Here is a 144,179-nt window from a genome sequence, read left to right as displayed (position 1 = left end):
TTGGCAATTACGATTTGTTTGGTAATATAATTTTTCATTTATGATATTCAATATGGCCTTGCAATTAAGTACTATCATTGCATTTTTTATGTACATTCTTGTTTTTTGGGGCCTCAAACAATCCTAATTAGAATAATTCTAGATCATTCTCAGTGATGCAGGGGACATTATTTAGATTTAATTCTGTGCTCAAATTTAGGTATACAGTGTTAATCCTCCCCCTCTTCCATCATACTGCAAATACACTAATGTAATATACTGTACAGTACCAAGTTTGTCAGTTAACAATCTTTGATTTACATTGAGGTGGATTTTCAAATGTTCAAAATTGTGATAACATTTCTACTACACTTGCCACCTGTATGAAGATTTGTAGCAGCTAATTAATCACATTTAAATATTAGATCTATTTGTCAGGTGTCCATTATCATTAATTCATTTTCGCTTTCTGCACATCCATGATGATAAAAGGCTATTTTTCTTCAGAAAAGTACTGATCAATCAGGATTAAATTACTGTATCAGGATTAAAACTAAGCAGCTATGTTAATGCAGTATGTTTCAAAACAAATACAGATATCATTAGTAGTAGTGGTAGGTAAAGAATTTCTAATAAAGATTCAACCATGAATACCAAGAAGCTTTCAAAAATAATTGGGGATAAAATTGTAGAAAGGCAATGATCAAAAGAAGGGCATTATAGCATTTCAGACATCCTTAATATCTCTTTGAGCATGGGGAACTCAATTATTTAATTATATTAAGAAGTGAGAAAATTAAGAAGGTACCTAGACACTACTTATATCAGGCTGTCCTTCCAATCTGAGCAGCTAACTGGTTAGGGGTGCTGCCTTAGAGCCACTCAATGATGCCTTAGAGTTACAGAGTCTGTGGCTGAGATGGGGGAAAATGTTTATGGGTCAACAATATCCTGGTCACCCCACAAAGGGATTTCTAATGAACTAAAGAATATCTCAAATACTGTGTGAGGTTTGCAACAAAGTATGTACTGCCAGTGATACTGCAAACATATGGCAAAAGCTTTTGTGGTCAGTGAGACAAAACTGTCTGGTCCAAATGCATCCAATGCTTATCCAACACAGTTCATCACTCAGTAAACACCATACCTACTGTCAAGCATGGTGTTGGAAGCATTATGGTTATAATTCTGTTTCTCACCAACAGGGACTTGGAAGCTTGTCAAGACTGATGGGAAAATAGATGAAGCAAAAAAATGTTGATGTGCTGGCAAATCAAAAATCCATATTAAATCTAAAAATTGGACAAAACGTTACATTTTAGCAGGACCAGTGTTCCACAGCACAAGGCCAAACCTAAACTGGAATATTATAAGTGGATGTGCTTGAGTGGCCAACTCAAAAACCTGACTTTAATCCTGTTGAGAATTCATAGAAACACTTAAACCTGTTGTCAGTAAGTGGTCCGCAAACAGCTTGAGAGCTTAAGCAAATCTGTCAAGAAGAATGGACAAAAGTTATACTATGCTGATGTGCATACAATAGAGATTACCCAAAAATATCTGAGGCTGTAATTGCTGCCTATGGTGTATCCTGCAAATATTGAGGTCAGGGGTCTGAATACCAATAAAATAAACATATTTCAAGTTTTCTACTTGGTTTTTGCTGACATTTACCAAAGACAGCATAAATATAGGAGAAGAAAAGGAAAAAGTAGAGGAGATAATAAGAACAGGAAGGAAGAACAGATCTCATCACTCATCATTCATCAACTCCAACTCTTTGACTGGACAGATCCTAACCAGATTATGTCTACAGTACGTAATCAAAACAATATTGCGAGAGAGGTTGGTGTCATTTATTTGAGGAAATTATGATGTCCTGTATTGTGGAATCCTTAGGGTAAAAATATATCCTATTTTTGAATAGGAAAACATGGTTCCCATTCACCTGTGAGCATACATGTTTTAGAAAGGAAGATATAGTCTTGGGTAGGAATGTTTTCCTAGGATGTAGATTTTCTTTTGTTGGCATGTTTAAGGGGTTTTGTTGTGTTTTGTTGGGTTACAGGAGCAGAATTCTGGATTTTCTAGATCTACAACTAGGACCCTGGCAAGTGCTATGTTGTATAGTAACTAAACAACTGTTTATCTTTTCTAGTTTTGGACAGAATTAGTACTCTGAGCTATTCTGTAAGATTATTACGTTTAAAAAGTGTGTATGCATCATTTTCTAATTTAAAAAATTGGGACACCATAGGGATTCTATTCTATAAACAATAAATATCAGAAGTTGCTGAATACTTTTACCAAGCAGTGTAGATGAGCCTAAATAGTACATCCTGTATTTCAAATGTGAATTATTTCATAATTTTCCTTTGAGTCAATAAATCTAGTTAGCATTTTATCTTGAATATTCTCTCATGCTATTACTTTCTCCATCTCTGGGTTGGTGTCAACACCCTATTTTTTACTAGTTCTATAATGATCTTGATTTTTACAGAATAGCCTCTCTACAATTTTTATAGATATATTTAAAAGGAGTTACTGAAAAATAAATGCCAATATATATTTGATATTAACCTCACTTCAAGAAAAGGTGCTTTTAAGCAATTTACTGGGAGAAAAGTATTTTCTACAGGAATAAGAAATATGCTTTACAGCAACAGCACATTAACAAAAGAGACTGACAATTTACATTCTCAGTACTTCTGACAAAAACAACTTGAATTGCAAACAATTCAGATAAATATATATATATATTTACAGAATACCATATAAATATACTAAGTCCACTAAGTATTCTATAAACAATAAATATCAGAAGTTGTTAGGCACACATTTTTTGAGAACAATCAGTTGAATTTATCATCCTTTACCTTTGACAATGTTTTGTAATTACACAAAAAAGAAATAATAAAACCAGAGTCCTTGCTTCGTATCTTATCTTACTGCTGTGCGTTCTAAACCAAACTTGCTTTTTTGTGTTCAGTTGTGCGATGCCTGGCATATCTGCGGCAAAATCACTATATACAGCCATTCTTTAGCAAAACTAGTAACTCTTCGGTATTTATGAGAGACAAGGAAATTAGTGCACACACATAACAAGTGCTAAATTATCTACAAGATATACAGTTATTATATGCAGATGTTTACAGACAGCTACTGTAAGTGCACGCTTATATACATACAATATGCTTAGTAAAGTTGTTTGTCTTTTCTTTCTTTATGGAAGAACTACAAGTCCGACTCTGGCATGTCTGGCATGTCAGCCATGAGATACCCGATTCCATAGCGGCCATTGGGAGCAGTATCCATATCTATTGTTGGGGAGCCACTGTGCTTTCTGTAGATACTTTTGCCAGGCATTGGGGAAGGCATCTCACTGGGACTTTTTCCATGGATTAGACTTGTGTCATCATCTTCAGGACTGGCATTCTCCTTTATGATCCTTCCTTTCTTGTAAGATACAGATGACAGGCTGCTGGAGCCTTCCTCAACGAGGTTGAAGTAACGAAGAACGAAGACAACAGGAACAGGAAGAATTGCCATGACAACCAATGAAACACACACAGCCAGGCCCCATGGTGGGTAGCTGAGAGATTTCTCTTTAGCCTAAAAAAAATGAATGTATAAACAGGTTTAGAACTGAAATCAAAGTCTGAAAGGCTTCCATGCCTATCTAAGTATAAATATGGGTAACAGTCATCCTTTTCTCAGCATTCATTATTTGGCATCCCTTCTTTATTGCTGTAATTGCCCTTGCAGCAGCTCCTAGACTCATTACATCAAGATGAAGGTTTCTGAAAATTATGACTAGGCTGTTATCTTCTCAGCCAAGTAGGTCAAAGGAAAATCCTTATCTTATATTGCTCACACATTTAACTCTTCAATATTATGGTTATTCTGGAGCTACTGGGAAAAAAATCCTTTAGTTCTGCATATGTAACATATTTATTTTACTCAGGACTTTCTTTTATGATTAGATAGCTTTCACCTCTAAGGTCTATTTTACTTTTGCGGTTTGAATATACAGTAGATTTCGTTAAATGAAATTCATACAGGGTAAGATGTTGTAATAAATAAGCTATTTCAGACAGTAAAACTTGTTCTTCTTTAGTTAACAGAAGCAGTAATAATAATGAAATAAAGAAAGACATTGAAATAACGGAATATGGGTGGGTTAGGTTCTAGGCCGTCATTTTATATGTCCCTTAAATCTGATATGCCTAACATCTATATTATTCATGTACTGTGAGAGTAAATCCTTGTCTGGACCACATTCCCCAGAAATCTCAGTTACTTGAAAACAATTGGATAGGAGACAGTTTAAAAAGCAGGAAGCGGAAGCTTTCTGGATTGGTCAGTCTCCTGTATGGCAGCAGAGTCCAAATCCTCTGCAGTTCACACTCACCCGAGGGATGGGCGAAAGAAGCAGCTGACCGAAGGACAAAGGGAGGTTTGTGAATTTTGGAAGTGGTTATATTGTGAAGTCTCATGGTGAGACTGGAACTAATATTTGCAGAGTGATCAGCTCAGTTGCCCAATATGACATGTAGAGACTTTTTGGAGTAGTTTAGTCAGTACTGTAGCTTAAATGGAGCTTTGGTATTCGTTTGGGGTCAATTTTGATTTTCCACACTTCTGTAAAATAAAGAGCACTGGTATTTTTTTAACCCTTCAGCAGTTTTCGGTATGTCTGTTGTCTATTTTACAGATTCTGTTACGACATGTTTCAGCATGATGTCACACTAAAGTAACTCACACAAACAAAACTTTTTTTTATGCTACTACTTACAATTGCCGGACTTGCAAAACTCCTTGACTACAGTATATACATTGAAAATCCACAAAACATAGACCAATGAAAGGGTACACTGAAACTTTGTATCCTTCTAACAGCTTTTTATCAGTTATGTGAGAAAAATCCATCTTTACAACAGAAACAAATAGTCATGATGTTCGCATACAAGCAAAACCGTCTGTTTGAAAAATAAGGCCTCTTAGGCCATACAAAAATGTATTTTCAATCTTTTTGATATGGCTGTGTTAGGTTGCAGCTGCTTAACTTTTAACCCAAATGAAAGAAAAATGCAACTGCACTCAATGGAGATGTCACATGTGTCTGCACGTTACATGTCAACAACAGAAATGGAAAGATACTTGAAGTATGTGCAGAGAATACCAGTCTAAAAAGTTACTACTTTTCAGATTTTTTTCTGTCCCTTCCTTCTGCTGATATGGTCATTATTCAATATTGTATCAGCAATGCATTCCACAATTCTACAATTAAAAAAAAGCCTGTGTTTTGTCAGGTTACAACTGGTGTGCTATAGACAGAAAAGAAATGTTGCAACCCGGATTTGAATCATTGTTTTTGTTGTGCTTGTGCACCAGATACTGCACTCAAAATAAACTGTAGTGGGTAATACTGGGTATTACAATGTATATTGATGCCGATTTCTGAGAAAAAGTGGCAGCTCTTTTTGGTTTTCACTCTGTATAACCCAGTTTAAATGTACAGTATATTGAATACAATTATGAAGTACAAATGGAATGGAAAAATATACTTTTACTACCTTGGGCACAAATTCCTTTCCATTTTAATGCTAATAACTCAGGGATAACAAAATAACAAAAAAAAAACAGGACAACAGATGAGGAGCCCCTGTACTAGACAGTTTTTTTTCTTACTATAAAAAACAAAAAAAGGTGGATGCTTGTAATTTAACACAATTTATGGTACTGACAATAGCATTCTGATCAGAACTTACCAGCTCTCCTATCCAAGCGCTGTAACTTGGAGGGGTCATTACCAGCTGAATTATACTTGCTACAAGCAAGGCAAGTAAAACTAGGGGAGAAACATACTTCCACATGTAGTAGTAAAATTTGAATGGGGAAAATCCAAGCATGTCTTTAAGATCTTCAAAAAATCTGTAAAAATGCAAAACAAAGAATATTTTACTCAAATTACAAAAATACCAATATTAAGACTACACTGGTGATAGAGGACTTCCTGCATTCAGAAAACCTAGAAAAATACAGAGTAGTATGTCTCTTTCCATACTTCCGCAACCCTTTGTGTAAAGTGCTCCTGTTCTTGGTTTTAAGTGCATTTGAATGCAATTTACACTAAAGGTTTACAATTGCTTTGGAAGAACTCTACTGGGTTGACTTTAAGAATGATAACTATATATCCTAGAAACTTTTTTTATTGCTTCATATTTCCTAGTAGTTTTTTTTTCATAAGTAGCTTCTTCAAACTCTGTTTCCCAGTTTGTATCAATAGTTTGTTTTGCACTTATTCACATTTATATAACCTGCCAGGCGTATCCCAGTCTTGAATTTTATCTTAATCTTTTTTTTATTTCATTTGAAGCTCCAGCAGTGTTTGTTCTCCAAATTTGGTATCGCTTGAAAATTGACTGGTTTACTACCTCTAACAGAATCTATATCACTTACATAAATTAGAAAGAACACTGGTCCTAAAATAGGTTCTTGTGGCTCCCAGCCATATTACATCATTCCTTATCTGTTATATACAATCAGTATATAAATCCATATGTTTCCCTGAATGTAATAAAAGTCTTTTTTATGACCATATTTGTCTTAAATTATGTAGTTCTGACACCATTTTAAATGGATTGGCACATTATCAGAAATTATTTGCGGCATGTCTTCAGCAACATATGGAAGAGTGGTGTCAATGGTTGTTAAATAATTGTTTTTTGTACTCTTTTTTAAGTACAAAAGGTAAAATACTGTTACAGGCTGAGGAAGATGACAATGGAGGTCTCTAAAAATCAAAACACAATGGGAAATACCAAACTAGTGTCAATATTTCTAATTCCTAGAGCTTCTAACCAAGAGATGTTTATTTACAGTAGTTGTGCTGGGTGTGAGAAACTGATCAAAAGAATCTTCTGGTTTACCTTAGTTAATTAAATTCTGGGTAAATGATTAAGTGTCAATCAACAGTCCAGAAAGACACCATATAAGATCAGATCACTACAGAGAAAGGAGAGTAAGGAGAGAGAAAGAGGGGAAACGAAGGTCAGACCATAAGAGAGAGAGGAAAAGAGTACTGTGCCAGGTGAGAGACCAAACTTCATGATCATCCGAACCAAACCCTATTGGAGCTAAATATTTAAACCTTGCTAGAAAAAATTTGCTATTCGGTGTTTTAGAGAACTTGGGGTGTCTGAGTTAAGAATATGTCAAAGATGGCCTTTCCTGTTAAGGATGCATTTTTAGAATAGGGAGATAGGCTCCAATTTATTTTGTGGCATTCGGGTTTGCAGAGAGAGACAGAATATAACTGACCAGAATGGAGAAGCAGGGAAGTGAGTCATGGCCTCAGTGAAGGCAATGAAAACTAAGCCTGTGCCTTGGACTGCCTGTAAACCACAGAAAAAAGTTTCCATCTTTAAATTGCAGGTTGAATTGCATTTAGTTTAGAAGGCATACTGTATCTCTTATTTCAGCCTTTGTAGGCTTTGCTTGGGAGTTGAACACTTGGTAGCAGTCTGTAATTTCTGGATGATTAAGATGTTAGGCCTCTGCATCACCTTGTCTGTGCATACTGTATACTGTAAAGAGTAACTTGTGTGTTGTACTGTATGTTTATGTTGTGTGTAGTGTAGCATGTGTCAGTGTCATTGATAATAAATATCTGTTTAACCAAGTGTGCATGGAGTATTACTCTTCTCATCAAAGTTATGCCAGAGAACAAAGAATTCACTTACTGTACCTCTAATAATAACTGCTTATTCTGGACAAATCATTTACAAGTTGGGGGTTATGATACTTTATTTTATTATTGACTAATCCTCTCTGTCAGTTCCTGATATTTTGCATTTTTGTAACCCCTTATTTGTAACAATACTACAGGTATATGGTCCTGGAGATATATTAATCTACCAGATTTGGTAATCATGCTTCTAGGTCCCAAAAAATGTCAACCCTTTCCATGCAAATACTATTTAATACCATTATTTAACCCTTTCACTACCTAAAGCAAGTAGTTTTCTTCCTTTTTTACAACTCTCGTGTAAAATACACATTTAGTACAGCAGTCATTTCCACTTAATTGACTAGAGGTTTTCACAATTTCTGTGTACATATAATTGACTGTATGTACATGATTTATATCAAAATATAAAAGAAAAATAGGCTCCCCTGAGTCATCCAAATGGCTTTGAGTTGTGAGTGTTCTTTTGTTTCAGTGAGAGGAAGGGATATATGATTCTATATATAGTAGGGCCATATGAATGTAAATACAACCAATCCAGATATACTGTATTAGGCAGGATCATAACAAAATTTTAGCTGCAGAGAACATACTTGTCTGTTCCATAGATCCATGCTACTGCCATGTTCTCCAGGATGACGACAATAAGAAGTGGCAAGGTGGCAGAGTAGTCATCGAACATAGCTACAAAATAATTCCCAGAACGCTGAACAAAGATAAGGCCAATACTAAAAGCCAAGAGACAGCATCCAACTGGAAAGAAAGGGAGAAGAAACACTCAGTGCAAAATTACATATTTAGTGTTTTGCATTCTTTGGAAATTGACCCACATGGGGAAAAAATAATATTTGAACATGGTTATAATTAGCTAACACAGCAATAATTTAATAGACAAAACTTTGGATTGGTGACTCCTTGTCGTTGTTTCATTGACAAAATATACATGAAGAATCAAGTCTAAGAAATTGTTTCTAATGTGAAAAGGGTCAAATTAGTTTAATTTAATCATTTTAGGTATTTTAATGTCCCACATAATAAATATCAATTTTTTACCTACCTGACTGTGTTCCATTATGAGATATTAACAGGGAAACAAGTATCAAATTCAAGAGACTAACGGCTTTATTTTCAAAGTGGGACATTACATTGTTGATGGATTCTCATTTATTGCTGTGTTATAATACAAGCAGAGGAGTAGGAAAATAAAATTGGGCCTAGATTCTATAATGCTATTGTCAAATAAACAAAGTAGATATGTACTTGAAACATTTATTTCTGTAAGGATCTGATTAGTGTCTCTTAGGGTTTGTGAGGCTGGACCACAAAAAAAGCATTTGTCCCTATACATACAATAATACAGTACCTTTTACTGCATTTGCATTTGCATGATATTTGCTCCTGTAGATAATAGTTTTAATCTTCTGTGACAACACAAAATCACAGGGAGTATAAAAGACATCTTGATTTCCAGAATTACAGTGAATTATGTGTAATTGAAAAGAAGCCGAACAGCTATAGAAAAACTGAATAAGAAATAACGAGGTCAGATTAAACTATATCTTTTCTGATATACAGTACTGTATGTGCAGATGAAGCATTTATTGATGTGACCTAGATTTTTTTAAGAAATACTGTTGCAGACCTGAAATCCATATACATATTAAAGTACATATTAGTAATACTAGTACATACTAGACTGATTTTGTTCTGGGAGAATAAAAAAAAATACTTGTGCAATTAAATTGTTTTCTTAGAATACCTCACACTCACCTGTTAGGAACTCCTTTCGCACTTTGAATGTGTCTACAATGGGAGTAATAATCCCTTCAATGGTCCCAAACATGCTTCCAAGACCCAAGTTGACAAGCATGAGAAAGAACATAACTGACCAGAATGGAGAAGCGGGAAAATGAGTCATGGCCTCAGTGAAGGCAATGAAAGCTAAGCCTGTGCCTTGGACTGCCTGTAAACCACAGAAAAAAGTTTTCATCTTTAAATTGTTCACCAAGTGAAAGGAAGCTAAATCTGTTGCTATACTGAGCACCTGTCCAAGTAACGCATTATCTTCTCTTTGCACACAATGTCAGTCTTTTCACCTGTGAAAGGAGTGCCAAAGCATTTGGAGCCCTGAAGACTTAAAGAAGGACATTTTCTGTACACATGGAAATTTGCATGTGTGAGAACAGAGGGGTGCTGCAGTGCAGCAGTCGTCATGCCCTGGGGGTTCAGCATCTAGAGAGACTGTGCACCCACGTGTGGTTGGATAAAAATGTCTGAACTCTCTCGACATGGGGCAAATATGTTCAGCTCCCACTGGCCCCCTCTCCTTGAGATGTTACAGCTCCCAAGGGCAAATTAATAGGAGACACGTCTTGCATTCAGGGAGTTTGAGGAAATGTGGGTTTGTGGAAAGCATGTGTGTATTACTTGTGTTCTGCTGTTTGTTCTGTCACATTCTCCTGTTCTCTTTTACTATATGTTTGCAAACAATGATTGTTTTCTAGCACTTCTTAATAGTGTTTGCCATTCACCCTTAAAACCTGTGCAGAAAATACAAAGTTTCATTGCAATTCAACCAGTAAATTAATATGTAAAACGAACTTTCCACATAAATTTAGATTTTTGTATGACACTTGTGATAAGATATTTTGTACTGTACATGCTGAAAACATAACTGTGAACTCTTCCTGTGCTAAAAGATTAGAACAGTCCAAATATCTTAAAAAAAAAAAACATGTTACAGAAAATTCCCTCCTTTATAAGCACACATGAAAATCTGTTTAGAAATAGTAAGTGTATATTGTACTCAGTTCACACAGGAACTGTGTTTCTTTTGAAGTGAATATGCTGTCAATTATTCATGCCCCATCTGAACATAGTAAAGACAGTGGAAAACTAATTTAGCTGCGAGCCAGAAATTAAAAATAGACATCTGACGAAAGAATGGGTATTAAATTTCTAATTAATGTAACCTCAGAATAACAAAACAATGTAAACAGTTTAATATCAATTATTTAATAGCAATTAAACAGTAAACATTATAAGTAATTTTGAAAATGACATACTGTATAATGCCACAATCAGTTCAATATTCCTTTAAGTTATCATAAAACACTCTCTGCTGTGTAATGTAAAAAAACATTTTCTATAAAATTAGAATCACCACTTAATTTGTTATAACCACCAAATATTGGATAGGCAATTGTTTATGTCTTGTCTCTGAGCTATATACCTGCACCCAGACAAATAGGAGAATGAATAAGTTTAGGCAGACCACTCCAACCTGCCTATCTTTGTGTCAATTGTCTTTTAACACATCAGGCAACACAGCCCTATACTGGAGATTCAGCACCAAATTGAGGGAAGGCATCTTCCTCATCAAAATAAAAATATCACTGCTGAAAAATATTTGTTTCATCTTACAAAATGGTGTTATTTAACCATGAGTTCGTCAAATTCCATCACACGTCCACTCCCCTACAAACGGTATACTTAAAGACCTGTGTATGCATCTTTACTAGCTCTCTGTATCATCAGAAACAGACACCTTTAAAAGAGACAACCTTTGTTTCCCCTCCTCCAAGCCAGGCCGGGAGTCACCTCACTTCATTTTAACTAAGCAGCTCATCAACCTAAAATCCTCCATGGAAAACAAATGGGTGCCCACACCTACATGCTGCCTGCCATTTTCTCTCTGTGGTCCTTGTGGCGTCAACCCTAGCTGGAATTCCAATCGACTGTGGTCATCTGATTTTCCCTCCTGCTCTCTTCTCCTAAACCCACTAACTCCATCCTCCACATTTTTTCTCTTCCTTTCTCATCAAAGCATCTTCCCCACTGCACCTATAGACCCAGTCTATATTCGATGGCATCAGTCTGCACTGGGCCTAGGCCTCGTTGTTTGTAGCCCTCACCATTTGTTCCCAGTGATGGCCCTGGCTGCTATGGTGTTACCCCCTGCTCCACTGGTGTCCAACTGGTGCAGTGTCAGCCCTTAAGTCTCCCCACCCCAAGCAACCAACTGCAAACATATTGGATATTTCTTATTCCTTTGGGAGTTCCAGTAGGAAACCATCCTCCTTCATTTAGTTCTAGCAAATGTCACAAGTGATCACTAACTACATATTCCTATCCTACTTTTGCATCAGCACAATTTAGCTCTAGCTACCCCTCTGGATCATATCATCAGTTTTAATTTCAAGCTAGGTACTGTTTGTTCGCTATACTATATATAAAAGCCAACATAATTCTCAAATTGGTTCATACAAAACTTTGCAGCTGAATTCATGTACTCTAATCTTTGTGCTCAAAGAAATTTGCATTGCTGTTTTGGGGATCTTTTTGAGTTTTTTTGACAGTAATGATCTTCAGCCATTACTGTCTTTTGCTCAGCCAGGTAAGTTAAGATCAAAGTACTCCATCTCTTTATATTCATTTATATTAATAATATTCACTATTAGAATTTGACCAAACTGCTGAAATTATGATATTTAACAGAAGATCAAATTCTTATATTGCAAATCCACTCTTATATTAAAGTACTCGCTGGTTGACAAAAACTCTAAACCTTTGTAGCTGTATCTCTGCTTAATTCCTCCTAATTATGGGGGATATGAAACTGCTGATCTTGAATTCCAAATGATTTAGTACACTGACAATTTTGTAATTAGAATTTGATCAAACTACTTATTTCCTCTTATTAGGTTACTGTCTCACATGGAAGGTTTATTATAACATTGACATTTATTTGTATATGAGTGAACATCGCAATATTTATTTTGTATGAATTATTTTGTTTCAATTTGGTCTTGAAACTTAATGAAACTAGTATTCCTTACCTTGTTCAGTTCATCCTCAATACTGCATGAATCAAGTCCCAGAGAGGTATAGTCATTTTCCTTTACTCCTTTGATAATGTCTATCATCTGATAATAGTCAGCTGAAGACACATGGCTGAAATTGATGTGCTGGGGAATCAGGTTATTGCTTAGAATGCCACTGCCAAGCAGTGCTACAATCTTTTCTGTGTTCCTGTAGTATTTAAAAGGAGAGAATCAAATATTGTTTAGTGCATGAAAAATAAACAAACTACAAACTTTCTGATAATTGATTGAAATAATAATTCAGTCCATGTCTTAATCTGTATCTGTTCTTGATGATACAATAACTTTAAATAACTTAATGTTTACTGGATCCTACTTTATATTTTTACTCATTTTGAAAGTTATTCTGTCACTTTTCATGGGTTTTGAGCTGGGATTAAATTCCCATCTTCTGTAAACTTTTTTTTCAAATGCAACCAGAATGTTTTATAGTGAAACAAAAGGATGAGAGGTTCAGATAGCAATTGTTTCCTGTGTACTCTGGTACAAAACAGGAACATTTCCTTTTCCCGTTCTTTTGAACACTGAGAGAAGAACTGGAAAACACTGCACACCTCTTATTTATCATTTAGTGTCTATTTACATAGTGATAACCTGTTGAATTATGATTACCTTTACCAAAACAGGAAAATAGTATTTTGATAAAGATTCTACATGAAAAAACATCAAGACATGGTAACATCTAATTTAGAGCCTGAGCTATCCAAACACACTTGAAAGAGCATGTTAATTCTGAAATTCCTTCTGACAAAAAGATTTGACCTTAATTAAAAAAATGTCAATGGATATCATGTGATCTCCAGCCCACAAAACAGTTGAATAAACATCTGTACAGTAATTGTATAACTATAAATACTGAAAAATACTGTTTCATGTTTTCTATTAATTGAACATTCCATTTTCAAGATAAATTTAAAGTCAGTAACAGATGCTCAATAATTATAAAATATAATACTTTTCTGATTTTAAAGCACAATCTTTCAAATTATGAAATTCGTAAGAAACTGTTAAATATTAGAAACTATCAAATAAAGTGTGTATAACTAAGTCTGTGATGTCAAGTTATGTTATAAGACTTCTTTTTGTTTAAGAAAACAAAATGCCGGGGCAAATGTCACATGGTGTGTCTCACAACCGCAGGATAAACCAGGCTTTATTAAATCAAGCAGAACAGGAAATTAAAAGGTGGCTTTAGATTGAGTGAATGGGGAAAAATGACTTACTGGACAACACATTTCTCATTCATGATGTTTGCTTTGAACCCAAGAACAGCAAATACCACCAATGTTGCCAGGATGGAAGTAAAGAAGTTTATGAAAGACACCAACACAGCATCAAAGTGGCAGTTGTTGTCCCGCTTGTTGTAGCTTGAGAAGGCAATGACGCCTCCAAATCCAAGACCAAGTGCAAAGAACACCTGAGTGGCTGCCTCACGCCATACCTTTGGCTCCAGCATTATCTCAAGCTATTGGCAATAATGTAAAGAGGATAAAAAAGGAACAATATCATATAAGACAATTCTGGAAGATATTTTTTATGCTGAAGATATTTTTATACTCAAACACCTTGCTATACTTGAAACACCTATAATATGTTTAGTATGCATACTACAACAAAGAGAAAATATGATTCTTAACACAAGGTGTATCTAAACCTTTATCAAAACAAATTCCGTATCACATTTACTTAAGCAAACAATTCAACACCAGTTTTAAAGCCCTGAAATACATTGCTTTAAATTCAACTCACCTTTGTCTTCAGATGTTAAACCATTATTTTAAAAAAGGTTTAATATCAATGGAATGTTTTAAAAATATAAATTTCAACTTAGTAAAAGAAATTGACAATTTTCTACCAGTTAATTAAGTAGATAATTAATTCATCATCAGTGCCAGAAGAGGCAGAAGTAAAAGCACACATCTGGGAATGATTGTCCCTTGATTCTTCAGTGTGAAGTCAGAACTGGTTCACTCTATCTCTTTAATGCTCTCAAAACTCCAGGGACAAAGTAATTCCCAGGAAAATCTTACATGCAAATAGAAAGATTACTGGGGATATGTGTTTTCATAAATAGACAATTAATGGAAAGATTAAAAAAGTAAATTGGCATGACTAATTAATATACTGTAGGGCATCACATAAATATAGATAATCACACCCCTCAGTGATGAACAATGTGATGGAAAGAAAGAAAAAATGCTTTAAGTCAAGTTGGGTTACATTTCTGAAAAGCCACACACCTTGGGGGTGAACATGTGACGGATGCCATCTACAGATCCTGTCAGGAGAAGAGCTCTTACAAGAAAGCAGATCAGTACCACGTAGGGAAACAGGGAGCTGAAGTACATCACCTAGTGAAGAAATCAAGCATAGAAATAAAAAGAAAAAAAATGAAGACAAAACATCTTTGAAAAGTAAAAACTGATACAGAATCAACGTTAAAAGACAACCGATTGAACAGTATTATTCAAAACAAATAGCTGAAGAATTAAAAATGTTTTCCATTTGCCATCAATGATATCACATAAAACACACTTGTAATAATTAATACAAATAGAAAAAATATATTTCTAAAAATATATTTCAATCTCCATATGTCAAAAATATATTGTCATCCTTTTCTGAAGGGAAGGCCTTTTACAGACAAGGAAAACAAATCACTCAATTGAAAAAGAATCAATAGATCTGTGAAAACATTGAAATTACTAAACTGTAGAAAGATACTGTAAAAGTACAGTACACATTAAATGAGACCTAACACATTTGCACAGCAAAGATGCTATTCAAGATTCTCTTCTAGAAAAAAGAAAAGGAAAATCTCAGTCTCTGTTGTTACTGTACATAACTGTTAATACTCATACATACTCATGAGTATCTGTCATAAATGTGTCCTCCAAACTAATTATGATTTTCTGTCTTCTTTCTGAAAGAAAGTAATCTACTACACCAACAAAAATATACTGTTAATATACTGTTAGACATACTGTTTGAAAATAACAAGCAAGCCTTGCCAAAGATGTAGTCTACATGTTTAAAGGTGTGTTTCAAATAAAACTGCATTCCTGAACTTAAAACTCACTGAAAGAATTCATAAAATTCTCTCCAGACCGGTTTAAAGTAGAGGATAACGTTTTTCCACTCAATAATTGCTTTCAGAGCATGTTTTCTAACATATCTGAGGGACCTACATGCTTTCAAACATCTGAGGAATATTCTTAAAGTACCACGGAAAAAGGTAATAATCATTTTCAAGACTTTTAAGGAAAGTCCACTAGTAAGATGGATGAAACTGTGTAAATAGAAAGACTGAGGAATACCCTAGCTGTACTACAGTATGTACTGTACTAAGTAGTTAAGTATTTCATAGTTAAGACTCAAGGTATAATTAGTCAAGAATGCAGTTTTCCTGAAATATAGCTACATGGTAATTCTCACATAAAAACAGGCACACTGCTGATTTAATATTCTAGCTATTTTCTTTAATTATCAGACACATCTGGATGCAACCTTGACACAGTATGGATGTTATTTTATGACACATGTTCTAGGAATTAGTAAAAAGAAGGTCTAGGGCTCTCCAAAGTGGAAATCCGTACAGTGCAATGTACTACACCCGTTGGTCTACAAACCTTCAGGCATTTTTACTACTTAAAACAATTTACTAACCATTTAAAAGGGAAACCCAGATCAATAAATTGCACAGTAGTTTTTCATCTATTATGTGTTCATTGTAAAAGCGAGATCTTGCTAATAAAAACACAATACTTTGATGAGACAACTACTCACAGCCGAATGTGGATTTTATTGTAAGTATTAGTTTCCACCCAAGGACTGCAAAACAAATCATGTCTAAAACATTTTAAGTGCATATATTTAAGGTATATTAACATGTTGTTGTTTTTTTTCAGAAATTGAGCACTAATTTAATTTTGTCACATACTGTACAATTCTTATTATAATGGAATCATGTTATTGATTTGTTTGCCTGCCTATACCTGAAACTGAGAAGCATGTTTCGATACAGACTGGTGTTGCTAGTTTCTTTATTAAAAAACATTATGTTTCAGATGACTGCTTTCCTTACTTGCTTGCATTGGTCGATAATATTGATATACAAATGACTGAATGGTTTGGGTTTGTTCACTGGCCACAAACACTGGAGGAATGCATTCTCTGTGTCAAGAGTGATAAATTTGCAATCATGCATACCATGATATTGGTCCCATAGTTGCTAACTGCCTGTGTTTCAGGTTCACAATCTTGATTTCTTTTTCAGTATTTATAGGTGACCATGCTTTCCTGAACATTTTATTATTATAACACTGCACACTATGAAAAAAAAACATCTGTTGGTAATTTGACTTTAAATAGTACAGAGATTCTCAACTGTTCTTCCACATGCAGGAAAAGCATTTCAAACCTATTAAAATACTATGAATGGAACGTTAATACATTCAATAAAAGAAATGAGGTTTTCATAAAAATGAATGCATGCATACGCTACTGAGGATAAAATGGCTCAGGAGGTTCTCTTTGTTGTAATCTTTGAATGTGTATGACATTTCAAAAGTCCTTTGTCTATCATAATGAAAGATGAGTAATACATATTTAAATAGCAGTTTGAAAAGAGTGCTACATACAGTACCATAATTTTTGAAAACCATGGTTTCAAGTTTATAACTGTACAGTACATACAGCTGATACAGTAGCAACATGGAATCTATTTAAGTTCTAAACTACAAAATATTAAGTTTTCTAAAAATATTTTTCCACTTAACATCTAAATGTTTTTAACTGGAATCTGAGGACTATGGAAACTAATAAGAATTGATCTAAACATATATACAGTATATACAGTAAAAATAAGTTTATTATCTCTTCCATATCCTGTTTTTTAAGTAATTCATTGTTACCAAATTTATTGAATGCCATAAGCTCACTCTTCAAGCTCTGAATTCCCAATAGCCATGCTCCAGATTTAGAATAAGAATTTCTTTCAGAATTCTGCAAGTTTTTTTTCAGAAAGGCTTTCAAATCAAATTAAATTTTAGACTTGACTGTTTCTCTTAAATGAACTGACTAAACTGAATAAAAATTGTTGATACCAAAGGAGATGAGTCATCTGACACAATCTCCAGAAAGATTTAAAAAGTCTAAATTAAAACCATATTATGCATTATATTTAGTAGTCTTTAAAGGTCAATAGATACTAATCTTTCAAGATTATTAAGTCTTTTAAGCTAAAATGGTCATAATAACCTAAGTAAATCCTGGTGCTGAATGTATTTAATTAAACTGATCAAAACAGTAATAAAAAGTTTTACCCAAAAGGTACAATACCTTCTCTAAAAATAAGGGAAATTTAACTCACAATTCATCTTTTGTAGGGTCTCTTTTTATTAGCAAATACCACCTTACTTTGAAAAATCTTCAGTATGCTAAATAATCTCTGGGTTTAAGTGGTGCAATAATTACACACACAGTAGTAGGATTCACTCACTGATTCTTTAAATTAATCAGTAATTAATGCTTTTTGAATGTCATATGGCTTTTACAGTATGTAATGCCACAACATTGTAAATGCTCTTTTTACAGTATAATCAGAACATTTATTATTTCACATAATAATTAAGCAATGGAAAAACTGTGCAGACTACAATACATAGACCACATTTTTAGGTGAGAGAGACTCCATCATTTACATAAGCAAACACATAATTTCTCTGGAATTAAAAAGTGCTGTTAGGGGTATGTTATTTCAAAATATGTTAACATAAGACATTGATTTTATTTTAGTTTGAACCGAAATAATCCTTGGTTTATGAATTTATGGAGAGGCAATATCAAAATGAGAATTTATGCACAAAATGCTGACTTGGCTGTCTTTATAGACCCCTGTAATTAATGAACAATCTGTTCTAATGTTCAGTAGAAATATATTGTGTCCATTACCTTTTATTAAACATTAAATATAGCTGTTTTGTTCAGCCTCAGGCTATAGCATCACATGGGAAGTAAGGCCAACGTTCTTGTGTACTTTCTATAGCTCTGAATTGTACTGGCGGCACTTGGGGGCAGTCAGCTGATTAACATACAGTGATGAGATAAGATCACTCATCACAAGACAGATTTTCATTTGCATGTCAGAACATTCACCTGAAATTGAAGCCTAGAACAAAATATGTAGTTTACATAGTAGTTCAGATTTGATACAGCCGAGACAAGAAATTCACGGTATCTGAAAAGTACAGTACAAGTAGAAGCTGGATTTCTAAAATAATTTTAATGCAAATGAAGTTCTGATATAAATTAGACATGGCTTTGAAACAGAAAACATAAGACTTCTGGCAAATCTAACAGCCTGATGAAAGTTTTTATAGAATATATGCGCTGTTTCATAACATGGCACTTCAAATCTTACAACAAACTATTTTATGTCACAAAACATAAGAAACCAAACCTGACCATACTAAATTAGAAATTCCTTAGCAAAAGTATCCGGTGGCATTTACCATTATAATACCAAAGTGTGCTCATGACTTACTGTATACTTAACACATTATGCTACTGTGGAACACTGAAATTAACCAAAATAATAAGAACAATAGTTATTAATTAAATAACCTACAGGTACATATTAGAAAATATTGTATACACAGAAAAAAAACAAAATTCTTATACTTCATGTTTACAGAAAATCATAAGAAATCATAACATCCAAGTAAATAATATAAGGCAAGATTTATTTCCAATTAAATTTTTTGTGATCTTCCAAGTACCCCTTATGCTCATCCTAAAATCCTAAAAATATATTTGCGTTGTTTAAAGAAATTGTTTCAGATGTCTTCCATAAGACAAGTGAGATTTTTTTTTCCATATGGACAACACCTAAGGCTGAATCTGAGGTAGTAAATGCATGATAAAATAGATGTTTTGAATGATTTGTCATTTATTTGTTATGGTTATCATATTGTCTACACACAAGGAAAGGCTACAATGCTCTTAAGCAACCAGGTTTCATTTACAAATCACATAGAGAACTATACATTTCCTTTCTCTGTTTAACAAAAAGCAGCACATTTTCAGCTTCTGAGTAATAAGTATTCCTTAAAAGTTTCAATGTCCTATATGAACATTTGTACTGTGTTCTTCTTAGCTAAGGTGTAAACCTATCAGAGTGGTAAATGTTTAATGAACAGCTTCCTTTAGTTGAAATCCCTCGATAACTTCTGTTTGTCATTATAAAACTATGTTACACTATGCACTGTTTCATTTTTTTATTTGTTCCATATAATACACAATCAATCTCTATACATACTGTATGTGTAATGAAGTTCAGGTATCGCTTTAAAGTCTGTATGTTTTTCAAGTACTGGCTCACAGTTATGAACCAAGACTGCACACATTAAGTGGAAGTGGAAGCAGGCTCCCCCAACACTCAAACCAGCAAGCCGTTCGCCTTTTAACATGTCACAAGAAACACTGCCCCACACCAGAACTTAGTGTCCGACTGGAGGAGAGGCACATCCTGCACCAAGAGCACTGCATGCTTGCAAATAACCTTGGAAGGCTTCATGCACCTCTGAGAGCAAAGAGCAATTTCTACCTTACATTCTGTAGCATTAAATCAATTTTGGCCAAACATGATGATTGCTGGATACAGTCAGCTTGTGATATGACTTTGATGGGCTCAACTCACGATTATAGAGCTCAAACTGCACATAGATAAGTACTTTTACCAATTGAGTAGCTTGGTGTACCTACAGTATAGTATACCCCATATTTTGCACTACATAGAGATTAAGAGATCAAATGGTGTGCATGTATCTGCTTGTTGCACCAAATGTTTGATAAGAAACAACTACAAGAAGAAATACTAACTTTGCCTGAAGACTGGATTCCTTTAATCATAGCCAGACACACCATGGCCCACGCAGCAAGTAAGCAGACGGTCATCTTCCAGTTGAGGCCTCCACTCTCAGAGATAGAGTCTGAGATATCCAGTGCCTCTCTGTACCAGTAAAAAGTGGTTGCAGAACTCTTTTCACATTCAGGCTCCACAACTGTAAAAGCAACAAATTCAAGATATATTGATTTGTTTTGTATTCAATATATATTCCATTCAGATGATATTAAAACAATTAATATGAATTAATATCTTCTTTATTATTCTAGTATTTATTATTAATAAAATGTCATTTATTACACTAATATAGCACTTTTCTGGACACTCCACTCAAAGCACTTTACAGGTAATGAGGACTCCACTCCACCACCACCAATGTTCAGCACCCACCTGGATGGTGCAATAGCACCCATAGTATGCCAGTACACTCATCGCACATTAGCTGTCAGTGGAAAAGTCAATTCATAGATGGGGATTATTAGGTAAGGACCAATAGAGAATTTGGTCAGGATGCTAGGGTAACACTCCTGCTCTTTTCGCAAAACACCCTGGGATTTCTTAATGACTACAGCAAGTCAGGACCTCAGTTTTATATCTCATCTGAAGGAGAGCACTTCTTTTTACAGTATAATGTTTTTATACAGTTTAGGGCATTAGGACCCACTTCTTCCAGCTGTAACTTCCCATTCCCAGGAGGTCTCCCATCCAAGTACTGGCCAGCCTCACACCTGCTTAGCTTCAGTGGGTGGCTAGTTGTGAGGTACAGGGTGATATACAGTAGCTACTGACAGATAATACCTTTGCTTTTGTAGTTGCCTATAACAAACATATCATCTACAATGGAAGACCTTAGTTCACTTAAGATTCACTTACATTCAATTAAGCCAAAAGCTCAAGCAGCAGAGTTGTGATTTGGTTGAAAAAGGCAAACAGCCTTCCTGAATACTAGCACTTGACCAGGAACAGGAACCACTCTTACTCAGCAAGACTAGGATCCTCCCGGGTGACTCTACTCTATCTATCACAATGGCACTTGACTACATACTGTATGTACTGCCAGTCACTAATAGCCTTGGAGCAGAATTCTGGGCTATAGAGTTCTTGAAAATAAATACTTTATATGGACACAATTTTCTTTCCAAACTAATTATTTGAATGGTAAAGACTATAGAATTTTGATCTGATGTAACATTTTCTGTAATTTTCATGTTCCGGGGTATTTTATGAAATTGTAAACTTTACAGTTATGTTAAAACCATTGTGTTGGTTTATATACACAAAGGAATAGATTATGAGAAGCCTAGAGACTTCATACTGTAGCTGAAAATATTAACTAATTCACATTTGAGGTCTAACATTGCAGGTCTCCCACACTCTAGGTGTCTGTGGTTTCTTTATCATGTTGGGTTTTGATTGGCTGCTCATGTTTTTAATGCCCAAACAAATATATCTCAGCTGTCTCCAATAAATGTTATAGCCCTCTGTCTAAACGGTAAAACCAGCCCTTGAAATTCTGTACAGTTCTCATACAAGACCTTTGAGTGACTTACATGTATTGGTGTTGTTCTTGACCAGCGGACACTGGTCCCATGGCAGAGGCTGTTGGAAGGACTGTGAAAAGTAGAAGAGGCTCCATCCGATAATGACATTGTAGTAGAGAGCAACAAAAAAGCAGACCTGCAGGATAGCAGACCATATTCTTTAACATAGCATACAAATGTTTGCTTGTTTGTTTGTTTGTTTGTTTGTTTGTTTGTTTGTTTCAAAATGCCTGGAAAATTTACATGGTGTACCCTTTGTTGTTCTACTGTTGGTACCTGTACCATTATACACAGGTGAAATTGAAAAATAATTTAAGCTGGCAAAAACCTCAGAAACCATAGCTTTTTCAAGATGTTCAAGTATTTGATCCATTAAGTGAAAATACTAATCAGAAAACGATTGTGATGATTTATTGGTCAAAATAGAAATCTTAAGTTTCAATGCAGTGCATGTCAGAACAGACACATTGCTAACAAGATTGCTAGGGTTGGGTCATTTTACCCCCTCCCAGGATACATTTAGACTCCCCCAAATGAGAAGAGAAACCAATAAGTTCCTCTCCATTGAGATGTAAAAAAAACCCAAAGCTGTGAAATGGTGTGCCAACGAACCCCAGACTTCTTCTGCTCTATAATAATTCAGGTTACTGTTAAACTTCAGGCCTCTTTTACTGGTGCATCTACTGTAACTGGAGAAAAAATCTATTTTGTGCGGCACAGGTGAAGATTGAGATACATCTGTTTCCCTTGGTTGCATTTAAGTATAGGAAAGAAGTACAATTAACTTTCTCTGCTCCAGTGCATAAATTGTGTAAGCCTGGAGACATACATTTTCAGTTACAAAATCTGTTTAATCTGCCTTCTCCTTAAGTTTCTTTTTTGTTCTGTGAACACCTCTCACAGAAATTCTGTTTTATTGCTCAATATATTTCATTATGTTCTAAATAGTTTAATATAAATTTAGAATAAAAATTAATGGTACCAGAAACTTGTCTTTAAGTTAACCCCTTAAATTAAAAAGAATATAGATGAGTTTTTACTATCTATGATCTTATTAGTTGTTTGTGGTATTATTTACTAGTTTTGTGGGGTATTTGTTAGAAGCTCTTTAATACACAGCAGAATAACATAAAACATTAAATGTCATTTACACCAAACAAATAAGGATGGTATTTTTGGTTATGTTTAAAGTACTGTGCCGTCAATAACTGAAACAAGAACAGAACATTTTCATGTATCTTAAACCTAAAAAGACAGTGCCTACCCTGTAGATTGGTTAAAAATAAACAGATCACACATGAAAGAATGGCATAGTACATAATTAATTTACTAGACTTAATTAATTTACTAGATAGAAGCACTGATCTGAAAATGAATATGATATATTAAACATTATAAAGAATGGTTTCAAAGGCTTACCACTCAAAAGCACTCAATTTTGCAATGAACCATCACTGTGCTTGTGAATAGTCTACTTTTATACAGTTTACAGTTCTGAAATTTAATCTTTAACATCAAACTATCTACATGAAGATAAAAATCATTTTGCTATGCATTGACTTATTCGGGTATTACGCTTTCGTTACTAATGGTTTTTCACAATTTTGTTCTTTAAAGACTTTATTATTATACTGTAATAAAAAAATCAGTAAATTGCATTGTTCAGCAGCAATATGTGCTTCAGAGCACATTTTTAAATAGCATTTATAAAATAGCACTCTTTATAGAGCAGATAAGGTACAGTGGGTATAGGAAGTCATCACCCCCTTTCAAAATTTGTAACTTTTGTTGTATGACACCCAGAAAATAAAAACAAATTAAACTGTTCCATTTTTATTTAAACACAGTAACCCACATTAGCCAAGTGAAAATAAAATTCTGAAATATTCTGAAAATTAATTAATATTACAACAGTAAAATACCTTATTTGGATAAGTGAATACCCCCCAATTGCATTTGTAAATGTGCTCAGGAATAACCAATCACCTTACAGATCACACAACAAACTAATTGGCTCCCACATGTGATCAATTGTGGTGATTTTGATGAGTTCAGAATAAAAGCAGCTGTTTCTAGAGGACTGCTCTGCTTGGAAGTGCATTTCAAAGCAAAGAATCCACTATGGGAAAGGTGCTTTTAAAAGAACTTTGAGATAAAGTTGTGAAGATGAGTATAAAATGATTTCAAAGGCTTTAAGTACCAGACCTTATCTAGATCAGGCCATCCCTCCAAACTGGATAACTGAGCAAGAAGGAGACTTATCAGAGAGGCTACCAAGAGGCCGATGGCAACTGAATGACATGGTCATGGTGTGCATGTGACAACATCACAAATCTGGCCTGTATGGCAGGGCAGCAAGAAAAAAGCCACTCCTTAAAAAAGGTCACATCAAAAGTCTAATTTATGCTTTACTAATAAGCACCTTAAAGATTCTGTGTCTAAGTGGCAAAAGGTGCTGTGGTCAGATGAGACCAAAATCGAACTTTTTGGACGTAATGCAAAACAGTACATCTGGCAAAAACCCAATACATTTTACCATCCAAAGAACACCATTCCTACAGTAAAGCACGGTGGTGGAAGCATCCTGTTGTGGGGGTGTTTCTCTTCAGCTGGGACTGGGGCACTTGTCAGGATAGAAAGGAAGATGGATGGTGCAAAATACAGGCAAATTTGTGAAGAAAACCTGCAGCCATCAGCCAAAAAGTTGAAAATGGGAAGATGGTTCACCTTTCAACATGACAATGTTCCAATGCACACCGCCATACAACCGTACAGCAGCTGAAGGACCAGAAGGTGAATATCGTGGAGTGGCCTAGTCAAAACCCCCACCTAAATCCCATTGAAAAATTTTGGAATGACTTGAAGAGGGCAGTTCATCAATGGTCACCATGCAGTTTGACTGAGTTTGAACAATTCTGTAAGGAGGAATGGGCAAATATTCCTCCCTCTAGGTGTGTAGTTGGTAGAGATGTATCCAAACAAACTCAAGGCTGTAATTCAAGCAAAAGGTGCTTCCACCAAGTATTAACTCAGGGGGGTGTTCTCTTATCCAACCCGGTTATTGTACTTTTTGTTTTCAGAAATTTTGCTTTCTTTTTTCACTTGGATATTGCAAGGTACAATTTTTATATACAACTGGAAGAAGTCTGATTTTGTCTTCTTTTTGAGCTTTAGGGCAACAAAAGGTGAACAGTTTAAAAGGGGGCAGTGACTTTCTATACTCACTGTAATAATCAGTGGTTACCTGTATTTTAAAAATATTTAACCAAGTTATTTTAAAGCACACTAAAGAAAATTAACAGACACTCCCTAAAGTGGGACTTGGTAAAAACAATTTCTCGCATATCAATTAGGCCAAACTATGTTTGTAATTAGATAAATAACATGAGCTTAGAATTACTGGGTTATAATATGGGATTTGTGTTTTGGGTTTAATTTTTCTCAGGGGCTGCTGCAATCCTTATTTGAAACAAAATGCTATAATTTTCCTTAAAGAGATCAAGATTTCACTAGGAGATCATAAAAGCAGCTATTTCCTTCTTAGTCACTCATTAAAGATTTCCTATATAATTTACAGTTTAAGGTTCCTCCCTAATCTTATGATGCTAAATCTTACATTAAATACTACCTCACTTACCACACAGCTCGCAAATCCTATCCCTCCCAAGCGTGGGCTGATGTAATTCCACACTCCAATGCTTCCTCTTCTGATTCGCTGGCCTACTGCCAGTTCGAGAAAAAACAGTGGAATCCCTATCACCACCAATAGGATGAAATAAGGAACTAGGTACGCACCTGTCAATTAAGGAACAAAACCAAGTTATAAACCACGTGCAAGTACAAAAACTTCATGTAGATAATTAATTGTGTTACTTTAATATACATTTCATTTGACTTTTTCCTGCTAGGATCTTCATTGATTTTATGAAGAATTTGAATATTATCTGATAGATGATCTCAGGATTTTTAGATTTATTGTTCCCTTTTTATTTCCATATTTATTCAGTACTTACACCTAAATATTTTATTTAATACCTACGGAAACAGTTCATTTTTTAAAGCGGTGGACCAAGTTCTTTATGGGTGCTGATTTTAGATATTTAATAGATATTTAATATCTAAACGTACCTATAACCTATGGCCTATACCTACATGTATATACTCTACCTTAAGTTATAAGTTATCATATTTTATACATATTATCCATTAGTAGCAATGTCATATTAATCTTTAATCTTACAAAATGTATAATATTTTATGTAAAACTATCAAATATGCATCAAAAATTTTGAAAAATTACAATATGTCAAACTTGTTTAAAAGTTTTTAATTCTTACAATTAACAGGTCTTTTATAATACCAGTTGCCATTCAGAATAGTTTTCAGGTTTTTACGTTACGTTAACCCCACAAAAAGGGGATTCAGATCTACAGTACAGAAAATGGTAGTCAAAACCATTTGTGACAAAGGTGTCCAATATGACCAAATACCTGATCTTTAAATCTCTCTGACAGATGACTTGGGCAAAGAAAAAATGACTAGCATCAACTGTTCCAGTGGTACCACCCTCACACTTGTTAGAGCAGCTCTATGAACAAAATAAAGTAAATGAAATGAGCAGCCCTTGAACATCCTGCATAGAGGGTTCTGTAGTCGTGTTTGATCACATGTAGGACAGGTACACAAGATTACAATTCTATTTTAATTTTACATTAGTTTTTTTGAAAGAAGTAATGAATATGTACAGTAAGTTCTGAAAATAAAAAAAGATTTGCTTATTACTGTGTAATTGCATGCTGTCCTTGGATTATTAGCAGTGGTGTGTGTAAACTTTCAAAAATCTAGTCCCAGGTTGAAATCAAAACTTAGACCCATATGACATTTACAAATTCAATCCTGATACATGTCCCTACACCATTTTGGTAGAAGCCAGTAGACTCTGCCAAATAAAAACCTGCTGTCTAGTACAGGGTCACTGCCTTAATGTTTTCCAGGCTGTAGAACAATGCCCCAGGTTATGTGAATTAATTATATCAAAGTGAGCAAACTGAGACAGACGTTGTTTTTAATTTCTATGATAATTAATTTTACTTTCTATTTTGCTATTTTTTACTATATTATTAGGCTGGCTCAGAAGAGGACAATGCAGCTTTTTTGTGTCTTTTTCAAGCAATTTCAGGTAAAAAAAAAGAACACTCTGTTCATCTTGATAGGTTTATATTATCAATTGTTGTTTTCCACAGAGTGAAACATTTATTTCCAAATTGAAATAATTTGTTTTTGATATCTACTGTAACAAACAGTAGAAAAAGATTTGAAAAACAATGTAGCTGAAAGCATGACGAGTAAATTGCCTAAATTTGTTTCCTCTTCAGATTGAAGGCAATTTCACTACTGTGATTCCAACATCATGTACAAACAAGACACAGCTGCCTATTACCACATACTTATGATTCCATTAAGTGTACAGAATAATGATGAACAGAAAAACATGATAAAGAAAAAATGTGCAAAAATGCATTAAATCATTAAACTCAGATCACAATTTGTGTCAGTGTGTCAGATGACAATAAATAAATACAGCTGGCCCAAACTGTTTTTATCCTTTTCGGAAGCAAACAGCCCTTTTTGAAGACAGAATGATAAATAAATAAAAAATGCTTATTGTATTACTTTTATGTTTTTTAAGAACTAGTTAACATGTTTGCAAGGCTTGTCATGGTTATTTTGATTATTTTTATTTTTTATTGTGATTTCTTTTAGAAATGGGCAAAAAAGTTAGTTACATTATCATAGTTAAGAAAAATACATCGTTTTGTACATTATCTGGATTCTTTTAGTGGTGATGATCTGTAGGGACAGTCATACTACAAAGAGGATATACTTTTGGTTTGAGTTCAGAATGTAACATATTCTATAACAATGTCCTATCTCACATATAATTTAATTTTTGTCAGATCAGATATTTTTAGAAACAATATAATGTATGAGCATCAGTGTGCAGAAAAGTAATCCTTGACATATGAAACAAGTTTTACATGTGAAGCTTTATAAGGAGCAAAATCTCATCTCCTTCAAGAAAAAAAAATCTAACAATGCCATGAAATAAGTTTCTTCATGGGAGGTTTTCTAAGATTTTTCTATGTGGAAAGTGCTCTTACATTGTAAGTGATCATGAAAATGTATATTTTTCATGTAAATTCTGTGTGCTTACCATTAGACTTCCACACACGGCTTTGCAAAACCAGACCATATTGTAAAACTATGTTATTACCTCATTTCAGGTTAGGGAAAAACAACTTTTTTGTTCCCCCTGCAAAACTACAATTAAAAAACCTCAGACATGTTAGTTAATTCAATATGTTAATGTACAGTACATGCCATCAGTTACTCACATTAACTAAGTGTTTTCTCTACAGACCAGCTCATTTTAATTGCTTAATTTATAAAATCTTTCCTGAACTAAGGATTAGTGAGCTTCCAGTGGTCATTCATTCTGAAACAAATCATGTTGTGTCTTTGCCAAGACTAAAAGTAAAACGAGAACAGGACAAATCATAAAACCATTATAGATTATGATCTTAAATAAAGTAGTAAAGATATTTCTATTGTATAAGTATTGACCTTAATATTTTTGTTTTTTTATATTTATATATTTCTGTGAAATATTGTAAAATGTAACTTTACATTTACTCTAATTTCCCAGTCAGTCTAGAATGCAATATATTTCAAAACAGCTTTCATTATAAAAGCATATAGTACACGATAGTGTCAGAATTGCTTTTCTAATCCATTTTTCATTAAATGAGAGTAGGGATGAGGGCGGCACAGTAATGCAGTGGTTTGCATTGCTACCTAACAGTGCCGGGAGCCCTGGGTTCAATTCTGGACCTAGGGTGCTATCTGCGTGGAGTTTGTGTGTTGTCCCTGTATTTGCATGGGTTTCCTGTGAGTGCTCTGGTTTCCTCCCACGGTTCAAAGCCATTCAAGACATACAGTTAGTTTTTTGGCTTGTGGGAAAAGTGTCCCTAGGTATGAGTGTTTGTGTCTGTGTGTTCGTCTGGCAATGGACTGGCATCCAGGGTGTATCTTGCCTTGTGCCCATTGCCAGCCAGGATAGGATCTATAGCATGGATATAAATGATGTACCATGTTTAGGAGTTCTTCTGAGATACTGTGACTAGGATTAATTTTTATTTTTCCTAAAACTCTAAAAATCGTGTTCCAGAATCCAGAATGGATCAGTGCCTTTTGGATGTATAATGCCTGTTTGTTTTGATTGCACTGTATTTTCTCAGATAACTCTAGAAAGTTAGGTTTTATGACATGAGTCATAGCAATGATGTTTGTTAATTATTTTGAGGACGGAGCATTTGACATCAGAAAAATATTTTAGAATATTTTAGAAATAGAATAAGTGATGATTTACCTGTTATAGGTATTTGTAATGATAACTGAAGATCAAAATGGCCACCCACTGGTAAATAATCATCATTTTATTCCTCAGAACATCTTTGTGCCAAGATTTCTAATTCTGTGTTTAATAATGTGATAACTACAGTGGTGAAGATGAATTTTCTTGTTGTTCCATCTGAATTAACACACAGCCTCAGGCTAAGTCTGCACATTGCAGCACATTCCGTTTCATAGCAGTTCATTGACTAAGCCACTGGAAGATTTTGGCACTCCTTATGGATGGCCCTGATACAATCAGTTCTTTTACTCAGTAAAAGGTTGACCACTCCAAACTGGGTGATGATAAATGTATTGCACAACTAATGTTTTTAACTGACCAAAATTTCAGCCCAGGTATAGGACAAACTGTTCATAGTTCTTCCTGAAACATATTAGAAATTCTCACAAGCTCTACCATTTATTGGGACATTTAAACCTTGATTGTGATTGAAATCTTGACACAGAACCTTTATTGAGACCTGTTGGAAGTCCCCGACATTTAAATTTGACTGAAATGCCATTTTCACTGGTCTCAGTATTTGGATTTACATATCTCTTTAAACAGAGTATTTTTTTTCTCCCGGCTGGAGCCAATTAATGACTGAACAGTGAGGCTCGTGTGCAGCTTAAAACATCTAACTACAACATTGAAATCAGCGAATGTGACAAGAGAAAGCTAGGAAAAGGATCACCCTAAATAGCAACACCTGCACCTTAATAAATTAAACTTATAAAATAAGTTTATTAAAAAAAGTAGAAGTATTATTGATATTAGAAAGTATCGAAAGCACACAGATCCATAAACAGTAGTAAATAAGTTATATACTTGACACACCACGTCTATGAGTATGTGCATATAGATTTTAAACTGAATGGGAGCAAGAACGGAGCCACAGTTTAACTGTATAACAAACCAAACCTACTCTAACAGCCAAGCACCAACTCTCACGAGATCCCTTTATACTGTATACCAAACTATTCTAAATTAAAATCTATGTGAGAATATAGCTCTTAGCCCTTCACTAATTATCCATTTAATGAACTAATTCACCACCTGTGAATTAATGTATAAGTGATAGAGGTCTGACCGACCTTTAGCAGGTCAGCTGAAACAGGTTAATTTCTACTGGCCTGCTACAACCAGTAATACCAGCAGACCTCCATTCAACAGTATCAGAGGCAGTACTGAGGTCCAACAAGGCAAGAATGGATACACATTTTCAGAAGCCAGAAGTAAAATATCGTTGGCAACTCTAACAAGAGCTGTTTCATTACTACTACAGTCAAAACCCAGGTTGAAATGGCTCATGCATCTTTTTTTGCAGGTAAGTAAGCTCTGACCTGAAGAGCAACAGCCAATTTTTAAAGCATTGCCATTTAAAGCAAGTGATCAATTTGAAAATGATGATTGAGCAGGTTAGCTAAGCCTTGCTTTTTATTAGAGGGATAATATCTGCCAGCGTACGAGCCAAGGTAACAGATCTTAATGATTCATAGATGATACATGACAATTATAAACAGAGCAAGACAGTGCAAATAGGATCCAAGAAATGTGGTGGATTTCAATTTAGTTGTCATTTCACTTAGCAGCTGAGGTAAGGACTACATGAAACTTCACAAAGTGAGATGCACTATGCTTGAAAATAAACAATAAAGAATCAGAAAATATCATTTTACTTCTGATTTTTAATACTGTGCATACACCTTATAAAAATCCTGTTCATGTCCAGTTTCAATCATAAGGCTCTGAACAAACAGAATCTGTTTAGAGAAAACAAAATTTCAAGAACAAAGTGCACTTTAGTTTAACAGGTGATATTGTATATTATCTATGGAGTTTGCAGTAAATTAACTTACACAAAAAACATCAAACAATTGTGTCTTATGCTCAGTGATCTGCTGTTAATTAAATTAGGGCATGACCTAACAGACTGCTACTAACATTTAAAACTTGGTGGAAAACATGGCAAGACAGGAGCTTTGCTACTGGTGACCTCGCTGTTTTAAATCCAATGAAAAAATGTGTCTTTTTAGGACAGCCAGGTTGTGAAAATTGTCCAGTTTGTATTGACAATACAAGAAATCCCAGGATCCCAGGATTGTAAGCAGCTTTTATGGGATAATTTCTGTTCCCTGGCTTGTAAGCCACAAACATACATATAAAAGAAATCTTAACTGTCACTCTGAATGGGATCTATTTCTATCACAGTGGGAAATGTGTGACACTCGTATTATGACAGAAACTCGCAATAGTGATTACACTTTCAGATAACTGATTTAATTGGTGGTTAGCAAAGAAAAATGATCAAATATGTAACATGTAGTTAAGTAGCAGGATAAAAGGCTATCCAAAATAACTATTATTTTTCTTTGGGTAGGTTTAAAACAATTGTGAGCACTAAAGCACAATTTTAGTGTGTTAATGTACTGTAACTAATGTCACTCTTGACTCACAAGTCAAGGTTCACGTACAATATACTGTATACAGTATATAAAAGTATCTGAACGTTGTATTCACCTGCTAAAAGCTTTCTTTAACATCTGAAGTGAACATTTCAACTTAATCCTACATACTGTATAATTCTTACACCAGTTGCAAAATCACTTTGTACAAAGAGATTTTGTGACCCTTAAAGTGACTTAATTTAATTTCTCATGATGAAAAATATGACTTGACACATTAAAAAGCTGAAGCTACTGGGGACAAATATGTCTAAACAAAATCATACAGTAAGTATAAAACCATAAAATGCCTCCGTATAAAACATTCTGTAATAATTGGAGCCATTGTAAAACACAAAGATTTAATAACCACTGTAGGTGGTAAGAAAACCTGTTGAATTGTTGCCAACACTACCTCATGCTTTGCTGCTTCTGTTTCATGTACATTGTGGATTCATTTTCTCTCTAGATTCTTATTGTCTTCTGAGAGTGAAATTTAAAAAGGAAATCCAAACTTTCTAAAACATAAGACTAGTAAGAATCTGCTAGAATGTTTGGTGTTTTCAGTGTTCAGATTTTCACATAATGTCCCTCTAAACATACCTAATTCTGTTTCCAAGATAAAAATACTAAAACTCTGAATTATGATAGAAGTGAGTTGCTTCTCACAAAACATCTATAAAACTTTGCATCATTGAATCCTCAAGCATATTTTACAGTTAATACTGATCACTAGTATCAGAGCTTGTTTAACTAACATTCAGTCATCTAGTTTACTGTTATATTTGTAGACAGTTGTGCAAGCTTTTATTAAACAAAATAACCTTACACACTTATTATTTTTAACCAATTGACAGTGTATGTAGTTTACCATGATCATAATTACAATATTTACATTAATTATGGTTAATTATTCTAAAAAAACATTCTATACCGCAGAAGGCAAGGGATGTGTTTTACTAAACAGCGATCCAGTGAAAGCGCAATGACTTCCATGTAAATACCTTTAAAAGAGCGACATACAGTAAGTAAACACCAAAAATGCAAAATAATAGCATTCAGCAGGTTAAAACACAGATTTAAACATAAATTAACTATAATACTGGCTACATAAAATTACATACCACTTTAGACAAAATGCTTTTTAAAAGGACAAATCTTAGTAGATGGGCTTACCTCCACCATTTTTCTGACAGAGGTATGGAAATCTCCAGACGTTGCCCAGGCCTACAGAGAAGCCCACCTGAGCCAGAATATACTGCAGTTTGCTGTTCCAGGCAGGCCTTTCCTCCTCAGTGTCTGAACCTTCTTCAATGTCTCTTTCCTTGTCTTCCTGGACATCATCTACTATTAATGAACTTTTTTTGAAAGAATCATCAACAGGGTCTTCATTGGAAAGCAGATCTTTGACAGACTCTGTGACATCATCGTCAAGCTCTCTCTTGACGACTTTGCTGTTTTTGGGCATTTGATTAGCAAACAAGTACAAAGGGATGAAAATGTCTATTGGTATAGGGGGAAGGGGAGAAGTCTGATCTGGCCGAGTCCCTTTGTAATACAGGTTCTTTTAAAAACAGACACTTCTTTTGATTGAAGAATAAAAGTTAATATGCTGGCAATGTATATTTAATATTCAAGGATTTTATTTCTTCATTATCACAAAATATCTAGGATAAAAACAAAAAAGAAAAATAAGACTCGTTGTTAAAATACATTGTATCTTTAAATTATAATTAAAGCATATTGGTGTATTTAGAAATACGCATTACACTCTGGATAAAGCGTTTTTTAAAATTAATATATGGATTATTATCGAATTTGAATATTATCATGTAACAAAATATAACTAGAACAGTAGAGTGCTCTCAAGAAGTGAGGAACAGACTTATTTAAAGTGATTTCTGAATATTAACTTCTGATCCAATCATCTCATGTCTTTTGCCCTTTTGCCTTCAGGGAGATGTTTTTGCTGTGTACAGGGCAAGACAAATAAAAGGAAACTTAGCTTTGTTCCAGAGGCCATCGGGCTTGCAAATGATGGGGATAAATAAAGGATGTTGAACTGAACTGAAAACTGTACAACCTGTCAAGTTATGCCTACATAGAGGTTTTTATCACAGTAATTACAGTTAAGAAGATGTTCTCATTCATTTGTTTTTAAATTAAACATGATTTTTTCCATTTTACTGAATAGCACGAAAACATACTTGTCATAAGAAAAGTCATTCATTGTCATACCTTGAGTTTACATGTGCTTGGAAATCACTCCAAAGTTGGAATTTTTGAAAGGATAAGTGACTAGTTTAGACAGTGCAGTTTATGGGAGAGGATTAATTGCTTTGTCAGGCTTAAACCAGCTTTAAATAATATAATGTAAACCAGATGTGGAATTACCTTAGAGACTCACCTGATTTCAAGCACTTAAAATCCTGTTGGATAGAAACACATTTACTCAATATAATACCCACACCACTGACCAAATACCACTACCAAAAAATATGCTGGAAATGTATATTGAACCTCTCGTAATTTATTGTTAACATAATTTCACTTTTATTGTACTGTACATACAGTGTATATATATATATCGGTGCATATAATATAATGTAACATATACAAATGTGTACATTAAAAATAGCCAAAAACAGACAACAGGGGAGTAGGGGAACACCAATTTAATAATATTAAAATTATAATATGTCTGTATATCACAAAATGAAAGTGTTGCATAACAAGTACTAGGGGCAGGCGATATGGCCTAAATTTATATCACAGTGTAATTTTAATTTTGGACGGTAACGATATATCTTAATATAGATTTTTTCTCATAATTTAAATAGAACATGCTTTAAAAGGAGTACAAGACTTGGGATACTAAGTTTTTATTGCCTAGAGTTAACTATTAGGTTGTTATTAACTGTTGGTTAGCTAATGTGCTGTTTAGTATTGTGCTTTAGTATTTTAGTATTTTTAAAATTTCACATTGAACTGGAGTAGAAGTCGAACATTTTTAAGAACATTTTTATTTTGCAGAACTGAAACAGTACAATTAACTTATGAACACAGATTAAATAAGTAAATATGTAATACTTTTTAAAACAAAATTACAAAAAATGTTTTAAATATTCAAGCATTAAAGTAATAACTGAATAATGTGACACATACGGCCTCCATTGCTTGTGAGAGCCGGCTTACCAGAGCGGTGACGTCACCGCCCTTCCCTGTGGATAGCAGGGACCACAGCCGCTGGGCTGACGGGAGATTTCCCTTTGGCTCAAGAGGCTGGGTCCCTGTTGAGTGACGCCGGAGGCCCGGGTTTGAGTCCCAGACGGTGGGAGGCCGACCTGATGCGGCAGAGGCGAGGGCGCCCATGTGAAACCCATAGCGTTACAATAATAAGTATTGAAATGGCTACTGTACTTAGTGTAAAAATTTGAAAAAGAGGGGGCACTGCACACACTAAATTGTACTTCAGGTTAGATTACGTGCCAGAAAGACAACCTTGTCAACAGTTTCTGGCTTGAGTGTGGATCTGTGACAGGTCACAAAGTTGCCACCAGTGCTGAATGCCCTCTCAGAAGGTGCTTTTCTTGTCATAAGGACAATGACTAGCTAATGACAGAGGCAGCAATGTCTGCATTGTGGCTTTTCTTTTCACACCAACACTAGAACTGCTTGATTCTGAGTTTATTCTCGTACTTTCCTCATACTCGCACACATGTTTTGTGGTTAGGTGATAGAAGAGGTGGCTTGTATTGCCGCCTCTGACTAATCATCGCTCGACATACTATAGTTTGTAGATACAGGTCTGCTCGTGGTCTGACTTGTTAAATCCGAACCATTTCCAAACAACCGATGAAGCACCCTTCTTTTCAACTATTTTGTCGCTTGTTCCTGCCTCGCTAACGCTGCCTTTCTCCATTTCTCTGCGTTATTTGTGTTTGCAGATGGGCACACCGGACACGTGCGTTTGTTTTCACGGAAAAGGGAAGAGGACACCCGCGTGTCTTTATTGGCTGCGATGACCTCAGATGCGTCAAAAACCGGACGTCAGAACCACCGAAGATCAATAATTCTGAACCTATCAGATTTCCAAATATCAGCAAGATGAACATTTTCAGAATTATAGAACTGAAGCTTAAATCCGGCAGAATTTTAACCTATGACGGGTCAATAGAAAAAATTTCCAAACCCTGTTTTACGACGATGCTGGCGGCACCATCTATGTAAACATCAAACTCCATTCTCTACCTGTATAAATGGTATAGCCAAATCCATATTGTGGCACATATCTCTACCGGTATACCATCTATACAGGTCATACTGCCCACCCCTAATAAGTAATACATTTGTGAGAGTTTCAAATGTAAGCAATATATTATGTCTAAGCATGAATCAATTAAGTCATTAGTAATTAGTCATTTCACATAGTACTGTATTTTTCACTTCCTGAAATATTGAGCCTGAATCTAAAATCCTGAAAGATGAGAAAATCATCAAGAACAAGCATCATTATCTTATTCCCTGTGTTGGTAAGGGTTTTCCTATGGTACATACTCTGCTTTCCTCACAGAGTTGAAAAACATGCTGTACGAGTTAATATGTCATCCCTAAATTGCTCACCCCAAAAACAGTACATGTGTGTCCTCACACTGGCAGGTTGTGCCCTGTGTCTTTTGAGTTAAGGCTCCAGCTCACTTTAACTATCTTGGGAAAGAGTGGTTACTAAAAACGGATGGTTGGCAATCTACAGAGTTATACAGTATACACAGTCTTTTGTAATTTAGTTATTTCTTCAGTATAAAAAGTACAACCTAGAGTTTTATTATATGAAGAACATTTGTGTCAAAAAGCTGTTTTAAAAGTATTTTATAGATACGAATTATGACTCTACGTCTCTCACTATTATACTTTGTTGATAATCAAAAAGAGCTTAGAAATATTGTACATACTTATGCCCACCCTCCCCCTCAACACACACACACACACAAATGTGCTGACAGGCTGCCTCTTTTCACAGTGCCAATCTAGAGTTCAGACAGCATCTGCAAGACAGAGAGCTCCTACAGATACCAGCTAATCCTGCAGGTTCCTTTGCATCAGCAGGACTCACTGTTGTCTGGTGCACCCCACCCAATAACAGTGGCACCAGGCCATTCCTGCATCACTACTGGGGATTTCAAGCCACAGCTGGTGGTGGCAGTTCAGATCTGTCTTTAGGATTTAAGGATTTTTATCCAATGTACTGTACCACTGTGTTGCACTGAATTTTGAAACTAATTATTCAATAACTATCTGGAAGAAATCTACAGAAAAGAAAAAAAAATAGTCAAAGCTTTTAATTTACAAAAAGCATCCAAACATTAACCTTCAGGTGTCTCAACCACTAAAACTTGTCAAAATATTTACTCTTTATCTTTATATTCGTTCAATAGCTGATGTGTATTGTGTTGATATAGCAAGTATAAGTAACAAGTCTGGTGATTTGATAAAATCAGTAACTAATCCCTACCTTTCTTAAATCTATTTCTTCATCTAATTACACTGTATGTCATTTCATCATTACATAATTATAACTAGTGTCTGAGATACCTTACATGAGGAAACATTGCAGTAACAAAGATAACTGGCCATTTTTGCAGTTTTCTTCTGTCACTGTGTTATTTAGCGCACGCTATAAATTACAGAGTCACATGCCATACCACAGACTATAATTATTTAGTGTAATCTGTACCGACGGCCATGCAGACTTGTGATACACCCTAAGAAAATTAAACTAAACCGATGGTACATACAGTTTTAATTCCCTTACGATGGGTACATACCCTATACTCCATACTGTGGCAAAGCAAAAGCACTATGACACAATATTATAATCGGCCTTTTCTGTTTTATTGTTCATACATTCTACCAATAAGCAACTGCAACTATACAAGCCGCCCATCAGGATTTTTTCATTGTCATTTTAACATTCGGCTTTCATCGGTATCCTTTTTTGGGATTACATGCATGTTTAAATGCAATTATCCAAGGGATAAAATTAACACGTCTCTTTTCAATAAACATTCTGCTTTACAGGGGATACTGTTTCCAGGTACCTTAATAATTTAAAATGTGACGCAATATGCCACCAGCCGAGGTTCATTTGCATACAAACCCAAACACAAAACTCATTTTCACTTCTATCACCACTGGCATTGTTCAAGGAAGAAAAACGTTTATAATTAATCATTATTGTTATAACTAAACGCCATCAATACAGACCATGTATTGCGCAAAGCCGACAAACATTAAATTACTTAGTTATTCTGCATTATTTGTAAATTGTTACAGTGTGCGGCAGAATGGTGCAGACTCACATGTACGCGGCTTAAGTGATTAGACAAAGATCTGCTTTACACCTCCTCGATTAACCTCGTGTAAATATCTTTTAGACATTTTCTTCCTCACCCGTCTCTCGATTGAAAATTAAATATTCCCATTAATGAGAAATTGTTTAGTTTATTTTGTATCAATGCAAACTTAAATAAACCGTATATACTATACATTAGTTTGTATATATATATTAGTACTGTATATGAAAGACCGCTTTTAAAATAGGCCACCTTAGTAATTACCATACGCTGTATTAAAATAATATTACAGTACCTATTATATAAATGCATGAACATCAAACAATAGAAAATGTTACTTAATTTATTCTGTCAAGGAATACTGGTACATTTTTGAAGAGTTATATAATTACCGTTATGAATGAAAACGTATACGGTTTATTCATACATACAAGTAAGGAGTACCGTACACATTTAATCCCCCGCCCTGCCGTCACATATGACTGGCATCCATGTGCCACATCCATTTCATCATGCACATAAAATGCCACATAAACTAAGTTAAAAAATATTACTTTCTTACCTAACGCCGCATCAAGATGTATACTGTTTTTTTGTACAAGTAGGCTGTACGTTTTCCCTTTAGATTTAGCGCAATAACCTACTGGATTTTTGTATGATATCAGAACGCTGCAGCAGCACATGCACTCACCGTCATTTAAAGGACTGTCACTTGCTGGTAAGGAAGCTGAGGTACGGAGCTCTGCTGGTTACTGAAGAACTCGCAGCTGTACACAGTAAGATGTTACTGTGTAGGGGCGTTCATTTGCCTATGCAAGTGTATGACTAATAATGTAATATATTTGGATGCCTTCCGGTCAAACGTTTGATTACGAACTTCGCTTTCTTATAAAAAAATACATAGACGCTAAAAAAGAGCTTTACATCTTTTTTGTTTTTCTCTGATGTAGCTTTATTACAGCTCCCCTACGCCACCCAGTTTTTTGGTAGAACCTACTACGACTGTTGCTAAAAACCACAATGAAAGCGTTACGTTTTTGTTTTGAGGCGTGTAAGGTTTTCTGGTGTTTAGCGAAGATTTTGTTTTGTCTTTTAAAATGTACCTTTTGAAACTACTGGAGAATAACCTACCTCTTTGGTTATCTTTTCTAACTTAACTGACATAATCAAACGTGCATGCATCCCCCTACATTTGGAATCAGTGCCTGTGTAGCACATTCTTTCTGAATCCCCGCTAAAATACGCTCAGTATCGTAGGGTGAGACAGAACCTACAGCAGGTTAGGCCATCTTTAGATACTGTATACTGTACTTTACAGTACAGCACAGAATAAACAAAAAATTAAACGGGTTATATTCCTGTAACACAAGTAGCTTTTGCTTTGTAATATAATGTCGGGGGAAATAACAGTTCAAAAACACCCCACACAAATAGAGCTCTGCCGCCAAAAAGGCGGATATTCAGCTTTTATGTAAATTATTATGTAAAAATATCAACATTATACAGTACATGCAGAATCCCAGGGATGTTCATTCTCTTACTGTGAGAGAAAACTTTGGTTTTCTTATTCAACTGGGTCAATACTGCATCAAAAATGAAAAAAGGATATGTATTGATAGATGTATCAATATTATTTCTTAATATTCAGAAATCACTGTACTGTATATTAAAATATACAAATGTAAGCATGAAATGTCTATGAATGGGTGAAGAGGTTTAAAGAGAGACTGAAGCCCTTAACGATGCTCCAAGGTCTTGTCATTTGTGATGCATGAAGGTCAGTTCATTTGTGACAGTCAACATTAAGCTTCCGAGAAGGTCATACAAAAACATTTGCAATACAACAAAGTTTTAGAATTTTTATACTTTAATTTCTATTGAATGCTAACCTATTAACTCAAAATATATTTCTTTACATTGAATCAGAGAAATGTTACAATGTGGAATGGGTTGCACTCTTTTATCGCCTTAGTAACTTCTAATGAAGCATGAATACGCCAAGAGAACTGCAATCTCTTCACCTGATTATGCAACATTGCCAGTCATCCTTCCCGTTACAAAAAACCAATACAAAACCAGGTATTAATAAAACATAGCATAGTTTGATCAAATACAACATGCTTATCTGTACCCTACAGTGGATGAAATGTGTTATGTTCATGGAAAAGTTTATGCATTGTCATGAACTACTACTAAAGGTAGTACTAAATAACAGAACAAATCTTTATACATAAATGCTGAAAACAACCAGTATGAAATATGGCCAAACTCCAGGTTTGCTGATTAGGAAAGTTCATTTATTTGGTGACTATCTATACAGATCATGAAGCAACAACTTGAAAGAACATACTGCAGGGCACTCAGCCTACCCAATAGTCCAGACCCCTGTCTTCCAACTTCAGGTTTTAACACTTTTAAAGGAGTTGCTACATTATCAAAATACCAAAGGGTTATGTGCATCACAAAACACAGCTACAGATGATTTTTCTACTAAACTGGCCTTTAATATTGTGTTTCATTGTAAATTAATATATTGTAGTGGACAAAGACTGTTGAAAAGAAAAAAAAATGAATGTGCCACATGTGTCAGATCTAACATTCCATTACTTCAGTATGTATACTGTGTCAGTGGATAAAATATCACCGTTTTTCAGTTGTCCTTTGTCATTTTGCTGTGATCAGCTCCTTCAAAGGCTCCTGGCATGATTATTGCACTTTACCCACAGGATACAATGGTTCTTTGATGCCATAAACGGCTGTTTCTTCTAGTTGTTTGATATTGGATTTACTTGTCTTTGCTTAATAAATATGACATTTGGAATATTTTTCCTGGTGACTAGTTGTGAAGATAGTTATAAGGTCAAGAACAACAGGGGTTTCCCTCAAGATCTGTGTGTTTGATTAGTAGTTGTACTTACACAACATTGTCGCTGTTAACGCTAAAAGCTTTATATGTTCCAGTAAAGAGTGAGCACAAGGAATAATGACTGAAGATTTAAATGCTTAATTAGACAATTAGGAATGTCTTGATGGAATGATGAGAAGGCTGTGCCTATTCAAAATGAGTGGCCAGGGAACTGTTTTATGAAGAATCCAGAGTTTGTTAGTGATGCTATTTATATAGCCTGGGATGTTTCCTGCAATGATTAGAAATTGGTAGTAAGAGAGAGCCATTTTAGTTAATTAAATGAAAAGATTATCTTGATAGTAGCCTTCAAAGCTAACAGTTGTAAAAAGCTAGAGATCTTAATTGTGAAAAGAAGGGTAGCATATTCTAGTTTTCCAAAAATAAATGCCACAACGGGAGTTGTGCTTTGCAATTTTAAGTGATAGTTATGTGGTGATGGAAGAAGGAGCTCTGTGACAGAAAATACTGATATGGAAGACATGGCAAAAAAAGCAGGGTTAGGAATTGAAATTATTGCAGAATAAATTACTTTTGGCAAACAAGATGGGATGGCCACAGAGTATCCTGGAAAATCAAGGTTGAAAGAATACCCATTACTTGATTCAAAAGGGAAAGGGGGAGGAGAAAGGATTATGATTGAGATAGTGGTAGGGCAGAGGTGTGAAGTGCAATTTTAAGAGAAGCAAATGCCACATGAGAAGGATCTGACACCAGTGAAAATGAAGCAGCACAGATTAAAATACACGACTCCTGAGTAGAAATGTTGGTTCCAGTGGAACAGACAATCCACAGCTTTAGTGGAAAAATTATTAGAAAGTAGTGTCTCCAAAACATAAAGATGAATTCAACATAATATGCATGTACTCCTAAAGTTATTGAGGGGGTAAAATGTGAAGCATAAACTGAGCACCGAATCCCAGGGATTAATTTTGTTTCTCCTTATAAAATACAAGTCCTTCAGTTTCCATTCAGTGTCAGAGTTGTCCATGTGCGGATCCGATACATTACAAAAATGTTTTGTAATTTCATTTTTTATTTAGGCTCGTTCTGTAAAATATAAGTCTTTCAGAGACTTCAGAGAGTGTAAATATGAAATTTTCATTGAAAGTACAATCTTTTACAGCCCGGTCCAAGTCAATTAGAAATCAGCTGCTGATGATGATGTACAATTTGAACATCAGAACCAGGATCCCTAGTCTGATTCCAAACCAGAAGGGTTTAATGTCACTGATTTCAGTAACAGACTGTCAACTGTGGTGTCTCCAAAACATAAAGATGAATTCAACATAATATGCATGTACTCCTAAAGTTATTGAGGGGGTAAAATGTGTAGCATAAACTGAGCACCGAATCCCAGGGATTGCCGAAGGTAAGACAGAATTACGAGGTTGTAAGGATGGAAGAAAGGCAGGGTCTGGCACATTTGAGCATTACAGACTGAAGGTTTATTTCCTCATGTTTCTCTGCTTCACTGAAGATTAGGCTCTGCTACCATGATTCCACTAGAGAAACATCTCTATAATCCCCATCATTCTCTTTCGACAGCCTCCTCTGGACAACTCCGTCTACACCATACCACCTGCATTGTTCACTTTATATCTTCCATAATTAGTTCCCATTTTCAAATGCTGAACCATCTAACTAAACTGCAATGGATTCTCCAGCGGTATTGCATTTCCTTAAAAAAATCCAGGAGGAGAGTTTCTAGTTTCTAGATAGAGTTAGAGTTTCTAGATAGTTTGCTATCTATTCACGATAAACAAGCCTTGTTCTTCCTTGGCTTTGGTTCTATCTGACATTCGACCTCCGGCTCAGGTGTCCTAACATTTTCTGGTTCTGTCCCCTGACAGAAAGATCAGCCTTGCAATTGATCCTAAGATTGTTAATAGACCTTAACCTTGTCTATCTTCTCATTCACTCAACCAACCTCCTTCCAAACCAGAAATGTGGCCTTCACTCTGTAATGCTCAAATTATGTTGGAGCTGGTTGTGCCTGAGAAACAGGAGACAAGATTGGTGAAATGGCTGATGGCAAAGATGCATTGGCAGGCTGATAATAAGGAGTTGGGACCTCTTGCTGAAATCTGGAAAGATTACCATCAGAGACGCAGATCAGGAGACCCATGACAATGAGAATTTCTGGGAAACAGTGGCAGTGATGTACAGTAGGTAGGTGGAAATTTGCCTAGAAAGTAATCAGGAACGATTGTGATTTGGAGCAACTGGTGTAAAGTGACTTCTTAACTATGTCACAATATGATAAATGCTTATGCAGTTATGTGTATTGTTATTTATAAAGTGAAGAACAAAAGACTGGCAGTAGTACAGTATATCTTGGCATGCACTACAACACTTGGGAATATCTGTGTGATTTCAAGACTTCACTGTCTGGCATTCCACAAAGAAAAAATCTGATTTTTGTTCCCTTCTTCACCTTTGTCTACTGGGTAGTTCTGTGAAAGCTTATTTCATATTAATTGATTACTTTAGTAAAACATTGAAGAGGGTGAAAAGTAAATGAATGTAAATCATTTCAAAAGTGAAGTCCCAGTCTTAGCTGGTAGGGCTACCATTAGGACTGTGGTATTTTAAAAGTGAAGTGGATTGTCTCTGGTTTATGTGTGCATGTGTGTATGAATTTAATTTTTTACCACCAACCATGTAGAATCTAATATTTTTGGTCATCTAAAATTTTTGTAAATCAGAAAAATGAGTGGCAGTATTGGTACTCTCTCTTTTTGTCACTTTGGAATATTTGAACACAGCACAAGATAACAGGTAAAAAATCACGAACAGCATAAGTAGTGGCAACCCTCTTAAAAAGTTGCATCATGTATCAGACAGACCAAAATAGACTACAAGGCCCATTTCCTGCAAACCAGACTTCCTTCTCTGCAGAAGACTTTCAATCAAGTTTCAGTTTTCTATGTGCTTCCATTGTTTTATATACTCAAAAAGATGCTAGAGTTTTATTAATTTCCCCATTTATATTTTATATAAATAGAAGAAAGAATATATGTTATCTTGGGTAAATGGACAACATTTGTTAAATAGGCAATAAGATTAATCACCATTACAGGAGGTATGTCATGGGCACTCTTTTAAGAATGATGAAATACTTATAAGTTATTGACGTATTGGAAAGTGTAAGACATCAAACAATATCCTGTCTTTTTACCCAGTTTTCAATATTTGCATGTTCAGTACAAAAAACATTCTTCTACAAAAGTAAAAAAGAGGTACTTCAGCCATCAGAAAGAATCTGGTCTTTTGATGATTTCTATAACAAGTATAAACCAATTTATACAATATAGAGATACTGTACTTTGGGCAATCACTAAACACTCTTAAACAGAAGTGCTATACAGTGCACTGCATTAAAGCTATATATTTCATAGTCGCATTGAAGCACCTTGAAAGTGGGACAATTTAAGATTTGAGCTGCTTCTAATCAGGTTTACAAATGATAATAAAAACAGAAAGAATCCTGTTTTTACTTGTATATCAGCCATCCCTAAATCAGATGCATTCCCATTTTTATTAAAAAAAAACAACATTTCTTTAATTTTAAGTATATTTTTATTAAATCATTTGGATCAATTTGTGGGTCTGCCTCCCATTATTGTGAATCCTGGTATGTTCCAGGAATATGCCATGTAAATAGTTATTTACATGACAAATTACTCAAACTGTGAAATATATATGTAAATAGGAACACTCAAACATAAGTAATTACTGTATTTCACAGTCAATTACGTTTAGTGGTCTGCAGTATTCATTATTGCATCATTTAGTATTATTGCATCACCCATTGTCTTTTATTACTACATTTTAATATGAATGGCAGGAAAATCCCATTTCACATTTAACAAATGTCAGAAACCTAATTTTTTGGTCATGAAATGATTACTTCTTCATTTTTACAGTGTCAGGTTTTCAAAGAGCTGAGTGTGTCATTTTAACCCTTTGAACAAGTTGAGAATTTAAATACAGTATGTGTATTATGCTTCAGGCTCTAAGTCAAACAGGAAAGAACTGGAGTTTTTGTGTGCAATTGCTGAGAAACCAATGCAAAAAATGTTTTGAAGAACTGTAAATATGGGATGTGATTATCTTTTCTCGTTGACAGACTCATAAATAAACAACAATTAAAACATCTAGATCTACAGACCTGTTGATTGAGAACCATCAGTGGATTGTAACTTTGTCTTGACTTTGTTTCTTTTGTCCATTTAGTCTTCAGTTCAACTTTTAGCATCAGTCATTACTAAGAAAAAAGATCCTGATGCAATATTGTATTGAAAATTTCTGATTTACCTTGTTAGCAAGGCAGATCATTAGCAATTTACTTATGTAATATAGTGTATACATCCTTACCTGAAAAAAATAAAGACATTACGTTTGTTTGACAGATAATTTCTAAGGGAACTGGCAATCTCAATTTTAATTTATTTTGTTCAGGTATGGTGGACTTTGCACCGTAAATTGTTTTTGGTTGGGTTGCAGCAACAATAGACCCACATCCTCAGGTACCATAGAGATACCCAATCACAAAAAGTAGTGTAAATAAACCTCATCTAAATTGTGACTGTTTGTGGTGATTTAATTAGATGGGCATGTTGAGGTCTTTTTATATAGGATGTCAAGTAATTGTGCAGAATTAATGTACTGTATGTTAGTGTCTGTCTCAGTTTAGCTGTGTATACAGCCACAACCAGGGAAATCTTCTGTTTCTTAATTTCGTTTCTCCTTATAAAATACAAGTCCTTCAGTTTATATTCAGTGTCAGAGTTGTCCATGTGCGGATCCGATACATTACAAAAATGTTTTTGTAATTTCATTTTTTATTTAGGCTCGTTCTGTAAAATATAAGTCTTTCAGAGACTTCAGAGAGTGTAAATATGAAATTTTCATTGAAAGTACAATCTTTTACAGCCCGGTCCAAGTCAATTAGAAATCAGCTGCTGATGATGATGTACAATTTGAACATCAGAACCAGGATCCCTAGTCTGATTCCAAACCAGAAGGGTTTAATGTCACTGATTTCAGTAACAGACTGTCAACTGTGGTGTTGCAGAACTATACAGAGGTGGGTACAGCATCCATGGAGTCAACTGCAATTAACTTGCTGATTTAGCATAAAGTTGTGTACTAAGATAAATACTAGCTAGTACGACATTACTGTATCTCAGGATCATCCCCAGCTTTGTGCTCATTTGAAATGAAAAAAACAGCTGGCCAAAGTTGGAGACAAGCTGATCCTGTTCTTAGGATAGTAGGTACTATAGGTAGGTCCCCTTTACAGGCCCATGGGGGAAAGGGCCACCATTTTTCTTGACCTTCCGACACTCGAATTGAAGAGGAGGCGGTCAGCGCCGGCCTGTTACCCCCAGAATGATTATAATAATAATAATAATAATTGCTTACACTTATATAGCGCTTTTCTGGACACTCCACTCAAAGCACTTTACAGGTAATGGGGACTCCCCTCCACCACCACCAATGTGCAGCATCCACTTGGATGATGTGACGGCAGAACGCTCACTACACATCAGCTGTCAGTGGGGAGGAGAGCAGAGTAATATAGCCAATTCATAGAGGGGGATTATTAGGAGGCCATGATTGATAAGGGCCAATGGGAAATTTGGCCAGGACGCCAGGGTTACACCCCTACTCTTTTCGAGAAACGTCCTGGGATTTTTAATGACCACAGAGAGTCAGGACCTGGGTTTTACATCTCATCTGTTGGATGGTGCTTTTTTGCAGTATAGTGTCCTCGTCACTATACTGGGGAATTAGGACCCACATGGACTGCAGGGTGAGCGCCTGCTGTCCAAGTGGGAAAAACCTTAGTTTCTAAAACTTAGTTTTTCCCAGGAGGTCTCCCATCCAAGTACTGACCAGGCTCACACCTGCTTAGCTTCAGTGGGTTGCCAGTTGTGAGTTGCAGGGTGATATGGCTGCTGATTAACCTTAACCTTAACCTCTCATGTACAGCATTTGAGCCTTTAATTTTGAAATGTGTATTACAGCATGTTAATCACCAGTCATTAAAATGTTGGTATATTTTATGAAAGCAAGATTGCTCAGTTGGACAAAAGTACACAACCTACCTTTATCAGAAATATTTATGCATCAAAGCCTTTACTGAAGATATTACTAATAGTATTAATAATGGATGGCTTTGGACAAGCTGTATACTCAAAGTATAATTTCTTTAGCACATTTGTCCAAGCCATACTTTGTCAGGCATTTTGTTTTACTTCAACGGGCATAAAAACCTCCTTGCTTTTAACAGGGCGTTTCATAATTTCTAACTACGAAAATGATTTAAAATGCGACACTTATCATTCAACTAGAGCTAAAAATATCACAAGGATCCTCAAGAGCACAGCAAAGAGTGTATTAAAAGACACTTGTATTTATCAATGCTTTCTTTTCCGTATACCAGATTTTATGGAACCACTTCAGAAGGGTGTCAGCCAGTCAGATTCCAGGAATCGGTACTTTAAAAGAAAAATACACACCGGTATTCCATTTCTCCCTAACGATTTTAAGCATCGAAGTATTTAACTAGCATGTGAAATAGCGTGTGAAAAAGTGGTAGTTTTAAGCTTTTCTGCCAATATAATATTGAATCGCGTATCTAAAGAATTTAATAACTGTATGATTATATCAGGTACTGCGACAGGGCTGTGTAGGGCTGTTTCACCTCCCTGTTCTTGCGAGTTGTCTTGTAGCCTACTGGTCTATGTGTGTGACTAACAACACACAGGTTGTGTGTTCAAATCCAGCTGGTGCTGGACTTTTCTTTTAACAAACATTTCTTCAAAAAAATAGGATAGCGATATTATGGACAATCAATTGACTTTTATATTTCAAAATATCGCAACATGATCGATTCTAAGTCATTTTTGATAACAATGAATAGTCACCTTCTTCCCTTCTGACAACGGTCCTTGCTTCTATTGTGTGGGTGTGTGCAACAGAGTAAATTTTTATAGAGAAATGGAGGCTGGACAGTATGCGTTACAATATAAACATTTATATTGATTTAAATCGTGTTCTGATTTAAATTGCAAACGCGTGTTTAATTATGTGTTTTTTAATCATAATCAGGCTAATGCATTTCTACATTTTCTGTATGAACCAGCTTAGAGGTTCATACAGAAAGACAGCTTGTGTTTAAATTGAGTGTAAGGTAATTTATGCTTCTAAAGTCATGGTCAGCATTTATTATTGTACTGTGCTGTAAACTTTTTCTGTGCCTAGTCACATTATTTTATAGCGTTTTTATTGCGTTATTAAATCCGGTGGCGCTGTGTGTTAGTTTCCTGACTCCCATGTCACATGGTCTGTGATTGAATCCCATGGAACTATGGCTTTATTTTTTAACAAACATTTCTTTGAAAAAATGAAACGTTTCCCTTGGCCAGAGATTAAATAAAACCTCACTCGCACCAAACAAATTTACATTTCTAAATATCACAACATGATCGAATTTAAGTCTTTTTCATAACAATGAATAGTCACCTATGCGTTACAAAATATACATTTATATTGATTTGAATCGTGTTTTGATTTAAATCGTAAACGCGTGTTTAAATATATGTGTTTAAAGGCGATATACTGTATAAAAGCGCTGATTCCTATGGAGTGTGTTCCGCCGGGGATTCAAAAAATTTATTTTAAATAAGCTGATAAAGCTTAGACTAACTGTATTCTAGCCTGTATTACAACAGAACATTGGACAATGCAACGTAAATTGCAAAAATGCACTTGGAATCTGTCCAAGCCCTCCTACAAAAATGATTTAAACTGTGACACTGATCATTCATCTCTAAATAAACTTTATTTTATATAGCGTTTTAAGCAAATAGGTAATTAGGTTGCTTATAAACCTAATCGCTTTTTCTACATAAACACAGCGTGATTGCTCTCTGAAAATGCTTTTCCTTTATATTTAGGCTCAGATTTCATCTATAGATCGTATTATTATAAACTTTCTTGGAAAAATGTATTTTATGTAAACCATGTTTGCTATTAATTCATTTAGGGCTAAAATACGTGCATTGTCTTCCAATCGAGTCGAGTTGACATTGGAAGCTTTTGAAATATAAAAGTCAATTGATTGTCCATAATATCGCTATTCTATTTTTTCGAAGAAATGTTTGTTAAAAGAAAAGTCCAGCACCAGCTGGATTCAAACACACAACCTGCCAGTTGGTAGTCACGCACGTAGACCAGTAGGCTACAAGACAACTTGCATGAACAGGGAGGCGAAACAGCCCTACACAGCCCTGTCGCAGTACATGAATATAATCATACCGTTATTAAATTCTTTAGATACGCGATTCCATATTATATTCCCTATTAATCAAATTCTAAAAGTATGCTTGTTGACTCCGGTATCACGTTAGTTAAAGACTTCGAAGCTTAAAATGTTTAGGAAGAAATGGAATACTGGTGTGTATTTTTTTCTATAAAGTACCAAGACCAACTATATACTGTATGTTTATGTTCCAAAATTAATATCGTTTATAGCCTTCAAAAGCGTTACAGTATGCTCCTATTCTTTTTATGCTCAGCTACTAAGATTTCCCTTCAGTGGTAAAATTCAATATCTACAACGGGCACAGTAAAGACGTTTACAGTAAGTCTTTCTACGACAGACCAACAGACCACGAGTGCCTCTGTCGGTCAACCAATCACGTACCGCAGTACCCAGCGTCATCTTGCGTCATGATACGGGACACCGCAGCCAATTACCTGCGGTACGTGTCTGTACCGCGCACTTTGAATGGCTGCATCTGTATATAAAAATATTATAAAGTATAAATATTTTTATTTCACAAACTATCTCGCTTTAACTTGTATTCTCACCAAATTCAAGTATAGAAAGAAATATAAAAATATTAAATTGACTTAAATAGATGTTTACAAAATATAAAAACACTCTGCACTCTAACAATATTATTTTTCAAACTCAGTCACTATTTCTTTAAGATGTATTTTCCAGTGATTTTATGTTCTACTGATATTGTGGCAAGTCCAACAGATCTCTCTTGCCAGTTTTTAATGCAGTGTTTGAATATGTTTTTATCACTTCTAGCTCTGAGAAGCAATGCTCACTGCTAGCTATGTAAACTAGCTAAATTTTCTATAAAATGCATAGATCTATGAAAATCTTTGGAAAACTGTCTTAAGAGTTTATTTTCACAAATAAGCTTCAGTACTTCTTCAGGGTTGGAATGTTCCTGAGGTGGTCTTGAAAAAACCTGAGGCTCACTACATAAATCAACAGCATCAATGTGTTTTGAATTTCCATACTGTATGTCAATGCCACCTTTTGCTAGCTACAGTATGGATAGAACATAGAAAACCAAATACTGTACTGACTCTAGTTGCTGCACCAGATTGAATCTTTCAACTGAACGAATAGCTGTATTAAGGACTGTCAAGTAGAAATTTACTTTTAAACTCTGTTTTGGGTTCTGAATGTATGTCTAGTCCTTCATAAAGTATGTTTTTACCAAATGTGAATTGGCCCTGTCTCACATTCTGTTTATTTATTATTAAATTCTATTTCTTCAGCAAGCTTGCAAGAATCTACCAGTGTTCTTTCAAACCCTTCGGAATTCCTCCAGAATGTTTTTAGCTTGCCGCTGTTTTTGAATAGCCAAATGTATGTTTGAGTTATTTTTCTGAAGCTGCTTAGTCGTGAGAATTGGGTAATACAAAATTAGTGAAGCATCTGAATGTGTTACAGTATATTGCCTGATGGTCCAGTAAAGGTATTGTTATCAGAAATTTCAATTAGAGCATCATAAATGTTTTCTAGTTCATAACAAAGAGACTTTAAATGAATAATTGTTTACAATAACAGCTAATGACAACTAATCAACACATACAACACAAAAGTTATCCTATTTGCAAAACATGACATCTCAGAGGCCTTAGTCCTATAGACCCAGAAACCCAGAATGCTAACCCTGTCACCTGAAGTCGTTTGTAACACCTGAACAAGCTAATTAGAGAAACCCCCAGCATCCGGAATTACCAGAATCCAACACAGTTATAAGTCTCCCATCCTGCAATACTGGATGTCCAAAAGTGAGAGAGACTCCATGTATCTATTCTAAAATATAATCACCAAATCCAAGTCTAGAACAAGGTCTACTCACCTACTGCTTCTACTTCATTCTGTTAATTTCCATCTCTTTTCTCTGACCTTTCTCTCTCCTGTGTCTCTTTATGATGTCTTTCTGGGAGTTAAATGTTTATTCTTCAATTTTGATATACGAGAGGAGAAGATTTCATTTGATCCTGTCTCACACAGCCCACCCACAGCTAGATAAACAGTTCAGTTTCTGCCTATTGTTTTTTATAAATTTTAACAGTATTATCAAATGTATCCCGAAAATTAAATGACAAAAGCATATCTCAGCCCTTATTTCTTACACTCAACCCAGTTATAGGAAAGAAAGGTTCATAATTGCACAGCACAATATAGCTAAGGTTTAATAACTCTTATAAAATACATTACTCACATTCTAGACTGTATAAAGCTGAAAAGCATTATCTCATAATATTCCCCTTCTAAGGTCTTGCTGAGCGCAGTGACAAAGTGTGCGATGAGACTGGAGGTAATGTCTTGTAAGTGTATTTCTGATTCTTTAAAATACTGTATGTAGACATTAATTCAAATTCATATTCCCTTCTTACACACACATGAGTTGAAATAATTACATCCTTGTTATTTTATTCATTTCTAATCTTTTAATTTTTTAAACTATAATTTCTCCTCAAATTTGGCACCCCATGGTGCCGTGGGCAACTGCCTAGTTCCCCCGTATGTACTGTATGACCCGGTCCGGATTGAAGTGGGCTCTGATTCAGAACATTTTAATTATTCAGTCCAGCAATCAAATACAGTAAGTGAGCCAATATGAAAATATAATGATTACTTTGTTGTACAGTATATCTATTACAGAATGCTTGTCAATGTCAATATAGTGCTGATTTACATTTTTAAAGAAATTAAGATATTTATTTATAAATAATAAATAAATGTATGTATGCGGGCAGCATAGTGGCACAGTGGTTAGTATTGCTGCATTGCAGAGCTGGGTTCAGTTCCAGTCCTGAGGAGCTATCAGCGTGGAATTTGTACAGTATGTTCTCCTCACATTCATGTGGGTTTTCTTCAGTTACCTCCCACATTAAAAAAACATACTATTAAGTTACTTGCCTTCTGGGAAAATTGGCCCTGGTGTGAGTGTGTTCATGTGATGGGCTGGCACCTCATCAAGTGTGTATTTTATCTTATGCCTGCCGCTTCCCAGAACTCAGACACAGGAAAACGTACAAACTCCACGCAGATTCCCCAGGAACTGAACCCAGTGCCCCAGCATTGCAATAATTCCTTACACTTATATAGCACTTTCTGGACACTCCACTCAAAACACTTTAGAGGTAGTGGGAACTCCCCTCCACCACCAATGTGCAGCACCCACATGGATGATGCAATGGCAGCCATAGTGCACCAGAACTCTCACCACACATCAGGCCAATGGGAAATTTGGCCAAGATGCTGAGGTAACACTCCTACTCTTTTCAAGAAATGCCCTGTGTTTTTTTAACAACCACAGAGAGTCAGGACTCAGTTTTACATCTCTTTCAAAGAACGGCTCCTTTTTACTGTATAGTGTCCCTGTCACTATAGTGGGGCATTAGGACTCACACAGACCTTAGGGTGAGCACCCCCTGCTGCCCTCACTAACACCTCTTCCAGCAGCAGTTTTTTCCAGGAGGTCTCCCATCCAGGTACTGGCCAGGCTCACACCTGCTGAGCTTCAGTGGGCTGCCAATGGTGAGTTGTAGGGTGACATGGCTGCTGGCTGCAAGGCAGCAATGCTAACCACAGCACCACCATGCCACCCCATAGAAAGACATTAGAAGCAAAATGAATCTTCTATATGGGTTTACATAACCTCTTAACATTCAACAATCAGTTCAACTTTATATTTGTTGCATTTGTTTGCAGATTGATCCAAATGGAATTTTTCTCTCATATACAGTATCTGTCTCACTGTCTCCATTTGTTTCACCCCCCACCTTAAGACATTATCACCATTTCACTCTTTCTTTATCCCTGTTCATTTTCTTTCCCTCATAGCAAGATACTCTTGTTTATACAGTATCTTGGTAAACCTCAAGTGAATGATCAGCCATGTACTATTAAGACAATTGCATGTTTCAAGTACATTATTACTTTAGTGGTTTAATTCACATGCTTGATTGTATCAATAAAACAGATAGTTTGTGTTGTTTTGTTGATTGATTCCTAATAATCACGCAATTTACTATCACAGTTGCTGAATTGTGATGGTAAATTCACCCTCCACTATGCATGTATTTACTTTTATTTTATGTTTCAGGATATATTTAATTTAATTCCTTTTGTATTTTAACATTACATGTATGCTGTAAATTGCTTTCCCTTTGTCAAAATGTCAACAATTATAATCATAATCAAAATTAAACTGTTTCTTCTGATCATTTGTTTCTTTTAAAATATTGCTTTTCAATATACTGTATGTACATATACATACACATACAGTATATACTGCACCTTTGTAAACCATTTTGTACTATAGTACTTCCTGTTTGGCTGCAGTAAGTATTATATAACTTAAATAGTCCTAACTTTGATCAAACAAAGAAAATGCTGAAGAAAAAGTATTTCCTCTATGGTGCTGAAAGCTTTACATGTGTAATGCATAAAATCTTATTCTAATATCCCCCAGGTTGACTGTACTAAGCTTTAGTTCCATATAGCTTAGGTGAGTTTTACTAAAGCTCATTCCAGCACAATCATTCTGTGATTTTTCTGTGAAATGGGAGAGATGAAATTACTTTTTTATTTCTAAAGAATCATACATGTATTCAATGTTGAATGTTGCCATAGCTCACCTGATTAATCCTCAAACATTTCTGAGTGTTAAACAGCTTTTCAATGGTAGTTATAAGAATCTGTTAGATCCTGCTTCTAAGAGAACAGTCTATGATGAAAGAAAGACTTTTTAATGTTCTTTTTAATTTGAAATGTAGCCCTCATGTATGTGCAGGTTTTAACATGTTGTCTGAGGTAGTAAAATAAGTCTTTAGGATTACTCTGAGTATGTTACTGTATAATAGATATAGCCTTCTGGCTTTATGATGGATCTAAAAATTAGATTGTTATTGTGTTTGCACTAAAACACTGTGGCTTTTTCAATCTATTTACACACAAGCAGAGCAGCTTTTTCTTCAGTATGTATGACTGATGATTTTCCAACAGGGATTTCTGCAGTCCTACTGTCTTCAACGGGATTTTACAGTAGACAGCAATACTAACGGCATCCTCCATTTCCTAACTTAGGTCTACTGCAAAGCATGTGATCACTACAAAACACTGCAGGCAGCACAAGAATGCAGCATTTGTGACTGTTATACAAGTCACCATGTGATGAGCACCAGGCAGCTCCACTGGGGTTGGGTCATTCTGGGAGGAGTCAGCTGCCCCCCCGTCCCCATCCCTGACAAACTGTATTCGACAGCTCTCGTGATGTGTGCTCTTGTTCTTTTATGTCTCTTCCACAGCTAGTCAGAATAATGTTTTAACAATTCAAAACATTAGACACTATTGATCGTGTCTAATAGAGCCAATGAGGTCGCTAGAACTAGTGCTTTAGCTATGGCATTCAATGGTGTAGAGAGAAAACTAGTGTTTAAATAAGGTGTCAGAAAAAACAGATGGATGTTTTAAAAAGGTGTTATCATTCACTGGGCAACAGAAACATACATTATTGGAAGGGGAAGGATGTCAGTGAACAGGTCATTATGAGTACAGTACCTGGTTTATGAAAAAAAAGATATAATTATCACAATTTGTGATTTTAGGGTTGTTTACAGCATAGTTTTACCTTTGCATTTATAATTGTAAGTCAATGCATAGTGTTTTGAAAATAATAAAATATTGCTTTGGGTCAAGACTGTTGGGTGGCTCTGTTATTTACATTATGGATCAAATGAATAGTGCAGCTGACCAAGTCACAGGTGGTCAGAAATTTGTATCTACATAAAAACGTAGAGAAGAAACCAAATTTCAAAAATGAAAGTGTTACTTACAACAGAAAAGTCCTGAAATGGAAATGGAATTTTGTAAAACTTTGTTTTAAAGCATTTTATAAAATTTACGGCTTCAGTGTAAAACAAAATAGCAGTATAATGATACACAATGAAAACATAACAGTAAACAGTTTATGTTTTACATAAGTTCTTATTGGGTACATACTTAATGTTATTTACATTTTAAATAGAGACCAGATGTGTTTTTTTAATTGTTTGAGTAGTATAGTTTCTTCAGATAGAAAAATAATGAACTCAAGTCACACTTTTTCAACACTAGGTGCTTATAGTTTGGTATTTCAGTTGAGATTATATTGCTAAAATAAGATGAGAAACAATCTATATACTGTACAGCAGATACTCGAAAAGACATTCTATTTTATTTAGGGCTAGAACAGCAAAATATACAATAATGTATCTCTTAAGTAATGTCAAACACCTAGTTGCTGTCAGTATGTTTGTGGTGGTCTGTTTTAAGAAAATTTCCCCAGAGAATTATATGTTATTTTGACAATCAACAGATTAGCCCTAGCAAATCACAATCTCAGGTTTGTGAAGGAAAGCTGTGTTTTACCACACCAGGTCAGGACCATCACATCCATCTGATTTGCCTGTGTGGTTGCTTTCCTGACTGTAATGTCACTAGCATTAGAGATTCTAGGACTCTACCTTGTTATCTTGAAAATAAAGTGCATGCTGATAGTGTGATGTTGGTCAAAGGGGTGCATGAAGACCACCTCCATTGGTGTCTGAAGCTCATGACCAAGCACAAGGTGGGAAGTTGTGCAGCCTGTAGACTCCTGTACCACCAAGGTGAGGAGCAGCAGGGGCAATTGTAGGTTCCAGTTCTGTTCAATGACCAGCATGCATGCCCAGGGTGCAATTGAACCTCTCAATGAGATGAAGGTTAGTGGTCCAAGTCTTTCAAATGCCCAAGGGCTGGAGCATATTTTGGGACACTTCAGGCTCAAAGATGCAAGAACTGCACTCACAATCCTTGGTTTGAGTTCAGTTCTTGCATCACACCAAACTGCCTGAAAAACCCCCTAATTAAGCCCTCAAACACTGTCTCCTCCTGGTCTGGAAAAGCATAAGTCTGTCCAGAGTCCAAAATGGTCTATGGCCACGAGCAAGTGTACCTGTTGCCGCAAGGTGTGAGAGGGAGCAGACTCAAGACATCCATGGTGACTCTCTCCATTAGGGCACCCATGTGAATGGCTGCAGGGTGGCCTAGTATTGGTCCAGAGGCCAGACAACACAATGTTGACAGAACTGTGTGACAGTCCAAGCCACTAAGCCCAGACAGCTTTAAGGGGGAACAAACTTCCAGCCATCGTTGCTCAGATGGGGCCCTCATTTTCACTCATCCAGTTTTGGACCTCTCTGGGCTCTGGATCAGTCCTCGCTATCTCCCAGTGCTGGCAAAGCATCAAGAACCTATATCCTGTAGCTCGCTGTTTGGGTGGGTTTCATGCACTTGCATTTGTGCTGTGCTTCCAGCTGGCCACAGTGCACAGTCTCCTGGAGAGTGCATCAGCATTTCCTTGTAGCTTGCCAGCACGGTGCTGCACAATGAAGTTGAATTCCTGCAGCCTGGAGATCCAACGAGCCAGCTAACTTTCCAGCTCTAGGGATGAGAGAAGCCAGTGCTGTGTGGCATAGTCAGAGGAAAGCATGAAGAGGAGCCCACAAATCTAATGCCAGAAATGGTGAACTGTGTTCACCACCTCCAGGAGCTCCCCTCTAGTGACACAGTAGTAAATGTGCTACAAAGTAGTAAAAGTGAATGTGTGACTGTAATAGGCTATAATTATATCACCTTCTGCCATCTTCTGTGTGAGCACTGTGCCAAGTACTTCTGCACTGGCATCTTTGTCCAGGATGAAAGGATCCAACTGTGGATCGGGCAAGGTAAGGGCAGGGGCTGAACATAGTGCCACCTTTTTTTCAAGGGTCTCAAAGGCCCTCTGTCTTGGCAGGTCCCAGGAGAAAATTTTGCCAATTTCGGGAGTGAGGCAACAGGGTTGCAAACCCTATGAAAGTTCTTGTCACGGACGTCCAAAGGGACTAACCGTGGGGAGCAGGAGAGAGGAAAAAGACCCATATGCGTAGCGGCGAGACGGGAAAAAGGCCCGGGCTCATTTGTGCAAAGAGTTCAGGAATGCTGTATAGAAACCTATGCCCTCAGGGAGCGGACGTGGGACGCCCTGGTGCTAGGCGGGTCTCAGGACATCCGAACATCAATGCTGAGCGAGGACAGAGTGCAAGACCCGGAAATATATAGCCCAAGGAAGAGAGGGACAGGAAGGACAGCAGACCGGAAACTAGGGAAAGGACAGAGAAGGAGCGCCCTCTGGCTGCAGAGGGCGTGACAGTTCTTTAGCCCATTCCCTATCTTGGCCGAGCCATTTGGTGCCAGCTCCACTTGCCAGTGCCTGCTTTTCAGGTCAGGTTAAAAACCAGGGTGTCTCCATTAGGTGTTTCAGGGATTCCTGAGTGCTGGGTATGGGGTATGAGGCTTTTTTCAAGCACAGGTAGTCAACACAGAACCTTCAGGTTCTGTCCTTCTTGGGCTTCTTGGGCTTCAACAGGAGAAATCTCATGTTCACAAACCCACTTTTATTTAGAGACATATGAAGAAGTATATGCTTGTCCAGACTCTACACAATGTGGTGCAAAATATAGTATGTGTAGTAAACATACTGTATGCCTTGCTTTACTTCCATCGGTGGTCATACAGTACTTGCTTTATGTGGTTTTCACAGTGCATCCTCTGTAGATCAGTCCTGTTATTGACAAATGTTAAAAATAATTTTTTGAATTTAACATGTTGTTTGTTCAATAAAATGTAGCACTTTCTTACAAAAAAAACTTTTGATGCTCAGTATGGTTCTTGCAATATATTAACTTGGTTCTGGGTGAATTTCTGACTGTGACAGTCATGCTGTCTCCACACTGGTGTGACTTTACAATGCAACTTTTATTGTTCCGTTTGGTTTCTATTTTGCAGTCATTTAAACTTTTAATGATTAAATTAAACATTTAAATAGGGAGCTGATAAACACAGTAGAGAGTCTGCATTAAAAATGCAAAGACAATAGTTTTTAGAATGTTTATATTGACAGAGTTTCAATTTAGGGGAAAAACATACTCCATTTATTTTAGACAAAAGCCAGTTATTGTTTTCTTTGTAGGCACAGAACGTTGTAGGCACAACTTCACATCATCGGTATTTTAAACAATATCAATATGTGAACTCAAATACAGGAATGAAGAAGTACTGTATTCATATTTACTTTTGGATATCATACCCTGAAATGATGACATAATCTTATTTAAAAAAAACAAACATGCAATTTATACCTGAACACCTATTATTATTTCATTCTCTAACATGCTCATTTTTACAACATGCATTTATGGAAGTTGACATCATGGTTCAGCTGCTGCATACAATTTCAAATGAAATGAGAAGATTTTCTATATAATTGAGTCAGACACCAGGGACAATAACAGGAACAATAACAGGAAAAAGAATATTTGAGTATTGAAAGAAATATCTGTGATACTCCACTACACCAGAGCTACAGTAAGTAAGGAAAATGATGAACAGGATCAAGTTAAAAAGTTGGTTCGAATTAACTTTAGTTAATTTGTTACCAGTGTGCTTAGACATATTGTATAAATAGTAATCTTATATAATTGATCTTGAGATTGTACTGTAAGCATAATGCTTTAAATCTGGTTTAGTTGAATCAGTCTCTAGTATCTGATGTATTTTAAATGCATCGAATTACTAGGTCCTTAAAAATACGTACTTGAATAAAAGTAATTCTAAAGAACTGCCAAAGTAATGTTTTCTTATATAGTTCAGGTGGGTATCTGCATCAGCAAGCATAGGCTGCAAAGGAACAAGTAATAGGTTTATTCCATGCTGAAAAAAAATAAGAAAGAAAACACAACTTTTTTTTAAGCATGTGTAGCGGCGAGGCTTATTAATAAGAAATTAAGTGTTCTGAGCCTTCCCAAATGAGGCCCCATTTCTCTGTTCATCTCTGTGGTGCAGCCACAGAGAAACTATTCATGCAGGCTGATTTAAGGTTTCCTAGGACAGCTCCCAAAGAGGGATGCACTTAGCTAAGCCTGGCTATCATGATCAATGGTCATCCATTGGTACCTATCTGTCTAGGGAGTGCCAGTTGGACATCTGGACTGCATTCCTAAGTGTCAGGAATAAGTGACTCATATCTCACCTTGATCAACCAATCAGGGACTGGTAGGGCCGAGTAACCCACGTGGGACTCTGATGCCCATGGAACTTTCAGTCAATCAACGAGCTGAAGTTCCTCCAGGTAAAAACAGGCAACACAGAGAGCCTGAGAGATTCAGAAGGGATTCAGGAGAATTCAGTGGACTTTTCTAAAGGGAATTCAAAGGAGAATTCCAGGGCAGGACGGCCCAGGAACAGAAGGCTCCCAAGGGCAGGACATTCTCGCAGCGCGCCTCCTGACCATCCTGAGGCTCAGCCCGGACAACCACGGAATGGCCAGTGTGTCCGAGTGCCAGAACTTTCCTTTGTTCTAAGAGTCTAGAGTGGAGGTTGCCAGAGAGTAACCAGAGGATCCACCCGAGGTTAGCACCAGCAGCAGGCCTCGTGAACAGGTCAGAACTGTGGACAGCTGAATCACTATTCAGAACTAGCTCTTCATCAGGAACGAACCGGTCCTCTTCCTAACTTGCTGGGACCCGCAGTCATCTTTTCTCCTGTGCACAAACTTTGCTAGTTAAAGCCAACAATAACTAGCCAGTCAGTGAGCATCAGCAGCGCACCGTCGCAAGCCGCACAGCACAGCCTGGCACACAGCCAGAGAGCGCGGACTGGACAGCAACAGCCTGCAACTGTTTCTTTGTGCCCGCAGGAGATCTGAATCCCCAAAGATTGGATGAGTATTCAACTTCAATGCATTACAGCTCGAGAATTCAATTGTTATCCCAACCAGTTGATATCAATTTAATTCCTAAGAGTTATGTACTTGTTTTGAGTATCTAATGTAGAAGTTATAACCAAGTTCATTTATGAAACGGTCTTAATGAATGATATACTGAACGTATGTCCTCTTGATATGTATAACACTTTGTAAATGACTGAATATATACCTTTTGTATTCTGATAACCCTCTCGATAAGATCTGTTAGGTTTATATGCATATTCTATGTATTAATAAATGTATCCTCGTGTATTAGTACCTGTGTGTGCGCGTTGTTTGAGTTATGTCGCATGGTTGGATTCTAAAGCCATCAAAAGAATCAATTTTGTGATTTACTGCTACAATTAATAATTGTCCCAGTAAATGCCCAAACCCTACAGAACTGGTGCCTTCAGAGAGCCACTACATTTACATTTTGGCTATGGCAACATTACATATTTCGCGTCCCTGGGACGGCTATGATTACATATTTGGTGTCCCTGGGCCAGCTATGATTACACATGTAATAAACCTATTAATTGTTTTCTTATATATGTGTGCTAAGTTGCTTACTGTTAACAAAATACATTTTTTGCAAAAAGCATGTAGTGACAATAAAAATTCTGGCAGGTGAGAACCAAAATGAGCTTTTACAAAAGAAGTATGTTAAAGCGCTTGATAAGGTACAGTATGTTTTGTGATTTTATACAAAATTAACTCCTCTTATCTTGGTTTAAACTTGACCTCAGACCTTTATCAAAATCAGAGATACTGTAGATTAAAATCTTTGGATAAAAATTTTTAAGGGATAAACTAACTTTTACATTTGTCTACTCTATACTACTACTACATGTCAGTTCAAAAGTTCATTTTGGGGAGCACTGGATAATGCGTTCAATTTTGATCAAAAAGAGGTTTCAATGCATATTGTAGATATATTCAAAATATTCTGACTTATGATTTAACATTCCAAAGGAAAAACAAAACTTGAAATAGAAGCCTATATGAATGTTAAAAGATATGACATGGTATTGCAGTAACTTAAATATATACTGATGGAAAAAATAAATGCAACATTTTCTGGAATGAGAATACTATACTGTAGTTACAGTATAGCTTACAGTATGTACTTTCACAAAAAGTTGTGAATTTGTTTTAAGCCTTCTGACCAGCAATACAGCTCGAGCAGTGAGACATTGCAACTCACACAAAAGTTCATTAGGTGCACTTTTACATAACAAGGTCCAGGTGGAACAATGCCTGATCAGATCACCTTTAAAAAGGCCTTAATTCAAAGCTAAGGTCATTGCAAGAAAAAGACCACACTTAGTCAGTTTTCTGTGCATTCCATAATGCCTTGAATGTCACCAGAAGCAAGAGAGAGGGACACTGGCATGCTGCAGGCAGGCATGTCATGGACCAGCGTTGCCAGACACTATGGAGTAAGCCACTCCACTGTGTCCCAACTGCAGAGAAGGTTTCAACAGACTAGTAGGACAGATGACTGTCCAAGATCTGATTTCCCTCGAGTGACCACACCAGACTGGTCCTTCTGAGAGATCGTTTCAGATCTGCCACCCGTACTGCTGCTGGAACTGCCGACAGACACAATACCCACGTCAGTGACAGGACGGTGAGGCTCCATGCTGCTGGCCTGTCAGAGGCCCTCTGCTCACACCTCCTAGATGTCACACCCGACTGGCTTGGGCCAGACAGAGGCTGCGATGGACTCGTCCGCAGTGGCATCAGGCCTCTTCACGGATGAGTCACTCTTCACCCTGTTCCACGCAGATGGGAGGGCCAGAGTGTGGAGGAGGAGGTGTTGCATTTCTTTTTTCCATCAGTATATTTTATAGACAGATGCTGAACGTTTAAACTAACTTTTAAGAGAGACAACACTTGACTGATTGATTGATTGAAAATCTATCCTGCCACTTGTCAAGCACCTCCTAACGTATACAGAATGTAGCTCATGTTTCATACAGGAAGCTGTTCAAATTCTGTGATAATTGTATAGTTCATATAAATAGCTAATATTGTGTACTAAGACTATTAAATGTGAGAAAGGTCACAGAGCAGCTTGGAGGCAAAAACAGTGTATTGTAAAACACAAGATTACAATTGTAGTAAAATGGCCAACAACATTGCCAAATGGCAAAAAACATTTTATTTGTTATAATGAACTTAAAGAACTGGGGCAGTTTATAACCACATAATTGATTAAACAGATTACATAACAAAGTAAAATTCACTGTATATTGAAACAGTACTACTGTAGGTGCTAGGGAGGATCAGAAGTAAAACAATCACCAGTTACCGAATGGTATTTCCTGAGATGCACGGTACTTAGCTAAGATGTATCAGTTTTCAGTAAGGGTGGGTGTTGCACCTACAGACTGTAAATCGCTAATACTGCACCATTTCATAAAATGGATCTATAAACGAATCAATCTTACTCATGTTATTGGTGAAGTTATGACAGTGAGAGTTAAATAGAAGAATACCTTTGAAAGCAATGACATTTTAAGAGATAGTCAACATGTATTTACATAAGATGTTCTTATTTAACTACGTTACTAGACTGTAAAGGGACTAGCTACTGAACAACCATAATGCAAACTGCCATTCAATTTTTGTCTTTGGAATGCAAATGGAATCCAGAGAAGACCCTTACAGACATAGGAATAACATACAAACTACACACAGAGTATAAATCCTCTTTATTCTCATTGTTTAACAAAAAGCATCTGAAGTTAAATTTGTAAAGATAATTTGTAAGGTGTAAATAATACTTTATAAGCAAATACTAGAATTCTAGACTAAAGGTAAGGTTTGGGATAAAAATACGTATTTTTTTTTTCCAAAAAGAGCAAGTTATTATTATATGATTCAGCTATATGAACAAAAGTGAAATTCTTGTTACAAGTTTGATCCTCATGTAAAACCAAATTCACACACGGCTTTAAGTAAAGCTTTAAGTGAAGTCTGTTCTTGCATGATCATAGAATGCATTCCGGTGGATTATATACTGTATCTATCTTTTTTGTATGTTGATGTCTAAAAGACATATAGGCATATGTGTGTGAGATCCATAAATAGAAGGCTCAACATCTCAATGACACACAAATGAATCATCACATAATCTGATTTGACTTCTAAAGTCTTTTACAGAAATAAGCTTTGATAATACATTCTCTCTAGAATTAAACCTACACACCTAAAGTGTAAGCAATAACAAACAATGTTGGATATTTTATCTGGTGTCCTTTCCTTATCCTAACTATTAATATCAACTAATAATGGAAGCAATGTGATGTTTATATGTCAAGTTTGGCTGATCTAACCTACTCATAATACTTCCTAAATGAGGATTTGGTATTGTATAGTTTAATCCTTTCAGAAAACATTGTCAGTTTCCATACCAAATAAAAACAAGAAACTGGAAAGTAAGGGGTAATAGTTTATTTTTTTTCTGTCTTTTTCATTTCCAGCATATTTGCTGAACATTCGGAAAAGGAGGTGTAGCATACTTTGTGTACTGTACACTAATTATTACTGAATAAGTAACGTATACTGTATTATAAAAATACAATACAGAGAAGTTCAGTAATACAACACTATCATTTATATCTAGATAAAATAAAACTAAAATATAAAATATACTGCAAATACCGTCACAGTGGCTGGACAAGTTTACATTAAAAACAAACACAAAATTAAACATTCTACAACTTACCTCAACAGAGTAATACACTCATTTTGCAACATCTATTAAGCATATAAAATACCTCTGATAATGAATTATTTATAAGGTATAACAATAACACATTATTGGCATAATGCTTAGCCTTTTGGCATCAGTAATTGTTACTATAGGCAAAGTAGAGAAGAACAAAACAATTATCTGTATATGGCTACCACAAATACCTGTAATTAGTGTTGTCAGAGGAAAAAATACTTGTACCAAAATAAGCGTTTGTAGTGTTGCACAACTGTAATGATCAATATCATATTGATGAAGGCTCGGAAAGAATTTAGGTCTTGCTGTCTGTGTCACTGCTGCATTATGGTGTGGGTTTAACCTACTTTGAAAAACTAGTGTCCAATAAAATAGGATGTTCTACATTTGTTTTTAAATAGCAAAGTTTCAAATTTTCTGTAACAATTCTTTGTGTTAGCTTGGAACATTGTCTAGAAAAATCCTTAAGTACATTTTCATTAGATGGGGGATTTATTAACTTCTGGTCATGGTAAAATAAATGTAATAAAAATTGTGGTAAATATTTAAAAAATGTTACTGTATATTGCACTAAAATGTAAGCAATGCATTCCATTTTTTACAAGGAGTATCTCACCTGGAAATGTATTTTAAATCTACTTAAAGTTAAAATACCACAAGTTAGATTGCCTCAAGCCTTTATTGTAGTGTACTCATAAGTACTTCATTATTAGTGTCAAACAGGGATTGGCCTAGCTTTAAAAGAATAAGAACCTAAGGCGACTGTCAATAAACATAATCAGATGCTTTCTGTGAGCATGGTTTTGTTTTAAATTTATATCCAATGATTATTAAGACTTTTAATTGAGGATTAGTTATCCAAAAAAAATATTCTGACACACATGGCCTGCATTCCAAAACTATAAATACTCTAACTCTGAATGTATGCATTTGAAGCCTATTATGTTTTGTTGTTTAATACTAATTTATTACAGTACCTTGAGGCAAAAGCATTGCTTTCAACAGATTACTGTTTAGATTTACAGTTATGTTTTTATTTTTTATGGTATGCTTATCTTCTTGTGCAGTCCATTTCATTTTTGTAAAAACAACTATCTAGTGGAGAGTGGCACCATGGTGCAGTGGTTAGCGTTGCTGCCTTTCAGAGCTGGGCCTCTGGATTTAATTCTGGACCTAGAGTTTGTACAGTACATTTTTCCTCTGATCTCTGTTTTCTCCAGGTGCTCCAGTTCCTTCCCACAATCCCAAAACATACTCTGTTAGTGTCTGTGTCTGCCCTGTGTTGGACTGGCATTCAGTCCACAGTCCAGCATTTATCCTGTCTTGTGCCCATTGCTTGCTGGGATAGGCTCTGACTCCCCTGCAACCTTTAATTGGATGAAGAGGTAAGAAAATGAAAGAAAATACAGAATGGGTCTCAAAAGATGTATTTTTTATACTCTCAAGGGTTTACTACCCAATTCCCCTACATTTATGTTTTATCTTGGTAAATCATGAAATATGAGTCTTATAATTCTACAAAGGTGCAGAACACACTAATTTCTATTCCTACTCTTCCTTTGTTAATGCATAAAAATTCCTATTCACCTTTCATGGGTGGCATGGAGGAGCAATGGTTAACATTCCTGCAGCACTGGGCCCTGGGTTCAATTCTGGACATGGGGTACTATGTGTGTGGAGTCTGATGTTCTCCCTGTGTTCCCATGTATTTCCTCCAAGTGCTCCGGTTTCCTCCAACATCCCACTGTCCAAAGACATACTGGTAGGTAAATTGGCTCCTGGGAAAACTGGCCCTGGTGTGAGTGTGTGCATGTTTGTATCTGTGTATGCCCTGTGATGGACTACCATATGCTGTATACTGTGTCACAACCAGGTTAATAATTCCTTATCTACGGAAAGTTTAAAGTCATTCTGTATGTGGTAATTAAATAGAACCTGGAGTATTTGTAATGTATGTCTTGCAATTGTATTCTGGGCTCACAGGTATTTCAGGTCTTTCAACCATCAGACACCCTCACCTAGGTGACCCAGCTGTGGTTGAGCAGACCCCCACCTGTATCCAAATAGCGCTAGCCTGAACCAATGGAGCACTTTCTCTGACTTGCAGCATCAGTGGCAGCTCTGATTGCCTTCCTCCTCTGATCGCCATGATGCCCAGCACACTCTAGGCCATATTGAAGGATTTCCCTGCAAAGGCCCAATGGGCTACTTTAATAGGCATGCACCTTGCCATCCAGCCCTTTGAACATCACTTCTTTGCCAGTTCTTCATTCTTGGCTCTCTTCCTCATTGGACTCCTCCAGGCGTTCTTCCCATGGGACTGTAAGATCCAGCAACATGACTTGTTTGGATGTGTCCGACAGATCGTGAACTTTATTCAGTGAGGATCAGCTTTCCAAACCTCAGGCCACCTTGAAGTCCATTGCTTGCTTCTACATATTCTAGGCTCCCTGCTGCTGCATCTCCGCCATCCTGTTGGTTTTCTCTTCTTCTATTACTGCTCACATTCCCTCCTGGATCAGCTTGCATCTTTCCTTCCCCTGAACCTTGTCATGGAGTGACGATAGAACACTGCCAAGTCCAGCTCTTCCGGACACAATTCTGACCCACAACAAGCTGTGTTGTAGCCATGCAGCCGGCACCTTCCAGTTCGTCCCTGTCCTCACCTCGATGCCCACTTTAGAATCTTAAGGACCTCTTGAATCTCTATACTGCAGTGCTTCTCTTGCACGAGCAACCTTCAATTTCTCATTCAGGATGCTAAACAGTAACTTCAGCTTGTTGTCCAGCATGTACAAGGCAATCCTGCTCAGTCATAAAGCCAATCCCAGCCATCTGGAAAAGCATCAGCTTATCATCCTCTCAAATCCTTCAAATATTAATATTGGGTCTTAGTAGACCAGAAGGGACCAGAGGATCCATGGCAGGATATTATATTGGTACAGTACATGCATGCTTTGAACTTACCTGCCTGCCACCCCTCTTGGTTAGTCTGGATGGTTGGCATGTTGCTTCTGTCAGCAAACAATATTTTAATTCATGGTCTGAAATTACAAATATAGTCTTGATTTAATCAATTTTTATAATACAAAGTTTTTTATGATGAAAGTGTAAAATTAATTTCCAGTTAGTGAGGAAGATATGACATACAGTGGATATAGAAAGTCAAGTCCCTCCAAACTGGATGACCGAGCAAGAAGGAGACAGATCAAAGGCTACCAAGAAGCCAATGGCAACTTTGAATGACCTACAGGCCTTTATGGCGAAGACTTGTCATTGTGTGTGTTGTGGGAAATTCTTCATCGAAGGAGCAGGACACAGTCTTGTGTGGATTCAGTTGTTTTATTGAGCTCAATAATAACATCAATGCGTGTTGAGTCTGCCCCGCAGGACAGACAAACCGCAAGGGTTTCCCTGCTCTTATATACAGTATGATCTCAGGAAGATGTTTTGTTTCACCGCTTCATGTGTATTCGTCTTGCCCTTTGATATGTAGCATGAGTTGACCGGTTGGTCCTGTCTCACGTCTTGTCCTTTGACGTGTAGCCGTCCTTTGATATGTAACATGAGTTGACCTGCTAAGTCCTGTCCCAAGTCCTTTGATGTGTAGCTGCAATTGTCGGAGCTGCTTAAGATATGTTAAGACAGCCGACATATTACACAATGTGCTTGAATTAATACTGTAGTGTGGAATACAGATAAATTATATATATATATTTTTAATCAATAATATATATAATTGTTTCAAGTTCTACTTCATGTGCATGTGACAACAATATCACAAGCACTCCACAAATCTAGCCTGTATGGGAGGTGGCAAGACAAAATCCACTACTTAAGAAAAGCCACATCAAGTCTCGTTTATATTGTGCTAAAAAGCACCTTAAAGATGCTGTGGTCAGATGAGACCAAAATCAAACTTTGTCGCCAGAATCCAAAACGGTACATCTGGTGAAAACTCAGTACATCTTACCATCCAAAAAACACCATTCCTCCAGTAAAGCATGCTGGTGGCAGCATCCTGTTGTGGGGGTTTCTCTTCAGCTGGGACTGGGGCACTTGTCAGGATAGAATCGAAGATGGATGGTGCAAAATACAAAATATAAATAGACTCAAGGTTGTAATTCAAGCAAAAAGTGCTTCTACCAAGTATTAACTCAGTGGGGTGTTCTCTTATCCATCCCAGTTATTCTACTTTTTTTCCAGAAATGTTGCTTTCTTTTTTCACTTGGATGTCGCAAGGTACAATTTGTAAATACAACTGGAAAAAGTCACATTTTTATTTGTCTTCTATATGGGCTTTAGGGTAACAAAAGGTGAATATTTTAAAAGGGAGTGGTTACTTTCTATACTCACTCTACAGTATATGAAATGTTTATCTCATGACTAAATGCAGTGTCTTTTAAAGTTTATTTTTTGTCCCCCCTCATTTAAAAGAACAACATTCTTTAGTGAAAAGGGAGCTTTATTTTAAAACATGTCTAAGGTTATTGTTTTAATCCAAATTGCATCAAACACATCAGATAATGTAGTTTTCAGGAAATGCCAACTATCCAGTACAATGGACATTCTGAAGTAGGGTCATAAAGCCTGATGTTTATGAACAAAGCACATTGAAAAAAAACATAACATATGTGTGCCGTAATTGACATTGCCTTTAAACCTAGTTTAATGTAGATAATGTAGATAAAATGGATTTCTAGCATATGTGCATAAATATGCTATTTCTTCATTTTAAGACCTGGTGTTTTCAACATTTATTAAATGCCACTGTGAGGTGACGAGAAAATGTATCACAACATGTCCAAAAAATAACCCAAAATAACCAAAAATAAATAGTTAAAATAAACTGATATGTGTTTAATCTTAGAAAGAAACAGACAGAGAATAGAAAAATGGATAGTTATGACAAAGTAGTATTATATGAATCCATAATGCCATAATGCCTTAATTTTCAATTGATTCGGGCATCTAATTTTCCTTCATTCCAAATTAAATTTGATTTCTGTCACCACTTTCCATAAAGGTGAAAATGAATGCATCACTCCAGGACATTATGATTCATCTGTTTTATGTAATATATATAGCCAAGCAATTATTAATCAAAAAGTTTGAAGTGGAGTTTGCCGATATCTGCAAAGAAATTGAAGCTCTTTTTCTTGACTTTATGGATATACTGTATATAGTATTGATATAGTTGAATGGGTCATAAAATGTGTAACATTTGCTGTTCGCAATATGTTTCAAACAATAAGTTGTTTGCTTAGCGGTAGGTGAACTATGAAACAGGTAAACACAGATGATCAAAAGGAATTTTATGGTTTACTCTAGCTAATTAACCTCTTGATAAATCATTAGAAGTTTCAAACATAGAAACACTAAAATTATACAAGGGATAGGACAGGATTACAGAATTCTATATTTCTGGGTCTGTAGAATGTTTCGACATTTTTAATTCCCATTCCATCACTACCACTGTAACAATATCATATAAGTACGTATACGAAAGACCTTAACTGAAGAAGATAAAAATCAAGTTTTGTTGAATGGAATGGAAAAAAATGCAAAAATGTGCATCGCAATTTGATATTTTTCCATATCACTAAGTGAAATACAGTTGTCTTTACTGTCTTTTTGACATACTGTATCAAACATTTTCTAAAACTCGAAACTCGAGCACATGACATTTGGATGATAAAGCTCAATTTGCACAGAAAGTGCACAGGAAGTACTTTATTAGTTTGTTTCAATTGGAAAACCTCAGATTTTTGTTAATTTGCGAAGGATGTTTAATCTTTTATCTGGCCATTACGTTTTGATTACAAAGGATATTGATCCCTCCCCACAGAAGCATTTTTCTCTGAAAAGCAAAGCAAAAAGAAACAGAATATACCGTAGTTCATATAAAAGAGTTCATATAAAAATAACTACTAAGGTTTTCTATAATGTAGGTAAGCTAAGTTATACTGTATAACACAATATGCTTCCACATGGTTTAAATTGTCTTTGCTTCGATTATTGCCCTTCTCTGCAGTCGGGGCACAGTGAAGCGGCTTACTCCAAAGTGTCTGGCAACGCTGGCACGTGACATGCCTGCCTGCAGCATGGCAATGGCCCTCTCCCTTGCTTCTGGTGACATTCGAGGCATTATGGAATACACAGAAATCTGACTATGTGTGGCCTTTTTTATTGCAGTGACATAAGCTTTGAATTAAGGCCTTAAGGAAGAAAGGTGACCTGATCAGGCATCGTTCCACCTGGATCTCTTTGGGTAAAAGTGCACCTAGCGAGCCTTCATGTGATTGGCAAGTTGCAATGCATCACTGCACAAGCTGTATTGCTGCTTAGTGGGCTTAAAACAAATTGACAACTTTTTGTGAAAGTACATAAGCTATAACTATAGTATTCTCATTCCAGAAAACGTTGCATTTCTTTTTTTCCGTTGGTATATATTCAACAGACCTTTTCAGATGAATAGTGACCTAGTGGGTAGGAATGACGAGAATTGAGATTGTACAGCTTAGAATAATGTATAATCTTAGACATCTTTCTGTTGCATTATTAACAATTCACTACTAGTGGATAGGGTATTCACCATCTCAGTGCTCCTTCATAAGCCTTGATGCTCAGTGCCAAAGTGGAAATGATATGCTTGAAGCTGTTTTGTCCAGCAATAGCAACACAGCGGTTACATTAAACCCTTCACAGTATAAACATGAATACTATCCAAACTTGAATGTTGTTTGGACTAGGGTTGCTATTGATGCCATAATCTTTATATAAATATGGAGGTCTTGACTGTCTGGCCTCTGTCTGAATGTAGTACCCTTGAACAATGAATGCGAGCACCTTGCTCACTGACAAAAGACAGAATCTGCCTGTTGCTAATATGAGTAGACAAGGATTGCTGATGGAGCCATTTTAAGCAATTGAACTTGGTTGCAGTTCTTAGATCTGAGCAAATAGAGCATTACTCTTTCACGTAAATATCAGCTAGATGGAAAGGCCTTTGTTGTATTATGAAAGCTGTGCAGTAACACAGAATGGCCTTGGTTTACACAGTGTGTACTGTTTTTTCAGATTTTCAAAAAGTTATTAAATGCATTTTCCTGAAGAAGGTACTTGTATTGTAGGTAAGTGTATTGTCATATATTAATATAAAAAACTACATTTTTTTCAAAGACTGGGATTTATTGACTTAGCAATTCGTGGAGAAAATGTAAAGTCTCTCTTTAAAGAAAATAATTTCCAAAATATAATTTAATTATGAATTATGTTGCATTTTATTTATTCTCTATGAAGTATTGGTATTGGTATTTTCATAACACAATAACACAGTTCATTGAGTCAATTACAATGAACTGAAAGCAACATACTAAATGCAGTTCAACCCATGGTAAGCCCGCAGGTCCGTGCTACACAATTGTGTTACCTTAGAACCAATCGCAATGAACTTGGCTGCTGAAATTAGTCCACAGCACTGAAGTAAATCTATTCTCAGTTGCAACAAACCTAAAATAACAGCTGCTGCCCTCTAGAGGTTACTAAAGTAGGAAACATTTAAACCACCTCTTCATATTGTTTAAGCAAGTTACTGTAGTAGCATACTAAGCTGATCATTGACTCACATTAGAATGTTTCTGGATATTGTGGAAATAATATTCCCACTACATTATGAATGTTTTGCATCTGGAAAAAAATTATAATATTTAACTAAAATTGCTTTCCAGTTTCCTCATTTATTAATAATATATGTTTATTAGTAGCTTTACTACAGCTAATGTAGAGCCTTTAGTATGTGATAATGGATTTTCAAATATCCTGGGGAATGATGAGAACATAAATCAAGGAAATACATAGTTAAACGGGGTGTAAGTCTTAAATGTGTCACATCTGGGTGTCAATTGAATAGATTTGATGTATTTTTATTGTAATGGAACTCTACACATGTGGTTATCAGGGGAAAGCAGGGATATTGGGAAATTGGGGGTACAGAGAAGCAGGTGGCCTAAATGCTTCTTTGCCAAAGATAGGGACCATCTGGTGAGCAGAATGTAATTTAGGCAAGTGAATAAAGTGGGTCAGCCTTGAAAATTGAATGACTACCATCAAAATGACCAAATATCCTTGAGAAAGGGGCAACAGACTAACAAAATCAGCTAAAATGAAACTTCATGGGTGCTGAGAAACAGGCAGGGGCTAAAAAGTTCCAGCTGGTAATGTCCTATAATCTTTAGCATGGCTAGATACAGGGCACACAGCCATATAATCTCGAATAACCTTAGGTATATTGAGCCAACAAAAGTCTCTGTACAGAAACTCCATGGTCTGTGACATGCCTGGATGTCCATCTAGGTGGGAGATGTAACTCCATTGCAGCACGTCATCAGGCCTGGCAGAGAGGGGAATGGACAAATTTACCAGGAGGCAAGTTCACAGGAACAGGATCAGAGGCCTATGCCACCCTCACAGCCTCACAGTCTCTCCCACCACCAACAGAGTAATTCCAACAATGTGAGTGGATAAAAAATTAATGGGTTCCGTTTCAGCTGGGGAATCATCCAGAGCCTAGAGTCTGGACAGAGCATCTTAAAGCCTGGCCTGTATGAATTAGAGATGTTAAAACAGGACCAAAACAGGGCCTACCCCACCTGTTTAAGGTTAAGCCATTTTGCTCCCTCAATATATGCAAGATTCCTGTGCTCCATATAAACCAGAAATGAATGTGCCACTCCTGCCATAAGGACTTCCAGAACAGTTAAGCTCTTCCATGAAGTTGTCTCCTTTTGAATGTGTCTATGGTTTTCAACCTCCTCTGATAGCCATGCCTCCTGAGCGAGCTTCATAGACAACTCTCTGTTGCCCACATCATAAATCCATTCTGCCATCCCAAATCATAACTCCACTGGCATCCACCTCAAGAACAAACAGCTGGGAAGGATCAGGGTGCTGCAACAGTGAGGCTGAAGTTTATGCAGCTCTTCAGATTATCAAACATGCCTCTGAGATCCACTTACCCTGTCCCAGACTTTTTATCTTAAGGGCAGTAAAGGGCACCTCAATGGTACTGAAATACCAAATAAAATGTTGATAATAAGTGACATGTAGAAAGTGTTCCACCTGCTTTAACATGGAGGGAAAAGGCAGGTCCTTGACTGCCACAACCTTCTGGGGTCAGCAGACGGTCCTTTGGTGGATGGTGGAGATGGCAGTTAGCAGGTTCTCCATATAAGAGCTGTGGAGGGTGAATATGAGGCAGTGCCAGTAAAGAAGTGGAAACATGGTTGGGACAGAGATAGGAGTGTCAGTAGTAGAACCAAGTGTACCGAATGCATGCTGTACCTGTGTTATGGCTTAAGACATGTTTTTAAGCACCAGTTTAATTTAATCAAGACTTGCTTGCTGGGATTTGGCATTTCCATGATTAGGCAGAGCCTGATGCACAAGTTTCCTTCCAATGTCACCTCTGATTGGGGTTCTCAGTTTGTTTTCTAGTTTGGAAGTCCTTCTACAAAAGCTAGGAAATGGGATCAATTTGTCAACATCCTGAGAGTGAAGGCCAGACTGAAGGTACCAACAAGGATTTTTAACCTATCTAGGTTACCATGTTTCTGAATTTCAGGATAATTGAGTATAGCTTCTGCCTTGGGCTGAACTTTCTAGGAACATAATGTTTACCTCTTCCATGATGTTGTCTTCATTTGAATATGTCTATGGTTTTCATCCTCCTCTGATAGCAATAAATCCTACTAGCACTTGTGTCCCTGTGCAGGATCTACAGCAAATTGGCATAAGATTTATCAGTATCTCTCAAAATTGATTCAGTTTGCTGATCACCGTAGACACAACCTTCCTTCTTTTCTGGGCAAAGGGTATGGCTATCCCCCAAGAGTTCTGTCCAGTAAACTGGCCCCTCACATCATAGGCCCTTTAGGATTTTGAAGAGCATCAATCCTATTTACCGGCCAGCCTTGCCTCGTATTATTTTTTACAGACTTTCTTCAATCTTCCGTGTTCTTCTCTTGAAACCTGCCAAAAATAGCCCAATCGTGCTGTCAAACATCCTGCTCCTCCTTTTGAGGGCTTCGTTGACCTGGTTCCTCAACAGAGTATTTACTCTTGTCTGGTTCAGGACAATGTTTAATACCTGGTTAATTCACTGGGTTGTCGTATGGAGGAACAAGGCTATGTTTCCGCAAAGGACTTCAGTGTCTTATATCTGATTCGTTTTTTTATGCCAATTTCCCAAACAAGTGTGGTCCACAGCCAAAGGTCGCCTGTTAGGGAGGAGGTACTGTCATATCCGCACTCGTCGGACTCACTACTAACAGCCCCAATCCTGTTATTGAATCAGTAACAACAACAATGTGCTACAACAGGCAATGAGCTCCACCCACCAGACTGTAATTTCTTGCAGTATATAAGGCCCAACTTCTCCTCCCCATGTGCTTAATCTTAGTTTGTATGCTTGTTGTAGCATTTTCCTGTCACTTACCTTCTCGTGGACCGACTCATTATGCTCATTATGCTCATTCTGCTCTTGCATTGCACCTGTACTGCAATTGATTGCTCTGGCTTTGACAATGGACCGCTATTCTATGCCATTTCTTACTTTAACCTCTGGTGCCTTATTCTGAGCCTGCCTGGACTTTTGACTTATGTCTGTACCTGGATATGTTTTGGATAATCTTCTGGTTTGTGCGTTTGTTCCCTGAACTTGGACCATCCCTGAGAGTAAAGAGTTTATATGTTCTCCTCATGTTCTTGTGGGTTTCCTCCCGGTCTTCCAAAATAGGTCCAAAAAACATACTGGTAGGTCAGTTGGCTTCTGGGAAAATTGGATCTGATGTGAGTGTGTTTGTTTTAGTGTTTATGTGTACCCTTTCATGGACCACCATCCAAACCAGGGTGTATCCCACCTTGTGCCCCGTTGTTTGCTGAGATGGCTCTGGCTCTCGCACAACCCTGAAATGAATGAAGGCATTAGAAAATGTTAATACATTAGCATTTTTTTAAATATCCAATTGATCATTTAAATATAGAATACATTTTATTGAGGTACTTTGAGGTAAAACATGGTTTTAAGGCTGTAATTTCACACAGCTTTTGCAGTGATTTTTGAACACTGAAACATATTGTTTTGTTTTAGTCATTTACTCCTTGTAAATCATACAGAGTCAGATGTTTACCCAAAAGACCAACACTAGAGGCCCACCTATAAGTTAAAGCAGGAGAAAATCAATCTGAAAAATGTATGTGAACCTCAAGTAAGCAGATACTTGAATATAATTTTTGCTTTGTATAAATAAACCTCCCACTTATAAGCAGAACAACTAGATTCTTAAGTGTTTATACAAAGATAAAAAAGATAAAGAGGTATGCACTGAAAAGTAAATAATAAAAGTTGTCTCTTTTGTGTAGGCAGTCAAAGACCACCAACAGTAAAAAAAAGTACTAGCTCTCATAGAGAACAGATAATCTGTTGTTTTTTGGAGCATTTTTACAATATAAACAAACAGAAGAAACATGTAACAAGTTCACAGATAGCCTGAGAAATTGTACAGGACAATCCTTAGCACTGTTTTTTTCCTGTCATTGTTTAAAGCATAGAAAAAATATCAAACATTAAGGTTCCCAGGAGAGCTACCTGCATAGATCGTCTTTATTCACTAACGTTATCTTACTAGGTTTGGCAGAAAATTAAGATCATATGTAACAGACTTTTTAACTTGTTTAAATGTTATCTACATCTTAAATAACACAAATGCAGAATTTAAATTCTTCTACATACTGTATATACAAAACAACCATCTATCCATAAATTCAAGGATAGATCCAAGGAATAGATACAACATGATCTCGCTGTACTGTTCTAGCCTTCCTTCCTTCCAACACTTGCTTCTTTGCATCAAAATAAGTATTTACATTTTGGCTGTTACAATCTTCTGATACAGTCTGGACAAACATGTCTGTTCACTGGTCTCTGAGAGCTAGATGGGGTACATCATCCTTGTTCATTCTATTAATTTTTACTGGGGCTCAGGTCTGGCAAGGAGGGCATCCACTGCATAACTCAAATTTTCAGCAGCATGAGGATGTTGGAATGTTGTCAGATCAGGATGAGTCTGCAGGATGGGCAACAAGTAGAGTCCCAGGACTTGATCAATGTAGGACTGTACCATGCAGTTAGGTAGTTATCACTCTTGTGTCAATCTTAGAGAAGGATCATGACTAAGGATCTTTTAGATTGTGACCTATCATTGATAGCAGTTGCCCTTGGCTATAATGTTTTGCCTTGCTAGAGACTTTTGACTGTAAACCCCTTTGGTGAAAGTGAAAGTGGCACAGCCTCCAACAAACCAGTGGTACAAAGGTGGTGTTTTCTTGATAAGTGGGATTGGTATTTTAATTTATACCAGGTTTGGAGTGGGACTCCAAAAAGGGTTACCGTTCTACCAGAAAACGTTCAAACTAACAATAGATAAAATAATTAAAACCCAATTTGGTTTTTAATGGTTTCAGTGCTTGCATTCACTTTGACAGAACTATCAAAGGCAGTGTAATGCATTTCAAATAATAAATATGTTGCATTTTATCTTTGTTTACTAACTGCTTTAATCTGTTCTCTGACTGCTTTATTGTCTAATGGTCATCCACTTAACATTCAAAGCTACAATGATACAGTTTTTCAGTGTTCAGTGTTCAAACCTCTGGATAAGTAGAGTATCAACCAAGGTTTTCATTGGAATACATACAGTACTGTGATCTCTGCCTTCCTCATCCTGAGATTTGTTTTGTAGGTGGGCTGTTCTTTCATTGCACATTGAAATCAATTCTTGGTTTGATTCATCCAAGCACTGTAATTCAAAGAGCCTCATTAAGACCACTAAACATGGTGTGAGTCACACTGAAAGTGATAAAGAACTGATCTACGGTATATATTATTATAAAATAGGCACAGGAATGGGGTAGTAGAAAGGAACAGAAGAAGTTTAATTAGTAACTCAAAGATGAGCTTAGAACATTGTTTGTGGATTTGTGTAACTCCCTCAAACTGTAAATAATGAGTACTGGTATTTTACTGTACCTTATGGTTACATTTGTGTCCATTTTCCTGAGACCAGCCCCTTAAAAGATTACTTACTATGTCCCCCAAACCTATGGATGTACTGCAAGACTTCTACAGAAACACCTTATTTTCATGGTGTACATAAACACAGATATTTTACTCTTTCCTAGAACTAAGATATATTTATATATATACAATACAATACAATTACAATACAATATTTATCCACATTTTCTAATACATTAGTACAGTACATATTCGCTGGAAGAATCGGAGTCTAACCCAGTAAGCAATGGGCACAAGGTAAGATATGCTCAGTACAGGATGCAGGGATACAAACACACACACACCTACTCCGGGGTCAGTTTACAGAAGTATTGAATTTAAAAAGTTTAAAATTAGTATAACAATAACCACTCAAAATATATAAATATTTTGTATAAAACAAAGTTTTGAAAACTTAACTTGTAAGCATGTAAGTGTTTGAACCCACCATCTGACAAATTCGTTGCAAGCCAACAACTACAATATATTATATTTCACATTGTTCAATATTATAGAGTTGCACATATATTTACTAAAGAGAATACATTTTTTCTAGAGTTATTGTTTGTAAAATAACACCACACTACAGTACAGCTACAGTATGACAGTACAAGAAAATAATACATACAAAACGAGAGAGCCGTTTCATGAAACAAACTCAGCTGTTATTTTTTATCAAAGGTTAACTCATTCTTTAACAATAACTACATTTCTTGCAAAGGAATGATTATCTTTTACCTTTATCTGTATTCGTTATACAGTATATGTTGTTACGTTGGTGGTTCTGAAGCTTGTGTTAAGTTATGTCACATAACATATAGTTTAGGTTAATAATCATGTTCAATATTTACTTAGATTTAGAAAAACATACAGTACAATTTGTGTTTTTGTTGTTCTCGGTTTTATTTCTAGTTCAAGTATATTATTTTACTGTTTTTTTTTCACTCCCTTTAGATAAAAAAAACAGATCCAGCAGCTTTCATAGTGTTCCTTTGATTGTGGTGTTACATAGAGTAGTGTTTCACAATTTAAAAAATAGTTATTGTAGAATTATTTACATTTGTTCACATTTTTATTGTGGGACTTAGTGAACTATGTACAATGCAATTAAAAAATGCTACCATGAATGACAAATAACTGACATGTATTCTTCAATATTCTTAGTTTTATTCCAAAGAAATAAGATTTTACACAAAATAGCAGTAATGTTTTATTTTCCTTAAGCCTTACAGGTCCGTTACTATGATGTTTTTATTTTTAGTTTTCTGTGACAACGCCTGGTTTGTCTTAAGCAGTCTGATGATGCAGTCTTGCTTGCAGATCAATCCTCTGATAAAAATTATTAACATGCAATATAGTCTGCTATATTCTTCTTCCAATGTTTCTAAACAAATGAACGCCAATAAAGAACTGGAAGATCTAGAGAAAAAAGACATTTGAAAAAACTTTAATTGTAATAACCTGTTGGCTTATTCCACGATTTATACCTTACTTATAGTGTACATCTGTTGGTCTCTTAAATATTTGACTATTACTTTAATAAGGAAAAGAGTAGATCTGTAATGCCATCAAAAGTACATACTGTATGAAAGAATTGTTTCTGTGTTTTTAATGATGGAAATCATCACTTTTATCTATTGCTTATACTTTTTTGGGTGTCTATCTTCTAAGAATAAAGAATTCCATTGTTTGTTTAAAGAAAACTTAATGTATATAGGTAAAAGTCTACATTACAGCACACACGATTGATAAATATCACACAGCCCACTAAGAAAAAAGCTTAAATAAGAACTAAACAGTGAAACAAAGTACCATCCCTTTCTTCCCTAGTAAGTGTATGAACAGTCTTATGTTTTTATTTTCATAAAGTACCTGAATTATGGTGAGTCCTAAGCCAATGCTCAAAATTCCAAAGATATTCTCTGACAGCCAGTCATCTATTTCTTTTCCACAGCCCTTTCCAAAAAAGAAACAACATAAGAAAAAGAGACCCATCAGTATTCCTCTATAACATCATCTATTAATGTCAGTAGATTATGCCCATTCTTTAGATTCTACCTAAGGAAAATAATAAAAAATAAAATCCTAAAAAAATCCCTGTATGTTTCAGTAAAGTTGTAACAGAGATGTGATGACTACAACACTTCATAGGCAATTGGAAAGACTGAGAATAAAGTAGGTTTCTGGGAAGGATTGAACAATGAGGTAAACACTAAGCACATACTGTTTAGTATTTCTCAGGAAATATTTAATTAGTTTATGATAGCTAACATTACATACATGTTATAAAATAATAACACGTGTTTTTTACACCATAGGAAAGACAGGACTGAGATTAGGGGGGTTATGCAGTACTTTGTAAATTTTAGTAGTTCAGGTGGTTAGCTGCGTCAGCATGCGTAGGCTGCAAAGGAATAAGTAATTGGTTTATTCCATGCTGAAAAAAAGAAGAAAGAAAACACAACGTTTCGGCCTTGGAGCCTTCTTCAGGTGTGAGAAACACAAGGCAGTAAGCAAAGGTAATGTAGCGGGAGAACAAAAGCTGGGAGAGAGGAGGACCAAGAGGCAGGAGCAGGGGACAGAAAGAGATGCCAATCATGAGGTGTGAAGTCAGAATAGGTGTAGAGAGGTGTAAAATGAAACCTCCAATGAATAGAGAAAATTTAGAAGAAAAGTAGTCTGTCGTTAAGAGAAGGGGGAAGGTATGATCCTAGCTGCAGGATCTTTTTACTTTGTAAATTTGTTTAGACCTGTATTATGGTGTCCCATTTTGTAAAAAATACAAAATGATACACACCCACTTTTTTAAAATCTGAATGCTCAAACTGAAGACTTCTAAGTAAGATACTGTATATACTGTATGTTACAGTAAATGATAGCAAGAATAAAATATGGAATATGTTGAAAAAAACTTATATATGTGATTGCATAAAGATTCAGAACAGTAAATTCAATAATTGGTGAAAATATTTTGGGCAGCAATTAGAGCAGCATATTTTTGCCCATTCTGCATGGCACATTTCCTCAGGCTCTCTCAAATTGCTTGGGAATCACTTATGGACAGCGGTTTTCAGATCTTTCCATGAGTCTCAATAGGATTAAGGCCAGAAATTTGACTTGATTAATTACTTTTTCTTATTCTTAAGTCACTCAAATGTAGTTTTGGCCTTGTTGTATGAATCATTGTTCTGCCTGCAGAAAGGTGAACAATTGTCTCAGTTTTAGATTTGAAGTAAGCTTTCCTCTACGATTTGCCAGTACCAATATATCTCCACATGATTCCCAGTCCCTACTGATGAGAAGCAAAACTATACCATAATGCTGCCACCACCATGCTTTGCAGTTGGTGTTGACTGGGTTGATTGAGTGTTGCATTATATGGAGCGTGCATCAGAAGGCTTCGCATTTAGACGAGAAAGTTCAAGTTATGTGGTGCCTGATCACTTAGGTTTATTGTTGTAAGCTCATGCATATTTTGAGTTTTTTGTTCAGTTCAATATAAGGCCCCTTTGTTGAGTGACTGGGATATTGTTGAACTATAAACATTTTCTCCCATCTCAACAAATGAACCTTTTCAAAGTCAGCACTGGGCTAAATGTGGCATCCCTAAACATCTACTGATTAGTATCTACTCAAAGGGGTCACTCAACTTTGTGACTCATTAAGATAACTTTATACAGCTAAATTAAGTTAGGGTTGCTCGAGCAAAGTGTTGGAATACTTATACAATTATGGTTTTCTTTTAATATTCATGATTCTTCTTTATTGCTTTGAATGTGTGGAGTATGTTGTCAATATAACACATAGTAATTGCTACTTCAAAGTGTAATGAGTGCAAGCTTAAAAGCAACAAAATGTAAACACTGTGCAACGTTCTGAGTATACCTGAAAGAAAATGTACTTTAACAGCAGACAAGACCTTACCATGCTCAGACAATATTCACAAGTGTCTTTAAGACACTTTGAACACCTTTGGTGAAATTAGCAGTGTTGATGTTTAGTAGTTAAAAGGATAGATGAAAAAAGTATATTAATTGACTTGTGAAACCAAGGAGTGCACCAAACTTTATTTAAAAAAGCAAAGTGAGTTAATACATATTTAAATTTAACTTTATCTACTCTAGTCATCTAGCATAAAGTCGATTTTGTGGGATTTTAAAGTAACATAAACTTGTAATCATTTGGCTAATATTCATGTCAATCATATTTGTTTGTTAGCTTTCATTCTCACCCCTCACAGTAGACAGCACTGACTCTGTTCCATTAGTACTAATATTAATGCAAAAAAGTTAGATCTTAAAACCTGTACTCTAAAACAGACATCTTAAAATTGCATACCTTTTTGTAAAGGTGTAGATTCTGTTCAGTTTCAGAACAAAATATACTTGAAGTTGTAATATTAAAGCAGGAGCAAGGATAAACACTGGAATCATTAAGTGATGCAATGTAGCCATTTATCTGCCAGTCTGTGAAGTTGTATATTCCACAGCATTCCAGCTAGGAGAGAAGGAAAAAATAGGACATGAATACTGGTTATTTAAATTTCTCATCCATAGATGAGACTATTTCTGTAAGTAGTATTTTACAGCTACAGTAAAGCCTACAGTGATATAATGTATTGTCTAGTTAATAAATCCCATCTATTATGTGTTATTCTTTATACTATAATAATTCTAATTAATTATTTTATGTTATAAAGATTGGTTCTATACTGACAATAATAACTTCACACAAACCTTGTGTTTCTATTATATGATTCTTTTTACACTTAACTATGAATTTAATTTATAAAATTTGAGAAATCAAAAGTAAACAAAAGTTACTTTCAATTTAATTTTACAATATAATCTTGGATATATAAAATCTTAGTTCAAAAGATGGTATAAAAGTGATCGTATTGTGATAGTACTGTACATTCCCTTTAAAACACTATTTAAAGAATTCCGTCAAAATATATATACATACATTGTGTTGCACTGCATCCAGAATTTTCCATTCATTTTTGTTGTTGTCAGGTTCTGTGGTGCCATTTCCCCCATAAGTTGTAATCATAAGGTGAATTTCCTTCTCTAGGACATCATTAATCTAAAATAATTCCAATTTGTTTATTTCATTAATTTAATTTAGTTTTTTTAGAGATCACAAACACTAACATTTTCTCTTTTTTACAACACTGATTGAAAAATATAATACATAACATAACTGTCATGGATGTCAGAAGGGACGAACCGTGGAATGGCAGGAGAACGATTAAGACCCTATGAGTAGCGGTGGAATGGGGAATTAGCCCGGGCTCAGCAGTTCAGGAGTCATATAGAAACCAATGCCCTCAGGCAGCGGATGTGGGGCAACCTGGTGCTAGGCGGGTCTCAGGACATCCGAACGTCAATGCTGAGCGAAGGTGAATGAATGAACAAGAAATATACAGTATACTGTATCCCCAGAGAGAGAGACACTGGAAGGACAGCAAAGCGCAGGAATCTAGGGACAGGACAGAGTAGGAGCGCCCACTGGCTGCAGAGGGTGTGACAATAACATGCAATATCTTTAATCAATATCGTAAAGGCAAATGATTCTACGTGTATTTACAAGTGCATGCTGCACTGGACTGAAAACAGTCAAGCTGATTAGAGATGTGAATATACTGTATGGGAACACAGAGGTGAGAGTTAATGCCAGGAGTTCTTTGAACAGTATACAAATCAATTTACCATAATCCATTAGAGTTGAAAAAGACATGTTACAGTTGTATTGTTACTTTGTTTGCCAACAGCAAGTAGTCAGCCAATTGTGAAGTAGTTGTGTTTTAACCTGGTGAAGCATAATGGAATAATATTTGTTATTCAATACTGATTTGTCTTTTAATTTATGAATTGTTTGTCAGTGAGGGTGATGTAGATGTGAGTTACATTAGTAAGATGAGACAATGTTAACTTTCAAGGGTGTCCCACTTGACATATCTAACATATAAAAATGTGGATTTGTAATTGGCTATTACAAATTGGGAACTGTAAAAGGGGCTAATGATTTGCAATTCTCACTTAATTAAAACATTAATCTACTTGCATCTATAAAAAATGAAAGAGCTTGCATTTTATAATAAAATATTTATTTGATCAATAAATGAATACATATTTGGAATATTTTGTTTTATTCTAACATAGAAGTGGACAAGCAACGTTGTCATGTTTAAATTATTTTTTTCCCCAATTTAATAAGGTATGTGCTTAAAGAATGTCAATTAACTTGGTGTCACCCTCAGTCCTTTGCTGCCCTACTCTCTTTACATATTTTTTGTTTCATAAGCTTGCACTTTATTTCTGAACAATAATGCAGAAGTCATCATTTTCTCACGAGCTTGAATCTAATTAGTTTAATTCAAATCCCCAGCTTTGCTTGGGACATGCTGCAACAATTTTCTTCTGATTAGCCTTCATGCTTCTGCCATTTGTTTGGTTTCTGAAAACTTTGCTTTTCTCTCTGTATCCTTTCGAACTCACTTATCTCGTGTTACAATTACAAACATTTCACATTCTCTATCAGTTTCTAAAGTCCTTTGTTTTTCCTTACAGTCTTTATCCTCTTATCTCCCCTTATTCCCTCTCTCAACCACACCCCTCCTCTCCTACTGGTAAATGGAAATACCTTCTTCACACTCTCTATCCTCACAATCCCCTCCATCTGTTCCTGTGCTCCAATGTTGTAAAACCAGCTACAGAATCACTACCAGGTCTTCCTCACATCAAAGAATGCACTTTGCCTCTACCTTCTCATTGCTCTTTTGCTCTGTTATTGGTACTGTCCCATTTCACTGTACATGTCTGATGCACCGTGACATGTTTTTTTTACACTTCATAAAATTCTGCAGTTTGCATTTTTATAATAATAATAATAATAATAATAATAATAATTGCTTGGACGATGCGACGGCAGCCATAGTGCGCCAGAACGCTCACCACAAATCAGCTCTCAGTGGGGAGGAGAGCAGAGTAATGCAGACAATTTAAGATGGGGATTATTAGGAGGCCATGATTGGTAAGGCCAATGGGAAATTTGGCCAGGATGCCGGGGTTACACCCCTACTCTTTTCGAGAAACACCCTGGGATTTTTAATGACTACAGAGAGTCAGGACCTCAGTTTTACGTCTCAACCGAAGGATGGCACCTGTTTGCAGTATAGTGTCCCCGTCACTATACTGGGGCATTAGGACCCATATGGACCACAGGGTGAGCGCCCCCTGTTGGCCCCACTAACACCTCTTCCAGCAGCAACCTTAGTTTTTCCCAGGAGGTCTCCCATCCAGGTACTGACCAGGCTCACACCTTAGCTTAGCTTAGCTTCAGTGGATTGCCAGTTGTGAGTTGCAGAGTGATATGGCTGCTGGCAGCCATATTACTACTGTATGTAATTTACTGTATTAAGGTGACTGATGAGATTTCCCTCTTTTTAATTTTGATTGTATCTTTCAAAAGCTAACTTAGACGTAGTCTTCAGCAAGACAAATAAGGAAAGAAAAAATTCCATCCTTATGAATGCAATAGAGAGATGAGATATAATTGAGTATTTGGTGTGACTCACCTAGCTGGGGTAATAGCAGATTATTGTGAGGAGTAAACTAGGGACTTTGCTGCAAGGGTGAAGATGGGAAGGCAGGGAGGATATGAGAGAGATATGTGAAGGGAAGACCTGGGTGTGAGACTTACTGTATAGTACTGTATATACTGTACAGTATGAAGGTAGGTGGAAGTGTGCAAGATTGCAAGAAGTGTGCAAGAATCTAACCTTCCTCCTGAACGTCTGTTATAAACATAATTGATTACCACTGTAATGGGAATATTGCTATTGAATTAGAATTGAAAGTGCAGCATATGTCAATACACAAGTAATAGGTTTATTCCATGCTGAAAAAAAGAAGAAAGAGAACACAACGTTTCGGCCGTGGAGCCTTCTTCAGGTGCCAATACACTGTATATGTCAATACAGTGTGACAGCAAGTACGAGCACAAGATAGTTGAGATTTTTCAGCTAAATGGAACTAATCCTTCTTGCATAAATGAGAGAAATTAATTTCAGCACTATTAGATTTAATAGAAACTCTTCTGGACCCCACAACTACTTAAAAATACCACGATCACAATTATGGGAAAGAATTAAGATTAATTTCTAAATCACCAAAACATTTCTCGTAGTTATGTAAAAAATATGTGTTACAAGTATTTTAAATCATGCAATCTGTTTTGTTATGTTTTGTTTTGTTTTTTGGGGGGGGTTAAAATAGTGTAGTTTGTTATAATTGATAACATTCCAAGAAATACACTAACCTTAATCTGCAAACACAATTACTCACTTACCTTATTTTTATTTATTAATAGTACAAAAGTGATAAGAATCTGGCCAGAAACTATTATGATCAAACAGCTCAAATACTGAAAAAAAAGAATAGAACACAAGGAAATAGGTTAAAAATAAATAATATGCACAAGGGAAGTCAGTATGTCGCCGACTTTAAGGCAAAACAATATTTTATATCAATTGTTTTTGACTGTGCAGAGTAGTCTGGACAAACAATTAAAGTTTTTATCGGGGAAATTACTGTATGTATGGTCAAAGCCATTACAAAATCCTATATTATGATATTTTCCTTCAATCTTATTAACTTAAGTGTATACGCACAAGGCAGCAAAAAAAGTGATATATCAGAAGAATTAACATACTTCTTTGAATTGTGTGACCTTTCAGCCTGACAACAATGGAGCTTGTTCTGCATCATCTATCATGATCAATACCTTGGGTATCTTACTGTCACAATAATATGTTCAGTTTCATCATGGTTTTCCTTTTTATGTATATTACTTTTAAAGCTCCTTCAAATAAATTAATATAGCAAAGTTCTTTGTATTAGTTAAGTTAAACCTTAATCTTGCTGGGTGCTGAGTAAAGTATCTACTTAATGACTAATTTAAATTAACGTTCAAAGTAATTAGCTCTGTTTCTTTCAGGACTAAAATGTCATTCAAATCCCAACAGTATCATAATGATACTGTGTTACAATAGTATAAAAGTGAAATAATAATTGCATGTAAGATTTCCTGAATACATTAAATAACACATTAGTTATACAGGACACTTTAAGCATTATGTTATTAGCTTTCAGTGGGTGGAAAATAAAATGATAAATTATTTGTTTAGATACACACATCTGTTGGACAATTAACATATTTCTTTTTAGTTTTGTTGAATATTTAACAAGTACTGTATGCTTTTAATTACATTTATGTACTCTGGATATTTTTATCATAAATAAATTACCTATTTAGTAATTAAATACAGAACTCACCATTAGTAGAAGGCATCTTATTTCTTTGTAAGCACCCAAACAACCTATGAAGCAGACAACTGCAACTACAAAGCCAATTATAAGAAGACAGGTTGCAACAAATTCTACAGGTTCAATAGGTTGATCCTCAGCTCCTATGAAAGTAAAATTACAGATTTCAAATAAAGAATCTAGGTAGGTTTGTCAGCACAATTACTGTACTCTTCTACTATTGCATTCCCTAATAAATAGATATCATATTTTAATCTAGACAATTTAAACAGCTCTCAATAGTCAAATTCTTTAAGTTAAGAGTTTAGAATGCGGTGCCCAAGATAGCAAGAGACAAAATCAGATGAAGATGGTTTGAAAGAACAAACTTTAAATTTTTGTTTTTAGAATTTTTGTATTTGTTTTTTTTTAGGATATGATATGACTGCAAGAGAAATGAGAAAAGCTAATCATTAACTATTGTATTTCCACAGCTGCTTATCCGTGCATGATGTCATGATATACACTACAGTATAAGATTTCTGTTGATCAAGAGTTATATTTGTAATGCCATTGCTGAAAAAATATTTAATATTTAAATAAAAGAAATAGTTTTGTACCCCTGGACTGGAACTGCAGACTCCACTGACCCTTTATTAGAAAACATTTCCTGACAGCAGCAAACTTCCATCTCTATAAACATGATATATGACTTACATTGCCTTCTGAGTACCTGATATAAACATTGCATTATATATATATAGTTTACTTACGTATTAATGTGATAAAACTATTTCTGTCAAACAAAATCCAAAGTCCACTTCCTAGAAGCAAGAAACCCAGAACCTAAAAAGGAATATTTATAGTGCATTGTTCTATAGTCCCATATCATCTTTCTGTATATTTACAATTTAATTATTTTGTTGATTTGTCCTGTAATCAACATCCTTGTTTCTTTTTTCTGGCAGTTTAAACACTAATAAACATCCAGCGTCACAAGTGTAATAGTCCATTATCCCATAAAAATAAAAACATATGGAACTTGGGCACTCTTTTTTTTCATTTTCTAAAATGTTCACATGGATTAACTTAGTAAATAACTTGATAAACATGTAAAGTTATGATATAAAAAAAGATTAAAGTTTTGTTTTACTTGTTTTCCCATTTGATAAACTTGGCACATTATCCTTTAGTGCTAAAAAAGAAAGTCAAGAATATGTCCTGTAAATAATAATTATAAAATACAGATTTGCCACAAATTCATATTGAGTGCATTTTTAAAACATCGTTATGAAATGTGTTATACAAATCATTTGCAACAACTAATATTTAACGATTCTTAAGAAACGTTAATTTTGGAAGTGCAAATGAGTACAATGAGAACCCTACGTGACAGAAGCAGAAGAAAACTACATGACCTGACTCCATGAGTAAATGGTGCTCTAAAGTCAGAGCTCTAAATGCTCTATAGCTACCCGTCACAGTGCCTTACCAGGAACACTCCATTGAAAACCATCAAAAAGAATCGGAGAATTTGTATTTTGTCTTCAACTTTCATAATGGTTACTTCAAGTTTTACCCTGTAATAAAAAATAAAATAAAATCCAGAACAGTAATTTACTGTAGATCAAATGTGCGTAAAAATTGCAGCCAATGGCGACAGCTATTCAATTGTTAAACTAAACTATACTGTACTGTACTGTACTGTATGTCCCAAACGGTCGTCAGTCATAATTGAATTGTCTACTTTCGTTTTAATTCACATTTTGTTTAATTATTAACACATAAAAATAGAGATTCCAACATTTCCAACTCCGCACTTTACGGTGCGCAAAAAAATAAAACAAAAGGAGATTTAAATCCATAATTAAACAAATGCAAAGAACAATTCATTCTAACCCATCTTTCCGCTCTCGTTGAATAAGGGATAAACGTCTCGTTTAAGAGCTCGTAAATTCTGCTTTTTAAAAACAAATAGTTGACATGTTAGTAAGTTACTGCACATGTATGATCGATTTCTACCGATTTAAGTGAGTTTTTATTTGGTTTCTCTTGTTTCCAAGGTGATGACAGCCTGACTAGCAAACAGGATCTGTGGACTAACGAAGGATTGCCCATGGCTATTTTCTACAATACAGTCCAGTATGTCGTTCTGTCTTGTTCTCGAAACATTAGTTGACGGATTTATTGAGCGCCATCAGGTTGTGAGTCAACACTCACTATTACTATTACGGTTTAGTAATAAGGTGTGAAGTCAAGCTTCCTTTAATCGATCTGAACACACAGTAACTTCGGTTTTCTTCTTCTAAGAAACCGGGATGTTTTAAAAAATGTGTTGAATTTCAAAGTGCTGTCAAATCTGCAACTGATAAAGTGACGGAGGTGATGAACATGTCCAGTGTGAATGTATTGTACCACGCAGTTTGGGAGCCCAAATTAAATTATTTCTGTAAACTGACAGCTTTTTTTTATGGAGAAAATATTCTAGGTTTTAAGACTCCCACCCCTCTCTGGCATTGATACCAGATTGCTTACCCAATTGAAGTGTACTGGGGTTTCAACCCCAGACCAAAATTGAGAATTCCTGATCTATACTAGATGGTGTAGATGAAGAATATGAACCCTTTTTTCTGAAAAGCTACCACATGTCTTCTACAGCATGAATTCATTCTTGTTTCTCTCATTTAAATTCTTTCTAAAGACACAACATGCTGTAAAATAGTATTATACAGTAGTTCGCAAGGCGAACAAAACTGAACACAATATTATAATTGGTATCTTACTAATGATTTAAAAGTTTATCCATAACTTCCTTTGATTTAAATTTTACAGTTTTGCTTTATATCCTAAATGTATGCTTCTGTTTATGTTTATTGTTGCTTCCCCAGATCCAAATCACCAATGTAATATGTATAGGGTAAGCCCTTCTTACTAGTGTGAATTAATGTTAAATTTAATTTGCCACGTGTCTTCCCACTCCATGATTTTGATTTGATGATGAACCTTTCATGAGTGACCTTATCAAAAGCATAACGAACATCATCATTATAAAATAACCATGCCTTTGTATCCATCTATCCATTTGCAGTATAATGTGTATGAAAATTTCATGTACAGTATATTCAAAATTGATTACTTAATTTTTCAATAATTGAGAGAATTAATTCATGAAAGGACTTCAATATTTTTTCTAAACAATTATAAGATAATACTGTACTTTAGAAACTTAGCATTTTTAATCAGCAAAAGAGATCAAATTAAATGTCTTTTTCTTTTGTATCTTTTCTACTTATAGCAAAATGTATACAATAATAGTCAAAGGTACTCACATTCAACATGTTCTTTGAATAATACTCCAAGAAATGTCCATGTGGTGAAGTGAATACATTTAGTCTTAAACTCTTATGTCACCTTTTACTGGAAGAATTTCCTGGTTCCAAAGTACAGCTGTCCTTCCTTGTTCTTTAGTACTTAATTGCCCTGGTTGTGGCTGCATGAAGTATCGTTAACTTAACTTGTCCTTCTTATAACACTGTTTTCCAAATTACATTTAATTTACTTAGGTCTTGTGGTAGGCAGTTCATTAATGCATTGTTCACAGTCAGCCTGCTTTTGATTTACTTTAGGGAAGTTCTGGTAAGAAATAGTAGCAAGTGTTGATAGGTGTTGATAGAAAAGTGGTACTGAAATAATACTCATCAGCATATCAACTGTAGCACTTTAGATGTTCTTATGCAATTGTGTAGATGCTAGTAGTGGGTTTTGAAATTAAATGTTCAGGTGGGTAGCTGTGACACCTGAAGAAGGCTCCATGGCTGAAACATTGTGTTTTCTTTCTTCTTTTTTTTTCAGCATGGAATAAACCTATTTCTGGTTCCTTTGAAATTAATTAACTGCCAGTTGACACTTTTATGTGAAGCTACTGTAGTCAAGAGTGGTTAACAAAATATTAATATTTCCATAATAGTCTTAGATTAATGATTAACACATTATCTGGAGCAAAAGAAAATAGTTTTTAAATAGTTATCTGAGTGTTTATGGCTATGACTCTGCTCTGAATTTACAGTTGTGTCATTTGTTTTAAAGATAAAAAATGACTTGTTAGTAATAATGCATTCGAAAAACAGAATATTTGCACATTTTTTTATTTTTCTTGGATGCCATTGAACGAATGTAAATATTGTTTTTTTTACAACTTCTTATTTACTGATATTTAAGAGTTACAGCATATATGGGTGTTTGGAACAAGCTGCCCAGCCTTGGTATCAAATTTGATATCCTGTCTTCTTTCAAGAAACTGGAAAGCATCCTCTTGTGACTTCAATATTAGTAATCAAATGAGCAAGATGGGCAAAAGGGTCTGTATCTCTCTTATGTTCTTATTAACAATATGTGTGAATAGACGACAGCTCCCTGAAAGGGCATAGCATTTTGTTATGGAACTATGGTAAAATTTGACCTAAGCATTTTTCACTACTTACAGAATTTAAAGCTGAAAGTCAAAGTCAATGAAAAAACTTAAAAGATAGATAAAAACCATCAAAGCAAACAGTAACATGACAACTCATGTTGATTCTGAGGAATAAAGACATTATTTGACCATAAATGTAGACACATTTGTGCGCTCTGTATTACACCAAAAGAATGATAAAGCACAAGTAATTCAACAGTGTAGCATGCACTCCCCGCACTCATCTCACCTATCTCAATGTGATGGAGGATAGGGGGCCTGGATTTTGACTTCAGGATAATAAGGATGATTTAGTAATGATTAATTTATTATACGATTTATAGAAGAGTTCACATCACATCACTGTTAATAACTGCTTATCCAATTCAGGGTCACACTAGACACCAGCTCACACACACACACTGACACCAGGACCAGTTTTCCCAGAAACCAATTAAACTGTCTCTGGACTGTGGGAGGAAACTGGATCATCCTGAGGAAACCCATGTGACCCTACTGTGACAGACAATTTAAATATCATGCTCCCTTGTTCAAAATCTAGATATTTTTTCATAAACGTTATTAATAGGCTTTAGCCAAATAAAATTATCTTGACCTTTTCATTTATATTATTAGTTAAATTAAATCTATTTGAGTGATGATCATGTTTTGAATTCTACGTCGGTCAGCGAGTAGTAGCGTAATTCGAAATAGAGTCGATATTCTCCTTGTTTCTAGGTTTGACCCTAATTGCGCTCCATAGACTATTGGTGGTGTTGTTTCTATGGCAACTGCATGCTGAGGACGCGGTGCTATGTTACTTGCGTAGGAAAACTTCTCTGTAAGGTAATCTGCGGCGTTAAATTCAAGCTTTTATTAAAGCACTAGCTGGAAGTTTAGTGATCTTACTGTATGACATTTGAATGATAAAAACAAACCGATCTTTATTTGGAGCTGTTGTAGTTCTTTCGCGGTTTTCGTTCTTATTGGGAGTATTAAATATGCATATTGTTTTTAGTAAAATATACGTCTCTTTAAGAAACAACGTACAGATTGTCTTTGTAAATTGATCATCATGTACACACACACATTACGGGGCGAAATTAAATAATTTGTTTTAAGATCTGTTCTTACATAATTGTTAACCTGTCCGTCGTAGTTTAGGCCAGGGTTTGGAAATCATGCTCCTTTTCTAATAAAGACGACAACAACAGGAGCAACAAACATTTTCTAGACTGACCAGTCAACTTTCACGATGTGGCGATTGCATTTTTATAAACAACGATTTATTAATTCCGTTGTTGCGTTATCATTAATGATTTAGGACATATACAATATGTAAATAATGCCGTAGTAAGGAAACAATTATTTTGTGAAATACAACATACAATTTAACATGTCTGATGAATACAATATACAATACATTTCTCTGACTTGATGGACTATATGCATACAGTAGGTAGGCCTATAACATATAAATATTGCATGTGTTTTTTGTTAGCACACTTCTTAATATAAAGACTCTATTTTATTGTATTTTATTGATGCTTGCTTTTTCAGAATTTTCTTTTTTTCCGAAGATAATGAACAACAGACTAATAGAGGAAGCAATTGAACAAGAACTGAGCAAAATCTGCATTAACCCTTCAGATACTGAAGAATTAGAAACGTTTTCAGAAGATGAAACAATTTTTGATGAAGAACCAGTAAGTTTTTTTTTGTACAGTATACTGAATTAATATAACATATGTAAAGTAATATAACAGTTAAAACTGTAGGTTTATAACTCTAACCTCTGCAATCCTGAATTTTAAATTTTACTGATTTTTTACCATAATGGGGCTTTTGGGGTATTTATTTTACAAAATAGTTTTGTAGTATAGAGACCATAGGAAGTTCAAAATAATGTACAATAAGTTGATGTGCTAAAAGTAACATTTTACTATATGTATGTGTTTATGTGGTCTTTTGCTATAATTTGTATTAACAAAAGGGTAACATAGTAACAAATATTATAATACATGCTGTGGATTGTCTACTTTGCATGCTTGAAGGTGTTAATGTTTTAAAAAATAGTTCCTTCATTGAGTATAAGTTTTTGTAATCATTTTGGAATTGCTTCTTACTTAGGTCCCTGATGAAATACCTGAGTCAGTTCTTTCTTGTTTGGAACTGGTTAAAAATAGAATGCATAATGCAGAACAACTCATTCTACAGGACCTAGAGGAAACAGATTGTGGTAAGATAAAGTGGTAACATTGAGATTAATGCTAGAAGCAGTCCCCGAGCTGGATATATGGATAATGTTTGTGTGCACTAAATTCGTTTCTAAGATCAAGTCTCCAAAGGCACTACCCACAAAAAATAGTGAAAAGATGTTTTCCATGTGTGGTCATCTTTTGTGTAATATTTCACTACAAATGCTGACTATAGTTCTATGCACATTTCTTTTTCAGATTTAATAAAAAAAGACACGTGTGGCACCATTTCAAATCATAGTGAAGATTTTTGGATGAAACTGGCGTCTGATTATCATGAAGATCCCATCAAGTTAAGAGAAAGGGTGTGTCTTGGGGAAACCTATTAATATTACACACAATTACACACGGTGGCAGCATTAAGCTGCTTCTCAGAAAGATGCATTTAGAAATCTTTTAGTAAAACAAAAAGTAAAAGCAGAGAATAGCAATAAGTGGTGAAGGTGACTAAATATTGATGGAAGAAGGGTAGTCAGTATAGACAGCTGTAATTTTGAAACATTTTTGGTAGTGGTAGTTATTTTAAAAGATGCCAACAAAATAAATAGAAGTAAGGTACTTAGAAGAAAAGCAGAGTAAGTCAATAAAAGTAGAAGATACAATAACCAAAAGTTAACCAAATGAACAAGACGATTTGGGAGTCTCTGATCGGATTTTTTTGGATTTTAAGGTGAGATTTCTGTAAATCTCGGTGAGATTTCTGAAAATTCTGCTTTTGTGCAAAGACATAAAAAGCCATGAAGTAATATTTATGGCACAATATTACAGTTCACTTTACAATTTAAAGCAAAAACATTATGATAAATAAAAATTCTAACCTTGGAGAATACCTCCAAATAAAAACTAACATTATACTTTTACCTAGATAATTCATGAAATTGAAGAAGATGAATCACTGATAAACCAGAACAGGCCAGAGTTTAAGGTTGGATCCCCAGAAACTTTAACTGAGCAAATCCCAGATGAGGACAAAGGTACTGTATGTACTGTACTGTATTTTTCAGATTGTACTATATCTTTCCTATCTTAGCTAGTTTAAATTTTCTTTTGATTATAGAGGAAGAACAAAGTGTACCCCTGACCCTTTTGTGTCAAGTAAGAGGCTTAATATTTGCTATTATTCTTTTTTCCTCCCACATTCTAGTACTCTTGAGGGAAGGAAGGTATGTACTCCACAGTCTTCAATAATTGCTCTGCCCAAAGCGTGTCCCTGTAGGGAGTTCCCTTATATAACAATGTGCATTTTTCTTTGTTGACTTTGACTTTACCACAGGACAAGTTTATTTGGTAATAGGCCTTTGTCTTTGCACTAATCTTTTTTTTATTTTTCCTCTCCAAGTCAAGAGTGCTTTATTTTCTGTCAACATGATCTGAGTAAGGTTTTTAGACCCAGAATCAGAACCTAATTTCTACTGCTATCATTTATAATTGGATTGAGGGCAAATATAATTGTTACTTTACTTTTCTGTTGGATAAAGGTATTTGCTAGAACTTTGACCACCCCCTTAGCTACATATTGTAAACCTAAGTAATTTACAATTAGCTGGTGAGTTAAAGTTTTTAATTCAGGCCATAATTGATTAACTATTATTTAACGAAGACGTCTGTAAATGAGGTAAAACACAATTTTAAAGTTAGAACTGTCCTTGCATATCAACTAAACTGTTGAACTTGGGTATCTGATAATGTTTACCTGAAAGGTTAATTGTGGCTGATTTGATATACAGTACATTAACTCTAAAAGATTATCTAACATTTTCTTGTGAAATGATGGATTTTATAACATCCCAATCTTTATATAAAATAGTGGCTTTTGAAACAATGTAACTGCCCTGTAACTACAGAATTTATGATATAACTGCATATATTTATCTTTTCTTTTTAGAGAATCTTGAGGCTACTTTGGCTAATATGTACTTAGAAACTGAGAAACAGTGCCTGCTTGAACTGGAGATCTTGGAGAAGAAATTTAAAGAAATGGAAGAAAAAAGAGCTGCAGAGCTTAAGGCAAAAAAAGATCAACAGTTGAAAGAACAAAGAGAGGAGGAAGAGAAAAGGAGACACAGACAGAAGGAGTTTCAAGAGGAGTTAAAAAACATAGAGTCTGAAAATATGGTAAAGGATGCATTACACAGCATAAACACAAAGGGCAGTGGAGTATTACAGAATATTACACTTAAAAGTTTTTAAAAATCACACATTTTATCGTTGTTTAATTATTACCACTTGCGTTAATAAATGAACAGAGGATATCAAGCATTCAACAAACAATTTGGTTTATAAAAATGTATAACAAAACATGTATTCTTTTTTGAGAAAGGCAAAATAGGCTCTTATCCTCAGACTTCGTTAAATTACATTCAAACAGCTGAATACGTTGTAACAGATAACATGGAATTTTAGACTGATAATGTATTCCAAAGTATTATTTGCAGGAGAATCAGAATGAAGTGGACGAGACTGAAAGAAAAGAATTTGAAAAATTACAAGAGGATTTACGTGCTCAAGAGGTAGCCTGTTTTTGCTTAGATATAAATACTTTAATGTATTTCTATGCAAATGTAATAGACATGAAGAATTTTAAACAGTAATGATCAGCCAGTCTTTCCCTTCATTCATCCATTAACATGAGCAGACCAGGGGTGGAAGGTGGTACGGTATTGCTCTCCCCATGGTTATAATGCCATGTCATTGAAGCACAACAATGACATACTGTACAGTACAGTAGATGTCCACATTAGGATCTCATCTGGAAAAAGGTAATGAGAAAAGGACTATTTAGAGTAGCCTCAGCCATGTTTTTAAGATATACAGTTTAGGATTGTTAATTGAGCTAATGAGGATGAAATCTTGAGATGTAGGCTGCTGAGTTTTGGTAAAGCACAATCTGGATAAAAAAGAAGACTCAGACCTGTATATAGTATATGTATATGTCCCAAATCATGCACATTTCTTTTTTTATAGGAAGTGTAAAAAGATAATTACATTACTATATTATGATTGACTTATTTTTTTTAATGCAATGCCTTTTTACTTCACAGGAGCTCATAAAACACTTGGAAAAAACTATGGAAGAGGAGAGGACAGCCTTTGAAGAGCAGCAAGCTACGGAAAGGAAAAGAGTAGAAGACCTTCGGCGCAGAGCGGCAACACGCATTCAGGCTGCAGTTCGAGGATTCCTGATACGCAGGGCGAGTGCTTTCTTACTTAGCCAGAGGAGAGAGGAGAGGAAGAAGAAGAAAGAGCTGCAGCTGCAGCTGGAGCAAGAGCGGAGGGAAAGGGAAGAGAAGTGCAGAAGAAAGCTAGAGGAGCAAAAATGCAGAGAAGAGGAAGAAAGGAAAAAGAAAGATGAGGCAGAGAGGCAGGCAAGAGTGGAGCAGGAGAAAAGACGCGCTGCTTACGAAAAGGCCAAGGAAGAAGAGCGTTTGCGATTGGAGGAGGAGCGGAAGCTGAAGTTAGAAGCTGCAAGGCAGGGAAAGAAAGAAGAGCTTAGGAAAAGGGAGGAATTGGAGAGAAAAATTAAACTGGATGAAGAAGACAAGCGGAAAAAAGAAGTAGAAGAGAAGAGGTCAGAGGAGCACAGAAACCAAGAAGAGATGGAGAAGAAAAGATTCCGTGAGTTCAAGAGGAGGAAGGAAGAGGTGCAAAATGCAGAACAAATCCAGGAACAAAATGTAGAACAAATCCTAGCAGAGAAACAAAAGGGATCACAACTTGGCGAATCTGATGAATTTGAAAATAAAGGAGATGACACTAAACTTAACGACAAACTTAATGAAACATTACAAAATAATAGCACAGACAGCGAAAAAGTCAAGGATGATTCAGGTTTTTCGGATTATGATGTTGACAATAAAGATGCTTCAGTTCAGGAGATATCACTCCAAAGCAACAAGAAATCACTTAATTGTGCTAGTGAGGAGATGCCATGTCTAGAGGATAATGAGGATAAAACAAACATGGAAAATGCAAAGAAAAATGAAGGTCTGTCCCAGGAAGAGAGTGAGAAATGCCACAACATGGAGAAAGATCTAATTATGTCCTTTAGGCCAACAGGCTGTATCCCAGAACCTAAAGGTAATTATCATGGTGCTCCTGCTGTAGACATGTATTCTTTAACAAACCAGATGTGCCTTCCTGAGTGTACTGAGCAGAAAAGGCTAGCATGGATGAAGGCTTGTACTCCTTGGTCTAAAATTTCAATGCAAAATAAGAGAAAAGAGGTGGTGAAAAGGAAGGTGATAAGAAGAGGTTCAGCAGTTCAGCTGCCTGCCCTGAGTACAAACACTATCCTTCAGTCTGGTGACTGGATTTCCCTACAGCAGGTACTTGAAAACCTAATTTCTCCTGTCATTTATAAATCTTAAAATAAAATAATCCTTCACTGATACATTGTTTTTTTTTTACTTAGTGTTGTTTGTCCTCAATGAGCTTTTTTTTTCATGTCAGCCTTTTAGACATTTGGAGGAATCAATTAATGAAGTAAGCAGCAGTAGTAAAATCATGAGTATTTGCTTCTTTTTTCATTGTGAATTTTAAGATTTGCATTATTGTCTCTCTTTTTAACGACAGAGTCTTGACATGAGACTTCATAAAGGAAAGCTGTAGTTTATTTTAGTACAGTAGCTGACAAAAATAATTCCATATTCAGAATAATGGTAATGTTAGAGAAAATACTTGTTTGTTGAATATTAAATTTGTCGTTTCTGTATAGTTTTGATTGACATGCACATTTTCTATTGTAGGTTACAGCAGTTACCCTTCAAGACTTACCGGGCTGTAGCCTTTCTACTCTGTCTGAATGTACTAAATTACAAATGCTGACAATGAAAAGATGTGGATTAAAAGCTTTAGAAGGTATCAGTGGGTGCAAAGATCTTAAGTATATTAATGTGCAGGTAACATTCAATTTTATTCCTTAATTGTAAAGTTTTTATCCTTTAAGTGACCTGAATATATTATTATGAATATTTTTTAACAAAATCAGTTTGATCAAAAAAAAACTTGATTCACAATTTTTGATGCTTTCAGCCTATATGACAACACGATTATTTCTTGATTTTGTTTTTCAAGGAAAATGCAATCCAGTACATTAACTGTCAGGGTATGGATAACCTTGATGTTCTTCTCCTGAATCATAATCAGCTTGCATCTATTCATGGTTTGGATGGAGCTGTTAATCTACATGCACTTGAACTGTCTCATAATCACATCACACGCATTTGTAAGAAGACATTTTTGTTATATTTTTAATTTTTTATTATGAATTTTAAAATTTACTTAATAATGCATATTTAAAGTATATTTCCACTTCCTAGTAAAACCCTCTGAGAAGAAAGCAAGTATTTAAAAAGCTTTGGTAATTTAGTGATATTGTTAGTGTATATTACTTGTTGTGCAGTATAATCCTTTTAAGAAATACTGTATATCTATATTATTTTATTAAAATCGTATTATTATTATTTTATTATAAAGTTTTATTAAATGTATTAAAACCCCAATCTACCTGAATACTCCAAACTGATTATACCTGTATTTAGAGCCTTTTTATAGGGAGATGATAAAAAAAGCCACAAATCCCTGTATTTCTTTCTCTCTCTAATTGGTCTCTAAGTAGTAGCGCAGACCAACACAGATTACTCTGAGGAATCTGTTACAGTGCCCATTTGTCTGTGTTTCCTTATTAATTTGTGTCTATTGCTACTTTTTTAAGGTGACATTCTGTCAGAAAATCTCTCCATCAGGACACACGCAAATAAAGAATATTGAGTGTCACGAAGGTCAAAAGCACACAATTAACACATAATTATGTTATTATATTATAAAACTATTGTAAATTTAAATCCTTTTAAAAGCAACATAGAATTAGTATTGACTGTAGATGTAATTTGGCAGGAAAGTAAAAACAGTAGGAGTACAGAACATAGAATTGACTAGCAGTTGCAGCCACTAGATGGCAGTATGGTATTGTGCAAACTAACAAAACTTTGAAAGTAATGTGAACAAATAATAATGATCACATTTAAGAAAATAATAATTTCATTGTAATAGAGAATCACATGTGGCTTTAGTACTGTTTCTTATAACATTTAAGTAACAAGGTATTTATCATCATCTATTAGTAATTATGAATGAAGCAACAAACATTATGAGTAGTGATTTGCTTAGAAGAAAACGTAAACTGAAAATGGACTGAACATGAATGTTGTTACAGAACATACCTTTTGGTAAACAGTATTATTTTAGAGGATAACAAATACATAATATTTATATTATGCTCAATAAATCTTCATTTGACATTGATTAATTAAAATATTTGGTAACCTAAAATATTTTTTATTAAAAATGTTGGTTCCCTTGAACCTTTTTTTAATAAAATAGTATTTTGTTTTATTTAAATTTAGGAAACCAATTGAATCAAATCATTTTTGCAGTGTGTGATGTGGGGCTGTTGTTCTATAATGCAATAATTAACAATAATCAACACTTAATTAGGTAATTAACAAACGCATATTAGGTAATTACATGCATATGTAGTAAACTGTGAACTGTTTTGAAATTCATGTCAAAATGACATGAATTTGACAAACTGTCAAAAATTACCAGTCCAGAATTCAACTGCAGTGATTTATTCCCATTTATTTACACTAATTCCCTCAGCTGGTTCTATGCTAACGTATTGTTTTTTGTTTCATATTCTAGGTGGCTTAGAATCTTTAAAGAAACTCCAAAGGCTAGTGTTAAGTCATAATCAGTTAATCAGCACCAAAGGCCTGAAAGACACAGCCACTCTCTTGCACCTTGACTGTTCCTACAATCATCTTACAGAAATTGAAGGGATAGAAAATTGTGCTCTTCTCTGTACATTGAAGCTACAGGGAAATAATCTTACAGAGGTGATATTAACTTGACATGATAGCTCCTTTATTATGGAACAGTATTACATATGTATAGAAAATCATAGTGATTAAAGTACAAGCCAAAAAAGTACGTATTGATCCTTGGGTGATTTATGTTTTCATTTATTCCAGGTTTATTCTTAGTGTACATAATTGATGTGAAAGGATAAGATAAAAAGACATACACTTTGAGCTGATCACTTTTACTAATAACCTTATATTGAGAAATAATCTACCTTGCATTTCTTCATTTGAGTTGAAATTCAGTATGCTTTGATTTGTAACATGGTTGTTTGGTATTTAGATGTTACTGTATGTCTCAGAAGATTACTAAATATATCTGAATATACTATATATTCAGTGTAAATACGGTATATACATTTTATGAATATATACAGTGTAAAGTATGAAAGACAGATATGTAATGTATGCCTGCTTTTCTTAACATGTTCTAAAAACACCTACTGTATTTGAATGCTTTCATTTTTTATAGCCACCCAGTTTGGTAAACCACGTCTTGATGAAGGAGTTGTATATAGATGACAACAGCATCTCATCACTGGAAAGCTTATCAGCTTGCTGGCTTCCGCTTTTACAGGTCCTTTCATTATCACAAAACAGGTGAACCGCAAATATTTTTTCCTGTTTTTTTAGACATAATGAATTCTATTTGCTGTAAGTAGCAAAAGAGATATTGCTTCCACCCTCATTTTCAATTTCACATTTGCTCACTTTCTTTTTTACACATCTATTTAAACTGTGTGTTTTTAAAGACAAGCCTTATCTTATGTATGCTCTTTTTAATGATGCTCATTTATTCTTTAGAAAGCACAAAACCTTCAGAGATCTTTACATTCTTGTTAACACTTTTATGTAATTGGGTGATGCAAATGTGTTTCTTCAGATGCTGTGGTGTGATATGGCATTTAAGAAACTTTAACACTGTTATTATTCTGTCATACCAATATACAGCATCTGATGTGTATAACTTAGGCAGTTCTCAGATTTTGATGCCCTATTCTACTTGCCGTTACATTAAATTAAAACTGTTTTTACTAAAGAGCCATTGCACATGTAATCTGCAGTACACGTTTTCTCCGTATCTTTTCTTAATAGAATATTTTGTCTTGAAAGAATAAGACAATTCTTCTGGTTATCTCTGGAGATGAGGGGTTATTGTGTTTCAGCTGACTATTACTTCTTTAAAAGAGCTTCATTTTCCAGATTCGATTTCTATGTAATTCCATTATTGAGATAAAATAATATTATAAATGCACAGGTACTCAGATGCAATTTTTTATCTACCATGTAAGATCTAATCTTGCTATTTTTACCAAAATGTTATAATTCTGTGGCTGGTTTCATTACTTTTGAATGAAGCAAACTTGTTCCAATTTCTACCAATTTAGAGAGAAGTCTTGATAGTATTAGCAATGTTTTCAGTTTGAAATGTATTCACAGTATGAATGTATAATTATACTGTATATTGTATGTGAAGTTTAATTCTATAATTTCTCAAATGTATGTATGTTCTTACATTACTTATAGCTTGACCCATATACCTCCACTGCTCGACTTCTTGTCTTTAAAAGAGCTTGATGTGAGTTGTAACTGCATATCAGGTATGTTTATTTCTGTTGATGTAAAAAAACACACCTTTCTAGATATCTCTAAAATGATTTTAAATAGGTGTAAAATACATTTACCTCATGTATTTATAATCAAAGTTAACTTTCAGTTTGAGTAAATATTTTAGTAAATAAAATCAATACAATCAGTACCACAATTGGTGCACAAGCAAACATTTAGTACAGAATTTAAGAATATAAACAGATCAATTACAAATCGACCCACATGTATTGTAGACTCTTGTTGATACCATACCTCTCTATTTTCAGAGCTGAGAGATGTTCATTTGTCCCTTGAAGGCTCCACAAATCTCAGGGAGCTTAATTTGACTGGAAATCCTGTTCAACAAGAAACTAATTGGAGGTAAAGCTTTTTTTTTAAAAAAGACTGAATTAGCATTCCTTAAAGCGTTTTCAAGGCACACATCAATCTCCAATTAATCAGCAGTGCTCTATTTCACTGTTCACAAAAAGCAATACTAAAGAAATAAAACTATAGTACTAATTGTTATTTACCAGTTAAAATATACATAAATATAACAAATTAATTGTTAATATATGAGTATTTAAAATATGCCTTGTTAGTTTAAATACTGTATGTAGCTTAATATCAGTGTGTCAAAGGACAGGCTAGTTATATTTCTTTACCCCTTGTTGCTGAAGGAATGACACAAATAATTACAGTGGCATAAACACCTACTATTGTTTATATTATTGTCTGTTTTCTAGAGTTTTCTGTGTTGCAGACGTTTGTAAAGTTAGATGACAAGATTTTTAATTAACATAAATTAAAGTTACATATTGCCACAGTCTCAATGTAAGAAATCTATAATATATAATAATACTGTATTTCATCAGTGTCCCATTTTAAAAACTTCTATAGTGTATCTTAGTAGACTCTTTTTTATACTAATTTAATTATTATTTTTTTAACATTTACTTAGGTCACAATGTGCTAATTTCCCAAAAGCAGCAAAAAGTATAACTATACTCCCACCTAACGTTTTACAGTGCATACTCCTTGTAAATAGCCTATACTGTTTGCAACATGCCTCATATAAGACAAAAGCACAATGAGATTCAGAAACAGCTGAAGATGTTTCTTCATAACAATGCAATTATACTATGTGCCTTGTACATAGTATAACTGTATCATAACACACATCTTGTGTATAATATTCATAATATGAATATTCATAATATTCATAAACACACTTAAAGAATCTAAAATGTGTCAGTTAAAATAAAAAATTTGATTCAGGTGTTACAGTATCTAGCTTCTAATGTTTCCCAAAGTGTGACTGAACCCCGGAGTACCTGAGAGTCAGTGGTAGTAAACAACAGCACGTTAACCTATGGATTTAATATCTTCTTAAAGACTTATTATTTATTCTTTTCTGATATCATATATAATTTTTTCAGACGTCAAACAGGCATACATTTGTATTTTAACCAGAATGTGCTGACAAACATTCTGTAGTAGATTTATTTTTTCCATTTGTCATACAGTAAACAGGGCTTGGTTTGAGCTTCTATAGGCTACACACAACAAGATAAGTGAAATAATTTCTAATACTGTAGGTGTAACTAGCTATCCAGTATATCAGTTATTAAATATAGATCTATAAATAAATCTGCAGTTGTTTATTTCTCAAAATTTAAAAACCACTTTGTAGTTCACAAGAGTTAAATAAATGGATTAGGCTTGGAAGACACACAAAACATTCCAGGTTAGTATAGAGTTTCTTTTACATTTTACACATCTGTGGCTTATATGATATAATGTAAGTATACCTGTAGTTTATACGTATGATTGTATATCTAGTTTTGTAATTCTTTTAAAACATTAAGTTCTAAATTCCATGTGGAATTCAGCTTTGCTTAAGTACCAACATATAACCTTATATCTCACATAGGTTGAAAGTCTTTTTGAAAACCAAGTTACCATATTCTGTGAAATAAAAAAAAAATTATAATAAGCATTCTAAGGGGTAAAAGATATGAAATATGAAATAGAAATGGCAATACTATCGGCACACTTGTCAGAATAGCACACTTGTGCCACAAGGGGGTGTATGAATCGCATTCTTAATTATTGTTTCACATTCATTTCTATCATTTGTATCCAAAAGCCTTCTCCAGCACAAAATAAGCATTTTATTTAGTTTTCAAAGAGTGAATATTACCAAAGAGAAGCTCAAGCACTTCAGATACATGTCATTTTCCTATAACAAATCTTTCCATACTTAAACAATAAAGGGGTGTGTACTATTTTGTTCTGGGTTTATACCTTATTCACAAAAAAAATATATATACTATAACTATTTTCTAAAAATGTTAAATGGCGTTTTATGAACGTTGAAAATAGTGAGATGATGTTGAAAAATATGTTTTCTGACTACAGTTTATTGCAATATAATTTAGTCATCAAAACCTTTAAGTTTAAAACACATATTAGAGTAACAATTAAACACAATTATTTTGAAAAAAATATCTGATCATATGTTCCTCTGTCATATGTTTTTCGGCACAGGCAGTTGTTAAAACAGATGCCCATAAATTCGAAAAGAACCGTACTGATAAAATGTATACTTAAAATCTTAGTATAAATATTTTTTTTTAATTATCTAGCTTGTGTATATGATTGTATTCTAATGTAAAGATGTTGACAATTTTATCTTCTTTGCATTAATGGTCAGCAACCCCACCTTCTCAACAAGTTTTTCCAGATTCAGTTGAGCAATGTATGATATTCATAATATCACTTTATTAAGGCCAAATATTTTTAGCATTGGTATTTTAAGTTCTTTTTGTCACATTCATATGAAGTGATATAAAAATACTTAGCTGATATATAACATCTCAGTACCAGCAAATATTTAAAAAAATGATTCTTTTTTCTTATGGAATGATATTAATCGATTTTGATATTTTGAATATTTAGCCTTACAGAAAGTAAAAAAAGAAACCATTACAGTCTTAAAATTAACTGATTAACTTTGTGCCTTTTAAGGACGTTTGCTTTTTGGGAATGTTATAATAATTTTCAATAAACTGTGCTAGAAAAACTGTTTCATGTTTCTATAACTTCCATGAAGACTCTTATTTAGTTGCGTGTATCAGCACTGTCAGATAAGGAAGTTAGATACTGCTGTTGTTTTTATCTCCATTACATTACTTATAACCCTTTCAAGGCAACTTGGCTAATGCTAAGTCCTGCAAACAAACTGAAATATTTGTTGGTTTTACACAGGGATTTTTTTTTAGGTTCCACCATTGACTGAAACTTAGGCCAAATGTTATATTGAACTTTGCGTAACCCTTAATGCCAACAATGGAATTAGCTATAGTCTTTCCCGAGTCGCCCAACACTTTCATCTCTGGCCAGTGATAACACCAGCTAAATTAAAGCACTAAAGAATATTGCGAAGAATTATATTTTAAGAGCAGTCTGAGCTCATGAAAAGGAGTGCATTTCACTTTTGTGATGATTAATTGATCCTTTTTAAGCAACAGTGTTTTCAAGGAAGTTTTTACTAAATGAAATACAGTTTCAGTCCTTCTCAAAGAAGGCCACAGCTGGAAATGCTACAACCTAGATCATTCTACTTCAAGATACTTTCAAGTTGAATTAATGAATGCCCCCAAACAATTTGTTTTTCTTACTGTACTCTGCATGTACAACTATTAATGATATGTACTGTATGCTCACACCGTAATATTTTTCTTATCTTTTTACTTACATTTCAACTGAAGCTAAGGGATACAAACAGTAATTTGTGGAGTTTAATAATAATCTGCAAATGAATTTACTGTCCAAAAAATTAATGCGCGAAAACAGGAACTTTTAATTTGTCTCAGCATTGGCATACGTGATCACTGTGCCTGCTAAATAATGTACGTCAGCTACACAAACAGTTATTGTATGATACAAATTACAAGAACAACAAAATGACAAAGGATTATTATATTATATTATTATATGCACATTTTATTCACATAAATATGTTTATATGGTTGGGCATATAAATAATATTTATATATGTATATAAATATTATATCTTTATAGATATATTATTTAATCCATATGTATTCCAGGCTGTAAGATTTAAAGTTATTTTGGATGTATTAAGCATATTTTTTGGCCCCAAATCACCAAAATACAAAACAAAGAAAAGGCAATTTTTTATTTCACTTGTCTTCTCACAAAATAATTTACAGTGTTTGACAATATATTAATTTGTTTTTATTCTGTACATTTTAACAACACAATATAAATGAATACAATTTATAAGAAATGTCTTACTATTTGGTTTTAATATATGAAATAAATACTGGGCAATACCATCTTGGCTTGATTGTGTTTCTTATAGAGATTTTTTAGATTCCATCTAAAAGCATGTCCTTAGCCCAGGGCATGGGGTACATGTCATAATATCCTACAGCTGAACTTTCGGTTTACATCAAGGCAACCAATAGCTGCTCAGATTTAATCACTTAAGTTTAAGTCGTAACATTTTGAAACAAATAATGCTTGACTGGCAACCTAGAGTCCAGGCATGAATTGAAGCCCAAATACCCCTTTAGCCTTTAATCTACACTCCATGTCATCACATACTTCCTTCATGAGAGCATTAAGCAAAAATGAAATCTTTTGTTCTGTATTGACAGCAATCTTGTTGACTTTCTGGGGTCCTTAATGTCAAACTTGGTACATATTTTATCCACATTTTTAAGTGGTTTCATCTGCTCAAAGTAAACATTTTCAAAACTAAAAAAAAAAGAAAAAAGTAAATGAGTGGTTGTAGGGATCACTTGTCTTGCTGTGACACATTGTGAACCTGAACATTTCAGACACTTTAATACCATACGTGTGATGCATTTGGACAACGACTCCTAAATATTCAGAATGGTATGAATAACATGCATTAGAATAGCTAGAGTTGTAGGATAAATTAATTTGAATGTTTTTTAAAAGCTAGGTATATCACTAATTGATGTCTTAAAAGAATAAACCATGCAGTGATCAGGCAGAGTATGTTTTAATCAATATTATTAAGAGGCTTAAATCATGGACATGAAATATGGAACCATGCAAATATATCATATTCAAAGGAAAAAAGGAGAGTAATTATCAGCTGTTTTTGAAACCCATTAGCCTATGTTGACAAGTTGCATTGCAAGTGTGCGGATGCTGTTAGAATATATTTGTATACTGTACATCAGACCTGAAATATGCAATCCAAGCCTCCCATCCCAGATTAATAAACATTTAATTTTTTTAATGTTAAGTTAATACATTTTGGCTCTCATATCATTTAATCATTTGTAAAAAATATACGTGGGACATGCATTACATTGCATATGGTCTTGTGGTATTAAAATCCCTCACCTCTGTAAGTTATTTACACCCAATGTGTCCACTGTCAGCTCAAACAAATGCAACAAATGACATGGTATGTATTGGTATTGGTAAAGCTGTAAGTATGTTGTAAGTCTGATATTTGTGTTGCTATAACAGAGATGACCACTAGTTTCCAATACTGGTCAGCACATTGGTAGATCTCATAGATCCCAGCATACCATATCCATTAGTGACATCATACTCAAGCCGGTTTAAGTGGTTAAAAATGTGCAATAATAATGTTCTGTGGATACTACACAGCCATTGTTTACTTGTTCCCTCTACTCTGGGAAAGAGTTTAAATTTGGAGAAAAAAAATGTTTACAAAAGGTATGCGTAACTGTTCTCACCTATAAGTGTACCATTTTTAATGCTTCAGTGCACATGCCATGAATGTTTGGAGGCCCAGTTTTAAAGTGGAACCACAAAGATCAGTCTAAAATGATCTGACAAATTAAATGCACATTGTAATGTAGGTTAACTCTAAATGTATGACTGATAACTATAATACAGTTATCAACTGTAATATGTAGTAACTGTAATATGATAACTACAGTGCAATAACAATTTAATGCCGCAAATGCATTCTTCATTTTTTTCCTGACTTAAAGATCTATAAATATACAAACCCAATATACTGAAACCCTTACCAGTGCAAAAAAGTGGATCAGGACTGAAAGTGAATATGTAGATGGATCAGAATATAACAGTACATTTATAAATATCCTATTTTAGAATCTATTAGAATTGAAACATTGAAATTGAAAGATTAATTCCCCGTTCTTCAGTTTTTATTAGTAAGCGACTACACATATACGTTTATTAAAAATTTAAAAAATGTAAAATGCAGTTCCTCAGTTCTGTCCTTAGATGGTAACCGTCTATAAAAAGTTCTAAATGCCTTTCATTCATTGTCTACTTTACACCTGAAAAGAGAGTTAAATTAATTTAATTAAGCAAATAATTAGTCAATTGGCCAAATTAAGAGCTTATGTGGGATAAAACCAGAGCACTGAATGGCCCTTGGAACCTAGAGCTCGCTAACATTGACACTGATCCAGAGTTCACATAAGGGTAAGACGTTTGTGTTCAAAAAGTGTATGCAAAGGGTGTGATCACAATGAAGTAAAAACACTGGGAAGAAAATGTAATGCATGATCTAATCTTACTGTAACCTTGCTGGATACATAGTATTTAATTTTTAGTAAACAATTGTAATATATAACAGTGTACCTCTGTTAGATTTCCCTGTTTCTTTGTCATAAAATAAGTATGATGGTTTATACGTTTTTTATAGCAAATGAAAACCAAGAATCTTCAACTTTCACTCTTCTGCTTTTCAGGTCTTCTTTGCAAAAGATGTTACCTGGCTTAAAGAAGATTAATGGGGAGCCTATCAGTTCTACACAAGTATATCTCACAGACAGAAGCGCTAGACCACCGCCAGGGAGCTTCTTGGCACTTTGTCAAGCACAGCTTAAGCAGCTAGAGCTCCTGCTCAAGAGACATGATAGGGAACTTCAGTAAGTATTATTCTTTAGATTCTACCTGCCTTGTTGTCTTCAAAGTTTAATCAGGCTGGACCTCAGCAAATGAGCTAGTACTGTACCTCACAAGATGTGTACTTGCTCCAGGCTTTACTCCATCTTGACTAGAAACCAACAGGAAATGCTGCCTTTGGCTGTCTTTACAGAGAAGTCATCCAGTGAGACCTGGCAGAGGTTGTGAGAGCTAAGCTATGGGTTTTGTTGTTTGGCGCATACACTGATTATTTTTACCAAGTGACCTGGCTTTTTAGAAATGTTTAAATCCTTCTTAAATTGTATTTCTTCATTACTGTATATGTGGATTTCTGTGGTAACATGAAGTGGTGAGAGAAACAAGAAAATAATTGTGATGGAAAGGGTAAAATCACAGATTACATTAAGTGAGAGAAAGAACCAAAGTTGACCAAATGGTACATTTTGAATCAGTTAGAGCATGTTTCGCAATGTTAAGATACTTTTCCAAAATAAATAACACTTCATATGATAAACATATAATAGTGGCATGGTGGTGCTTTGGTAAGTGTTGCTTCCTCACAATTTCAATATCTGGGGTGCTACAGTATACTGTATGTGTGGAGTTTGTATGTTCTCCCTGTGTTTGCATGTATTTTTTGTTTCTTTCCGCAGTCCAAAGGTAGAATAGTTGGCTCCTGGGAAGTTTGGCTTGGTGTGAGTGTGTGCCCTGTGATGAACTGGTATCTTGTCCAGGGTATATCCCAGAATAGACTGGGATATGGAATCCTCCACAGAATTGCTCCTCCGCAACCCTGTTTTGGATAAAGGGGTTAGAAAATAATGGATGGATAATTAAACAGTATAAATAATGTTAAAGTTTACTGTAATTTCAGATTCTTTTTAACTTAAGAAATGGTTACATAAGGCTTCCCAAGTGGCTCAGTCGGTAAAAGTGTTCACCCAAGTGCACGTTAGGCTCTATGCTCATGGGTCTGAGCTGGCATCAAGTCACTAGCTGATTGGGATGTATGGTGAACAGTGGACTGAGTGCCTCTGAGGGTGAAGTAGCATTAGTCAGCGAGGTTTCTCAGCAATACTGAGGCCTCTTGAGCACTTGCAGGCATGCAGTGCTGTCAGTGAGGGATGTGTCTTTTCCCCGGTCATTGTTGAACCTCTTGTACGACTATGTTACTTGTGATGTGTTAAAAGAAAAATGGTTGGACATGTCTGCATGCACTTACTCATTCTCCCCCTGTGTACAATCATGAGGTTCTTAGCTACAAACTGAGATGTACTGTAAAGAACAAAATGTTTTATTCTAGAAATCAGGTGGATATAACAAAAATAATAGACAATTCTAAAAAAAAAGAAATATTAAATAATTTTTTGTGGTGCCTTACAGATATAGACTACAAAGCAATAAAATTATTATTATCCTTAACCAAGGCAGTCAAACCCTTTGAATCTTTATAGACCACCTACAAGTAAACTAAAGGTTCTTATGCAGTGTTATGACATTTTGCCTTAATCCCTCTGACCTTTGTAAATTATGCTTTGGAAAAGATGAAAAGCAGTTGAGCCTCCACAGCAGTTCAATTTGGGGTCTCTCATGACAAGAGCACTACAATTGTTTCAGTTTAAGCTGCTTTGTGCAATTTTTTTTTCATTGGTGTGGGCAATGGTGCTTTTGGGTTTAGGTTCAGGCCACCATAACCAATTTATGACCTGACCCGATGTCAGACTATGGCTTACAAAGGTGAAAAGTCTGTCTCAAGAGCACTGTGCTATAATGATCTAAAGTAGACTGCATAGCTGTAGTACTACCAGATATTTAAACTGAAGCAGTGTCAATAACCAATGCTTAATATTATAAGGATGTTTTATGATTCGATCGTTTTCTCTCATCCTATGTCTGTACTGTAAGTTCAGTTCCCTTCATGATTAGTTTTATCTTGCAAACAGCATTATTCTTTAAATAATTAAGGAATAAAAACTTCCACTTTCATTTAATTTGTTATATTTTACTGTTTTATTTTTTTCCTTTAAAATATATTTTTAGTGGTGTATTTCTGGAATAGCTGTCAGTCTGGACTCCTATAAAAGTATTTTTATATGGCATAATTTTCTGCTGTTTGTAAATTTTGCTCATTTCCATCCATTTTATTCAGACAGCACTAATATTGTATCATTATAAATGACAAATCTTTAAATATGAATTACAACTATGTTTGCTATGTGTGGAATAATACACTTGATTAATTTTAATAGTAATGGGGATGAAAACCAAGCCAAATCTCCATTTAATTTTGCTACTATGGTATTTAAGCAATCTACTACTGTGCTACTATGGTATTTAGCATGTTTTAAAAACATGCTACAAGATAATGATAAACATAGTAAATGATTTTGACCTCCTGTTGAACAAGCAGGTATATGGGTGATGATTACTGTGGGATGGTGTCTGAGATACTCTTTCAGAGGATTTGAATAGGAGCAGCATTATTAAGAACTTAAAGATTTTTGACCCATGCTACCTAGGTCAGCTCTGTTGACCTAAATTGTAGTAGAGATTACTACAAAGGTCGGTTGGCAGTGTTAGGAATCTCACCATTGCTAATAGAATAATTTGTCATTTAGCAGTCTTTTACTGTTTTGTACTGGGCTTGAAAGGAAACATTGTAAAAAAATACTAATGTGTTTTAGGGATACACAGTGTGCCCAAAATAAACTCTATTGATCACACTCTTTTTATAATATATTAATATATATACAACTTGTAATAATCAATAGTTGTGTTTTGCTGTTTGTTTCAGACCTCCATTTTAACTGATTTAAAATGATGTGATAGAGTAGTAGGTATAAAGACTTTTTAAGCCAATTACTTGTTCTACTCAACAATTGTTCATTACTTTTTGATAGCCAAACTACTTATGTTTCTACTGAATTAAGAATAAATAAATGCATAAAGTTAACATTAATTTTGTTGTGGTAGTTATCATTGAAACTGCTTTCATCTTTTCATAAAAAGTCACTTAATCCATTAATAATTAAATTAGTAAAATGATAATTTAATGAAAATAATTCAGTTTTATAATGTCTTATTTAGAAGTATTCTCAGCCCTCTGGATGCCCCAATGATTAGAAGTCAGCAAAGCGATGAACTGATTACACTAGCTGAGGAACACAGATATGCTCATGAATATGGAGATCTGAGTGTCAACGATGGAGATGAACCAGAAACTCAAAGCAACCTTTTGATGCAAGAAGGCAGTGACAGGCATCAGCACAATATCCCTTTTATCAGCAAAGCCAAGGAAAATAACCAGGTCTCAAAAGATCCTTCTACAAGATGGATCACTGCAAGCCAAGTTCAGCCTACAGTCAACTGCTGCACAGTCAGCCAAGAAGAGGGAAATCAGGAAGGCCAAATATCAGGAGTGAATGCAGAAATTTCTTCACTTAGAATTGGAGAAAGTAAGGGAAGAGTGGTCAACGACAAAAGGGAGAGAAGTGACACTGCTGTGTCCTGCCAACACATTGAAATAGCTCACGGCCCTTCAAGACTGCTCAGAAAAAACATTCATCACTGTCAATACAAAGACATTAAAATGTAATGTTGGGATTTTTTTTTCAAATATAATCCATCTTTTTAGTTTGATTTTTAAACTTAATGTCATATTACATGGTTTTGATTTGTTTGTGTTACACAGGGCAGATTAGATTTATTCATCCCTTGACTAACAGACCTAGCCTTTTCAAGAGTGAAGGATGCATATATACAGTACAGTATATAGTAGTAGTTCTGGTGGGTAGCTGCGTCAGCATGAATAGTCATAGCCTTCTCTTCACAGCTGAAATGTTGTGTATAGTAATATCCTTATTGATTTGATTCATATCAGAATCTGCTGTATTCAACAAACTAACCTACATAGGTGCATTGCATATTTGGTCCTAGACTAGTTATCTAAGCATCTGTTGTTAAAATGAGTTAAAATATGTTTTTGTGAACAATTTGCATTTGTGAAATAATGCACAATAGAAGGGCCCTAATATTACAGTTCTGTTCTCAACAGCATTGCAGCAGTTGTTATCCAGAGTCATTGGCGGGGACACTTATGCCGCAGAAATATTAGATTGCTCCTTGCACAACAAGCTGCTGCCTTGGTGATACAGTCAGCTTGGAGGAAATACTCTATTTGCAGGAACAACTGGAATAAAGACAGCTCTTCACATACCTGTATTTCAAAGGACATATGCTTGGATATTATGGAAAGGGCAGCTATTGTCATTCAGGTAGGCAAATCTTAATCAGCATGTATTGTTTCTGTTTAATTCACAAAACGTTTATGACATAATAAAATGTATATTACTTATATACGACAGAAAAAAATGTATATCATATATCCTATACAGTTTATTTCAGTTCCAATGAATCTATGTACATAAATGCTTTTAGTCTAGTGTTTAAAGTGCATTTGTTTTTGTTTCTTTTCATTTCAATTTGTCCATGTTTTGCTTAATGCAAATCCTGTATGTTCAGTATCTTTGGCTCACTTGGCTAACAGTTTATTTAATTTGAGACAATCACACCATATTATCATTTACTTTAACATGTGTTAATCACTGTTCTGTGTTGATGCTGTAATAAAGCAGTACAATGTTGCCAAATCTGCACTATCATACCATATACAGTACATTTAACCACATTAATGGTGGTACTCATTAACACAAGACTTATGTATTCTTGTGTACTTCATGCCTATTGGAAAACATGTAACTTGATTTTTAACTTTTGCTCACATTTCTTTCTTCTTTTACTTAATAGGCCCTTAAGGATTTGAAAAATAATTAATTAGATGGACCGGTTTTGGAGTAGTGGGAGCTATAAGATTCCATTCTACTTACTTGTGAAACCATTCCATGGGGAATTTGAAGATTTAGAAGCATTCTGGCATTCCATTTGTCTTGTAACTTTAAATGTCAGACAAAGTTCAGAAAACAGATCACTCAGCAATTATACTGAGGTTAACATGTTTTATCTTCCTAATGGGATAACATATAATATTTACATATGAATCTGATCTATAACTTTTTATTTTACCTTTAGGCCACTTGGAAGGGTTATGTTTTGAGGAAGAAGTTGGCTTCTGCCCTTGCTGCTGTTAAAACCAATGAAGTGGATGATGATTTTGAAGAAGTAAATATGGAGGATTTTGCATTTGATGAGGTATGTGTCTTTTTCACTTGATCTGTTGCCTGTGAAAGGTGAATTACAATATATTGATAATCTGTTTCTTTTGCAGTCCATCTATTCATGGTTCACACAAACCTACATTTTAAAGGGAATGTGTACATGCTTTTTGTTACTAATTTTTCAATTCTATTTTCCCAAACACATGAAAACAGTATAAAAATAAAAGCAACCTGTCTCAAATCCACAAGAATCCCTCTTAACTACTCCTTTTTGGGGTATTCCTCTCTACATTTCTACCTAAGGGCCTTTAAAATACAAACAGCTATAAGCTGCTGGAACCCCAAAGCAATAGAGCTTGAACAGCATTAGCAGCAGCATTCCAAGCCTCCGCTGTCTTCCCACTGGTACCACAGATCCTAGGAGCTTAAAGTTTCATATAAATAATATCAAAACAGGACCAGGATCTACTGGCACCCAGGTGGATGCATAGGCTCCCAACACAGTCCCAAGAGTGAGCGGATAATTTTGTTGAATATTTGATTAGTATTGTTCCTTGAGATAACATATTTCTGAGCCAAAATTATTGGACTAAGAATCTGTATAAATAGCTATTCAAACACATTTATTTAAAGCAAAAATACAGAAAGTAATGCAAATCATATGACTGAAGGAAATCTATGTGTGAGAAAAGTTGCCAGGACAATAACATGTTCTGCTTAAACAGTAGGGCAGTCCAAAGAAACTAGGAACCTATTTTTTTCAAGTACAAAATTATCATGCAAAGTATTTGAAGGCAAAGGATCAACGCACTGGACAGGACCATCACTTATGTCTGATCTATCTCCATAATTGTGGTCTCACTGTAGTAGCTACTGCATGAGAAATTGCTAGATAAAATAAGTCAGGCTTCAATGCTCAAGGTTCATTCAGAGGTAATATTAACAGCTAAGAGATGCCCTCAGTTTACCAGAGTTTTATTCACTGATAAATGCCATTTTGTATTTGACAAATGTGGCGATCCTGTTATGAGCATTACTAGCAAAGGCACTGTTTATTGTATTGGAAGCAATTCCTTTAACATAATAATACCTTTGGTACATATTGAGGGTCAACTTGCTGCTGAGCAATGTTTTGAAAAGTTTTTTGAGCTGCCAGTTCATGCAAGTCAACCAAGCCATTTTCCAGAAGGACAATTCAAGATCACGGAATGCTACTGTAGGTTTACAGTAGAATGACCTTAGGAAAGTTGTAGTCAGTTCTCTCTTATGGACTGAGTCCAGTATAAAATCAATGGAATCACCAATTCCACCATCAGTAGACAACTAAAACAGACTAACTTTTGCCAGCTACTGTAGTTGCAACTACATAGGAAGAGAGAACATCTCACAGAAAATGTCTGTCAATGGGCTGATCAGGAAGTTGTATCAATGTTGCCAGGGTTGGTTTATATTTTTATTTTGACACTGTGTCAAGTTTCATAATCAACATATCATGATTCTTTGATCTGTATTGTTGTTTTTAATCCAAAATATGCAATTTTATCAAATGAACCATTTGTTAATTCAAATTGTAATTAACTAATATAACACTTTATTTTCTGAATGAGGTTGAGCCACCAAACCTGAAATAGAGATATAAGGAGTGAATCTTACTGATTATATATATATATCCAGTCTCCTAAGTCATTTCTTAGAGGAAACACTTTTTGTAGCAATTAGTCTTTATAGACAGGTCACTACCAGCTTTGTACTGAGAGATGATTTGGACTGTGGGACCCCTGGAAGAAGTCCCTTAGTTTCTTCTGGATCGTTGATGAGTCACAACTTTAAAGTCTCACTATAAATCTTCTATTAGTTTGAACTCAGAACTTCGACCAGGTCACTCAACGACATATCCCTCTTGCGTTTCTTCCATACAGGAAGGGTATGTGTTGGAAACAGGATATTGTACAGTGTATGAATGACTCCCAGTCAAAGTCACAGTGGCATCCCTAACTATTTTCCTGGTTGCCCCTCTGCTCAGTTCAGAAGGGCAGCCTGATCTACAGTAGGGTACATCTGGGTACCATGATACACATTCCTCTTTTTAATGATTGATGTCATTGTAATTAAATGGAGAAGTTACCTTCTTCAGATTTATTTCACTTTATCCATAGTGTGTTCTGAAAGCTTCTTTATACAGTATGTCTTTTTACTGTGTCTGTGGTGACTTGAAATGTGGTATTATCACACTGTATGCAATGTGTGTTGGTTTTCCTTTCTCTTGCCCCTTTTAATTTATCTTTTTAAATATAGTGCCCTATTTAAAAGTGTAATAAATGTAATTTGAAACAACAAAATATGAAAAGTTTTAGGGGTTGAATTATTTTGCAAGACATCATATATGTGTGTAAAACTTTTCAGAAAATCCATTTCACCTGAGTGTTGCATATCCCTTTATGAATTGTGCTTCACATGAACCCTTCCTTTCACCCTATCATGATTCTTGCAGCTGCTTCTTGTCCCTAGTGCGGGGGGGTTAGAGCCTTGTCCTAACAGGCAGGCTGTCATTCCCTCAACCAAGTGGGTTAAGCCAATAAATTAGTTTCTTCTCTACTTTTAATTTTTATTGGGAGTCGCCAGAAGTACTGAATTTAGTGATTACATTTATTTTGATTCATGGGACTTTTTTCACTTCTCCTTCCCTCAGTGTATGACTTCTTTAAACAGGTACAGTGTACCCCACACCATCAATCATTGTGTTTATTCCACAGGGGTCTGATATTGTAGCTCTGTGTACTCCTATAAAGCAAAATTAAGTGAACTTTCTTAAGTTGTACAGTAAATCTTGTGGTAATACTAAATATCATGTCAGTTTCAGATCACTGAAATTTTAAAGTTGCTAAAAAAATCAAAGGGTTTCAAAGGGTAGCCATCTATCAATTGGATATTGCTAAGTAAGGAATATGACACCTTATCTCTGCCCCACTTCTGAGGGGATATAGGACTGGCAAGTTTCCTGCTCTTTGTTTTTTGTTTACATATACAGTAGTTGGTATGTGGCTGAGCTTATATTTATTTCTTATGTTTACCTCTGTTATCATTACTATAACATCATAAGTATCATAAGAACTTTAGCACACAATTTATGCAAATATGTTACACAAAAATATAAAACTAAAGTATATGGATTTTGGATATTGATTAAATGCTTTTGACATATTTTTGATTAATCATTCATGACTCACCGTGATACACTCAAGTGTCTATTGCAAAAGCTCTATATCACTTAGTGATTTAACCTGTTGAATGTCAAGCCTGGTTAAAATCAAGAAAGAAAAACATAGAAACCAATATAACCCACTTAAAAAGGAGAACAGCACATTCATGCATTTGGTATGTTGGAGGCTGGGTTCACATTGGGTGGACTTGCCAGCAGGGGAGCCAAGTCCCCTTGGAATGAATAAATCAATGTGTTTTTTTTTTTTAGACCACCCTGATGGAAATCAGAGAATATAGAACAGACATGCAGAATGATATGCTAATTGCTGTGCCAGACCAATGGGTGGGAAGGTTGACGTGTGATTGCCTGAGCAGGAGTGTCTAGTCACCAAAGAACTCCACTTATAGTGACTGATAGCAACCTGACTACATGGCAGTCCACATTGATCATTTCCCTTGACCTCACTTGCTGTCCTTTCCACATGTCTATCTTGACATAACAATGATGCAGCAGGACAATGCATTTTATGCTGCTTGTGTAACAGCAGCTTTCATGTGAGAAAAGCTCCATTCTCACAATAGGCCCTATTCACCACCTGATCCCCATTGATGAGCTAAAGAGACATGCGGTACAGTATATGTAGTGCAGAGAATAGTGAACAGTCACTTTCAGTATTTGTGTTAACTAGGCGAGTGAGGTAAAATCCCAAGGGACTACATCTTGCCTCCAGCTGTAGCTACATACTATTGGTCTAAGTATTTCACAGTAGGGACCATTTTAATGGCAATTGTTAATCAGTTTAAATTAATAAATGTACTTTTTTCACGTTCAATAAAATGTCACTGCACTTGCAGAATTCATTTACCCCTGCTTATATATTACAGATATCTTTTGTTTTATGTCATGCTCTTTTGATGTGTGTTGGTTTTCCTTTCTCTTGCCCTTTTTAATTACATCAAGGATCATAAGATTCCTGTCCACTTGTTTGCTTTGGGATTTATAAACAATGAGATTTTTTTCTCTAAAGTTAAGAACTGAGCACATCTTATTCCTGTTTCTGTTGCATTCCTTTACTTTATGAATTGGGTTGCTTAATCATCATTATATTTGATGATACAATAATTCATTTTATCTAGTGATTTTAAACACTTAAAATCTGATGGAAGGTATACACCCAAATCTTAGCTCAACTATTCTTGTTTCTTAATAACCTGTATTAGAACTATGCAAGAGATTTGAAACCATAAGTGAATACACATCATAATACCTATATACCTATACAGCTGTAGTGTATAGTGCATTAATAAAGTCCCCTTATCTGTTAGAGACATCTTATAATTGATGCTCAGGCATGCATGTTCTGGCGCAAATATGCCTACATTTCTCATGGTCTACTATGTGACAGCATTGGTATTGGCTGGTGGCATCACTTCAAAATAAAAGGGAACATTGGGCTGCAGCTATAACCCTGGTTCCCTGAAAGGAAGGACCAGCTGCCAGGCTCTTTGGGTTTCTTGGGGGCTATTACACAGTGTCTTTCAACAAAAGAGGAATAGAAGGAGGCACTTGTCTCATCTTATAGCCTCATATCCCATGAAGATAAAAAAATGCACCTCATATAACTCCCCCAGGGGTGGCAACATCCCACTGCCAATTACTGTTCACATTCAGGGTACCAAGGTTAACAGAGTAAGCTAATACTCCTTTTCACATTTTCAGATTTCCAGCATTCCATCTTCAATGTATTAAAACATCATTGACTACTATCATTATCTTAGAATGCAATCAGTTTCTCTAAGTTACTCATAATATTTTTACGTACAGTATATTTCCAGACTCTCATCCATAAATACATAGTTAAATTAATTTTCAGACTCCTAGCTGGAAATCTGTATAGTTATATTTTAATTTTTAACCCCAGATAGGCAAACCCTTTTTTAAACTACAAATATAACATTACCTACATCAGTTACATAGCTAAATTGTTATTTGTTTGATTTCTTCCATATTTTGTTTGAAATTAGCACAACATATGACTCTGTGAACATTTGTATTTTTTTCCATAAATGTTTTTAACAAGCACAATTAGATGATTAACTGTATGGCTCTTGTATTCTCTTTTAGCATAGCAGATAAGTCTTTTTAAAAGAAGTTTTAGTTTTTTGAATGTGTATCTGGTAGAACATTAACATGTCATCTCCAATGCGAGGTTTGCTTTCCATGAGGAAGCAGATATGAAACAGCCTTTTATGTTGAATGTCAGAGTAGTATGACACTGAAAAAGCATGTCTATCGGATTACCTTTGTTCTAAAATTATTTTTCCGTGCTTTGAAGTATGAATGGTTAAGTATAGCAGTGTCTCTGATATATGAAGTGCAAACATAAGGAAGGTATTTAAAAGTTTTATAGTATTTAATTTTTTTTTACATGAATTATAAAGATTTTAATCTTTGACTGGTTGTAAACAGGCTGCCTTGGAGAAAGAATGGATAACTCTGGATTCGAAATGCTTCCCTTCCAAAATGCTGCCACTCTCAGACCAGCTGTACTGGCCAAAGGTAACAGCATGGAAATCTCTTAGCCTTCAGTCTTTCTTTATTCCTTGAGGATATATAGTACTGCTGTGATTAATACTTAAATTTATTACCTTGAAAAACACAATTACTTTAAGAAGCCTCTAACTTCCTCCACATCACCAGATGTCATTTTTCAACCAGCCTTTTCTTCATTTTTTCTTCTTCTTTATTTTGGATTGCTTTCAGCACTTTACATCACGGTAGCAAAACATTGATCGTTTGCAGCTGTGAGTGTAGATTTTGCTTAAAATTATTGTGACAAACAACTTAAAAGGTCTACGTACAGTATATACAGCTCTGTTAATTAATATTATGTTGTATGATATTATTTTATATCATATCATTTTGCAAAAATGTTTATAGATTTTATTAAAATGTAATATTAACTTGTGAGATGGATTCGATTTAAATGAAGCACAAGAACTTTGTTAAGGACAATTTTTTGCTTTTGATTACAGCCTCCAAGTCACCAAGCCATAAAGGATAAAAATATGCCTGTAGTATTATGCAACCCAAAACAAGCTTGGTTGAGTGAAGAGAGTGAAAAGATGACTAAAGAGCAAAAGAATTCCTCATCACTAAATCCTGAGAGTAGCAGCAGGTACTGTATCATTATAAAGCCTACACCAGAGACATGGGATTGTCTCTAAATGATTGTTGTGTTACAAGTTGAGTTTAATGTAACCCCAATCTATGACTGATCTGATTGAAGCAGTGATTAAAGAGTAACTTAAAGAGTTAATTATTTATACAGCAGATGCACAAATGCTTAAAGCAGACTGTATACAGAGGACTTAAAAATAAGATATAAATCTTATTTCATGAAGCTGGTAACGATTGTGTGTAATTACATTTTGTCCAACTGTTTAGCAAAGGTATTCCTGAAAATGAGTACTGTGCAGTTCCCTCCAAAAGTATTGGGGTATTGATATTGAAAACAAAAGTGTCAAGCAAATCAAGCAATTATTATTTATTTATATGAATGTTATTAATATGTTAATATGAATGCTAAGAACAGTATGATACATGTATAATTTTTGATTATATTAAAAAAAAACATAATTTTTGTTCAAACCAGTCAATTGGGGCATTCTGCAATTGGATTTAGATCTGGAGACATGGACAGACTAAGATTTTCCCCTTTTTTCTCGTGATGAATTCCTGGATGGCATTTCAGTACTGTATGTGTTGGGTCACTGCATGGTAAAGCGCAGCCCAATAAGTATGAAACTATTTTCCCATATATAAGCAATCAAAATCTTTCTGTAAATTTAAGAATTTATTCGGTCTTCAGAGGTATTATGGGTCCAGGTCATGCTTAGAATTTCCTTGGAAGCGCATTTGCAAAGAATTGGAAATGGTCCACTTGATCTGTGAAGCACCGTAACGGGAAATTTTATGCAAGGCCACCTCTGGAGCTGGCCCAGTCTTATTAATTGATAATGTCGCTAATGATAGCGGCAGAAAGAATTCCTATTTGTAAATAAAAACTGTATTTTTTCTGCTTATGTAGCAATAAATACATATTAGGCAGAGCTGATCTAAAATGAGAACATGTAATAAATTCCTTGCTGAAAAGAGAAGAAAAGAAACACAACATTTCAGATATGGAGCCTTCTCTGGGTGTGAAATATATGCCAGGGCAACAAAGTCCATCAGGAGAAAATGTTTAAGACTAGCCAGGTCAGTCGCCAGATTTTAATCCAATCAAGCATGCATTTTACATGCTTCAGAGAAATTGAAGTCAGTGCACTCCACAAATATGCAAAAACTCAAAGTGGCTGCAGCAAAAACTTGGCAAAGCATTTTAAGAAATTATACAAAAATGTTGTGATCTCACAGACTTCATGCAGTTATTGCATCAAATAATTATGCAACCATTGACTTTAACATTCAAATAATACTTGACTTTGCTAAAATAATACTTTCGGAGGGTATACAGTATGCGGTTTTAATTTTTTCTGATTCAAATAATCTCTTGGATTATTATGGATTTATAATACCATATTATTTTGGCGGCACAACAGTGGTTTTTATACAGTATTTTTTTAAGAGATGCTGCATGTCAAAGTGTTTGTTTTACTACCCATTCTGTTTTATGTAAAACCATTGTTAAACTGTACCTAGAAAGAAAGGTTTCTTTTAGTCTTTGGTGAAGATGCTGAAGAAAGAGATTCATCATTAACGTTAATCATTTACTTTTTTAAGTAGTAGTACTCATTGACTGACCCTGAAAAGATACTGTACTCGTCTCCAAAGGCAAAAAGACACATTTGTACTTACTTCAGAAGAATTCCTTACAAAGTGATGGATAAAAATTAAATGCTGTATATTAGACTAATGATTTCTCATAGGTTTCAAACTTGGGTCTCCATAGATTGCTCAGAGCATGTTTCTTTCCGCCAGTCTGTAAAGAGCTTTTAAATTGAGTTGTCTTTTCCTGTACCATGAACACTGTCAACCCTGTAGAACTAATGATATTAGCTTCAAATAAAAATGAGACCATAGGGGACAAACTCCAGTGGGCAACTACCAACCACTGGGTACTGGCATCACCATTGTTGACCACAAGGCACACAGCACATTCTTAAAGTATCTAATCTGGATGACAGTGCTTCCTTTTGGTATGGGTATATATTTTTCATGGTCCCATTGGTAATCTGCAATTTTATTTTCACACTAGACGTGATTGAATATTCCAGGTAACCTTATAAGCAACCTGTACTTTTTTTTTCTCAGAATTTATGACTGTATATAATTTGAGCAAATTTGAGGAAATAATTCCTCAGGACTCTTATTTTCCATTAATGTTAATTTTTGTTCAATTTTCTTTATTTAATAGAAGACTTTCATCTGCTTCAAGAGCCGAGTCTGCTCTCACATCAGAAAAGGAAAAACTGTTAGAAGAATGGTACTGTATGTCGAAAGGATTCTTTTCTAATGAAATAGTTGTCAGGTTTCTAAGTTTAAAAAGAGTGATAATCTGGTATTTAAAGGGTATATTAGGAGGAAATAAAAGTAAAATTAATAGCAGGTATCGGCTCTTCTCGGTACCATTTTGAGAATATCTATCTATATTTTGTTTAAACACAAAACAGGCATTTTTATTTCTTTTCATTCATATTTCATTTATTTTAAATAACTATACTGTAGTTATTTAAGTATAAAATGGTTTGAAATCAGTTACAATGTGGTCGGCATAGTGGCACAGATGCTAGCATTGCTGCCTTGCCGCGCTGGGCTTGTGGGCTCAATTCCAGACATGGAATAGCAAATGGCGTGCTGTTTGTATGGAGCATGTTTCTGCCATGTTCGCATGGGTTTTCTTCAGGTGTTCCAGTTTCCTCTAACAGTCCAAAGACATATGGTAGGTTTATTGCCTTCTGGGAAAAGTGGCCCTGGTGTTAGTGTGTGTGTGTGTGCCCTGCTCACAAAAAAAACACCAAAGTGAATCGTTTCTGTATTGGTCTTTGGAATTGATAATATTGTCTTAAAGTCTGAGTTTTTTACAATGCAAATTATTTACAATAATTTAAAGTGATTACATTAAAATACATTATTATGACATATTTAAAGAACAATATGCCTATAGCATGCACAAAATGAACAGTTTATTATGATCCTTTATGTTTTATTTGTTGCCTGTACTTAGGGTTTGAAGGTACTGTATGTAAAAACAAAGATTACATTTTATGTGTTTATTAAGTAATCTTAAATCACCAGCTTCTGGTATTAATTTCTTCTTTAATTCAAACCGTATAAACTTTATGTTTATAGGGGAATAAAAGACAGCTATACTGCTCATTTGATATTGAGAAGAGCACATAAAATGAAATCTAAGAAACAGCAGCAGAAGAAATTACTTGGTAAGTAACTGAAACAATGGTCTGCATTTCTGTCTTTAGTAAATCATCTTTAATACTTGATTACCTCTCAGTTAGTCCATTAAAATATTTTAAACAGATTTTAAAGAAACTTATTTCAAAATTCAAGTACAATGTTTCTTTAGGCAGCATCTGAAAGATCCTCTAAGTTTACTTAAATAAAAATTAGTCTGCATTTTTAGTAACATTTATTGACAGTTTTAAAGAAAAAAATAGCATACTGATATTCACTCCTGCTGCCTATCGCTTCATATCAGCCTATACAAAATTAACTTCTTACATTTAATTGTAGGGTAAATTGAAATGATTCTTTGTGCAATTATTTTTTATCATGGATATTTTAAAAGTGGTTTGGTAAAATTATGTAAAGAGACCTTTCCTTTCAATAACCCATAAACATTCATAACAGAATTACATACATAACTTGACATTTAATATAACTTCATGTTGTCTTTAAGCATATATTTTCTGAAGTGCAGTTGCCTATTTTCCCACTTCAAAAAACTTTCAGATGCATCAGAGAACTTTGTTCATTTTTAAATAAAAGTATGCACTAATTAAGCAGACATTACATCACAACATTAGACTTTAAAAAACAGATCTAAAAGTTGTGATAATAAAATGTAGATTTTAATATTTTAAATAAATTGACAGTGATTTCATAATTTGATTCACCTTTAATTGCCTCACTATTTAGTACCAGAAATCCAACTGCCATTCTGTATATCTAATGAAGTTAGATTTTTTTGCAATGGGAAATGGATCATATTATTATGCTAATTACATCTGTTTGGTCATTGCTTGTACTTAGCTAGTCAAATTTCAAATATTCCTGTACCCTATTATGTCAAGTCATTATCCCTGTATACCTGGTTTTATGTTCATTCTGATTGAACATTTTCTACTATTTGGCCAGACCCAGCTGTGCGTCTGGCATTATTCAAGAGCAATGAAAATAAACATACCCCTGTGAAGCTACCAAAGAAAATGTATCCTCCAAAACTAAGCTGTTTTAAAGGTAGGTCTATACAAAATTGATTAAACACTTAGCAGCTGCAGAATATATGTTTGAAACATTGTAAGCCTACTTAACAGGACATGCCATCATTCCATCCAAGGAAAATTAATGTCAGCTTCAATACTAAAGATGTTTACTTTTTTTAGAAAAATGTGTTTGTAGATATATCCAGTAGCTTTGCACAGAGGCGTGTTATTTTGTAGGCAATTCTTTCTGGCTAAAGAACTGGAAAGTTTTTCTTTCTAAATTATGGGAGAATAGATATGTTTAAAACAGTTATTTCTTGGTTTACACTTTACACGAAACACAATGGAAATGGAATAAAGAATCATGCACCCAGTAGCAGAGTGGACTAGAATAATTTCATAAGATTTCTTATACTGATGTTTAAGTAGTCTTCCATCTTGCAGAAATGCAATGCATGACCTGACTTCTTCCAAATAATAATGTAAATATCACCAATTACATGAGTATTATAATTTGAAACCTCTGTCTTTTAAACCAGTATCAAAAGTGTAAGTTGATGTTGTCATTTAGTACAATACATAAATTCTGCTTAACACATCCTCTGATATTAGAGAGTGTTTTATATATTTATGTTCCAAAAGATTTAACTCAATCAAATGTCATTTGCTTTTTTGGTTTAAAAGTATTTTAAACAGTTATTAATAGACTCATATATATTCAATAGATATCTTCAGATCTTAGACAAAATTAGTTGTTCCTTGTTACTCATCCCTAAAGCTAAAATGTTACATTTTTGTAGTGCAAAATACAGATCTGTAGTACAAAATGTCAGGATTAGCTAAACTTAAAAGAAAATGGATAACATTTCAGTGGAAGATCATCATAATGTAGAATTGTTCATGAAGAATGAAGAATTGTTCAGTGAAGTACTCAGTGTAAATATTCTTTTAATAGAATGATGCCAATACCTAAGACATATCCACTGCAGTTCAGGAAGAATTCAACCTATTGATATTGATATATTTGCCTATCATAAGGTTTTGCACTAGGTATCAGTGTGAAATCCAATTTACCAAAGAGAAGTAGACTTTTGAAACATTTAAGGTTAAATTTAAACCTGACTGATTTGGGGAATCGGCAGTTATTGCTTTTCCTTTTTATTTGCCAGTAGAGACCCTACTTAACAATAGAGATCAACAGGAGGAAATATTTTCTCATATTGAGAACTTTCATGGCTTCTTACCAGTGCCTGCACATGTAAACTGATAGCCATTTCAAGTAGGTTACTCATGTCCAGTACATCCACAAAAGAGCCAGGATAAAATAAACACACCGAGTTAGATATCTTGGAAAAAATCTGTCATGGGTTTGGGTTAATCATCTCCAGAAGACGTTCAACTTGATGCCTGAAATGTAAGACTTGCTGGGGAAAGCGGTAAGGCCTGAGGCAGTGTTGATCTGAAAGAGTGCCTTCCATGGGTCAGAGCTGCTCTGCTGGCAGAGTGCAAAGCTGGTTCACAACATCAGCTCTCAAAGAAAGCTGTAAAAGGCTGCAGGAGCCATTCTTGTGCACGCATTCAGGTTTCAGTTACACTTTTAAAGCCCTATCTCTGATCATAAACTGAATCTGAAGAAAATGCAAAATCTGTACCTAATTTTCCGACCTCCTGTCTATCAGCTGTTATATTTAGTCTCCTTCACGCTTTGTAGAGCAAGGTATTTCTTTATATATACCTTTATGTATATCATGAAAATCTATATATTGCAATGTAATTTCTATGCACTATCCAATTTGCATATACAGTACATATATGTGGTACCTAAAAGTGTTTTTTTTTTATTTCAGCAGGATTTCTGCTGTACAATGAAATACAGAAAGATAGTGTACAAGGTAATTGCCTTATTTGGACAGTTCAATATCAATAAAACTGTAAGACAAAACAGATATGCTGGCAGATAAAAATAATATTTTAAGAAATAAGTTATTGTATTTTTTGATTTTGTGCCAATGTAAGCTAGTGCTGTTTTTTTCTTGGTTTTCAAGTACAATGTGAAAAACCAATTAACTGTAGTACAATAATAAATACCAGTTATTTAATTGTAACTGATATGATTATATACAGTTTATAATCATATATATATATTATACAGTATATATAGCTTATGTTTGTAGCTACATTTCCAGTTGATATTCATGAGACTGCCATTTGGTGACTTTTGGATTCTCACAGGATACCAGAAGTATTCTCTAAAACAATTATAATTAAAGTACTTCTTTTCTAGATATGAAACCACATTATATCTCTTTCATGGTTCATTTGGACTGAAAATAACATGTACAGAAGTTTTGACCAGTATTGTTTATGACAGATCTGAGAATTTTTCCTTAATGTCTCCTGAGATCATATCCATGCTGTTCTGGGGATCTAAAAATTCATCTTGTTAAAACACTTCAGTTAGTATGCTAATACCACAAATAATAGCATCCATCTGTTTGACATTGGTAGAGCTCTATTATTTTAGCAACTGCCAATGTTCTGTTGTATAGCTTTGTTAAAACTTTTCATATAAAAGCTGAACTAATTTCACAGACAATGCAGGTAGACAGACATCTCATATTTAATTAATTCATTGTCAGGTGTTCAAAGTCACTTCTCAAGCATGGTTTCAGAGAGGTTACTTGTTGTTCTCAGCCCAGGTCATGTGAAGCCCTGACATAAAGACATGAAAATGTGTGTTCATTGATTTATAACACTGTACTTTGATTTTAACTGTGTTTAAATCAAAAACTCCCTTTTTTCTTTAATGCCTTTGAATTTTTATTTGGTTGAAAATGGATGGATAAACTAGGCCTTTAGAATACTGCCTTTAATTGACTCAGTTGAAATTTGAGAATCCTATTAATGAAAAAGTCAGATATCTTGTGCAACCGTGTCTTAAGAATCTATTATTGGAGAGTAAAATGAACAAATTCATTGAAGTCTCTTATTTTTTATTGAGTACCAAGAAAATGTTAGAAATGTTTTTTTAATGTTACAGCCTTGAAAGTTGTACATGAATCTGATTATCCATTTTCAGCACTTTAATTTCATAATATTTTATTCAATTTAATTTAACTTGAATTATTAAAAAATAAACATCCTGTAGATGTTGTGTTGTGAAACACAATAACAGAGTAAAGGTGAAACAAAATAAAAGTAACTGGAAACTGGTTTACTGATAAAGCTCATGTCATTAAAGGCACCCCTTCTAATTTTTTTCTGACTTTATCACCCCAATTAAATCCACATTTGCTTTAATGCTTAATGGTATATGTCCATTAAGGAAAGTTTGTTGTTTTTTTTTTTGGCGGGTTGTTAATATGGTCATTATATCCCTTTTATTGAAGTATGAAGTCTTAAAAATTCTGAAGATTACATTTCATTTATGGAATTTACTGAGACACCAAATTGTATTTGGTAAGGTGTTTTCTCTCCAATTGGAGATGTGCAGCTTAGTTCACTGCTATCAGATGAACATTATTAAAGGGTACCAGGCTTCTGATAACACTCTTGCCTTCTGCACATTATACTGTACAGTACATGTAACTAAATACATGGTCTCTTAGTGTGCTGTTCTGTAATTAGATGCTGACAAGGCTTATTTGTCCTTGGTAGGAATATTTATGATTGGTTCTGAATTATTGTGCTTGTGCTAAGGTTTCAGCAAAGGTGTTTCTGCAATGCTGTTGACAGGCAATAAATGTTCTTTCTTGTTTGCCATTTGGCATGAGCACTTGCCCGCAATGCCAGTTTTCAACTTTGTTCCTCACTCTTTCTTTGGATTGTGTAGTTCAGGCTGTTTGCCAGTCTACCAATTTTAATTCTGTTATTGTTTATAATTTTTAATATTCTGTATTTTTCAATGCAGATTATATACTGTTATTATATCGATATGTGAGCTATTGTCTTAATGCCTGCTTCAAAGCTAACCATTGAGGAAAATTGATTGTTCAAATGTTGCAGAGGAACAAGCTGGCCTACCTCCACCACTGGTCAAACACTTCAGACACCTTATATTGAGATTAGTGCTCCTTTACAAACCTCCACGGTAAACAACATTAAAAATATGTTTGCACTTGAAGAGATTTAATTTGCCTCCTTCTTTTAAAACTCATATTTCCATACTAAAAATGAATATGCTCCTACACTTATTTTTCTTTTTAGTTCTGTGATTTCACTTTTCCCTCCTTTAGGCTATTGGGATAGACTACATTCTAGAATTTCAAAATTCATACGGAAAGGGAAGTGACCATGTATTAAATTCTCTATTCTATAGCATGAAAAATCTGCAGGAGCCCTGGCTTTGCCAACATTTTAAATTTTATTTCTACACCTTTTGTTTTGTTTCTATTGTCTGGTGTAATTCTGATACCCCTGTATTTTGGCGTCTACTTGAAGAATGTCTGACCTTGGTATTTAGACTTCAAGACCTGATTTATGATGGGGAACTTTTAGATAGTGTACATTACTGTTAAGTCCAAAATTACACAATTACTTAAGATATGGAGTTCAGAATAAAATTGCAGAAAACGTGGTATGTCCATTCTATCAATTAAAGGTAATTCTCCTTTCTGTTATTCACACTGGAAAAAAATATCTGAACTTCATATAAAGCTTCATAAAAATCTTAATCTGTGGTTACTCATCAATGGTTAATAACATAAGGACTTGATGAAGATGAGGCTATTTCCTGAGACAATATTTGGGATGATACAGTATAAAATTTGTCTGCAAAAATCCTTTTAATTGAATCCTTGACAAAAAATAATGAAGCTAGTTTTTAATGCATGGTATACTGTACACTCTGTCACTTTGAGGCACATTTATACGTGTTTTGGTTGGAAATGTCTAGAGGTGTTTAAATTCTGGAAACAGGTTTCACCTTTTAAACAGAGCAATCCCCTGTTCTCACTTGGTATTGTTGATGATGACTCCAATCTGGACCTCTTGCAGTGACAAAAATAAGACCCAGTTGGCTGATCTGACTGCAGCTAAAAAAAATGCTGGGACTGTGCTGGGAGCCTCCACATTCTTTCTCCTGGCACTGGATCATGTGATCCGGACCTGACTTAATATAATTTATATGGAATTCCCAAGTGCTAGGACCTAAGGTACCAGTGAGTGGACAGCAGGGGCTAGGAGTGCTGCTGCTGACACTGTCAAGGTCCTCTTGCATGAAGTTTGTGCTGAAGCGTTCTAACATTTCTTAGGCATCTCTAAGGGAGGACTTGTAATCGGGTACCACTGAGGTACAGGGAAGATGGGGGATGTGACTTTATTAATGTTTTTGTGTTGTTTTGTTAGGGCAGCAGGCTGGTGTAGCGTTTAGCATTGCTCTTGGGTTCCGACTTCAATCCATGTTTAGGGCAGCTTGTGTGCGGAACTTGTTGTTTTGCCAGGGCCTCCACATTTTTCCCACTTTCAAGAGACATGCTGTCTAAGCTAAATGCCATCTCTAAATATTTTCCCATATGAATGAATGTGCATCGGCTGAGCTCAGGTCTAGTCTACCATGACCTTGCATTAGACTATAAAATTACTAAAAGTGGATGGAATGAAAAGGTGTTTGAAAATAAAACTTAACAAAACAACTCTATAAATCTGTGTTTCAAGAAAGAAGTAAATTTGGTTCTGAGATGCTACACCTGAAATTGTATAATGTTTTTAATGTCTTGAAAGGAAGAAGATCATATGAGGGATTTTGGTGTTTTGCGTATAATACAGTAGTTTAGGAAGAGCTCAAAAGAGTATCAGAGGATATTGTTTTCTGCTGTATTAATGCAGTCAGACAGCATTGGGAGCTTGGTAAAAACTTACCTTGAACATTGAACTTTATGAATCTAATGTTTTATTCATTATGAAAAATAATTAGAGCTATATTACTGCTGCAAGTTTAAATATTAAAACCTATTTAAAAATGTAAGAACTACTAGTAAAGCTAAGGCAGAAATATAATCTAATTATTTCCTTAACATTAAATGTTGTTATTATGGAAGAGTGTGGACATTTCACTTTAAGAAATCTTTGGGTTTTTTGTTGAGGATATGGAACCTCAATCATTATTAACAAGTTTTAGTAGTCCTTTTACAGAGCTGTAGAAAGATCCAAAGGTTTTTTTTTAAGCAGTGGACTGTGGTAGCATACCTGCGATTTGTTATATGCTTTACCCATATTTTGTGTTGATAATGAAGGAATTAAGGTAAATATATACATATTTTCACTTTCAGTCATTAACAATTAACTTTAAATGTTAAAGTCTGCCATTTCCTTCTATGACCTCTGAATGACCAGATAACCATTTCCTTTGCAGAAGTAAGGTCATGACCTGGGCCATACAGAGCAGGAGACAGTCCATTTTTGGACTTGCTGGCTTTTTAAACCTACTAATTAACATTACAATAGTAAAAACACATTATACAGGTGCCAAAAAATCAATTGCAATATGTCTGCGTTTTGTTGATGTCAGTTTTGATCATTTTAATTTAGATTAGTTTTAAAGTACTGTTTTGTTTGTAGGCTATTTAGCCTTAACAATTGCAGTGGCAGTTTCTTTTAGGTTAAAAGGCTTAGAAGTATGATCAGTTTTAAATAAAATATAAATTCTTATATAAACATATAAATCTTATACAAAATAAGAAATATAAAATTTCACATTTATTACTTTTTGAAAAAAGCATTTAGGATTAGAAGTAGTGAGTCAGAGGATAATTATTTGGAATTTAGACTGGAATTGTAACTTTTTTTTCTTTTGTCATACATTCATAAAATAAAGGCCTATATTAAATGAAAATGTCATTATATTCTCAAATCAGAAATGACAAAGCTGATAATTGATGACAATTTTATGGGGGGGGTTTACGTTTCTTGCTTTTACCATGAAACTCAACTTCACATGCTGGGATTGTAATTTTTGACTGGCAAGTGGGTTCACATTCGGATTCAGACTGCTTTTGTATGGAAGGCTGAATGTGTCTGAATAAACCTATTGTTCCTCTGCAGCCTACGCATGCTGACACAGCTACCCACCTGAACTAAGTATTAAAAGTACTATACTTCTATTTAAAAGGCTGTTTGTTGCAGGTGTGTTTTCTTATTCATTCAAACATAATCTGTTATCTGAAACATAATCATAAACATAATCTGTAAGCAAAGTAAGGAATAAAATATGAACTGCATTAGGAGAAACTGAATTCATATTTTAATAATATGTGTTAGTCTGGAATATTCAATCTTTCAGTTATCCCCTACAGATAGATACATTTTCTCAATAATGTTCTCTGCCATGGATTTCAGCAACTATGTTAAAAAAACCTAGTGCCAAAAGTCTGCGTGATGTGCTTCAGACTCTGAAAATTCACCTAAGTGCATACACTAAGCTAATAAACTGCTAACTTTATTTTTGTACAGCTGTAGCTTACACACTGATACAGAATCTTTACATTTGATATAGAAACTGATTTGAATGAAGATTTCTGGTTCATTCTTTATAAATTATTTTTCTTTAATTAAAAATATGTAAAATACATTTTAAAACTCCAGTAGTTTTTTTTTGCTTTAGTTTGCTTTTCTGCTGTTAAAATTCAAAGGTTACTGCTGTGAAAGTTAATTCTATGTTGAAAGAAATAACTATTTTCAGGTGATATTTAATTTTTTATTTGTGTTCTAGTTTTGACTAGAAGAATAAAGAATCTAAATTATATGTTTTTTATTAATAAAGAGTGCAATAATAGTTATCATTACAAAAATGATGTTGGCTGTATGCTATGTCTCGCATTTTGAATTATACTTATTCTTGTGTACTGATGATTATGTAGACATTTACATGCATCTCTGTCATTCTTTTTCTTGATTCCCTGAATTTGGATTCAAGTATTAATATTTTAATAAGATATTGAAAATCATTGCATTCTTTTGCTTATGTTCAGATTAAACTGCAGATGACCTTGATTTGTTTGCTCAGAAGAAGGTTTCTAAAGTGCCTGCAATGAGTCCCTTTTTAGGACTTAATTGCTGCAAGCCTTGACCTTCTTGACTGTCCGTGACTGGCCCAGAACAGTTCTATTCTCTGATATCGTGACATGGCTCCTGTTACCTCGATGGTGATCTTAAGGTTGAATGATACCCCTGAGAGCTCTACTTAACAAGCATGACTCCTGATCTCCTCAAGGGTTTGGGGAGGAATAATAGGGAACCTTGTGCATACAATTAATCTTTGTCATTAATATGTTAACAATGTGTTACGTGTACAAAGTGTATTAGTTTAGATTTTATGAACAGAGAAAGAACTTTCCCATTTGTGCGGTCTGTTTTTCTCACCCACATCCACTGCTGTCACACTTATTCTTCTGATGGAGAGCATAATTCTCAAAAAATATTGAATCTGCAATAAATGTCAACCATTGAATATATTGTGTGTATGTATGTTACATACTGTACTAAAGTTAATTAAGTAGTAAGTATTAACATTTTGACAACATTAAGTGCAATTTGAAGTAGGTTTTAATTTGGCCTCAGGGGATATGTCAATCAATCTGACTGGAGATTTTAGTTAGTTATTAACCAAGAACAAATGCTGTAAATCTTTACAGACTTTTACTCCAGCCTTGAAAACCATGAAGATTTTTTTTATTAAATAAGACATTCATTTCCTCATAAAACTGTCACAAGCAATTACTAATGGATGAATTACTTTGTCTGGAAATGTATTGTTGTGGGTTGTCACAGTATTTAAACTTAAAAAAATGTCTTGACTTGGATATCCTGTTTGCTGGTTGTTTTAGACTGGCGGTCTCAATTTTGTGGTATTAAATCTTATTTACTTATTGCATTGCCTTGGGCAAATCTATTACACTTTAAACCTGAGTAATGTTCTACAAGCCACTGTGCAAAACAATATACTGTACTTCATTTCATATTATTGGAAAAAAAAGCATTTATCTAGTGATAATACACAACTGGGTGAATGACATGGTGATTTGTAATATTTTTAGCTACATCCGCAAAAAATAAGCTATTTCTCCATTCAGTAATGTGGAGTAGGACATAAAGAGTTGATTACCAGTATCATTTAGTAAAGAATAGAAGAAGCCAGATTTGTATAGTTTTGCTTTTTGGATATTAAAACAGAATAGACTCTTATCGGTGAAAAAGGAAAACAAAAATTTTGTAGTGGCCTTTTACAGTATATCAAAATGTTTTGTTTTAAATTTCAAACTTTAAAAAAGGAAGGAAAACAAAAATAGGCAACATCACATTAGTTAAGATGTTAAGAAGATTTATTTTCAGCTTTCAGATTGTTGAACCCAATCATTCATATTATACATAAATATTACCCTCGAGATAAATATTCTTTTATCTGGTAATTCCGGAAGAAAGCAGACATAAACATTGTTCTGTTCGTTCCACTACTAAGTTAAATTTTAAAGGTTTGTTTTTGTAAAAAAACGTAATTTATGTGTCTCATTAAAACTCTTCAGAATTCTGATGTGGCTGCTTCTTTATGTGGTTCAAAGATGTTAAATTTAAATAAATTCTTAAAACCTGTCAGTACAGGTATGTATAGTAAATCTGTTTATTTTTTTTCGGTAAAATAAAATAATAGGATGTAGAATTTCATGTTTAAAACCATGTTGATAAAGCAGTCAGCACTGTTAATAAATGTTCCGATTCAACAGTTCAACAATACTAAAACATCGAATGTTTTCAGAGTGAATACATGTAAACCTTGATAGTGGGCACCATGTTTTCTTGGTTATTTAAAATTTAAATGTATTTTAATCCTCTTGAGAAACACCACATATATTGCTATATTTTCATATTAATGACTGTACTTAGTGTGCATGAAATTACAGTTTATACTGTATAAAATGTAAACATTAACCACAAGTTTTATTTTCTTATTCTAATTTATGTATTAATTTCCTTAAATCTGTCTCATTTAAGAACTTGCACCTTCGGACACAATAAAAGGAGATCAATCTGAGTGCAGTAAAGAAAGGACATATCAGTGGCTTCACACACAAGTTGTAATTTCTGACACCAGCTCCAGTTTTATGAAAAGGTGAGATTTTTTTTTTCTTCAAAGAACATTTTCTGCCCATCTGGAATTTCTGTTCTGTCTTGGAATTGCTTGTATATACTTGCTGTATCAATGCTGTGTTAATTACTGTTAAGCAATTATTGGGCAAAATAGTAAACAATTAAAGACCAAACATATTTAATTATGGCAACCTCACTTATTACAAGATTGCAAGATTATTTATCTTGTTTGTCTTTTGTTTTATAACTATTCTGATGTCTGTTTTGCTTGTCTTGGGCTGGACTGCTGTAACACATCAATTTCCCTACGGGATCAATAAAGTATTATCTATTTATCGTTTCGGCCGTGGAGCCTTTTTCAGGTGTGACACCTGAAGAAGGCTCCACGGCCGAAACGTTGTGTTCTCTTTCTTCTTTTTTTCAGCATGGAATAAACCTATTACTTGTTCCTTTGCAGCCTACGCATGCTGACGCAGCTACCCACCTTATCTATTTATCTATTATTAAAGGCTCATTTACATTTATAAATAATAAAGATTTTCTTGACTCAAAAAGACTTTCATAGTTGGCATATAGTCAGAATTTTACAACTGACCTAAATCAACAGGACAGCACATGGAGCCGTGATTAAACTTTGTGCTTTGCAGCACTGGAGCCCAAGGTTTAATTCCTGGGATATTATCTGTGTGGGGTTTGTATATTCTTCCAGTGTTTGCATGGGTTTCCTCCAGGTGCTCCAGTTTTCTCCAAAGACATACTGGTAGGATAACTGGCTACAGGGAAGATTGACCCTGCTATGACTATGTGTGTTTGTACAGTATCTGTGTGTGTGCCCTACGATGGTCTTGTCCAGTGTGTATCCTGCTTTGTGCCCGTTGCTAGCTGGGATAGGTTGCTGCTACCCTGCACCCCTGTATTGGATGTGGTTAAAAATGGATGGACCTAAAACTTTACATGCAATACATATTCTTCAATAAACTGTTTTGTGTTTTTCTAAAAGAGATTAGGGCAAAGGCTGTACAACATTTGGTGGCATTGTATACTCTATGTCTTGCCATATACAGAAGAAAAACCTGATTATCCACATGAAAAATGCATTTTTCAGATGAACAAGTTAAATAATATGGACATTTATGGACATTTTTGCAGTGACCGTTTCCTTCCAGAGATTGATCCTGATGTTCTGAATGGTGGACGGGTTCAGCTTGTGGTAAATATACATCTTTGGATCTGCTTTTTTGCTTCACTGCTTAAACATTTTTGTTTTTATTTTTGCTTAAATATTGTGTGCCTAAATGTAACTTTGTTAATCATTTGTTATACATCAGTTTAAATGGCCTGTGAATTTGTACAAGTGATTCTGAAAGGCTGATGACTGCCAATAGTGTGGGAGCATTGCAATGTTTCATTATTAGAATTTATACAAATTGAATTTAGTCATAGATTAACAACTTGATTAGAATATAACCTGCTTCCTTAATAAGAAATGAATTGCAACAAAAAGACAGGAAATATTAAGAATGTAGTTTGTATGTTTACTTCGCAGTAAGATGGAGGTTCTGTAGTTGTGGTATAAGGTTCCCTGAGTGATTATTTTATATGCATAAATTACATGATATTATGTGTTACAGTGAAATTATTATTTCTATGAACATTCAATGTTGTGCTAAAAAATCTGTTCCCAAATCACCCTTTTAATTATTTCACTTTATTATTTTTATTTTTGTATAATATGAAGAAAACATATTTACAGTACATACTGTACATTTCTTATATCTTAAGAAAAACACCTAATTATATGTTGTGTTATGGAGTTGGAACAGTCTAAACCTCTGATATGAATGTCATAGCTTTGCAGTCACAGACAGCTGTTAGATGCTTTTTATGATGTTTTTACATCAATGTTTATAATGCAATTAAAATCAAAACTACAAATTCTATACATTAAATAAAAATAAAAAAGACCTCATAGGGACCTACTAATTATATATACTGTATATTCAGTTCCATTACTGTTGTCGTGGTGGTTCTGTTCTCACTAAATCAATTTTATATTTAACTACTTCCTTTCCTTCAGTGTGTAACAGTTCTCATTTGTATTCTTCCATTGGCTGCCAACCAAAAGCGCACTTCTGGGAGCAAAGCATCCACAAGGATAGCAGCAGCCCCCAACAGCAGAAACAGAAAACTGGCAGCATCCTTCCTTTCTTTAAATCTGTCTATATAATCTTTCTTTAAATTGGTTTGACAAACCGTATTAGTGGAAGTTTATTTTTTATATGTATGAACTACGCTCTGGGCCACAGGTTACCCACCACTGCTCTAGAAACTCTTTGATTTTGGAGTGTTATCTTGGTTTTCTTGAATTAATGGGCTTTCTTGTATATTGTGCTTAAAATAGCTAATACAAAAAGAATAAAAATACAAGTACAGTACTCTCCATCAGCATAAAAGTGGTGATGGTGAGAAGGCTCTGGCCTGCCATCTGCTTCATTTAAGTAGGTAAATAGAAGTCTAATTTAGCATACACATATGTCTGGGTAATACCTTTAATATTGTGCTTAGTACAACAGCGCTTTATATTGATTAACTGAGTTCGTAACATATAAAAGTTTTTTTTTATTCTTTTTGAGAAAAAGAGAATGTAACATTTCTGGGTGACAGGGGAACTGCTGTTGATCTACTGTGCAAGAAATTATTATTATTAAAATTGCTTTTTAACCACTTTCACAGTGTAAAGCAATTGTAAAATGGCCACAAGAACTGTGTTACCTAAAATGACTTAGTATATTATGGTGCTTACAGAATGGTAGAGATGGAGATGATTAGTATATCAAGGTAACTTTTTTTCTGCTACATCAAATAGTATGTTACCTTTTCAATCAAGAGTTGTGAGATATGCCCGACAGAGGGCCCATTGGTAACTGTTCAGACGTAATCATGACCATATGTGCACCACGTTGGTGTGTGCTATATCAGCATCATCATCTTCAGCCTTTATCGATCCTCAGCTGGATTATGCCCCCCCCGACATTCTTCAGCAAACTCCTTTCTTTGGTTATCCTCAAAGGAAAATATTTAGAACATGTGTAAAAGCCAGTGAGCACTTCTGTGGTGAAATTTAGTGTTACTTTCAAATTTAATACCAGATTGGCATTTAGATGACCAAAACTATTTTTGTCCTGTGGCATAAACGCATTCTTGTTTAACAAATGAACAAATGACAATGTTCAATAATCTGTTATTATTGTAGCCAATAGTAGTGGTTACAGTATAGTCAGTAACTTTACTGGCTTATTATTAATTCTGTATTTTAATGTAACAGTTTCTCTTTTCAAATTTAATTTTAGAAATCTAAGAATAACTGACCATTCACTCTGATTTTCACCTCTAGTGATGAACATTTCATACATTGTTATTATATTAAACAGACTTAATTCATTTTTATTGTTATTTCTGATAATCATCATCTTTCCTAGAAATAAAATTCTTTGCAATGTGGTACTTGCAGCTTGGTGTAAAAATAGAAGTGGGAGCACCCATTAGTGCTTTAAAAGAACTCATATTTCATGAATGTGCTGTTTATTTATTTAGAACTGTAGCGTGAGCTGCATGAAGAAATGACAGATTTTATTTCATGTTTGTGTCTGTTCACCCCTGCTGCTCCTAGGCAAGCCCTGTAAGCAGAGAAGGTCTGGATCAAGAGACTCTGTCCATGGCCAGCGGTAGTGCTTTGACTCAGCCTTGTAGAGAATATAATCAAACACACAGACACTCAGTAGGACGTACAAGTGAGTACTGAGATAACAGATTTGAAATTTTACATTCAAATTTAACGCTTAAGGTAAATGTGTTTGATCTATGAAATCGCCTTTCTTAACAAATGAACACTCAAATATTTTTTGAGAATTGAAGTTATTTTTGGATATATTTGTAGATCATTGCTGTTTGAAATGGTTTTGAAAAATTAGCTTTACTAGCACTAAAGTCCTTCAAGTCTTCATACACTACAGGTTTATTAAATTTAATATACAGTATATATAGTTTTCTGTTTGATTTTTTATGTTCACTTTATATTATAGCTGATCAATCTTAGATTTAACAACATCTTGTATATAATTGTAATATGTAAAACACATACAATACTACAATATGAATTTTGTGATTGTAGTATAGATTATACTATACAGTAGGTAGTATAGTGTGTTAAAAATAACACATTGAATACTCCATACTATTGTTTGCAAACATCTTGCACTTATTCACATTTATCTTTGAAATATTTGTCAGTTATTCTATCAGTTGTGAATTTTCATATGGTTTTAGATTCTAAGTATTTTTCATTTTGATATACATTATGCACAAAGACATGCTGTTATTATCCCTATAACCTGTGAATACTTATAAAGTATGAATGTTAAAAATGACATAGAATTGAACCTGATACATTTTAAACATGTACAAAATTAAACTGTGATGAAAATAAATATTGGCATTAATTGTTACTGCTAAGGTTCACAACTTTTAGCTTTGTTGTTCTGGAGAATGTTCTAATACTATGTAACAAAATACAAAAAAGACTACAGTAATCTAATAATACCACATTTACTATTTAATAATGCATACAATATCAGTTCTTTTGCTCGTTGGAGGTAAAAAAGGTCATACAGAGGACATCACAATGAGGATTTGCTTCAGCAGGAAATGGCAAAAGGCCCGTTTAAAAGAAAGACTACCCTTCTGTCAAAGGTTTTCCTTGGGGTCTTGTGTGACAAAGATGCTACACATGGAGAGGGCCAAGAAGGGCAATGAAGTGACTAGATTAAACAAGTTCTTAAAAAGCGTATCACAATAGAAGAAAACACTGTTCACATTAACAAGGACAAATTAGATTTTGATGATGATTGAAATGAAATCCACGAGGAAAGCAACTAACTTAGTGAGAAACAAGCAATTTATCTTTGCAGTGAAAGAATACTTTTTTCCTAAAAAGTAATCTTCTTAAGATCAAAGTTAATTACACAGCAGGCTGATTAATACCGTGTCTAAGAATTTGTGGTTTCTGTATATACAATAAGAAAATAAAATGGCAAAAATCCCTCCCTTAGCTTTTTTTCTCATTATAGTATCCAGGTTGCCATAACATATTCTATATATGTATATTCATAAACATATTCTTTTTGCCATTTTGTGTACATACTATGTAAAACATTTGTCAGTTCTTCTAGATCTATTCATTTAGAAGAAGGTTTAAAAAATTGTGAGAGCTCTCTGTTGGTCATTTTAAGTGCACGTATTTACCAAGCTTAGGAACACTAATGCTAAAATTAAATCAGTAGGTTTGGGACCTTACGAAGTTTATGTATGTATTTGAGTTACAAAAATCTCCAGGATTAAGATATTCTGTTAATTGTGCTTAAGGGCACAAGAGATGTTATTCATATACTGTTAACTACTGTACCTCTTCCAATAGTCACTCTGGACAATGGTAATGCCAGCTTACTGGAAAATTACTAATGGCTGTCTAGAAAAAGCCAAGTCAATTACAGACCAATACATCCTACTTCTTTTATATGTATTATAAATTAGAAGCTTTAGAATAGGTAAATCTTGCTTATCTGTGTTACTGTGAGTTCTTTGAAATAGCAACACAGGTAATCATTAAAAACTGAATAGATAGTATGGATTATTTAGATTTTAAAATGTTTCCTTGTAAAAGATGATCAAACTTAAAATTGTAAGCATCCAAGTAAATATTGTGTATTTTGACAACTCGAAAACTGTTCAATATGTGTGAGCGCTCATGTTGGGGTGAAGTAAGTTAGTGGAGAAGTACTGGGGTCTGTATTAGGACCACTGCTGTTCCTAATTTATAGCAAGTCTAGATTTTGGTGACACAAAAGACGTTCCAAAGAAAATTAAAAAAATTATTCAGATAAAACTTAAACCTAGCCAAAAATCGTGCAGACAATGTTTATTGCAGTGCATAAGTGCATAACATAGTGATATTGCCTCACAGATTTTGAGACCTGTTTTCAATTCCTTCAGTATGGAACTTGTACTGTATGTTCTTCACTTGTGCTCATATGTATGAGCTGTATGTTTCCTCCAGGGCTCTTAAGTGGGGTGGGTTTTCCTCCCACAGTCGAGAGGCATGCTGTCCAGGATAATTGGTGTTTGTAATTTGCCCCTGGTACATGTGTGTGAGTGAACGTGCAATGTACTGTGATCCCATCTAGGGACAGTCCTACCTTACACCCTGTCTGTAACAGCTCTAGTTCACTGAGTCCCTTTAAAGACAAAGTAATGACTGAAAATGGATAAGTACATTTAATATGGGAAACATCATACTTGAAAAAACTACTTATGAAAAAAACCTAGGTATTTATATTAACACAGTATTAATATCATCAAAACAGTGTGGGCCAGTTATACAAAAGATAAGCATAATTTTAGAATTAATAGTATAAAGTGGAACATTTAAATCAAGTGATGTTACAGTAAAATCATACAATACACTCTTAAGAATGCTTTTAGAATATCGGTACAATTCTGTTCACCATGTTACTTAAACGGTATTGCTGCTCTGGAATCTTTGCCAGGCTTAAAGGAATGCTCTGACTGACAGGGTAGCAGAACTGAATGTTTTTAGGCTTGAACAAAAAAGAATGAATAGGGTATATCTCTTGAATTCAAAATAATCAAGAGCATTGACAAAGCCAACCCAATGAACTTGTCAATGTTAAGAATCAGCAGTGAAGTATGAACCAGATGAAATAAGTCTGGTTATTTCCAGACTATTGTAAGTCTAGAAACTATGGGAAGGAGCATTTAACATTGATAATATTAAGTATAGGAGGCACTTTTTTATACTATATACAGACAAGTTACTGTATGTTTTCCATCTTGATTGTACACTAAAAAGGCTGCATTAGATGCTCTAATCAATTAGCTGTTAGCAGCCAAATGTAACGTTTTTATCAAAGATTTCGCATTATGATACTTGCTGCTCACCAGGGCGTTTCTGTAAAATGCATTCAACCCCACATTTATATTTATTACTTACATGTACATGACAGTAGCCATTTTGGCCAAGCTTACAGAGTTCCAGTGTTCTAAAGCTCGAAACATAATCTGAGTAAAATAACTGAAACAATTTGTTTGGTCATTGTGGGTAAAAGAATGTACAATGACTTTTAAATTATGAGGACTGCATAAATAATACCAAAATGGTAGAATAGTTGTCTGCAAAATTAATCTTTTTAACCACAGCTGTAATTGTGTTCCTGGCATACAACACTATACATTAAATGAAAAATGAAATAGTATTCTTCCCAGTCAGTTTTTTAATGAAATTTGTAAGTAATAGAGTAGTGTTTACAGTACTTAATGAAACATAACTTTGAGATCATGCAGGTAGTTCCCCAGTTTCTGGGCAATTACAGTATATAACCTGTAACATGTGCCACCTCCAACACACAATCAGCCTCATACAATTTCTTGCATTAGGAATTTGTCTTTTTGCATACCCCAGCTTGCTCTCTATGAGACACACAGGCGGGGAGAGAGAAACTTGGGGTCAGTGCGCCGGGTCAGCAATTTATACGGTGCCCCTGGAACAGTTGGGGTTAAGGGCCTTGCTCAGGGGCCCAACGGAGTAGGATTCCTCTGCTGGCTGTGGGATTTGAACTGGCAGCCTTCTAGCCATAGGCGCAGATCCTTAGCCACAGAGCCACCACTCAGCTCAATCACATACCATTTTTACCCACAATAAGCTAAAACCCATTTGTGTGCATGTGTATGTAAAGCTGTGTGTGAATAACACTTTCTTAATTACATTCACAGAAGTATTGACAGTATTAAAAAGAATCTGAATCTTCCAAAACTAGAAAGTCTTCCATTAAACTCAGTATTAATGTAGAATATCTATTATTGTTTGCTTTTTCAATTCCTATCAAGATATATTGTTTTGTCAAACTGTTGTGCATGTAACTTAATTAATGCTGCATATTATTTTTATACCTTGCATATTAAGTATTTTTTTCATTAATCATTAGAACAGATTCTGCAACTTGGCAGAATGCAGTTATTTATTATTAGTAGTACACTGTTTTCTAAGGATATAAACTGTACTTTTTCACCCATTCATAAAAATATAAAAATGTTTGTCATTGATGTTACCTCACCTTATTCTGAAAATAAAAATCATGTTTGCATATTTTTTTTTATTTTACAGCGAATAAAGTACCAGTTCCTGTAAGGGTTGAATCTGCTCCATCAAAAAAAGAACGTATTTCCTTTCGGGACAATCCTGTTCAGCTGAGTACTGGATGGGGAGGAGGAAAGAAGAGGACCAGAATGTGTAAATAATATGTATAGCACATGCCAATGTAACAAACAAATCATTATATTTCTTTCACCTTTTCTGTATTCTGTTAGTCTAAATACTGTATATTGAAAATGATAACATTTTATTGAAATAAATATTTATATAGGGTTTTTATATTATATTTATTTTATTTCAATTCTGTAAAGAGCATGTCTGTATCTCATTGAAGTGTTTATTGATTATATTCATGATTGTACTCACTGGTTCTATTTTTGTGTTTAGTGTTTTCATACTATGCATATTTTCCTAGAAAGCTAGTTTGGGGAGGGGAATTAAGAATTGAAACACAGGAACCTTTATAAAATGAATGTAGAGAAAATACTACAATTTAAGATACAATATCTTAACATTATTAAGATAACATCATTCTAATATATTCATTTAAGTACCATTGACTTAAACATGCATTGGTCCTTGAAATGTGACAAACTTTTAAAAAAGGTATATAATGATCTTATTGCTACTATGAACAATAGGTTTATTTTTAAAATTCATTTTAATAGATTCACTTATCACAATATCACTTTTTAGATTTTAGATTTTAATCCGACTCTAAATTAATTGGTAGAACAGACAAACAGTGCCATTGCAATTTTGTTTTTGTATTTTTACAAGAAAAGACTTATATGGCTCATTATTTTAAAACCAGTTAAAATTATGTTTTTAGATGAATAGACAAATTATTTTTTTTTACCATGACAAATATTGTAGGTTTATTTGTTTATATATATTCTGAATTTGGATATTAAAAACTTGATACCCGAGAAAAGTTTGTCTACTTTCATGTCCTGTTAAAAAAAAGACAAAAAAATCATATTATACAGATTAATACATATTGTAACTTTCATTTACATTTGATATCTTTATAAAAGAGAGTTAACATACACAAAGATGATACGTTTTAGATAATCCTAATTTTGATTGGATATTTAGAATGCACTTTCATTATTCATATTCCTGCTTTTGTACTTTTCTTCCTTAAGATTTAATATGTATCAATTGAATAAATGTATTATTTATTATAAATTTATTTGAAAACATAGACTCTGCTGTCATTTAATAGTGAGATCAAATATTTGTGTCCTGTGAATAAGTCTGTTAGTACACACTATACATTTTATATTTCATATCTACTTTCATATCTACTCACAAAGTGAAATGCAGATTTAACATTTTTCCTACTCTCTTTATTAGTATGCACAAGTGGTTTTC

The 144,179-nt window shown here is 34.8% G+C and overlaps 3 protein-coding genes across 10 annotated transcripts; 1 reads left to right on the top strand and 2 right to left on the bottom strand.

Annotated features, from left to right (window-relative positions):
* Nucleotides 1-2,576: 2,576 nt before the first annotated feature.
* slc6a15 (solute carrier family 6 member 15) lies at nt 2,577-39,092 on the bottom strand. 3 transcript variants are annotated; one of them, XM_015352921.2, is made up of 12 exons: nt 39,001-39,092; nt 33,133-33,623; nt 25,697-25,854; nt 22,069-22,195; nt 20,494-20,675; nt 14,853-14,963; nt 13,836-14,077; nt 12,568-12,760; nt 9,500-9,692; nt 8,323-8,482; nt 5,751-5,913; nt 2,577-3,591 (listed from the first exon to the last, which is right to left on the bottom strand). In XM_015352921.2, exons 2-12 carry the CDS (start codon nt 33,422-33,424, stop codon nt 3,214-3,216), a joined length of 2,199 nt encoding a protein of 732 aa, XP_015208407.1. In that variant the 5' UTR covers nt 33,425-33,623; nt 39,001-39,092; the 3' UTR covers nt 2,577-3,213. The 3 variants fall into 3 exon arrangements, with proteins under 3 accessions (XP_015208407.1, XP_006633611.1, XP_069048333.1); XM_006633548.3 differs by having other exon boundaries at nt 38,872-39,035; XM_069192232.1 differs by lacking the exon at nt 2,577-3,591 and adding an exon at nt 6,912-6,987 and having other exon boundaries at nt 5,827-5,913; nt 38,872-39,036.
* Nucleotides 39,093-78,354: 39,262 nt separating this feature from the next.
* Nucleotides 78,355-89,928, bottom strand: LOC107078040 (tetraspanin-19). Of its 2 annotated transcripts, none has more exons than XM_015352761.2 (9): nt 89,847-89,928; nt 88,010-88,097; nt 87,291-87,363; nt 86,548-86,681; nt 85,562-85,636; nt 82,175-82,294; nt 81,548-81,706; nt 79,082-79,165; nt 78,355-78,628 (listed from the first exon to the last, which is right to left on the bottom strand). In XM_015352761.2, coding segments are annotated over exons 1-9 (792 nt in total). In that variant the 5' UTR covers nt 89,849-89,928; the 3' UTR covers nt 78,355-78,571. The 2 variants fall into 2 exon arrangements, with proteins under 2 accessions (XP_015208247.2, XP_015208248.2); XM_015352762.2 differs by lacking the exon at nt 89,847-89,928 and adding an exon at nt 88,417-88,557.
* Nucleotides 89,929-91,699: 1,771 nt separating this feature from the next.
* lrriq1 (leucine-rich repeats and IQ motif containing 1) lies at nt 91,700-143,919 on the top strand. 5 transcript variants are annotated; one of them, XM_015352712.2, is made up of 28 exons: nt 91,700-91,813; nt 92,548-92,673; nt 93,098-93,206; nt 93,424-93,530; nt 94,091-94,199; nt 95,111-95,340; nt 95,661-95,735; nt 96,267-97,550; nt 97,971-98,123; nt 98,299-98,449; nt 99,928-100,121; nt 100,618-100,745; nt 101,673-101,746; nt 102,023-102,116; nt 108,500-108,679; nt 111,765-112,268; nt 112,732-112,951; nt 113,766-113,885; nt 119,523-119,612; nt 120,089-120,231; nt 122,473-122,541; nt 123,408-123,496; nt 124,431-124,532; nt 126,349-126,390; nt 134,483-134,600; nt 135,728-135,788; nt 138,249-138,369; nt 142,815-143,919. In XM_015352712.2, exons 1-28 carry the CDS (start codon nt 91,763-91,765, stop codon nt 142,946-142,948), a joined length of 4,878 nt encoding a protein of 1,625 aa, XP_015208198.2. In that variant the 5' UTR covers nt 91,700-91,762; the 3' UTR covers nt 142,949-143,919. The 5 variants fall into 5 exon arrangements, with proteins under 5 accessions (XP_015208198.2, XP_015208197.2, XP_015208200.2 ...); XM_015352711.2 differs by having other exon boundaries at nt 126,346-126,390; XM_015352715.2 differs by having other exon boundaries at nt 91,740-91,813; nt 92,528-92,673; nt 126,346-126,390.
* Nucleotides 143,920-144,179: the final 260 nt, after the last annotated feature.

This window comes from Lepisosteus oculatus, chromosome 7 (assembly GCF_040954835.1).
Source record: "Lepisosteus oculatus isolate fLepOcu1 chromosome 7, fLepOcu1.hap2, whole genome shotgun sequence".
In the NCBI taxonomy this organism is placed as follows: Eukaryota; Metazoa; Chordata; class Actinopteri; order Semionotiformes; family Lepisosteidae; genus Lepisosteus; species Lepisosteus oculatus.
This window is presented reverse-complemented; position numbering and strand designations above follow the sequence as displayed.

Bases quoted from the DNA above. Each gene is read 5' to 3' on its own strand.
- slc6a15 (XM_015352921.2), bottom strand. From the start codon at position 33,424: ATGCCCAAAAACAGCAAAGTCGTCAAGAGAGAGCTTGACGATGATGTC. The intron at 25,855-33,132 runs GTAAGCCCATCT...CTTAATTGACAG, and splicing joins CTGTCAGAAAAATGGTGGAG to GTGCGTACCTAGTTCCTTAT. The intron at 22,196-25,696 runs GTAAGTGAGGTA...GCTATCCTGCAG, and splicing joins TAGGATTTGCGAGCTGTGTG to GTCTGCTTTTTTGTTGCTCT.
- LOC107078040 (XM_015352761.2), bottom strand. The intron at 82,295-85,561 runs GTAAGTGAGTAA...GAATTATTTTAG, and splicing joins TATTAATAAATAAAAATAAG to ATTAATGATGTCCTAGAGAA. The intron at 81,707-82,174 runs GTATGTATATAT...CTTCTCTCCTAG, and splicing joins TGGATGCAGTGCAACACAAT to CTGGAATGCTGTGGAATATA.
- lrriq1 (XM_015352711.2), top strand. From the start codon at position 91,763: ATGCTGAGGACGCGGTGCTATGTTACTTGCGTAGGAAAACTTCTCTGT. The intron at 95,341-95,660 runs GTAAAGGATGCA...TATTATTTGCAG, and splicing joins ACATAGAGTCTGAAAATATG to GAGAATCAGAATGAAGTGGA. The intron at 138,370-142,814 runs GTGAGTACTGAG...TTTATTTTACAG, and splicing joins ACACTCAGTAGGACGTACAA to CGAATAAAGTACCAGTTCCT.